General features: G+C 38.3%; 12 protein-coding genes, 2 non-coding genes and 1 pseudogene across 14 annotated transcripts; 9 read left to right on the forward strand and 6 right to left on the reverse strand.

Annotated features, from left to right (window-relative positions):
- The first annotated feature begins 2,114 nt into the window (after positions 1-2,114).
- On the forward strand, positions 2,115-7,595 carry LOC140232130 (hatching enzyme-like). The gene is made up of 9 exons (XM_072312278.1): positions 2,115-2,315; positions 3,130-3,247; positions 3,682-3,866; positions 4,617-4,821; positions 5,072-5,233; positions 5,472-5,645; positions 5,969-6,096; positions 6,550-6,685; positions 7,209-7,595. Exons 1-9 carry the CDS (start codon positions 2,115-2,117, stop codon positions 7,517-7,519), a joined length of 1,620 nt encoding a protein of 539 aa, XP_072168379.1. The 3' UTR covers positions 7,520-7,595.
- Positions 7,596-11,403: 3,808 nt separating this feature from the next.
- Positions 11,404-21,893, reverse strand: LOC140232131 (glycine N-methyltransferase-like; annotated as a pseudogene).
- A 7,780-nt stretch (positions 21,894-29,673) lies between these two features.
- On the reverse strand, positions 29,674-33,143 carry LOC140232133 (apolipoprotein D-like). Its single transcript, XM_072312279.1, has 4 exons — positions 33,018-33,143; positions 31,703-31,769; positions 30,705-30,860; positions 29,674-29,894 (listed from the first exon to the last, which is right to left on the reverse strand). Exons 1-4 carry the CDS (start codon positions 33,141-33,143, stop codon positions 29,674-29,676), a joined length of 570 nt encoding a protein of 189 aa, XP_072168380.1.
- Positions 33,144-36,507: 3,364 nt separating this feature from the next.
- On the forward strand, positions 36,508-38,436 carry LOC140232134 (outer membrane lipoprotein Blc-like). Its single transcript, XM_072312280.1, has 4 exons — positions 36,508-36,699; positions 37,037-37,103; positions 37,599-37,757; positions 38,198-38,436. The coding sequence occupies exons 1-4, from the start codon at positions 36,586-36,588 to the stop codon at positions 38,434-38,436; spliced, it is 579 nt and encodes a 192-aa protein (XP_072168381.1). The 5' UTR covers positions 36,508-36,585.
- A 4,952-nt stretch (positions 38,437-43,388) lies between these two features.
- Positions 43,389-46,220, forward strand: LOC140232279 (uncharacterized). The gene is made up of 4 exons (XM_072312410.1): positions 43,389-43,502; positions 44,595-44,661; positions 45,107-45,265; positions 45,985-46,220. Exons 1-4 carry the CDS (start codon positions 43,389-43,391, stop codon positions 46,218-46,220), a joined length of 576 nt encoding a protein of 191 aa, XP_072168511.1.
- Positions 46,221-48,037: 1,817 nt separating this feature from the next.
- Positions 48,038-51,092, forward strand: LOC140232135 (outer membrane lipoprotein Blc-like). Its single transcript, XM_072312281.1, has 4 exons — positions 48,038-48,157; positions 48,991-49,057; positions 49,802-49,960; positions 50,854-51,092. The coding sequence occupies exons 1-4, from the start codon at positions 48,038-48,040 to the stop codon at positions 51,090-51,092; spliced, it is 585 nt and encodes a 194-aa protein (XP_072168382.1).
- A 2,656-nt stretch (positions 51,093-53,748) lies between these two features.
- LOC140232137 (outer membrane lipoprotein Blc-like) lies at positions 53,749-58,624 on the forward strand. The gene is made up of 4 exons (XM_072312283.1): positions 53,749-53,868; positions 56,599-56,668; positions 57,301-57,459; positions 58,386-58,624. Exons 1-4 carry the CDS (start codon positions 53,749-53,751, stop codon positions 58,622-58,624), a joined length of 588 nt encoding a protein of 195 aa, XP_072168384.1.
- Trnaa-agc (transfer RNA alanine (anticodon AGC)) lies at positions 54,504-54,578 on the reverse strand. Its single transcript has one exon. It is a non-coding gene; the product is annotated as a tRNA-Ala (tRNA).
- On the reverse strand, positions 54,830-54,904 carry Trnaa-agc (transfer RNA alanine (anticodon AGC)). Its single transcript has one exon. It is a non-coding gene; the product is annotated as a tRNA-Ala (tRNA).
- A 2,720-nt stretch (positions 58,625-61,344) lies between the features above and the next one.
- LOC140232138 (protein rolling stone-like) lies at positions 61,345-64,591 on the forward strand. The gene is made up of 3 exons (XM_072312284.1): positions 61,345-61,434; positions 62,037-62,262; positions 64,101-64,591. The coding sequence occupies exons 1-3, from the start codon at positions 61,345-61,347 to the stop codon at positions 64,589-64,591; spliced, it is 807 nt and encodes a 268-aa protein (XP_072168385.1).
- Positions 64,592-73,174: 8,583 nt separating this feature from the next.
- LOC140232139 (uncharacterized) lies at positions 73,175-76,402 on the forward strand. The gene is made up of 4 exons (XM_072312285.1): positions 73,175-73,345; positions 74,299-74,362; positions 75,360-75,524; positions 76,167-76,402. The coding sequence occupies exons 1-4, from the start codon at positions 73,175-73,177 to the stop codon at positions 76,400-76,402; spliced, it is 636 nt and encodes a 211-aa protein (XP_072168386.1).
- A 2,342-nt stretch (positions 76,403-78,744) lies between these two features.
- Positions 78,745-82,459, forward strand: LOC140232140 (uncharacterized). The gene is made up of 4 exons (XM_072312286.1): positions 78,745-78,888; positions 80,765-80,828; positions 81,331-81,489; positions 82,224-82,459. Exons 1-4 carry the CDS (start codon positions 78,745-78,747, stop codon positions 82,457-82,459), a joined length of 603 nt encoding a protein of 200 aa, XP_072168387.1.
- Positions 82,460-84,088: 1,629 nt separating this feature from the next.
- LOC140232300 (dynactin subunit 5-like) lies at positions 84,089-92,513 on the reverse strand. Its single transcript, XM_072312429.1, has 6 exons — positions 92,336-92,513; positions 90,628-90,696; positions 90,007-90,125; positions 89,341-89,452; positions 87,965-88,067; positions 84,089-87,230 (listed from the first exon to the last, which is right to left on the reverse strand). The coding sequence occupies exons 1-6, from the start codon at positions 92,381-92,383 to the stop codon at positions 87,130-87,132; spliced, it is 552 nt and encodes a 183-aa protein (XP_072168530.1). The 5' UTR covers positions 92,384-92,513; the 3' UTR covers positions 84,089-87,129.
- On the forward strand, positions 92,375-105,626 carry LOC140232301 (signal recognition particle subunit SRP68-like). Its single transcript, XM_072312430.1, has 12 exons — positions 92,375-92,564; positions 96,031-96,097; positions 97,017-97,130; positions 97,480-97,675; positions 98,056-98,138; positions 98,757-98,940; positions 99,289-99,531; positions 100,078-100,305; positions 100,487-100,581; positions 103,267-103,399; positions 104,355-104,433; positions 105,325-105,626. The coding sequence occupies exons 1-12, from the start codon at positions 92,483-92,485 to the stop codon at positions 105,624-105,626; spliced, it is 1,806 nt and encodes a 601-aa protein (XP_072168531.1). The 5' UTR covers positions 92,375-92,482.
- Positions 105,627-117,655: 12,029 nt separating this feature from the next.
- LOC140231576 (kynurenine 3-monooxygenase-like) lies at positions 117,656-140,570 on the reverse strand. Its single transcript, XM_072311721.1, has 13 exons — positions 140,511-140,570; positions 138,353-138,422; positions 133,071-133,168; positions 131,960-132,049; positions 131,375-131,423; positions 128,907-128,994; positions 125,769-125,940; positions 124,949-125,206; positions 122,304-122,393; positions 121,221-121,278; positions 120,166-120,248; positions 118,545-118,706; positions 117,656-117,781 (listed from the first exon to the last, which is right to left on the reverse strand). Exons 1-13 carry the CDS (start codon positions 140,568-140,570, stop codon positions 117,656-117,658), a joined length of 1,404 nt encoding a protein of 467 aa, XP_072167822.1.
- Positions 140,571-144,179: the final 3,609 nt, after the last annotated feature.

Consider the following 144,179-nt stretch of genomic DNA (forward strand, 5'->3'; position numbering starts at 1 on the left):
CGCTCTCTGCGCTCGCTCGCCAAAATTCATAAAAAAAAAGAAAAAAGATATAAGAACAAAACGTGATGATGACGCGGAAATTATACAAATTTCGCTCGCTCGCGCGTACTAATTTCGAGTATTTTTTAAAGCCCTCAGTTTGTTGGTACAGTGTATATAGATAAATCGTTATCTATAAGGCCGTCACTATATCTAGATTAGAATTATAAGATTTTATAAGCAAAAAATGACAAGAATTTCATGTTTTGTAAGTTGAAATACAAAAATTTTCGGCTCGTTCGCTGCGCTCGCTCGCCAAAATTTACCAAAATTCATTACATTTAAATCACCCTCAAAAGACCCCTTTTAAGTGCTTGAAAAGCATATCATGTGGACTTTGCTTTAAGTCCCTACCGGGATAGGGTTGGGGATTGAACACTTTTCAGAAATTAGGGGCGCAATTTTCGTGCTTGCCCCGGGCGCCGTTTTCCCTAGATACGCCACTGCATACAGGCATAAAACAGCATGGCCTGTATTCTCTTCCTTTTTCTTTCTTTCATCTGTACTTCTTATTTTGTCTTCATACCTTGTCTCAAGTGCTGATGCGACATATAACGAGAATGTATTCTCTTTCACGTGATGGTTGGACTCCATTTAAAACGCTTATACATTGCTGAAACGGCTGTCGAACCCAAATGTGGGAAACAAACAGAACTATAACAACAACGACAACATACAACTCTTTTCAAACATTTAAAGCTTTTGCTCTTTAAGGGTGGCATATAGAATTATTCTATATGAGGTGAAAAATAACAGGAAAGAGTCAAATCAGGGAACAACTGATTTATTCAACTACCGACATGACTGACAGACATTTTATGATTGTGATAGTTTTGACTACAAAATGTCATACGATGCTATTACGAAGCTGTGCATCGCATACCACCCACATGCATTGTTGGATCATGATTGCAATTACTGTTATAGTTTCTACCAGTTGAAGACAGTAATATGCAAGTATGAAAGAATGTATCAAACCAAATGAAACAACATGACTTGTTTGTCATGAGGAAATCAGATACTTAACTATTCTGATTTTTTACTCATGAAAGAGTTGTCCATCATTATTTTGCAGCTATCACTTACTCAAGATGAAAACATTCATCTCTAGAAGTTTTTAATATTCAATTCTGTAAGTCATGAATATAGTCTCGGAGAATTACTATTTGGAAGCTGTCTGCTTCCTAGTACTGTGATCTAAACATGTGATCCGAAGTGATATACACGTATAGCTCTTGGAGAATTTCGTCTTAAAAAATATTTTATTAAGCAACTATCTGTCTATAAACTTGTATATAAACATATTGACATTGTGCAATATATCTCTCTGTTATGCGTTTATAGAGTACCCAATTTCGTTTGGCAACATTCAATCGATTCAAATTATTTCCTTTTCTTCTTCCGCAATAATTGTACGTGTGAGGGTGATCTTTATTTGCTGTAATTAAGCCATTTCCCCAGAAGTATTTTCTTGGGAAATAAACATGAGATTTAAAATTTGAGAAGTTGTGCAATATACCTACCGAGAAATGTTATCGGGTTTTGTCACAATTTTAACTCTGTCGCCATGTAAGAGTAACAAAAATACGGGCTGATCTGTTTATCGTTGTCAGGGAGACGTGTGTAAATGAAAAAATCAGACAGAAACGCATTCGAAATTAGATGATTTAAAGCTACTTAGTAGGAGAGGGGGAATAATAGAAGATGGTTTCAGGTGAGCTAGGTGTCAGTTACGTAATTCCTTGATACACCTACACCTTAACACCCACGGACAAATTGAAAGCAAAACCCGGATACAGCAGCAGCAACAATACTGCAAGGCCTGGCTGCACTTCTTTTGTATTAAACCAAAGCAACAATGAACGTCCAATCCACTCTCGCTTCTAAGAGGGCACCCGCTGATTGGCTAGCCAATCAGCGAAGAGCAGTGTCTTCTTTATGTCGTCACCCTCGGAGAGACCTCTTATAAATGGGACCGAGAAGGAGAGTTCTAATCACAATTCTAACCAAGGGAAACTTTGGAGAATAATTAGCAGTCCTTCTCGAATCAACACATTAGTAGCTTCACATCCACGATGGACAAACCAGTCTTTCTGATCACCTTGCTTACCCTGTGTAGATTGTGGACATCAATTACCGTGGCGAAAGCTTCAACAGATTCAATCCAGAGCGACGTTGACATCCAAGATTTTCTCACGACGACGGCAGAGCCATCCGGATCACCCATGGTAGTTGTTGAAGATGGCATCGAACTGTCAGAAGTGACGAAACTCAAAGTAAGCCTCACAACTTGCTACAAAAGTTTGATTTTGAATGATGATCCATTGATTTATATACATGTAGAGTCAACTCCTATAATGCGTTCAAAAACTAACGATGCTAGTTATACTGAACTCCTATGTATGGCATCATAGACTTCGTAAAGTTTTTATCCATTTTCATTTTATGTACATTCTAATTCGTATATTTGATTAAGCGGTCGAAAGACTTTGGTCCAAAGATTTCTCGTTTAGAGCTTTCATATTCGTTGTTAGGCAAAGATCAATGTCAAAATCATGTACTTTTAAAATGGACATCGTACTAGTTTATTCTGGATGTTCCTTTTATGAACTTGTTTCCCCGTGTTTATGCGAATTTGAGTATTGGGAATGAGCTGGGGACAAGTTGAGACGAAGTTGAATAACCATTGCCGAAAACATACTTAGTATGTGCAGTCATGCATCAGAATGCGCAAATGCGAAGTCTGCTGCGACATAATTACATTTGAACGACGAAAAACGATTTTGAATGATGATAATTCAATTCCTGTTCGTATTTGACTAAAATTCATGATTCTTAGATGAAACTGTATATGACAAGGCAATGGCATTGATCTTGAAAACCAATATTATCATTCCATGAGAATGTTATACAAATGTCGTTTGTATATTGTCGATATCAGGACATTACTATCAAAGAATACGGGTCTGCAAATTGGCAATCAAACCACAATCCATCAATGTGTTGAGTAATCGAAGCTAGAGTGTAGAAAATTTTAGAATATCGGTTTTCATTGTTCTGTCATTTTCTTGTTTCTTTCTCTCCACAAAGGGTCAACTTGAGCAGTTCGGCTATCTGCCTCCAGGCTCCTCCTTCAACCCAAGTACCGGAGTCAATCTGACCAAGGTTCTAATGGACTTCCAGAGGAACGCTAGTATTCCTCAAACAGGTGAGGTCACTCACTATTATCTCGTCTTAAACCAGGATGGATTTTGGTATGTTATAGTTGGCACTTGGCAAACCAAGCCAAACACTTTTTTCTTCCTTTTTGTTTAATCCACAGAGAGTTTACACATTTTGGTTTTTATAATATATTCCACATCCGTTTTAGGGACAAGGACAAGTGTATAAGCGTGTACCATCGTTTGTACTTTAAAATGAGTGCAAAAAAGAATTGGATTTCGAAGTATCTGTACAAAACTGAAAATAATGACCCATCTGTATGGAGTTTTTTCCTCCGAAAATGTACATCATCTCCTCATTTTATATACCATCTACATGTATATAGGTGTCATTACTCTTTAAACGCCGTGCGCTGTACACAATAAAGTGGTATTAAAACTATTTACTTCATCCTTTTTTTTTCTTCTTTGTCGTTGACAGGTATTCTTGACAATGCAACCGTCGAGATTCTGAACACACCTCGCTGCGGAGTGCCTGACGTGCTTCCCTTTGTGGCTGCTAGAACCAAGTGGCTCAACAGTCGGGTGACATACCGCTTTGGCGCCCTCACCGCCGATATCCCATCGTCATCCCAGGTGAAGAGCGAAATAAGACGAGCTTTCCAGGTAAGACAATTTAATTTATCCCAAACGTTTCTTTTATTTCGATGAAAATGGTCTGCTAAGATGTGTGATAAGTTTTTCGGGCTTACGATAAATAATGATATGAAAACCCCGTCCAAAGTCAAACTGTAAGTGAAGAGTTTGTTCGCAAAAACTGATAAGTCCATATTTGCCAAATGGAGATATTTGCGATTAAAGGTCAAGAAAAATAAAGAGAATAATAAGAAAATTTTTGCTTCTTTTGACCATAACTTCAAAAATGTACCTTAATATGTAGTGACCAATATATTATTTAAAAGGTATTATTTTGTACTTCAAAATCTTCAAAAATGGACTTATCGGTTTTTGCGAACAAACTCTTCATGTTTAAATCTCTCTTTCATGCTTGTCGAAACAACAAAGCAAAGATCACTCCTCCTTAGTCCCTTATTGTGTCTTGATAAAGTGTCATGCAATCGACAAACATTTCTTTTATTTCGATGAAAATGGTCTGCTAAGATGTGCGATGCGTTTTCGGGCTTACGATGAGTAATGATATGAAAACCCCTTCTCAAGTCAGACTGTATGTTTAAATCACTCTTTCATGCTTGTCGAAACAACAATGCAAAGATCACTCCTCCTTGGTCCCTTATTGTATCTTATCATGCAATCAAGAAACAGTTACTGAGTTAGTTCGCACACTATCGCTTCAGTATCGAATATGTGCATATGTCTGTTTAAAATCGACTTTCCTTGGCGTTGTTTGTTTCACAGGTTTGGGAAGATGTGTCAGGCTTAAGCTTCCAGGAAGTCATCGGTCCTGGTTCAGTCGATATCCAGATCTTGTTCGGCAGCTACGAGCACGGCGATGGTATCCGGTTTGACGGTCGTGGTGGTGTACTCGCTCACGCCTTCCTTCCCCGAAACGGAGACGCTCATTTCGACGAGTCTGAAACATGGACTATGAATACATACTCAGGTGAGTTACTCAGCAAGTAAAATGTCGTGATCAATGTTGTTGTTGTTGTTTTTTTTTTCGACAATGTGAACTCACCTGTTTTCTCTGAGCTGCTTTTTGCCCAAATCATAATCTGTTATCTGTTATTTTCTTACTCCCTTGTTCACTCCGATGAAGATTTCAAATTATAAACTCATAAGTACATTTGATGCAATTCCCTATACTGCCTTCAAATCCTCTAGTGCTAATTGATATTTTCTCTATCAATCAGGTACCAACCTGTTCCAAGTTGCCGCCCACGAGTTTGGACACAGTCTTGGGTTGTATCATTCGGACGTGTCATCTGCCCTCATGTACCCCTACTATCGTGGTTACCAGCCCAATTTTCGTCTCGATCGGGATGACATCCTCGGAATTCAAAGTCTGTATGGACGTGAGTATCTTTAATCTTAATCTTTCTTACCCCGTATTAGTGATATGAATGAAAGTATGTATGAATACACAAATGCACCTATAGATCTATGCACAAGGCAAACGAGATTATCAATATCAGATACGGAAGATTTTTCTTTTTCTTTTTTTTTTCTGGATGGTAATTTATTAATGCTTGGTTTTGACCATGCATTCCTACGATGCTTACATTCTTCTTTCTCTTTCTGTTTAATCATCAGCGAACACTGGCTCTGGGCGACCAACAACCACGACAACCCGTCGACCGACGACCACGGTATCGACCACCACGACACGCCAACCACCCACGAGCCCGCCTCCTCCCAGGTCAGCTTGCAGCGGCTCTTTCCAATCCGTCATTCGGGATGTCAGGGGCCGAGTCTTTGCCATCAGTGGTGAGTAAAGCACGCCCTCTTTGAGTAAACTTGTCATGTTTTTACATATCTTCCTCACTGATAATCTTGTCATGACCTTACCTGATCTCATGAGCGTCATGATCAAGCAATGCATGCTGGTATATATAAGTTTTTAGCATCTAATAGCAATTGTGTCAATAGTTCAATTTAATAGTTTATTCAGTTCCATTAGAAAAATATATGATACAAAGCGGTACTTTCACTTTCATCCAATTTGATTTTCATAGTGATTAATCTTTGTGATTTGTGACCTACTATTATACCTATGAATTATTTTGTTTTGTGTGTATTCCCTTTAATAGGACCCTACTACTGGCGACTCGACGAATCGACAGCAACGTGGGGACGAGTCGACGCCAGATTTGGCACCAATTTCCCCTCAGCTCTTGACGCCAGCTTCCAAGATGGCATCTTCTCATATTTTTTCAACGTAAGTTGCTTGACTCTGTTGTATCTGTAAGCAGTTTTGCGACCACAAATTATTATCGTTGTTTACAACAATTTTTTTTTTCTTAAAGGAATGGGAGTGATATTTTGATTTGCTTTGTGGTAAACATAATGCTAATCCACATAGTGTGTAATTGTAAAGTAACTTGGAAAGAATGTATGTATATACATGTGTTTGCTGGTGACTCTATGTTTGTGAGTTCATGTATTTGTGCGGATACGCCTATGTAAGATCGCATAACTTTCACTGAATTGTAACCAGATTAACTGTTATATCTTTTATCATGGTTATAGACCATTCCTAATTTGTAAATTATGTAAATCTGAATAAAAATCATCATTAAACTTAATGTTATTGAATAGTAAATTTGTTCTTGACACCATATGCCCGCTACCTGAAATTAATTTTCGTATTGCCTTCTGATCTCGTTGGCAGGATTGCTTCGTGTATCGACAGACGGTCGCCAATCATAACCAGCCGCCTTTCCCGACGAACCGAAGATGGGTCGGCCTTCCTTGCAACATCGATGCCGCCTACCAGTCAGGAAATGGCGACAAATACTTCTTCAAAGGTGAGCTGCGTTTTAGTGTACTGCTCTACTCATATTATCGTACGTTTCCCCCTGACAAATAACCAATCACATTCAAGTTTAAAAAGTCTTTTTCATTCTGGTCACTGGAATCTACGTGGAACCAGAAATACTCTTACGACTCTTAGGGCACGACTTTTGGAGAACTGTGGAATGGTGGATTAGACTAGCTATACTTTAAAAATGAGGTCCCGAATGCTTACGTGCTTGGATAAGTTCCTCCTTGTACGGTGTTCCTCTACAGTCTAGATCCACGTGTATAATGATTCATGTATCGAAATTAACAAACTCGATTTCGTCTGTCTTTATTATTGATATTTTGCTTAATGCCATTTTCATCTTTGTGAATGTACTACATTATAATCGGATTATCATTTAATCAATGTTGCACAGGCACTTCCTACCTAATGATAACAATTTGAATCATGATTTAATCAGACCCAAGGTACTTGAATATTCAATATTAATTCATTCTTATTTTCCATTCCATTGTCTGCACGAACAGGGAGCTTTGCCTACAAGTTTAGCAGCACCAACAGCTTACTACGAAGGGCTCGCATTACGAATATGTTCAGCAATGTACCTGTCGCGCTACGGAGCGGCGTCGAAGCAGCAAGCTTGTTCGCCGACGGCTTCGTCTACTTCTTCCAAGAAGATCGCTACTACAAGATGAACGACGCCACCATGTGGTTCGAACCAGGTTCCTCTGACGTCATCAGCAATCTTCTGCCTCAGTGTCGGAATCTTAATCTCGACAGCCAATCAGACTGCTCTTCACACTCGCATCAACACGAGCCTGGCTGTGGTTGTTCGTGAGAATCCCAGTCTGAATAACGGACTTTTATGATAATGTTAACGTCATGTCCTGCAGCATTATTGATCTGCATTAAGAAACCAGTAAACTCAATTTGTAAAGAAGACCTTTACGTCTCTGTCAATGAAAAATCAAATTAGTACAGGAAGGACTTTGAAATGATGACGAGTATAGGTGTTGTCCTCTGACGCATGCCTAAAGATAAGGTACTTTAGTCTGTATACACATATGACAGGACCAATTAATGTCTGCATCCATCTGAATGCTATTAAGTCACATGTTGTGATACACAATTGATAAACTTGTAGCATTTTTTTTTTGCAACATCAACGTAACTGTATGCTAATGTATTGAACTTTTACAAAGAAAGGTAAAATAATTTGCAGAACATTGTTGTTAAAAAGTGCTAAAATATTCAATGCGATGGATATTAAGCATAGATAAAACTTTTTTTGATACTAGTACAGTAAAGCAAACCAAATACTGTTGTGATAATAACAATAATAAGGTTTCTCAAGGAGGATGAAGAATCAGGAAATTTGATGCATTTGATTTATACTATTGATGTGATGTCATTAAAGATACTTAAGTAGACATCTGTGTTCTCGTATTCATATTTCAGGCGTTTTTAACTGTGACGGGTTTGTGTGTGTTGTTAAAATGTAGCAGTAGCATTTAAGTATAAGGATACATAAAAACACACGCACACAGACACACAGACACAGATACAGACACACACACACACACACACACACACACACACATAAAGTTCTGACAGCTCGAAGCCGGGAACGGTAAACATGAAAATGGCCCAAAAATGCAATGTGTGTATATGCTGCTGTGTTACGTGTAAATTGGGAAACTTGTACATGTCCGGAGTTTCCAGCAGATACAAAGGGTATCCCTTTCAGATCACTCGCAACTGCTCTGCCAAGGGGTCTTGCTTACAACACTTACACAATTACTTTTATTGTTATTATTATTAATGGTATCTTTATTCAACAAATCATTGATCGCAGCCAGAGCAGAGGCTGAATTACAAATGATTTTACAAAAATGAAAAATATACATATGCAGTATTACATAAACATAAAAATGTAAACTTACATAATCCAGATAACATGCAGGCTCATACAAAACAAAAACAATAAAAAAAAAAGACCTCAGGCACTGCATACATATTAGCGAAATAATGAAGGTTTAGGTTGACCTTGACCTTTGACCCTAAAGTTTCCAAGACAATCACTGGCAATCAGTACATGCATAGTCACTTAGTGCTATGAATGTACCTTGAACCTTTTCCGAGATATGAAGACAAAAAAAGGAATTTTAACATTTTCACTTGACGTTTGATCTTTGACCTTTGACCTCATGACCAGAAATATTCTCTCTCTCTCTCTCAAAAAAAAAAAAAATCTTTATTAGGTAATACAAATACATATCAAACTTCAAAACATACCCTCAGGCATTGCGAAATACCCTCGTAAAAACACAATCTTTATACAGACATGCAACTAAGCGGGAGCACAAAAAAAGCACAAATAAATTAAGTAAAGGCTGGAATTCATTTTTTTTAAATTTTGAATCTTAATCTCCATTATAAACGTCATCTTCTATTCAATAAAAAGATAATCATTCCTTGAGTCTTTTTAATCAGTAGTGATTCGGTCTCAATGATGATAGCATTGCCGTGTATTTGGCTTCATATTATCCAGATATCTAGTTTAAAACTATTTTCTCTTGTATCTCAAACATTTAGCATACAATGCAGTGCGACCAAGTAATGCATTATAGAGAATAAGTAGTATTTCTATTGCTTTCTCTTTTCCTAATCCGTAATGTCAATGTTATCTTTAACATCTGTATTAGCATCTCAATTCAAAACTACATCATTGTAACTTTCCTAAATACATCTGTTTTCATAAAGTGTGTGCAAAAGTTGTTGGTTTTTATATTTCAGTGCCTATCTTTATTGTCACATGATATGTAGTTCAATTCAACAGTCACTTATTTTCATCCAACAAAAGAGTGAAACAGTAATCAAAGCATATACATTCCTGAAATCATACTGTTTTATCAATTTGTAAGAGATACATAATACAGTGTGTATCGTAACGTAGACATATACAGTATAATACAGTAATGATAATATATGCAATTAAGTAAAATAACCAAGAACAATAATAATATATGCAATTAAGTGAAATAACCACGAACAGTAATGCATAGGCCCTACTTTGCCAGGCTGACAGAAAAGAAGGTGCAACGATGGGAAAAAAAGTGGTCCACTGAAAAGCAGGGCTTGTAAAACATGGATCGCTCAAAACGTAAAATGAAACTCTGATGCAGGTATGAAAAAAGTCATTATTACGAACAGTTTTTGTTTTAAAGCAAAAGAAAATACTAAGTCAGACTAAGCTTACAGTGCTACAACCTGCAGGCACTATTAATTAAATCGTATGTATACACAGAAAATATGGCGAAAGAAAACAACAAAAACAACGAACAGAGTAGTCATGTACATACACACGCACTTGCTCACACAAACACAAACATGCATACATACACAAAAGACGCGACGTCTCACAAGAGAGCACAATGACATTACCAAAAAAAAAAAACAAACAGAAGCACAATTAGAGAGAGGACAGAAGACGGGAGGAGGAGCAGCGAAGAACGTAGAGGTCTCTAATCTATAGTAGAATACGTGCGCCACTGCACCGTCGGAAAAAGTGAAAGCACGAATGTTACTACATAAGAAGTTATCTATATAACGTTATGCCGATAACAAATGTGTTTTTCTTAGTTTGTATTTAAACGTCATGAGTTTAGAAGATCTTTTGAACTGACGTCTGTACAGCTATTCCAAAGTTTGGATCCAGTATATAAACAAGTGCATTTTAAGTATGTAGCCTACTGTCAGTCTCCGCAAGGAAATTCATTGGATCGTCGCGTGGGATAATTCGGTATCTTCACATGACTATGAAATAAATCGTGAAATATGTCGGAAAATTGATTACTGTTAAAATTAATCATAAAATGGCCAAGTTAAAGTAGAAATCTTTGGTTTTCAAATTTGTATGAACGAAAGAAAAAAGATCATCACACCAAAGAGACGTGTTTGGGATTGGAGGTAAAAAATAAAAATCATGACAAATTCTACACAGGTTTATTTGAGTTAAGATTGTAATCAAATTTTTGTGCCAGAGTATTCTATTCATTTGATATATAACCTTCAAAGGGACTTGAAGTGTATCGGACCTGATCGGGCACTGTGTCTTACTGTTTCATAAAGTTCATCACCATTCAAAGAGAACAAAAATTCAAAGAACTTCCCACCTAGAGCGAGACACAGAAGCTACGTGGGAAGACAGACCTGAAAGAAAGAGAGAAACCAACAATGATGTAGGCCTACACAAACATGAAACACGCAAACTTGTAACACACACAACTCACGGAAGATATCATGGGCACTGATTACACATAATTGATGACGTTACGGTGGGTGCACGCGCATACAGTGTCTGTACTGAGAAAACAATGCGAGACATGAACAATGCTTCCAAATGCCGTGTAGGTACCAAGGAATTACATGGTAGTCAAAAATTATAGAAGAATAAAATCAGATGCCGAAGTCAATGGATATTCAAAGTAATCTATGCGCAAGGTGTTATATTGTCTATGATGCATTTTCTTCTTGGTAGGATAAGTAAGAATGAATATGGTTGCCAAAGGCGATTCCTACAGGACTTAGAAAGACCGGTGACATTTCTTTTCATTCAAAAGAGGGACTTGTATTATGCTATACTTACAACGTTATCTAGAAATGAAGTATCAATAAAAGGAATAAAAGTTTCTAGTCTGATTTCTTAGTAAAAGTCATCTGTCAATATTTCGTTTTCTCGATGGCGTGTTGAAAGAATGCTATTTCTGAATCTCCGTTGAATGGCAGAAGGTCGCCGAAGAGGGAGTAGCTGATGTTTTCTGTGAAAACTTCTTTCAGCAGGTCCCCAAATTTGTGCACGTGCAGTGGTGTTAGATGCACAGTCACCCTGTTGGTGATGAACAAAACGGGATATTGAAATATCGTTACAACGCATATGTGTCACGCAGATTAATTTGGAGACTGATGTATAGCTCATACACTGACGGGTAAATGCTTTCATTATTATGTTTGTTCATTATTTTGTCCCCATCCCAGTTAAAGCAAGGTTTTGGACGAACCCGCCTTGTAAACCTCCTTGGCTAAAGCCACAAATGGTAATCCACACCAATTAATTTGTTAGGCGACAATTCATGCACCTCCTCTGTAGATAGCTGAGAAAACTATTGTCTCCAGTCAGACGTCCCTGTGAATAATGCTAGAAATAATGCGTACATTTCCAAAGGTGAGCTCGCAGGGGCAACGGAACGGGCGGGGGACGCAGTAGCCCCCAACACTTCAAAACCCTGAAAAAAAGGGTATATTAAATTTAAGTTTAAAGGGTAAAATCAATTGTAAAAATTACAACAAATCCTATGAATCTCCAGGGGTTCCGCCAGGAGATTCTTCCAGCGGAGGAGTGGCGGTGGAGCTTTGAACCATCGGCCCATTGATTGATTGACTGATTTTATTTTCCGTAAAAACAACAACAACGGCCCATATTCAGCGATGCCAACATGGCATCGCTGTTCTTCCATTGGGTGCAGAACATGGAAGTTATACAAATACTAGTACAATGTGAAATTGTGAAATACATAACTTGTAAACATGGAGATATTTGAAATATATAACTTGTAAACATGGAGATATTTGAAATACATAAATTGAGAGAAAGAAAAAAACAACAACATCGCATATTACAGCTGATACAAGCAAAATTTATAACAAAAGAAAAGGATACAAAGGAAACGGAAGGGGAAAAATAATAAATCATAACTTATAATAACCTGTACTAATTCAAATAATTCAGTAATAACTCTTTTTCATCAACAAAAAGAAAAAAAAATCAACGGGGCAGTGACCTCAAACATACTTATTTGACAAAATAAGTATGTTTAAGGTCACTTTAAACATACTTATTTGACAAACATACTTTTTTGACCCATGACTATCTCCTCGGACATCGGCCCACAACACACACACACACACACACACACACACACACAAATTCTCCGGCCTCTGTCTGGAAGTGCTTTTTCTGAAGTGTCTGCTCTTAGTCACCTAGAGCCTGGTCACACATACGCAACTGGTTGCCGACCTCCAGAACCAAACATTACAGGCGACCATCGACAACCATGGTCGGCGACTTGATGAAGACCTCTAGAAATTGGTAGCCGATTTGTTGCTGATGTTCGTTTAGCGCTAGCAACAATTTATAGATCAGTCTCGAAGCACAATAAGACATATTGTTTGGGCGTGTGAATGAAGCTGTCATCACCTGCATTCGGCTGTGATCTTCCCCGTCCCTCACCTTTGCCCTCACCCTTCGCTGACTCTCCCTTATAGTTATATCGTCGTGTCTTTAGTTCTGCAGGGATACCTTTTTGTGGTCGGGAAGCGACGCATGAATGAATGTGGATTGCAGCAAACATGTACAGTACTTGGAACGTAGTGGATGCAGACACTCTAGGAAAAAAAGTCTTTCGTAGTAATCATCTTATAATCTGGTCGACATTCAATTTTTAATCGGTCGGCTTCCTGGGGTCGACTTTTAGTCCGCAACTGGTCCATAAACCTACCAAACATCTTCATACAAAGGGAAAATACTCCCGAAGACCATATTATCTAAAGAGGTTAGTGACCTGCAGTCGGCAACCGGTTACCGACCTTTTCACCACCTATACCGCGCACTGGTCGCCGACAACCACTGACAACCAGTAAAAAATGTTGCCAACATCTTTTAAAAAGAAAAAAAAAAATTAACAACCTGTGACAACCTATTGGCGACCAGTGATTTCACAGTTGGTATAATACACGGTAGTCGGCGATTGGTCTTTTCTTATAATAATATATGTGTGACCAGGCCGTAAATTTTTTTTCACTGCTATATACTTGCATTTTGGTCAAAGGCATTTCTTATATTCATAATTATACTTTTTTTTTTTTAATTGAAAGTACTTACGGAGCTACTTTTCCATCATTTTCGCCCATGGGACCGTCCTGGGTGCCAACGATCATATCGAACGTAATCTCGACTAAAAACGGTGAACCATCCTTTTCGACGACATTTGCAGACAGGCTTTTCACGGTGTTAATCTGCAATGTAATAAAGTGCATACACTATATTAGTGAGTCATAAAGTCGATAAGAAATGAAGAGTTTTTCAGAACAGGAATATGAACAATTGAATTGATACCCAATTTATTGTTCCCGCTTGAATGGGATTCAATTATTATGCAATTGACACTAAGCAGACTTTGTTTATCATAAGTAGCAAGTGGGTATATGCTCAGTCAAGCCAAATTCTAGACTGAGTGCCTCTCAAGGGAATGATTATCCTTCTTTCGTTCTTTCTGAAAAATAAAAACAAAACAAAACAAACAGTATTAGCTTCACAGTAGAACGCGGGGAGCGTGAAGCCGTCGGTAGCATAATTGAGAGGCGTGGAAATATAGCCCCCTGTGATGTATATATATATGTATATGTATACTGATGAATGTTTATTCATCTTCTTGTGTAAACGTTATTTATATATATGTATATATATATATATATATATATATATATATATATATATATATATATATATATATTGATAAGGTAGTCCACGTGTTGGCAAGATAAAAAGATAAGTAACAAAGCTGCAACAAAGTTCATGCTGTATTCACCAACGGTTTATTTCTTCACACAAATTTTCGAGCGTCTCGCCGCCCTTTCTCAAGTGTTGATACTATAGTGAGTATCAACACTTGAGAAAGGGCGGCGAGACGCTCGAAAATTTGTGTGAAGAAATAAACCGTTGGTGAATACAGCATGAACTTTGTTGCAGCTTTGTTACTTATATATATATATATATATATATATATATATATATATATGTATATATATATAAATATATATATATACATATATATATATACACACACACACACACACATATATATATATATATATATATATATATATATATATATATATATATATATATATATATATATATCATTGCAGGACCTACATATAGGGGTGTGCAGGTGCAGTATGTGTTGGTGTAATGATGAGAGTAACTGTATTGGCAGTTGACTCTACGATAACGAAGGTGATTCTGTTACCTCGTGATAAACATTTTGTTTACTGCAAAGCCGCGGTCAAGAATCGAGTCCATGTTCCTATGGTCTATCAGCAGCAATCCGCCCGGCTTCAGCATGCTCATGAAGTTAGTCGCACTGACGATACAACGGCAACTTGGGAATCGTGTCAGTCTCACAAAAAATCGAATTGCCGAGACAGAGCACAGCGTCGAAGTTACCGTAACCAGGAAGGTCTTCATGTAAGGTGAACCAGTTTGCACGGCGAATATCTGTGAAGTGGGCACAGGGGATCGAAGATTATTGCGTCTAAAATGAGGATATTCGCTATAGAATATGCTACTTTTTCTTGTTAAAGCGAGATAGACTAGACGTGGGTTGAAAAAAAAAATTGAGGGGGGGGGGCGGCTTAAAATTGCTCTCAATTATTAACAGAAGTCTTTCCTAGTATTGTAAGCCCCCCCCCCCCGTAACAAAAATTGAAACCATACAGACATCAATGTTCCTACCCAAACCACAAACCTGCAAACTTTGATCTATCATTCAGGTTCTAGAGAAGAAGTTTCTATATTCATTTACCCTTTTTTTCAGATTCTCTCATTCGGGGTTCTGGGGTCCTCCCTCGGTATGGCCCCATTTTAGATCTTATCCTAGTCATTGTTGTTTAATCATGACTTTATTTAAGTTCAAGGAAGTGTTAGAATGACATGTGTAAAAACGAACCAGGTCTACCGTTTCATTCAAAACGAATGGCAGGTTTTGCACGTACATGGGGTACAAAAAACAATATTGGAGTTTACATTACCACAACACAAAATATGCATATCATATCACACATACACTATCAAATATTAATCAATCAATCAATCAAATATCAATGCATATACTATTTCTGCGTTACAATAACAACAGTGGTGTAATTATCTTCCACAATATAAATACAATAATCCTCTTAAAGGATGATGAAATAATACAAACATATAACACATAAGCCTTATTATTATCATCATCATCATCTCATCAAATCTTCACAAACTTAAATCTTTATTTGGCTCTGTGCCCCATACCCCCCCCCCCACCACCTATTAATAATCAAAAGCCATCTTTACAACTATATTATAAACCATTTTCAACATAAAACAAAAATTATATACAGAAAATTCTACATTTTTTTCAATTGCCCATTCGACCATAATATTACAATGTATAACAATAATCTCATCTCACATCATTTGACCTCAGATTCCTCTCCTTTCCCAACAGAAACAAAACACAAAATCTATAGAAATCTAAGCCAGCCGCAGCGACAAAATAGACATTCACCTACTATCCCCATCTCCTACCTGCGGCTAACCTCTCTCTCTCTTTTCTGGCATAGAATATCGAAAAAGAGGAGAGTATGGCGAGTTTAGAGAGTGTCTGAAAAAAATCATTCAGACGAATCCTGGAATTTGTTGTTTTCAGAATTCGTTTTTAAACGGCATTTGTTACCACGGTCTATTAGGCCCCTTGCTCCGACTTCTATCGCATAGAATGACACTGAGCTTCCCTTACCCTGGATATCCCGCACAATAAAATTGAATTATACTTTTCTACTCTCCTTTGATGTGTATCCTCGAGGTTCATTTCAAAGGGAACAGTTAGTTCGACAATCGTGATATTTTGTTCTTCTTCCCTTAAATCTGGGCGCAAACTTGTAATGAGAACATGGGGAGGTATGGTGCTCCCGGCGATTGAGTGCCTTCTAAATCAGTGTAAATCGTCCCGTTGGACAGATATTCAAGAAATGTTTTACACATACCTCAAAATTAAAAAAAAAGTAAAATGTAAAAGTTAAGACCCAATCTGGTTCCCTCTATCGCCCTCACCCCCCCCCCCCGGCCCGGAGGGACCCCCCTAGATCCGCGCTGACCAAATTTTAAATGATAGTCGAAGATATACTTACGCAAAGTGCTAAAATTTCCTGCATCTGCTGGTTTAGAGAGTGAGATGTTTTAAAGATATCTTGATTTGGGGCCTGTTGGGTCTTCGGGGCCTGTTGGGTCTTCGGGGCCTCGGGTATGGGGCGCCAAGTGTTCGCTTGAAAATTCCGTCCAAATAGACACGAAATTACCTTAAAACTACAGAAATCATACACTGAAATCCATTTCGTTACAAAATGAAATTGTACAGACAATTTCGTAACAGAACAATTTCATTTTGTAACGAAATCTGGTTTAATTACAAAATTAGGAAGACAGTTATCCATTTTGTTACAAAATGAAAAAACAAATTTTATTTTGTAAACAAAATCTCATTTTGTTACAAAAAAGACTTGTGCTTTTTCATTTTGTGACACATGGCAAATATAATTTCGTAACAGAATCTTATTTTGTTCCCAAAAAAAATCATTTCGTGTACGGAATTGAACTACAAAACAATTTCGTGCACGGAATGGTTCTACAAACTGCATTTCGTGTAGAGGCCTAGAGGGTCTATCAGAACTGAACTACACTCCCTTTTGTGTACGGAATTGAACAACAAAAGTCATTTCCCTGTAAGGTACCATACGAAATGGATTTCGTTGCACACGGAATGCATTTCGTACCATATCAAATGGATTTCGTACCATGCGAAACAGATTTCGTGGTACACAGAAAGGATTTCGTGTACGGAATGGCATTCTGTCAGTCTCTACCAAGTAAGGGATATAAGAAGGACGCTGATTGGCCGCCTTGTTAATCCGAGCACGCTCCGCCCTATTTTTGCATATGCAACAATTTAGAGGTGAGTTTTTGTCCTAGTGTTTGTTGAGTTTTTTGATTGAACACGATGTAGCTTATCTACGTGTGTGCGAGAACATCGTAGTTTGTGCGCTACCCACTCGTTTGTTTCCGTGTAAGCATTTTTACCGTAAAGTGTCTTCATCGTTCGTCTTTTTTTTTTTTTTTTTTTTTTTTTTTTGCGGTGCAAGATGTTCTGTGTATTTTCTCTACGGTAGAATGCCATCGTTGATGATCTTCGTGTATTCATTACTAGTTTTCCACCTCCGTCTCATTTTTTTTTTTTTTTTGTACAACTAGATGTCTAGAGGTGTCAAACGTAGCGTAGTTACAACTATGTTTAGAGCTAGTTAGCTAGGTCTGCGATGTCTGTATCGTTTGCTGATGTGTTTTATGAGCTGAGAGTGACTATGATGGGAGTGATATTCAGGATTTTGCTGTGGTTGAGGTGATGGCAAGATGCAATTTATTTCGTGTAACCATGCATGACGTTGATGATGGCGAGTAACGTTAAAACTACGACACGAGTAGCCTAGCCTAGGCTAATGACGAGAGTGACACTGAACTAAGAAACGGGGGCTGATGCTCGCTCGTGCCCGGGAGTGGTCTAGACTACAGAGACCTGCATTATTCATATATTTTTCATTTTCTTATTCACTCGGGTATAGTGCTACCAAAATTCGTGTCTCTGAAGAAACTCGACCAAAAGCTTGACAACAAATTTGCATCAGGTCTATTCTGTAGGGCTTGTGCCGAAAGGGTGGGTTGGGTGGTGGCGCGTCGCGTTAATGGGAACACCACCCTTCGTCCAAAGCCCCCCGGTTTTGCCGAAAGGGTGTGTTGGGAGCGTTGGGTCGCGTCGCGTTGACTGGAACCCCACCCTTCGTCCAAAGCTCCCCCGGTTTTGCCGAAAGGGTGCGTTGGTACTTTTTCTCATGTAATATTAAAAGAGTTTTGAATTTATATTTAACCTTCAAACAACCATTTCAAAGAGGCTATCGTCCGGATCGGTTTACACTCTATTACCACTTGGTCTACAGCCAGTTGGTCTAATAGACTGTTTAATATCAGTTGGTCTAATAACCAGTTGATCTAGTCATCATTTCGTCCAATTACTGTTTGGTCTAATTGTTATTTGGTTTAATTACTATGTGGTCTACAGTCAATTCGTCTAGTAATAGCCATTTGGTCTATTTTTGGTCTATTATGAGTTGGTCTAATTCCATTTCGTCTAATCATCAAATGGTCTAAAATAAAACCAAATTTGTCCAATATAAATTTGGTGTACATATCAATGAAAAAGGGTCCCCAACCCCCCCCCCCCCCAAAAAAAAAAAAAATAGCCCAGTTGGTCATATAGACGAAACGATGATTGGACCAAATGGTACCTGATTAGACCAGGAGGCTGGCTATTAGACCAAATGACAATAAGATCAATGGTTATTGGACTAAATGGGTGAAGACTAAATGATGATAGAGGCTAGACCAACTGGGCAATGGACCAAAATTAATGATGTGTACACCAAATTTATATTGGACAAATTTGGCTTTATATTAGACCATTTGATGATAAGACGAAATGGAATTAGACCAACTCATAATAGACCAAATCGGTATTTGATGATATAAATTGGTGTTAGACCAAAAATAGACCAAATGGCTATTATTAGACGAATTGACTGTAGACCAAACAGTAATTAAACCAAGTAACAATTAGACCAAACAGTAATTGATGACTAGAGCATCTGGTTATTAGACCAACTGATATTAAACAGTCTATTAGACCAACTGGCTGTAGACCAAGTGGTAATAGAGTGTAAACCGATCCGGACGATAGGCCTAGCCTCTTTGAAATGGTTGTTTGAAGGTTAAATATAAATTCAAAACTCGTCTTATAATATTACATAAGAAAAAGTACCAACGCACCCTTTCGGCAAAACCGGGGGAGCTTTGGACGAAGGGTGGGGTTCCAGTCAACGCGACGCGACCCAACGCTCCCAACGCACCCTTTCGGCAAAACTGGGGGGGGGGGGGGGGGGGGGGCTTTGGACGAAGGGTGGTGTTCCCATTAACGCGACGCGCCACCACCCAACCCACCCTTTCGGCACAAGCCGACTGGCCTGCAGGCTACAATCCCACAACAGGCCCTTTCGTGATAGGAGTTGTAGTGTTAGTAGCATTTTTTTTATTGACTGGAAGCCATTAGGTGAATGTACATACGAAACACTTACAGCTTATACACAAGGACCTGGGCCCGTTTCATAAAAGATGTTAGGATGTCAACTCCTGCTGGAATGGCAACTTTCCATACCAACAGCCAATGAGGAAGTTGGATTCTTTTCGTTACCATGACAATTGTCATTCCAGAAAGAGTTGCTATCATATTAATTTTTTATGAAATGGGGCCCTGGTCTACATTGCCAAGGTTTGAACCTGTGTCCTATGCGTACCTTTAATGACGGACAAGTCTCGTGGGCGAGAAGAGAGGAATAATGCTACATCCATTCATATGCTCTTTACCACAATGTATACACTATGATTCTTTCATCAATGCCAAGTCGAGCGATTGTCTGATTATGTTTACATTATGGCTTCTATATAACAAAGGAGAATTTCTTTTAGACATCGGCAGCATACATTAGAGGGTGCAAAAATTCATTGTATCCTTTCGGCGAGGCATGTCCTTGAATAGATGGAGACATCGACAAACAGATGGTAAAAGAGTGGAATGGATGGTGTAGTTATTTGAAATCTCAATTTAATGACTCCCCACCCCATCACACTAGCAGCTAGACAGTCGTCAAAACAATGTTTTCTTTAATAGCTTCATTTTCATGACTGATGACTGAATTGATCACTGGTTTTTTAGTAGTAGCCGTGATAAAAAAGAATTAAAAAAAAATCATGGGCGTATACGCACTCGAGCAGGATTCGAACCTACGACCTCATGTGAATGACCTCCGGACAGGCGTCATCTCCACTAGACCACCGAGCTTCCGCCCGACAGCAAGTGTTGGTTCTTATTCTCATAGCATGCAGCGGGCACTGCGTAATTATTCAAGTTCATCAAATTCTTCCGTCGAGATGTTTTTTTTCATTGCAACTGATTGACAGAATGCCCTACATCGACGTCATAAAGCCAATGTATTCGACTTTAAGGAAGGCAAGGCCGACGAGACCGACACATGGGCTGTTTTTTTTTTTTTTTCGGAGCGAGCGAGTGGGAAGGTGTGAAAGGGGTTCCCCCTCCTGCAGTGAGATTTTTAATTATTTTTTTTTTTTGCATTTTGATGTTGTATAATTTGATGCAAGTTTTTGCGTGTTTTATCAAATTTTAGGGAAAATATTTGGATGTAGATTACATTTAATAATTTTGCCAATAAAAAGGATATCAATTGAATAAATTTTTTGTATTATTTGTGACAAGAAATGATACATTAACACGAGGGTGTATCATGACGGGGGTATTCCTCCTCCCACACGAGGGTGATTTTGCATTTTATGACCTGAAATTCAGCGATCTGGTGCAAACTTTGGTGAAATACTAGACTTTTAAAACAAAAAAGTAAGGAAATAGGGTCTTTTTAGGGAAGTGCTAAAAGCTAAATCACGGAAATTCAGCTATATTCTACGTGTGCATCTAATATAACTCCTCAAAAAGTTTGAGGGGTAATATATCTCTTGTTGCTTCAGCATCATACGTAAATGTGGTATCATTAGAAAGCTTAATTATTCTTTTTTACAATGATGTGTCACTTGTGATGCTTATGCAATCTTGGAATACACAGTCTCTCTGAATATGCGGCAAGGTAAAAAATGAAATGTTGCAATTCTTTTTTTCAATAGTGAATTCATCCAAACTTCAATGAAAAACAGACAATGTTTTCTGTCACTGTGTCCTTTCAATTTATTGAGAAATGGTTACATCTTATTAGGTCAGTTATGGATAGCTGATCCAAGCACAGCAACTACGGCCTGACACCTCCTCCTCATGCTGTTCACCAGCCTTGTCACACGAAGCTGTGGGATGGTGTTCACTCTTCAATGAGGATCAGCCGCAGGTCTGCCAATGTCGTGCGATCAGTCACTCTCTGCCTGACAGACCAGCCGAGCTGATCCCATAAGTGTTCGATGGGATTGAGGTCAGGGCTGGTCGCTGGCCATTCCATCCTCTCAATGCCCTCATCCCGCAGGTACTAGTTGATGATCCTTCCTCTATGCGGACGAGCGTTGTCATCTTGGAAGACGGCATTCGTCCAAGGTTACGGCGCAAATACGGAAGTGCCACTGGCTGAAGGATTTCATCTCTGTATCGCTGGGCCGTCATGTTGCCATCGATGATGATAAGCGGGGTTTTGCCAACTGCTGAGATGCCGCCCCACACCATTACACCTCCCCCTCCAAACGCTGTCACTTTGTCGACGCAACAATCTGCAAAAATCATTTGCCAGGATGTCGCCAGACCTTGATCCCACCGTCCAGCTTCCTGAGATAGAATCTCGACTCATCGGAAAAGAGAACAGATTGCTACATCTCTTGGTTCCACCCCAAGTGTTCACAACACCAGCGCATACGGGCATGATGGTGGAAGGCAGTCATTGCCGGTTTTCTTGCAGCTTTACGAGCACGCAAGTTGGTTGCGTGGAGCCAGTTCCTGAATGTTTGATCAGACAATCTTCTGCCAAATCGCCTTTCAAGTTTGACTTGAAGATTTCTCGCGGATAGCTTTCGGTTCCTTAATGTAGACAATGTGATATACCGATCTTCTTGCGGGGTTGTTTTTTAGGGACGCCCACTCCTCGGTCTGTCTTTAACTTCCCCAGTTTCAAGAAATTTCACCCGCAATCTTGATATGGTGCTTGCGCTCACCCCAAACCGGGCCGCAACATCCTTTTGGGGTATACCTGCTTGGAGTTGTCCAATTACTTGGGCCTTTAGGAGATTCGATAAACGTGGCATCTTTAAAATCTCACAAACAACCACTCAGTAAACTGCAGCTCCGGCACACATTCATCCAAGACATGCACTGTCTTCTGGGCACTTTTCAAAACACATTGCATCTTCAAAAGACGCTTCGGTGTTGAAAATAATTCTTTTTGCAACATTTCAATAAATACTCTGCCCTATATTCAAGAGTACTGCACATTCCATGATTACATAATCACAGCGGATGGCACATCATTGTAAAGAGGAATAATCAAGCTTTCTAATGATACCACATTCATGTATGATGATGAAGCAACAAGAGATATATTACCCCTCAAACGTGAATTGCAAAACTTTTTGGGAAGTTTATGTACTAGGTAGATGAGGGTGTGGGAGGTAGATGAGGGTGTGGGAGGGGGTATCCCCCTCCCACTCGACGGAGCTTTGCCAAAAAAAAAAACAACAAACAAATCTGATTCAGCAATACACGTTACTGCAGCGAATGTGATTGACTCTATCACATGGCGAGCTATCATTAAAAATATATGACAATAGGAGATGAAAAAGTAGTGAGTATAAGGAGAGAGTTTCACTGCGGACAGGCCAGCCTGCATGCTGCAATCCCACAACAGGTCCTTTCGTGATAGGAGTTGTAGTATTAGTAGCATTTTTTTTTTTGACTGGAAATCAAAAGGTGAACAGATTATTGACAAGGACCGGGCCCCTTTCATAAAACTTGTCACCAGTGACAACTGCCGCATTTCTATGACAAATTTGCTCTCAGCCAATCAGATGCAAGGATTTCAGTAGCTTGTCACATCTACGACAACTTGTCATTGAAGACAAATTTTATGAAACGGGCCCCTGGTCTACATTGCAAAGGTTTGAACCTGTGTCCTTTGCGTACCTTTGATGAGGGACAAATCTCGCAGAAAAGAGGAATGCTGTTATAATCCTTTCATACCTGCCACGCTCTATAGTTATACCACAATGTCTACACTATGATTCTTTCATCAATGCCAAATCGAGCGATTTATCTGATTCATGTTTACATAATGGCTTCTAAACAGAGGACTATAATGGAGAATTTCTTTCAGACATCGGCAGCATACATCAGAGGGTGCAAAAAAAATCCATTGTATCCGTTCGGCGAGGCATGTCCTTAAATAGATGGAGAAATCAACAATAAGCAGAAGGTAAAAGAGTGGTATGGATGGTGTAGTTATTTGAAATCTGAATGACTCCCCACCCCATCCCAGCAGATCAGCTAGACAGTCGTCATAACAATGTGTTCTCTAACAGCTTCTCCCGTTCGCAATATTTGCGACATCAAGTTTTCGTTCCATTTGTGCCTTTGAGTGTCTATCTCTATTCCCTTCTTCTTCCTTGTACTTCTGCTTTTCTTTTTATCATTACTATCATCTTTATCATTGTTTATGTCCATTATCATTATACTATAGGAAGTCGACGTTATCATTGATAATTACTGATTATACTCTTTCATTTAAGGCATTTAGTCAAACCGATTCTTTTTTGTATTCTCTTTTGCCTTGAGTAGATAAGTTTACTTTTTGAAATCATACAATTGCAACAGCTGTATAGCACTTATCTGTATACTTTCCTCTGGCAACAAATTACGGTAATAACAATTTACAGAAATCGGATAACTTCTTTATCAGGAAGATGTTTTGAATGAGAAATCAATCATGGTTTAAATTTTCTTCGATCTGTTTGACATTTTTACCAGACACATATATGCACGTTTCGTCAGCATAAATGCAACCGATAAACGTTGTAAGCAGTTAGGCACTTCGTTGATAAACATTGTACCCCCCCCCCCCTTAGCCCCACCGTTGGTACGGGACTAAGCAAAAATTTACAAGTGTAAAAAGCCCTCTAGTCTGCAGAGCTCTGAAAAGGTGGTATTCGTGGTATTCATGTTTATTGTTCAGGGTCATTATAAGCACGCACTCATCTACACATCATTGGTTCCTGTGTAAAGTTCGATTTTGTATATAGAGGGTTCAAATTTTGACCAGGGAGGTGTCCAGAGATGGAGTGGCAACTCTTCGTAATTCATGCAAACGCATGTTTGGGTTCAAGGCGTTACAATGCGTTTGGGATGTCTATCCATTACGCTTTGAAGTCATGCTCGGCGCCGCTCTGGTTTGCAAGACGAAGTTGGGAGACGAAGAACGCATTTCACCTTTCGTTGAATTACAAGTTCTATTTCACCGTAAAATTGTAAATGAAATAGAAATATCTACTCGAATTGATTTAGAATAGTTTAGGAAAGAATTCAATATTATAAACATGTATTTCTAGTTTCTTCGTAATGCGCAAATCAAAATGAAAATTAGGCCCTCTTAATAACATAATATTTTTCTATAATGCGCATATTTGTGCATGTTAGTTTTTGAATCTTTTAATCTGGGATATTTTGATCTTTCAAAAACAGTACTCCGCTAAAGCGTATTCCAGCGTGCTTTTAAACTATTTGCTGTTAAAATTGTTAGTTTTACACTGCATTTTGGTTCGCTGCTCCAATTCAAGTTACACAAATTCATTGTTGCCATCACATTGAAAGAGAGAGCGAATTGCAGTAGGGGCAAGTATTTCTAGATGTGAGAGCGCTAGTCCCGATTATTGATGCTCTCTTTTGTCAAAGCACATGGGTAACACCTGTAGTTGAACGCATAACTTCTCGGCGGCGCCGCGCATGACTTCAAAGGAGAGCAGTAGTTGTCTCTCCTTCTCTAGCACCTCCCTGTTTTGACCAAAATCTGGAACGTAAAGGGTGTGTACAGTTCTGGCTGAGGTGAGGATTTAGCTTTTCACGTTTTGCGAGATATTCAGAAACCACTCTATGAGATGTCAGAGAGCATGCAATTCTAAGGGGTATCAAAAGTTTATTTGATGAAAATTAGTTTTGAAATGGCCGAGATATTCAAAAACAAGGTGAACAAGGTTTGAACTATTAAAGATCAAAAGTGGGATTTTTTGGTAACACCTATTAATGTGCGTTTGTGTGTGCCTGTATCACTGTGTTTGTGCGGATACGCCTATGTAACTTATCTTAGCTTCCATTGTATTGTAACCAGTTTTAATGTTATCTTTTAATCATGATTATAGACCATGCCTAATTCGTTTTATGGTGCATGATTTGAACGAACATTATCATTAAGCTAAATGGAATTGAATATTTTTTCTTGGCGCCAAATGCACATTACGTTGACTCAATTACTTAGTATAGTATTTCCCTTCCGATTTCGTTGTCAGGATTGTTTCGTGTATCGCCAGACGTTCGCCAATCATAACCAGCCGTCTTTACCCAACCTACCTGAAGATGGGTTGGCCTTCCTTGCAACATCGATGCCACCTACCAGTCAGTCTTCTTCAAAGGTGAATAATATTTCAGTTTACTGCCTACTCATGTTATCGTTAAAAGTTAAGTTAAAAACGGAATGTTGCATAACTTTATCATGGTTGAGGACGAGTCCCAAGTACACTCGGGCAAGTGTCTATGGGAAATGTGTTTTGTAGCAAAATCAGCCCGTCCTCAACGGGGTAAGCTAAGACTTAGTCACTGGGATTTAATTACTTGGAACCAGAAAGAGAACGCTTTTACGACTCTGGGGGCACGAAGGTTGGAGAATAGTGGAATGATGGATAAGATTATATACATGTACTATACCCATACTTTCGAACAGAGTCTCGAGTTCGAATGCGTACGTGCTTGGACAAGATGTTATTACCCATGGTGTTTCTCTAGACCCATATGTAATGCTCTGTATTGCGAAATTAATAAACTCAATTTCGTCAGTCTTTATTACTGATATTTTGATCAATACCATTTCATCTTAGTGAATACTACATTATAATCATTAAATCAATGTTGTGTAGGCACTTCCTACCTGATCATAACAATATGAATCAAAGTTAATGATTTATTCAGGTCCGAATGAGAATATTCAGTAGCAAAACATTCTTATTTTTCCATTCCCATGTCTGCACAGGGAGCTTTGCATACAAGTTTAGCAGCACCAACAGCTTACAACGATGGGCTCGCATTACGAATACGTTCAGCAATGTACCCGTTGCGCTACGGAGCGGCGTCGAAGCAGCAAGCTTGTTCGCCGACAGCTTCGTCTACTGCTTCCAAGAAGGTCGCTACTACAAGATGAACGACGCCACCATGTGGTTCGAACCAGGTTCCTCTGACGTCATCAGCAACCTTCTACCCAAGTGTTGGAATCTTAATCTCGACAGCCAATCAGACTGCTCTTCACACACATATCAACGTGATTCTGGCTGTGTTTGCTCATGAGAATTCCTGTCTAAATAACGGACTTCTCTGATAGTTATGGAAACGTCATTCTTCTGCGGTAATATTGATGTCACTGTTAACATGGTCAACATATTGTCTTTGTTTATTATCTACTTATCTCAGAAGCCAGTAAACTCAATTTGTAAAGGAGACCTTCGTGCCTGCCTCAATAGCTAAATACGAGTCTGGCTGTGGCTGTTCGTGAGAGTTCCAGTCGGAAAAAAACGGACTTTTATGACATGTTAACGTCACGTCCTGCAGCAATTGATCTCATTACATCATCTTTGTGCATTACGAAACCAAGTGGACTAAATTTGTAAAGAAGACGTTTGTGCCTCTCTCGATAACTAAATACATTAGTAGGAAGGACTTTGAAATAACGACAAGGAAGTGTTGTCCTCTGATACATTCCTATAGGTAATTAGATCTCGTTTAGTCTTTATAGAATTATGACTGGACCAATGTTTACATCCACCTGAATGGTAACAAGTCACATGTTGTGATAAACCGATCGAGAAACTTGTAGCCTCTTGCCTCTTTAAACATTACCGTAACTACGTACTTATGTATTTAACTTCTACAAAGAAAGGTAAGATAATTTGCAGGACATATTGTAAAAATGTTCAGAAAATATTCTATGCGATGGATATTAAGCATGGATAAACTTTGTGTGAAACTTATAGAGCAATGCAAAGACTGTTGTGATCATGATAGTATTTGAATTTGTCAAGACGGATAAAGAATCAGGAGTTTAGATGAGTTAGATTTGAATTCTTGATTTTATGATGTAAATAAAAATAATTAAGTAGAAACCTGTGTTCTCGTATTCATATTTCAGACGTTTTCTAGTGTCTTTTGTTTCTAAAGAAAGACCGACAGCAGGATTTCTGAAGGGTTAAGAAACAGAAACAGACAGACAGACACAGACACACACACACACACACACAGAAATCCGCTCGAAGCCCATATTCTAGCCTCTGTGATTTTTTTTTTTTTTTTTGTAATTGCAGACTGTATAGCATCTTTTTTATATCCAGAAAAGTAAGATAAAACATGATATCTGGTTTGCTCTGGTGTAATGTTGAGCGAGTTATTCGTTTTACTTCTATTTTCCTTTTCTTTCTGGTCCTGTTACCGTTTTCATGTTAAAAGACGTGTGTGTGTGTGTGTGTGTGTGTGTGTGACGTCTGTTTTTAACTAATATTATGTTATATATAACTTATATTCGGGAGAATGATCTGTAACCGGAGAATTGATGGGTGAAATGAAAGTAATTTTGAGATCTCCGTGCCTTTAAGGTGCACTGTATCTTTGTTGTAATGTCAAATTAGTTTTTCTCCCGACGTCTTTCGGTTTACTGATAAGATGAAAATGTGAATTTCTCATTATGATAGCAATGATGCTGTATAGTTCTTACATAATTTGGTACATTATTACCAAACAGAATGAATAACATCTACGACAACAAAACAGCTGCAGGCAAATTCTTCAAAGAAACACACCACTCGAAGCATGAATGTCGATGATAATATATTACTTTTAACGATATTTTCTCTCTGTGTTTGACAATAATCCCTGATCAGTACTAATATATAAATAGAAAGAATATTTATAAACTCTGAAATCCATAACAGTAGAAAAATTTAAATCTGGTTTGGAAATCAAATTTGATTTATGAATATCACCTGTATGATTGCGATCGTCATTCACACTCACATTAGATCTGTCGGATTTTAGCTGATATCTCTCAGATAGACTCTTTTACCATCTTATTATTTGATTCGATATGACTGCTCTGATGTTTGCGGGGAGAGATAAGAATCCGTTTTCAGCAATTACAATTTCTTGATGGGGAAAAACCCATCTGGGTTCTGAAACTTTATTTAAGATGCTATGCTTACAAACAAGTTATATTTTCAGCTACGAGCTAGAGGTAAAAGAATTGTGTATCTTTTTTTTTTCTTCAACCAATTCGTCTGTTTGCTAGGAGTGAATAAAAAAAATTGTTCCTCCTTAGGTATGATAACTTCAGTATTGTTTTTAAATGCTCTAACAGTTGTGCTCTTTTGCATGACCATAATGAAATATCAGGGGATGGGTGTGCGGAGTATGATATATTTTAGGAAATGACCTGAATTGCAATGCAAGTCGCTTTCCCATCATCAATCATACCCAATACACTACTGTACGACCAAACGTAGGTGGTCAAAATTATATACTGTCGCGCAAGAGTCAAAATGACACATGCGATGTCAGTGTTCAAATATAAGACTGATAATTTTGTCCATACATTACCTCTACAATAAAAATTATATTACATTTGACACTTGAACGTAAGATACTTAAGGGTTGGCATAGTTTTAGGTGAGTGGAGGATTCAGATTTTAACATTTTGCGAGATGATTAGAAATAACTTATGAAAACATACAATTCTAAGAGGAATTCAAAGTTTATTTGATGAAAATCGGTTATAAAATGGCCGAGGTATAAAAAATGAAATAAAAGTGGTCTTAATAAAAGGTTGGTCCAACCTTTTATTATGATACCACTTTGTCTTTGGATATCTGAGCCATTTCAAAACCAATTTTCAACAAACAAACTTTGAATTCCTTTCAGAATTGTATGCTCTATAACATATCAGAAAAGGTTTCTCATTATCTCACAAATAGTTGGAAACTTATTATTATTATTATTATTGTTATAACCAAAACAACACCATCCATTTGATGAGACAATGATCGTCATGTTTACTTCAAAATCTCTAGCCAAATTCTCTTTTACTTCATTTCACCCTCACTTTGTTGTACCAAATTCATAGATCCTTGAGTGTTTGAGAAAGTTTTTTCTTTAATGGTATTCTCTTTTCGTCCTATGTGCCACTATCATTTCGACTGCAAAATAGACCCAAGATGTATTAGATGTATTCACAGTCGACGCCATGGTAGACTCTGACCGGAAGTGTGGTCGGGTCCGTAAATCCGGTCACCAGCAGGTACTCCCTGACCTCGGCATCGTACAGCTCGTCGAAGGTGGCCGGGTCGCGGGCGAGCACAAAGAGGGAGAGCGCGCGACTATCCGTTACCACCGAATACTCGTATCGGTCGTTCACAATGGGGCCGAGCTTGATGATCCAATCTGAAAAATGAATACGACGAAGATACATGAATAAATGAGCACACACACAAAGACCGTATCAGGGCAATTACCCCTGCTGAATACTGGTTAGTGATAAGGTACCGTTAGAGTAATGATTAAGTTTAGGGTTATCAAATGGTTATAGGTTTAGTGTTGGAGTTTTGGTTAGGGTTAGGTTTAGGGTCTGGATTTAGGATTAGGGTTAGGGTCAGGGAATGGTCTGGGTAATTGCCCATGCAGAGGGTAATTGCCCTAGACTCAACAACAAACACACACACACACACGCACACACACACACACACACACACACACATACATACAATGTATTATTTTGATATAAAGATAAATGAGTTGCCCCCCTTAAAAAGACGAATGCATGAATGAATAGATATACCCCGAAATATTCATCCGCACTAAACTGTTACAATAACTCTCTACCACTGTCTACGCACTTTATCTAACTTCGGAATACAAGTCAAGAGAATATAATTTCTCTGTAGAATCTAAATGCAAGCCATATTTCTCATGTTTTTGTTACATGGACGATATTTTTTGTTATCATCTCATGACCTAGTTTTGACCGTCGAAAATGTTCAACACTAATACATGGTATTCCCCCAGTATCTCCTCTTTACAGGTCTGTAACAGTTGACAAAGTAAGGAGCACGGTCCTATTGAAAAAAGGGTCCGGCTGATAAGGATGATAACATTTTCTTTCTTCATGAATCTAAGTCTCTCTATACTTGAATCCTTAGCAAAAGCAGAGTTCGACTACGTGCAAATCGGACAGCAACCAACAGAGCGACTTACAAGGGGAAGCAGTGGGCACACCGTCCAATTCGACCAAAAGTTTGCCAGGTTCCCTCGGCAGCGGGATGTAGGCGAAGCCCTCGATAATGTCAGACTTGCCGTCGCGATTTTTGTAGGCATTCCGGACGGTAACGTTGGTGTCAGAGATCTTACCGTCTGTGGTTTCATAATAAACACGACAAACAAACCTAAATGTATCGTTGAAAATTATATTCCCTGATAAGAATCAAATGCAACAACGAGCAGTAATGGCTTTCCAATCCTAACCTACTCGGGAATTCCGGTCTAAAATTATTGTGAAGATATATGAATATAATTATATATATATATATATATATATATATATATATATATATATATATTCACAACAGTAGTTCAATATGAAAACTCCGTGAGAGACATAGTTTTGACGAATTTTCGCCCATAGGGCTTTGCCAAGTCAATGGCAGATTATATTTTAAAGCATATATAAATCAAAATAAAAGATGCGTCGTCATATTGAACTACTGTTGTGAATCAATACTTTCTTGGACTCCGAGCAGAAACCTATTGCTGTTATTCATATATATATATATATATATATATATATATATATATATATACATACATAGGGATACGTACATACTGTGGTACACTTATCTAAAGAGATGTCAACGACATTACTGTGTGCAGCCTTCAATGATGCATTAATAGCAAAGGTCTTGTTTGAGGCTCAAACTGTCATGGGACATTTCACTTCAGACTCACAATCTTTTTGAAATGATTTGACAAAAAGAAAAAAAAACAACAACTTTGCCAAACGGATAATTTTCTGGGGTGGAATAGTTAGATTAACCTTAATCTTAAGTTGTAATGGACAAATTCGAAAGTGAGATAAATTATGTTCTTTATTTGTCTCCGTGTAATTCCATTCACAGTCCTTGCTCTTTTTTTAAAGATGCATCCATGATTGATGTTTAACGTCATTCACATATACTCGGGAAAAAAAAAAATCTTACACGTTGCTGTAATGCACTCAGCCCCTCCTGCTCCAGTGAAGAAATCAGCCCAGTAATCTGTGTACATCTGCAAAATAAGATAAAAAACATGATAAACTGTGTTTATAATGTTTTAGGTACGAGGAATGGAGACAAGAAGTCTAGGGTGTGGTACGTAAACAGTGGTATACATCACATCTATGTCATGCGAGATTAATGCCAAAGTGATTGTGATGACAATGATGAGACCACAATGCTGAAAAAAGCATACTCTCAATGACAACTTTATAACAGTCATGAAAGCAGTCATCGGAAGAGACAGAGAAGGAACCTGACAAAGTGGTGACGTAAACAAAATTTAAAGGAGAAATGAGAAAACAAATCCGTACGGATAATTGTGACTTCAGAAATTAAGACAACGTCTTTCCTACAGTAGGTAGAAATAGGAGCTGATTTTCTGTCCTTTTTATACCACTCTTTTGTTTTTTATTTGTAGTTTCTATGGTATCGTCTTGAGTCACATGAGCAATGTTTGATGTGTGCTATGCAACATGATGTAATTTTGAAAAAAAAGTATACATTACAAATGTGTGAAAGTGAGTTGATTTAATATAAACGTAGTAGTGGGTTATTTTTCATTTGGCAGCTTCACGTGCATTGATGATTTAGTTTTGCTAATAAAGACATCCAAACGAGGTGAAGATACAAATCTATCTGTGAAATTATCTGTAAAACTTAATGCAAGCTTTGGGTTCGTTCTTGGTGCGAAGCTGCATCTTCCAACGGCTAAATTAGAATAATAACTCTCAAAATATTTTTCAACGGGTAGAATCACGAAGTACTCAGTAAAAGTTAGACAGTTACAGTCATGCGTGAAATAAAATCGTCGAGCCAGGCCAATCAAACAACTGTAGTAAAACACTAATTGTATACTAGAATATTTACAGCCTGAAACCATGGAGAAATAAATCGCAAAATGCACTTACGGGATGATCTTCTGACATCACACTACATTACCGCCTTTTGATTGTCTAATATCTCTCCACATTACACTTGAATTTCTTTACAAAACAGTATACTCGTGTTAACTTGTAACACAAAAATCTAGTAAATAAAAGGTAGATATAGCTGAAACGAAAAATGAATGAAATAAACTATGATGCGCACTAAAATTATGTTCTGGGGAAAATATTAAAACAGCAATAGAAATCAAATCCTGGTGTAAGAGAGAAAACTGTCTACATGGACTCAGATTATTCAGCAACGAATCTATCTATTACAATGAGAGGGTGTCTCGACGGACATCGTTCGTCGTTCACCTCAATATGACACTTACTTGATACCACACTCCGACATATTTATTCACATCGATGTCGTAGACAGTTCCTAGGCCTTGGACCGAGGGCGAGAGGCACAGAATGGAGCCAAATATGGCGAGAAATGCTACACCGGAACGAAACATGATAGATTTTTTTTTTTCTTTGAAGGATAATTTGATACAAAGTTACAAGTCAAAGTGTCGAGCTGAGGAAAAAAATGATGGCATCCGAGAGCGAAGTTTGATGGACGCTATAATTGCTTGTGTAGGTCTGTTGGGCGGTGGTGGTATACACCTTGGCAAGAATGATGTAGCATTGATTAATAAGTATGGCGATATCAGAGGGGTGTTTGCGGACTTTAACCCTAACCTCGCGAACTTAAAATGATTATCAAGACTGACTTCTACGATGAAGAACTGGTAGGCTATAAATCCTGCCCAAGGAGTTAAACAGGACGGGGTAATAATTTTGTCTCCCAGTACACCTTACAAAGTGTGACTGGAACTTCCTTCGACAAAAATTATGATAAATACTGCTTAAGAGCATATTTTGGCCATCTGTCAGAACACATGTCTCAATTCTCGTCACACCCATACGCACAGAAATGTAGAATTCAGTCCTACTAAGTATCTATTTAGTTGGTGCTAATCATCTGCAACCAACCCTGATAAGGAAAAGCAGATAGACAAACAATTATTTCTTCTTTTTTTTTTCTTTTGCACGAAGCCTGAGTAAGGAGATACCTTCTTGGCCTCAAAGTGATAACAGCTCCCGTGATAGGTTCTCATGAGTCAACCTCGAAATACCTTTATCTGGTTAATTATCAACGCTACCCTGATTATGTGAGTTAGAGATCTAGCCTGTTTTGATAAAGATTTGTAGGTATACAAGACAGTTATCAAATTGCTTCAATAATACGATGAGGATAAACTCATAAACCGATTTTTCTTCCTTCGATATTAATAATGACTCCAGGAAGAAGCGTGCACCAATGCGTGAGGATAGGATTACACAATTCTATTGACTTATTTTTCTATCATTTTCCAAGAAAATGTTTCATAACCAATATCGCCGTGGTGTAATGGAGCCAGAAATTATTCTGTAATAGTGATAAATGTTGTCGCTGGACAATGACTGCAAATATATGGGAAATTCCAAGAGCAGATGACTTAAGGATATATCTGTCTCTATATGTATTTTGATGACATTACAGATCATCGCTCTCATTGTAATATCATTGTAGATCATTACTGAGATTTTAGCACCAGAATTAACAAGTCGTTGTTCAATATGCTATGTTGAAACGATCCTTTTAAAAACGGTGTATGTCATACGGTCCTCTTTTCAATATCTCAGTTGCTATATTGAGCATCAATACACGGGGTTTTTAATTTACATAATTGATTTTAATTTTCACATAAAAAAAAATACATTGAGGGAACATAAAGTACATAACCACGAAAGAAATGTAGAGTGAAAGTCATACCAGTATTGTGCAGATATAAAAAAAAAAATAGAGAGGAACAGAGAGAGAGAAAGAGAAAGATATAAACATGAAGGAAACGCTCGAAAAGCTAAAGCTTGCAGAAAGCTTGTAGAAACTGCAAATTTTTGAGAAATACAACTTCCTAGCATCAATAAGATGAAGATACGACATCCAACAAAAGGTGCAACAAAATACAGAGCATGCATGGCACCGTAACATTGTTTGATCAGTTTGAATATTGTTAAGATCTTGCGAAAAAATTTGGGGCCTAGTTAAATTTGTCAAAAGTGTGGTCGAACAAACATGCTTCTGATAAAACATTTCAAACACGCCAAACAAAATAAGGAATTTTAGAGCTGGTTTACCAATATATCCAAATATTATGCCTACCAGTTAAACAATGCTGTTCCTTACAACGCGAAAGCCTGCCCGATGTCTACCCGATATAGCAATAATAAATGCAAGTAAACCGTATTCCAGGTAAATAGGTGTAGACCATGGTATACTCACTGAAAAAAAAAAAAAACCAAAAAAACTTTGAAACGCACGTTGCTAGCCCCCGGTGAGATATATCAATAACACTTTATCAGTGCACTTGCCAACTGGTCCAACCTGTACTGCACCCACCCTGGCAAAAGAAAGCTAGTGACGAATGTATTATTTCTTGTAAATGAATAAACAGTGCTCTCGATTGCACCGACAGTCAACATCAATATGCCGTGTTTAAAAGTTTCAAATGTGGCATTTTTACGTCATCGAAATGATAAGGGTCACGTATCTGACCCTGACGAGATGTATGCGTAAAACTTTTTCGCGATCATGGCGTATAGTCACCAATAAACATTGATAATCAAATCTATGACGATTCTAAATTTGATACTATTATGCTTCCATTTCTCACTGCTCCGTTATATCACGTTAATACAATTTTAACCTGACCCTATTATCATTAAAGCTCTCTTCAGGTAATTTGGGGAAAACTTAATGGGATTTCTAAAATAAGGCTATTGCTGCTCACATTCCATCCAATTCGAAGTGATATAGTAAATCCCTGAATTCGTGCAGTGAATAAATGCTTGTGTTTAACATGAAATGAAAATGATAAATATTTTTAGTAACGACGCTGTGAATGTCATTGTGGTTCCTCTCGTTAATTAGTCGTCACCCCATGATAATGTCTTTCATCAATTAAACTCCCCGCAGAATTAAAAATAAGAGGCCCTTATACGCGGTTCCTCACCCCAATGAATGTGTCTACCCACCAACCGCATCCATTTGAATAAACATCGAGTTCCTTCAATGCGTAATTCATACTCCCCTTGGTTCTAAAAATGTCTCTTTTTAATTCTTGATAACTTCATATTTCATGCTCCTGTTATTATGAGCCGCTTTTTACATAACTTTGTTTCATTTTGTTTAAATCTTTCAGCGAAGTTTTTCCTGTTCTAACTATTTAGTATGCCTGGTATGACGAGTTTCTTCCTAGAGTGAAATGTCAATTAGTGTCAGAATATCATTAACTTGAACCGAATTGAATGCGATGCGTTGTAATCACTTACTTGTGCCGAATTGGCTTAGAAACGTGCGTAACTATTGTTGATGATTTTCATACTGCATCTTAATCTGGGAAAGAACGTTGGCTGTTAGCGGTGGTGATTCCAAAACGTCCAGCTGATGTTCAATGAGTAATTTACTTTACGCATCTCAAACGGATCAGCCAGGGAAAGAACAAGATTAACAATTTCGTAACTGAAATGCACGTGGATCATCCACTGTAAAATCTCACGGCTCACTCCAAGTTTTTGAAGCTCACGTTTTCTAACACGTTTCCCTACTTGCACTATCCTATCCTTTAATGTGAAGCTACAAATCTTCATATTATTTTTGACATAAAGTCGCTCTAGTAATACAGCTCAAGCAGAGTGATGATGTAACGAATGGCATGAAAATTACATAATTCGAAGAAAAAATCCTATAAAAGACGCGAACACCCGTTACTTAGCACAGTTACTTTCAGAGGTCTACAAAGAACATTCAGCTCTTCTGGAGACATCCACAGCTTCTTCTCTTCTGCTCAAAGAAAAATCTCCAAGACAACCATGAAACAGACGCTGACAGTCGCTCTCTTCCTCACCTTTGCTGTTCTCGGTGGCCACGCCCTGGAGGTGGTACCCGAGCTAGACGCGACTGCCTACGTCGGAAGATGGTACCAGGTGAGACTGTCAAACTATCTCGATTTCTTGAAGACTTCAAATGCTTTCATGAATGAACGTAACTATTTACGTATTTGATAGATTGTGCTCTCTTAGTATCTTGCGTACACCTTAGGTGAACAAGGTTTCTCCCCATTGGAAATAAAATAGGAATGGAAGTATGAGTGGACGAAAATTGAAAGACGTTATTAGCAAAGGAGATTTGAAGATATACAACTTTGTAAGTTTACAACATTCAGTGTAATGGACTATTTTCATTTGACAGGGAAGAAATGGAAGGACGTGCGAAAGTATTAACTTACCAGCATAACCTGTTATTTTGCTTTTGGCACCATAGGTTTACACAAACTACTGGGCTGATCTATTCTCTAACGTGATGGAGCCTGACTGCGTCACAGCTGATTGTAAGTATAAACATAGCCTCTTAAAGAGGCTTCCGGGGACTTAAAGACAGAATAAACTGATATAAAATCGCCACAAGATAATAACCATTAACTGTAAGCAAACTGCTGACATCTCATTTTTTACATGCAATCCGACACATTAATGCAAATTTGTCTCTGGTAGTAACTGATTTTTTTTTTTTTTTTTTTTTTTTGCATTGAATAAACTATTGGTTCCACGTTTGTCACTTGGATTGATTTACATGGTGGCTATGAGACCCATCACAACTTTTCAGTCATAATGTTGGGTAGAGACGAATCTCTTTTAGCCGAAAATGTTGTTTCTAACTGAGTGCGCGTGTGCCCAACTTATGACAGAAAAAAAAATGTTGAGGTATATCATATAATATATAACAATATTGAATGTAGGAGAAGTAGAAAGATGTGTGACTTGCCAATCGCTCAAGAAGAAAACAGTTGATGTGGGTTTTTTTTTTCTGTTCTTCTGTAACGAAGACGCCCAGATCAACGCCACTTTCCTGTCAGTCTACAACGCCAACTACCGGTTCGAAGAGAAGTACACGGATGACATCAGTGGCTACGCCTACATCCCTGACCTGTCGACACCGGGCAAGCTCAAGGTCGTTCTCGAAGGCGTCCCCGTGGAGGGAGATTGTGAGTGATGATAGAAAATTCAAAGCAAAGCCTTGCACGATTATATAGTAAAGTCTTCTCTTAATATGCTGATCGCAACACAGCGTCTTGCTGGCTTAGTCTGTAAATGGTGAAGTGAATGTTCCATCTTTCATTCAATAAAACAAGGAAGAGAAATATCCTTTCTGCCTTGATTATCATGATCAAAGGGGTTTGTGTTCTTATTGGATGTTTAGACGGTGTTGCACTGAAATAGGCTGCAAAAATACACTATAATATCAGTGCACAGGACAGTAAAACTATAAAAGTTTGGAAGCATTTTTCTGTAGAAGTGTATTCTGAAGACTGTATATGGGTATCTTTCTTTTCGTGGGGTGGGGATGGGGACTATAATAGGGGAGTGAGAGAGAGAGAGCGCAAATATCAACATCATCACAACGCAATCCTCCATTCATCCACAGATTGGATCTTCGAGCTGGGACCGAAGATAAACGGTCAGTACCAGTACAGTCTCGTGACAGACGGGGAAAAGGCCCGACAGCTCTTCGTCCTGGCCCGCAACCCTTCGCAGTTCGCCCTGCTGTACGAGAAGCAGGTGCTGAACTCCGTTGAGAGCGCCGGCTTCAGGGGCCCGCTGAAGAGGCCCTACGCGGTTCCTCATCCCGATGAATGCGTCTACCCACCTATCGCATCCCTGTAAATGAGCATCGGATTCCTCCACTGTATAATTCAAACTTATTTATTCCTGAATCCACGTCATTGCTATTAGTCTTATATAGTATTTATTCTTAATCCAGGTCCTCATTTGTCATATTGACTCTACCGACTTATCTATTCCTGTTTAAATGTAGCACATGCTCAAACAAATTTCATTAAAAACTTATCTTAGAGTGTTGCTATCCACTGTTAAGTTCTCTGTTTCTATTAAAACCAAAACAAATTATGTTTTCATTTGTCATCTTATTAACGAAAACCTTGACAGTAGTATAAGGAAACAAGTCATCAAGTCAATTTTATGACCTTATGTATTATTGCTTGAATTTCTCCATCGATCATAACTCAATTATTTCGATATGTGAAGAGCTTGCTTCCAAAATGCGCTAAATCCAATGAAAAATGATGGATTAAGCGCCTTTTGGAAGCAAGCTCTTCATGACTTATATTGTGTAAATCTTCATCAACTGGAATAATTGTTAACATTTCAAGATGACTTTTGTGAATTTTGGATATTCTTTAAGATTACATTACGATCAGGTAAATAACTTTCTGTGTTTTGCGCTACTTATTGAATAAAAGACAACTGTTCAACTGCATAAATGTTGAGTACATATTCTTCCTTTATCAGAGTCGGCAATCGCATAAAAACTTTTTTACATGTCGGATATAATAATGTAATTGATGCGTCTGCGTGTTTACAAAATTCATGAGGATATACAAATATGTGTTTCTGTGTGTGTGCTTGTGCATGCGTGCGTGTGTATGTAGAGGGTGTAAGTGAGAGGGGCAGTTGATCAGATAAGTTAAGAACACCCCATTTTTACACAAGTGGGTTTTTCTTTTCATGCAGAGAAAAGGGGCAAGATAAAGCTTCATCGCTATAAACTAATATATATTATACCAGGAGCTGTATGAAGCATATTCAAAAGAAAATATGAAATGTCATTTTTTTTTTCAACATCCAAGCGTGATATGAAATTAAACAAAACATAAAATCTTAACACTCTGCGCGAAATTTTTCGATCTGGTTGTGGGTCTGTTGTGACAGTCATAGTAATGTTCAGTTCCACAACTAACTGAATTTGATTTAAACTGAATAACTATATAATAAACTTCACCCCGGAGCAGTTTCATAATGTAGTGCGGTTTTTTTTTTTCTCCTCTTGATTATTGTGGAAGTAAGATACTTGAGATACAGGAAGCGCAGCAATAGGTAAGAAAGCCATAATATTAGTTGAAAACAAACTCTTAAAGATAATGTTACAAAGTAGTAAAATCATTAGGCCTACACATGAAACGATCGTAGTTCTTTAAAGTTTCAAAATAGAGTACGTGTAACGTGAAAGCGTTGTACAGCTCAGGACAAAACATTACTACAACACAATAACATCTTTTCACTGACTTCTACACAACGTTTGCAAGGTATGGGGTACTCTGTTTAATTCGATCTTCTCATCGCATTTCTTCCTGTGTTACAAAAGCCCCAAATGATGTTTTTCTATCATTGATGGATGATTTCCTGTCAGTACATTTCCTTTCTTTTTCTGAGCCATTTCAGTTACTTTTATGCAAGTTTCCTGAAGGTATAACTGTCGAGCTGACACTGCTTATTTTGTGGTACAAACAATCATTCTAAAACACGAACATAGCGACAGGAATCCTTCTTATTCTATTTTTTTGGAACTTGACGAAACTTTTTGTTTTATTTATTTTCAGTATATTCTTCAAAGTACAAAAAACAACAGATCGGCTGGCTTCCACAGAATAACGTTCGATTATTGTATAATAACATGCTTCTATCAAGCAAAGGAGTTACGTAATGTGTAGTGACAGTACTTCACTCTGGTAAAGAGTAGTAGTTTTTAAATAGAGTAAAGCAGAGGGAGAGAGAAAGAGAGAAGGTGAGAGAAAAAATGAAACTTATCCTCTGTAAAAGAAAAATGTCTTCTTTTCAACACCATAGTTGTGTTCGCTGTGTGTAGTGTAATATAGTTATGATAGTACAACGTAAACATTCTAGAGCGTGTATATGTGCCTACGCATGTGTCCCACTATGCAGATGTCGTACAAAAATTAAATGACTTTTTCTATATACCCAGTGGAGCTCATCATGGTTCTGAGTTGGACCGTAATTTGTTCGCCTTTTATAGAGCTCCAGTTTAACATCATTAAAACAATATAATGGCTTCAGCTGCATTATATACATGCAGACGATATATAGTGTCAGGTTTATCTAAGTTTCCTTTAAAGTAACAGAAATGTGGCTATATACTGTACGCTATATCAGTCACTGCACCAAAACATCACTAGTGGTCAATCAAAAACAAGTTGCTTGTGAATGTATCCAAGACTGAGGTAATTCATTGATTTAACATCTACATTCGATTCCACTTAACTTTAATCTACATAGCTGTCACTGTTGATGACGTAAGCATTAGTGCTTTTTGTCAATCTCTTTTTATTTGCACTGGTAATCCGTTTGGAGACATATTATCTTTAAGACACTCAGTATGTGCTTCAGAGCACTACATGATCTCTCTCTCTCTATCCGTATACGTCATATTATAAATCAGAGAGCTGGTTCATCTACCCACTTCAGCACGCACTCTTAGATCATTCCCACATCATCTTCTTTCAATCATGCCTGCTATATACATCTACGACAACAGAGCTTCTTCAGCATCTGCTCCTGGACTTTGGAAGTTTTGACCGCGGGAAATAAGGAAAATACCCAAACCTAAATTGTTCAAATCTGCCTTGAAAACTTATCTCTTTTCAGAATTGTGAACAGTTAATTTTTATTCATAAGAAGTGTGATTTTTACCTGTGAAATGTATTCAAGTATACACGCAGCTATTTAACACAGTGTTGTGTTGATTTGTAACTCGTAGAACATGTTTATCTCGAGCTATATAAATAACTAATACTTCAATTACTCCACTATACAAACACACACACACATCCGCACATGTTTATGCATACAATATGCTTGGTACTGTTACCTAGATATTGGAACATTTCCTGTTCTCTTAACTATTGTTGCTATTAAATAGCCTTTATACGTTCTTTATATTCAAAGTGTAGAACAATTTCTGCACCAAGTGCATGTTTACTGCAGTTACAGCGTTGCATTTGAAAGTTCTCAACGATAGCCCTATGTTTCTTAGTATATGGAAGCATTTCTAATGTTGTTTTTGTGATTTCGTGTCATATGTCAATCAGGTAGATTTTAATGACTCAACGGAAAAAAAAATACACGTCGACTTAAACCATGATTTGACTTTGTCATTATCTGCAACTAATGAGAAAACATATCACACACATGACGTGACGCAAAACACAAAATAAAACAATTAGGAAACACCGTCAGATGAGACAGTTGCCTCGGAAAAAATGTAGCAGATTTCTGAACCACACACCAAAATCAAGATTCCGGATGACTGATGAAAAGGGTGAAGCTGGGAAAAGAGACGGACATCAAAACAACTACATGTCTACCACTGAGGCCTTCAACCGTGGTAAAGCCTTTATTCCTGTTTTCCATTTTCATCTATTTCATTTCCAACAAAAAAAAAAAATAGAATTTACAGTGAGACATTTCGATGCACATATTTACACAAAATCAACACATCATTGTAATAAAGGAAACTACTGTAAACTGAAGCACAATGAATGTTATTTTCACGACAATTTTTCATGACAAAACAAAATTGTTGGAAATTGAGAAGGCGGCTATAAAGCGAAGTTTGTATTTTGCAGACTCCTCATAAACAATAACTACTTTACTACCGGACTAACAAACTACACGCAAATTGCCTTAGACAGGAAAGATAAAGAAGAAGAAGAAGGAGGAGGAGGAGGAGGAGGAGAAGGAGAAGAAGAAAAAGAAATAAAAAGAAGAAAAAAACACATACACACACCACACACAAATGAACATGAAGAAGCAGCTCTCTTGTTAAAGAGGAAAAAGGAATCAAAGCAGGCAAGAGTGAAAAGAATAACAAGAAAAGGCTAAACAACACAGGGGGAAAGGGCTAGGAAGTGGAGTTGAAGGGTCTAAGCCAACGCACGCGAGGCACGAGATGTATACGTGCTCAACACACAGGTATTGAATATAAGCAGTCAATTTTGAGTTTCTAGATGATCAAGAAATCATCAGCACTGACGATGTTGGGAAAAGTTGGAAGTCTTGATTATAGAATTTAGAATTTAGGAAAAAATTATATTAAGGCAAGACAGAAAGGATCTTTGTTTTCAGACAGTTGCTGGTACAAATTTATCGCCGAAAAAAAATAATTGTAAAGTTTGTTCAAAATCTTGTAATCATTGAGAGCAACAGCATGTCATTATAATAAACCTCGTATAAAATAAGGAATAAATGAATCATACAACCATAATGCACGATGGAGTATTATAACATTTGTAGATTTTCAAATGATTATAGCAAATCAAGACCATCAGAAATTGACTCACATAACACTTTATCAACTTAAAGACATGAGTCTACGGAGGATATCCTTAATTACGTAATGTCAACTAACTTATTTTCTTTCGCCCGACTCTAATGAAATACCAGATGACGATTTCACACGACGATAATTCCATGGAGGAGGACTATTTTTCACAGAAATAAGTAGCCACGGTATTATGAAATAGCCAGTTAAGACGATAAGAATACTAAGTGGTCAAACAGACCACAAAACTTACGCAAGGCATCATTCTCTGGCAACATGGGGGTGTTCATGTCCGACTCATCTCGTGGGTGGACACGTGTTCATCTTCCGACAATTCATGCCATCTCTGCTATAAAAACTGATAACTTGGACGTTCCGTTCCATCACCACTGACACCGGCTCCAGACACTGTCGTAGAGACACGCCCTTGAGGTACATAACTCGTCATCACACACACACACTCACACACTCGCCGCCAACAATGGGAAGGATGATGCTACTTGCTCTATGCCTTGCCGCCGCCACCATCGGCTGTGACGCCATGCACACTGTACCCACGCTTGATGCGGGGGCGTACATTGGTCGCTGGTATCAGGTGAGAATAGAGAGTGCATTCCTGGATAATTTATTATATCTCCTCTGTATTCATTTCATTTCAGTAGTGGTCTAACGTTTGACATGTCCAACATGATTATTGAAAACACCTATATCGTGTATATGCTTGCTATTCGTTTCTGCCAACATTTGTGTTGACGTGCATTAAAATTCACGCTCCTGATTTTTTTTCTCTTTTGTTTTTTTTTTCTCGCAACTTCCTTATGAATGCTTCTCTGGTGTCCTAAATAGTGTTTCTGATGACAGATGGTAAATGAACAAAATGTGTTCTTGTTGTCATTTCCCGACGGCTATCGCGCACACCGTCAAGTAATGCTCGAAGAAATTCCCTTGGATCTCTTCCTAATTGTGTCTAATTTCAACAAAAGTGCAAATGGACCTTCTCAACCAAAAGTTAATAATGATAAAATATCTGAAGTGGTCTATCTATTTATCAAGACAAGACAAAACGACTAAACATAAACTCATACACCTTGATTAGGTGCTGCTGGGTCCCATTTCATAAAAGATGTTACGATAGCAACTCTTGCTGGAATGGCAACTTCCAATAGCAACAGCCAATCAGGAACCTGGATTCTTGTCGTTACTAAGGCAATTGCCATTCCAGCAAGAGTTGCTATCATATCGACATTTCATGAAATGGGATCCTGGTCCCAGGCCCTGGTCTTCCATGGGACCAGTTGTGTGTGTATTTGGGGAGGATCACTTCACCGAGTTATGCCCCCTGCTCTGCGATGAATGAATGTAGCGGGATCTATACTTGTGTATATAGATAGAATATGACTCTCTCACGCACGAGACCCTACAGTTTATATCATAGAGAGACAGAGTGTTTTACCCTTTACTTGAGGGGACTGCGTGGTAACACACAGCATTGCCTAGACTCTTTGGGCTTCAAACCCGAGACCAAGCCCGAGCGATTGATTCCAAGACACCTCATATCCTAAGAACTGAGCCACCTCACGGCCCTTACTTAATGAACGCATTTTACAAAATACTCGCAGACAATTGCAACCTATACATCCTTAAGTTTCTACATCAACTCTTTTTCTTGACCTTTCTCTTCTACCAGGTTTATACTAACTACTGGGCTGATCTGTTTTCCGGCGTGATGGAGCCTGATTGCGTCACGGCCGATTGTACGTATAATCAGATGTTCCTTAAATTGCCCAATTCATTTTAAGTAAATTGGTGAAATTAAGCTTTTCCCATTTGTTTGCTTGGCAGTCAAACCGAAGACCTTTTTATTTACATAAATGATATTACATTACAAAACATATACTGTTAAAAACATTATGAAAGTATAACTTGTTTACAGGACATGCCTTTAGCGCGAAAAAAAACCCCAAAAAACTCGCCACAAATACAATATTGTATGATTTATATTACAGTTTTTCGAACAATTTCTTAAAAAGTTAATGCGAATGTGATTATACATATAGTTATAGTTATATATGATAGTTATATATACGAACAATAGAGAGAGAGATATAAATAGAGAAAGTAGGGAGAGAGCAACAAAGAAGAGACTCAAACAAATTTAGATGTCGGTATTTACTAACAAACTTGATGTCTCGTAACCAGACGGACTCGTCAATGCAACATACGTGACCGTGTATAACGCGAACTGGCGGTTTGAAGGTAACTTCACCGACTTCATCACTGGCTACGCCTATATCCCCGACGTGTCGGACCCGGGAAAACTCAAAGTCGTTCTGGACGGAGTTCCCGTTGAAGGAGATTGTGAGTTTTTGTTTTGTTTTGTTCGTTTATTTGCTTTTGTTCTTGAAGTTCCACCCACAAATTGTCAAATTGTCATTCAGAACTGAACATTGATGGCGTCAGAGCGACAAATGCCATCGAGGGTGGCTATACACGTGACAGAAGCAATGGATGTCTTAATGCAAGCCAGAATGATTGCTTGATACGACGGTGGAATTGGGATTAGTGCACTCTTGAGCCAAATAAGATAGATTTTCAAAATTAAGATGTGATAACCTACATTTATTTCTGGCTCACTTTTCCCAGAGTGGGTATTATCAAATTTGGGAAAAATGTCATAAAGATAGCAGCTACACCGACATGATATAAACGCAACAAAATAATGATCAGATCTAAAACGAAGCAATTAATGTTTGCATATTGTTGCTCGCTCTTCAGCTATTCCTGTCATCAGGATGGTATGTTCGCCCGTCAACTTAATTCTGATTTCATCTTTGATAGTGCAGGACATTAGTTCCATTGTTGATATGTTAGTGACTCTGATGAAGAATCATTTCATCACATATTTCCGGTTTTCAAATGACAATACTAGTTTTCTGCGCAACTTTCATATTCTGCTTAAAGTTAACAGTGATTCATAACCTACATGAGAATGCCTTTACTTATTCGTGTAAGCCCTAGTGGGGTATTCTACCCGACTGCATCACGATATGAACTATTGTTACTCTTGCCCTGTGCAGACTGGATCTTCAAGCTTGGTCCCATCGTGGAGGGGCAGTACCAGTACAGCCTCATCACCGACGGAGAGGCGGCCCGTCAGCTCTTCGTACTCGCCCGCGACCCGCAGGAGTTTGCCGAACTCTACGACAAGGAAGTGATGGAGTACTTGCCCCTTCAAGGTTTCACTGGCCAGCTCAAGGCTCCCTATGGCATCACGCACAACGAGGACTGTGTCTACCCGCCGACTTCCAAATAAAAGCACTGCTATCCACAAACTGTATTTCCATGAATTAAAGATTAAAAATCATCAAAAATGACCTCTGCCTTGCCCAGACAATGATGTTATTGTGCTGTTTTACAATTAAGCGTTGGATGTTAAGATAGTTTGCAAGCAGCTATGTCTTTTCCGATATAACAACTTCCAGGACTTCAGGCTTCCCGAAATGTATTTGGAGAGTGATGCATAAGTATAACAGACGTTAACTCGATAAGCGTAGAACGTTTCTGTGTTTTCGTCAAAAATACTAAATTCCTTTATGGACTGGTCCTAGAGAAAACAGTAGTACAGTGCCCAAGAATCGAACTGACACGACGAATGTATGTCGTGTATTTACAAAGTCAAATTTTTCAGCACTTATTCAGTCAATTAATTCTTTTTTTTTTTTTGTTGAAGTGCTCAGGCCCTCGCGAAGTTTAGATAGAAGCAGTGCAAAACATATGATGTGACACTGAGGTTAGCAGACACCCAAAACAATTGTTAAGAACAGAGTCATCATGAGTTTGATGGAGGGTTATGGCTAAGATTATTTTGTTATCTGAGACTCACGGGAACTAGGCATGGTAGATCTGAATAAACATGCCTGAAAAGAGGAAAATTAACAATAGTCCCATTGATTTGAAGTCCTATCAAAATAATGAATTACTCATTTTGATTTTTGTGACAGAAATTGGACAGCAATACAATAAGATAATGATTGTAATAATGAGTGATGCTACTTTTCCTCACTTGGGAATGTCATCCTGTCAGCATTTCACTGTTCATACTTATAAGGGGCCCATTGTTTAAAATTATGGTAACTTTACTATCAATGGTAACTCTGCAACCAATAGTGATAGTCAACATCAGTGAATTCGCGGCTTTAATTGGCTGTGACACTTTGCTGCTACGGTAGTAAACTATCGGTTGCAGGGTTACCATTATTTGTAAATTTACCGTGTATTATGCAACGGGGCCTGTATTTATTGAATAAATATCATTTTAAAAAAAAGAAAACTTAAATGACTGTTTCCACGGTTGTGCCTTATTACAGGGTTATTTTTTATCTTTTTTTTTTAAGTGATGGAATGTGTGAGAATGCGATGTTTACTGTCAATGGCTGTCTTGAGTAGGTTCATTTTGGCTGTGCATTATGACTATTTCGAACCCAGCTCATGTACATGTTGATTCTTGAACATGTCTACATACATTAAAACAAACGTCAATTAGAACCTCCGGTGTCATTTGAAAAACATACGGGAATAGAGAATGTCGTAAGAAACGGGTTAACAGTGAAACCATTCTTCCGCAAACAAAGATGCTCCTCCTTGCATTGATTTGTTCTGCTCGGTGTTGTGTGTTTGTGTGTGTGTGTGTGTGTGTGTGTGTGTGCGTGTGTGTGCTCAGTAAGATCCATCGTTTCATTTACAAGCAAAAACAGCGGTTAAAATATTTACCCTGTCATCATGAGCATCTAGATTTATCCAAAACCACCAATAAATGTAAGATGGTATTATGCGCATTTACTGAAATACAACAAATTGATTAGATTTATTTGTATTACAAAACTCTTAAAGCAACAATCGTGTCCCAAATACCAAGTCAATAGTGATATAATTGTGGTCACCTTATATTCGCTTATCTTTGAGCTTATCTCCTCCACCCATGGCTCCTGCCGGCTTAAGTAACGCGACTGATTTGTGATGTCAACAAGTGCTCTACATCCTGCCCAGAAGAGGGATCTTATACATTGCTTCTTCCACCATTGGTCCAAGAGCACCGTAAAGCATAACTCGAGCAAGGCAACTCTGTACAAAATGGCGACCACCAGGACCCAGGTTCTTTGTTTTCTGACTCTGTGTTTACTTGCGAGCGGGAACGCGATTCATACAGTATCCAGGCTGATTCCTGAGCAGTACGTCGGAAGATGGTATCAGGTAAAATCATTCATGGAATTTATTTTTCTATCATCATTTTGACGCCTTCATTAAAAACGAGGATGCAGGAATAATAGTTGATAGCTAAATGGGTAAAGTTATTAAGTTGAAAGTTTAAATGTAAAGTCTTATTCAAACTTGTGATTTCTTTATGTATGAATATATACACACAAATACACACACAAATACACACACACAAAATGTATGATATGTATTGCATAATGTATCATAAATGAATGTATCGTTTATCACTTCATACATGCAAAGTATCATGTGTGTTGGAGAGGTGAAGAAGATGCATATAATGGAACCGCATGATACATTCATTTTGATGGCATGTACATGTTGTAAAGAGCACTTCTTCACAGTGAACCGAGACAAAACACTACCAGATGATGTCGCATGTATGATTGCTTGAAGAAAGAATTTTCTCACTCAAGGGTAAAAAAAAAATAGAAAGGCATCATATGTTACAGAGGTCGAAGTTGAAACAAGGGTGAGGTACTAGTTTTCTTCATTCAAAGTGCTTCGTGACATCAAAACAAATTGTAGAAATTCATAAGTGGTATGAAAATGTGACCTTGATATAATAAAATGCTCTTTTTTCAATTTGCATGTACAGATGAGTGTGAATATTACGTAACTACATACATGACATAATTATACTACGTATGTGGCACTGAGTCGATAACAATTCCCTCATTACTTCCCCCATAGTGTCTTCAAAGTTCATTGGTCGATATCATTTCCAAGAACATATAGATTATTTCAAACGGGGAAAACTTATGAGTTCTGATCCCTCTCAAAATAATCCATTGATGTTGTTTTCGTAGGTATTGACAAACGCCTACTCCGATTTCTTCACTGGTGTTGCGGAACCAGACTGTGGGACGGCTGACTGTGAGTATGATATCACTTTCTATTTTTTGTTTCCTTTCTTTCATGCCGTTTTGTTTATTCTTTTCCCCTTTGCTCCTCTTGGGTAACGTCATCTTTCTGTGATTATCTTTAACAATAAATGCCCTACACCCTTTATTTTTATATCATCAACACAGGGAAACATACAAGGATAATATGTAATATTTTCTCTCTGTGTATATAAATAAATGTATAAACAAACAAACAAACAAATGAATAGATACATAACTAGCCAACTAACTACCTGAATAAATAAAAATGTATACAATTAATAGAATAAGTAAAGAACATTTCTGGTGGTGCTTCAATGATAGTGTTTCATCTCTCCAAGCCGTGACTTGAACTTTCGTGATTATGTTGTGACATATGAAATTAGTTTTCGGAAGATGCCTTTAGATAGTGCTGATCAATAATAATGCAAAGGTATTTTCCTATAGCATCAAAAAACTGTGTGTTGAACGTCTGATATTGTGATGAAAACATTTATTAAGTGAAGACATATTGGTACAATCTTTTTTTTTTTTAAGTTGATGATGATTTCAGAGATTAATTTCAAGGAATCACTTTAAACAGGAAAATTCTTGGTCGACAATTAGTGTTATCCATCCAGATAGGGCTAACGGTTCCATTGTTCCCTAGGGGACATGAACATGCTTCTATCATACCCTGTGTTTACAAACAGTCTCAGATAGAATGGATTATAATCATGTACATATCTGCCTTCAGACACGCTCGTCAACGAAACATACGTCACCGTGTACAACGCCAACTATCGGTTAGACGAGGGCTACACGGATGGGCTCGGAGGTTACGCGTACATTCCCGACCCGGAAATCCCTGGGCGCCTCAAGGTGGTACTGGATGGTGTACCTGTTGAAGGAGACTGTAAGTGCATATTCTCCCTGATATCTTACGTTTTTACAATGTTTGAGATCGCAAGAATGCTGATACTTATTAGTAAGCAAAATGTTTCTTTCACTTTCTGTGGTAAAAGCGTTTGCTGCCTTGACACAAACTTTTCCGTTGCATAATGACACACACACACACACACACACACACACACACACACACACACAAATAAACCCACACACCTCACGGTTATGATCTAAAATTGATGTGGCACTCCTATCTTTTCACAAGGTGTTTATAGTTACAGTAGCTCAAGCGCCACCTACGGTTCAATGATGATTCGAAAATAATAGCTCCTTTTCCAACACAAGGATATTGGGACGGACGGGTGTGTATGTGGGTGACGTTCAGGATCAAGATTTTGATGTGGGTTTCAGGAATGGGTTTTCAGGAAACGTCTATTGATTGTGTGTTTATTAAAAGAGCTGTTGGGCACTTCCTGATGTAATATCGGTGATGATGACGAAGAAGGTATAGTAATCACAACAATAGTGTTGTTGGAGGTAGTTATAGGCCAGCTGAAACTGGTTTACAAAACAACCAAAACAGAGCAGCTTCTTCACATGCGACGAAAATATTCGAGAGTTTACACTGGATTACGACAGCTGTCATAATGGATTAGCTATGTTAATACAAAGAAAACATAATCATATAATAAAAAAAGATAAGAACCAAGGCGACGGAAGAAATAATGATAGCAATCGTAAGAAAGATGAAGGGAAATAAGACAGAGAAGGAGCAGAATAAGAGAGAAGAGAATATTGGGTGAAGAGGACTAAAGAGGGAAAAGAGGGAGAGAAGAGAGAGGGAGAATGTGGAAAATCACAGTGAGCCACCTTTTTCAACCATCTTATCAATCTCTTTTCAAGACTGGGTGTTCAAGCTTGGCCCTACGGTGGAATCAAAATACCAGTACAGCCTGGTGACGGACGGACAGGACGCGCGCCAACTCTACGTACTCAGTCGCGACCCCGCCCAGTACTACCAGCTGTACGACTTCGAAGTGCGGGAGTACGTGGCGTTACACGGGTTCACCGGTCAGTTGAAGGCTCCATACGAAGTGCCACACCCTGCTGAATGCGTGTACCCGCCGAGTCCGGAGGAGTGATGTTTTACACCCCACTCCATTCCGATTCTTTCACCCTCGTCTCCTGGAATGTATCGGCGTTGAGACGCAAGATACTGCCGTATTGCAGTACAGGGCTTAACATTAAGTTGATCTTTAAATTAAACAGCTTGCAAATATTTGAATCAATGCAATGATGTCAGGCAATATGTGAAATTCGTTAGATGAAAGAAAATAAACTCTTTACTTAATCTGTTATTTTTACTGACACGAATTGATAACCTCTAAATGTAGTCATGTTTAGCATATCATTGTTCTTTCAAACAGCAATTTCTGGATAGACGGTAAAAATGTTTACCGCAGGTAAAAAAATAGAGAACCAGATCCGAAGTATATTTATATACTGAGGGACGATGCGACGTTTTATACAAAAATAACGAAAAGTGCGTACTTAAAATTAGTACAAAATTAACAATCCCTTCGAAATGACACATGTCAGAGTGATTATGATCAACACTTAACCAGCTTGTCAGAATTTTACTCATGAAGCTTGCTTATTTAACATCATTTATTTATGCAAATGTATTGCTTGCAATTGAAAGAATGGAAACAATAAAACCAGCAGTTACGCATCTAGCAAATACTGCAATCATCTTGTGTCTTTGTCTTAATTTCAAAATTTGAAGGATTACTTGTTGGTATTTTACAATGTTCCTTAATACCTTACAGATCAAAATGGTATTAGCAGATCAAAATAAAGATTTAAATAGTCTTGTTTAATTAAGAGAAGAAAAATCATGGTAAACGCATCTCAAAGATTTTTTGCTCAGGTTACAATCCCACTTCCTCTTTGAGATGACTGCTCGTCTACAAGCCTTAGGACTGGACATTGCCTTTCTAAGTCGAAACAAAGGTGGTCATTTGACTTGATGTAAACATTAATAATCTTTTGTGGTAAAGAAAGAAAGAAAGTAAATACAAATTTCAATTCACGAAGCTCTTAGGCTCCCACGCAGTTTAAATTGTAGCAGTGCAAAGCACATGAGGTTGTATTGAGGTTGAGCAGACACCAAAAACTATTGTTCAGAACAGCTTCATGAGTGGTTTGATAAAGGGTTATGGCTAAGTTTGTTTTGTTGTGTGGGCATGGTAGATCTGAATAAACATTCCTGAAAAACAGAAAATTAACAATAGTCCCATCAGGGTTTTTTTTTTTTCAGTTTGAAGTTTGAAGAATGAATATTACGTATTATGTAGTAGATGACAGGAATTGGACAGTAATACAATAAGACAATGATTATTATATTGAGAGATGCATCTTTTCCTCACTTGGGACGATGTCATATACTGTCAACATTTCACTTTTCATACTTATAAGGGTAACTTCACTATCAATGGCAACACTGCAATCAATAGTGATAGTCAACATCAGTGAGTCCGTGGCTTTAATTGGCTGTGACACTTTGTTGCTATGGTAGTAAACTATTGGTTACAGAGCTACCATTAATTGTACAGTTACTATGTTTTATGCAACGGGACCTGTATTTATTGAATAGATATCATGTTAAAAAAAGGACACTTAACTGACTGCACTTATTCCACGGTTATGCCTTATTACAAGAGATTTTAGAGTGATGGAACGTATGAGAATTCGATGTTTAATATCACTGACTGTCTTGAGTATTTTCTTTTTTATATGGCTTTGGATCAAAACAATTGACAATAAGACAACTTGGCTTTCCCTTAGGACAATTTCGTACCCAGCTCATGTACACGTCGATTTGTGAATATACTTGTACAAAGATTTAACAAAACGGCAAAACCTCCGGTGTCTTGTATAAAACATATGGGAACAACGAATGTCGTAGGAAACGGGTTAACAGTAAAACTGCCTGAACTGTCATTTGAACAGACTTTGGTATTGATTGTTAGGTTCAACTCCGTCATCCAAAGATGCTCCTCCTTTCTGCTCGGTATTGTCAAATGTGTGTGTGTGTGTGTGTGCGTTTAAACGCAACTTGCAACTGATTGTCACTGGGCAATCAAAATCATTGTTGCATGCATGTCTTCTTAATAGGGCAGACCCTGAGCCAATCAGAATGGTTGTTTCAAAATAAGCAATTATTTGCAATTGATTGCAACTTTCTTGCAACGGGGCCCAGGAGGATCAATCGTTTCATTTACAAGCAAAAGTAGTGATTAAAATACATGTACACTCACATTATGAACATTAAGATTTATCCAAAAACTATCAAATGTAAGATGATATTATGCGCAGTTACTGAAATTAGATTCAGATTCAAGATTCAATTTGTTTTTTATTGTCACTCATCAAAACGTCCAAAGACTAACAGTGTGAGCTTACGTAAAATTGACATAGCAATAAATCAAACAGTAAGTTAGTTTAGTTAGAATTAGAATTATTCATATTACAAAACTCTTACAACAATACATTGTCTGCCAAATACCCAGTCAATAGTGATATAATCGTGGTCACCTTATATTCGCTTATCTTTGAGCTTATCTCCTCCACCAATGGCTTCTGCCGGCTTAAGTAATGCGACTGATTGTGATGTCAACAAATGCTCTACATCCTGCCCAGAAGAGGGATCTTATACATGTATAATTTAATTGCTTCTGCCACCATTGGTCAAAGAGCACCGTAAAGCATAACTCGAGCAAGGCAACTCTGTACAAAATGGCGACCACCAGAGCCCAGGTTCTATGCTTTCTGACTCTGTGTTTACTTGCGAGCGGGAACGCGATTCATACGGTATCCAGGCTGATTCCTGAGCAGTACGTCGGAAGGTGGTATCAGGTAAAGTCATTCATGAAATGTTACGTCATCACTTTGACGCGTTTATATAAAAAAAAAAAAAAAAACAGAAAAAAGATGACGCAAGGATGATATTCAATAGCCAAATGGGTATAGCTATATATTGCATTTGTTGACAGCTTAAAGGGATCGTATAGTTTTGGTTGAGACCTAATTTCAGGTTTATAATTTTTTTTTTTTTTTGTGAAATAATGAGAAACCTCTTATGAAATATGAAAGAGCACTTAATTCTATGAGGAATTCAACGTTTGTTTGATGAAAATTGGTTTTGAAATGGCCGAGATATCCAAAAAAGAGCGATTCTAAAAAAGTGTGGGACCCACAGTTTATTACGATTGCTTTGTTTTACTTTGTTTTTGGATGTTTCAGTCATTCCAAACTCGATTTTCATCAAAAAAACTTTGGATTCCTCTTAAAATGATATGCTCTGTACTATATCATAAGTGTTTTCTTGGTATCTCGCAAAAAGTTAAAAGCCCGATTCTCATCTCTATCAATACTGTACCATCCCTTTAAGAAAATTCTTATCATTTCTTATTCGAACTTAGTGATTTCCTAATGTATAGGCCCTATATGTATGTACAGTATGTATAGTGGAAAAGTGAGCAAAGAAAATGGGATTCCATCGGGATTCGAACCCGAGACCTCCGGATTGCTAGACCGGTGCTCTACCGACTGAGCTATAGAAAGCCCTAGTGCAGTGTTCGTCCCAGAAACCCTTAATTCTCAATGCTCGGGTGGTCAGAAGCTATAGCAGTGTGTTTGTGTGTGACACACACGCACACACTTGAACCTGGCATAAACCCGAAGGATAATTCAACTTGGGGATAAATGCGAGGGATCACCGAAGTGATGCAGCTTTTTGAGTTTGTAACAAATAAAGACAGAATAAACTGACCAGAAAGAATATAAATTATTAGTGGAAAAGTGAGCAAAGAAAATGGGATTCCATCGGGATTCGAACCCGAGACCTCCGGATTGCTAGACCGGTGCTCTACCGACTGAGCTATAGAAAGCCCTAGTGCAGTGTTCGTCCCAGAAACCCTTAATTCTCAATGCTCGGGTGGTCAGAAGCTATAGCAGTGTGTTTGTGTGTGACACACACGCACACACTTGAACCTGGCATAAACCCGAAGGATAATTCAACTTGGGGATAAATGCGAGGGATCACCGAAGTGATGCAGCTTTTTGAGTTTGTAACAAATAAAGACAGAATTTGTTACAAACTCAAAAAGACAGAATTTGTTACAAACTCAAAAAGCTGCATCACTTCGGTGATCCCTCGCATTTATCCCCAAGTTGAATTATCCTTCGGGTTTATGCCAGGTTCAAGTGTGTGCGTGTGTGTCACACACAAACACACTGCTATAGCTTCTGACCACCCGAGCATTGAGAATTAAGGGTTTCTGGGACGAACACTGCACTAGGGCTTTCTATAGCTCAGTCGGTAGAGCACCGGTCTAGCAATCCGGAGGTCTCGGGTTCGAATCCCGATGGAATCCCATTTTCTTTGCTCACTTTTCCACTAATAATTTATATTCTTTCTGGTCAGTTTATTCTGTCTTTATTTGTTACAAACTCAAAAAGCTGCATCACTTCGGTGATCCCTCGCATTTATCCCCAAGTTGAATTATCCTTCGGGTTTATGCCAGGTTCAAGTGTGTGCGTGTGTGTCACACACAAACACACTGCTATAGCTTCTGACCACCCGAGCATTGAGAATTAAGGGTTTCTGGGACGAACACTGCACTAGGGCTTTCTATAGCTCAGTCGGTAGAGCACCGGTCTAGCAATCCGGAGGTCTCGGGTTCGAATCCCGATGGAATCCCATTTTCTTTGCTCACTTTTCCACTAATAATTTATATTCTTTCTGGTCAGTTTATTCTGTCTTTATTTGTTACAGTATGTATACATACATGTGTGTGGATGTAATGTATATGTATAATTATGTTAATATCATATACATATATATATATATATATGCACACATATACATAAATAAATGAAGAAATATATATGTGTGTGCACATAGATCTATATATGCATATAATAAATAAATAAATAAATCCTATTTCACAATGTATCATAAATGAATTTAAGTTTTATTGAAGTCATACAATGAACATACAAAGTGTATGTGTGTGGATGTGTGTTGGAGAGATGAAGAAGGTGCATATGGAACATTATGATACATTGGTGGTGTACATGTTGTAAAGAGCATTTCTTCACAGTGAACCGTGGTAGAATACAAGCTTATAAGGTAACACTATCAGCTGATGTCTTAAGTATGATTCCTTGAAAAAAAAAATCCCACTCAAGGGTAAAAAGTTCAGATAGTTGCAGAAGTCCAAGTTTAAACAAGGGTGAGGTACTAATCTTCTTCATTTAAAGTGCACCAAGAAGCATGTTAATTCTTGTGACATCAAAACAAATTGATGAAATGAATAAGTTATATGAAAATGTCACCATGATATGATAAAATGCTCCCTTTTCAGTTTGCATGTAGAGATGAGTGTGAATATTACGTAACTACATATATGACATATACTACGTATGTGGCGCTGAATCGATTACAACTCCCTCATTACTTCCCCCATACTGTCTTTAAGGTTCATCGGTCGATATCACTTTCAAAGTACATATTATTTCAAACGGGGAAAACTTACCAGTTCTGATCTCTCTCAAAATAATCCATTGATGTCGTTTTCGTAGGTTTTGACAAACACCTACTCCGATTTATTTACTGGACGTGAAGGGAAACCAGACTGTGGGACGGCTGACTGTGAGTATAACATCACTTTTGTCCTTTCTCTTTCTTTTCTTTCTTGTCTTTGTCGTTTCGTTTCTTCATTGTTCTTCTTCTTCCCTTTGCTCCTCTTGCCTAAATAAACGAATAAACAAATAGATGAATAACTAAATAAATAGATAAATGAATGTATGAAATCGTATATAAATCAGTAAATGACATTTCAAGGGTTGCTTTTATGACAGCGTTTCATCTCTCCAAGCTCTGATTTTAACTTTCGTCATTATAGATGTGACGTATGAAATTATTTTTTTTAAAGACGCCTTTAGATAAGTTGCTGATCAGTAATAACGCAAAGGTATTTTTCGGGCATAAAACAATTGTGCATTGAACGTCTGATACTGTGATTAAAGCATTTATGGAGTATTCGAAGAGATGTTGGTACTAATAATATTTTTGTTTTAGTTGATGATGATTTCAGAGATGAATTTGAGGAGTTAATTCAAGCTAGAAAATTCCTGCTCGACAATTAGCATCATCCATTCAGATAAGGCTAACGGTTCGGTTGTTTCACAGGTGACATACACATACTTTTATCAAACCCTTTGTCTATACACACAGTTTCATAGAATAAATTGAATCTTTAAACACATATCAATCTGCCTCAGACACGCTCGTCAACGAGACACACGTCACCGTATACAACGCCAACTATCGACTGGACGAGGGCTACACGGATGGGATCAGGGGTTATGCGTACATTCCCGACCCGGAAATTCCTGGGCGCCTCAAGGTGGCACTGGATGGCGTACCTACTGAAGGAGATTGTACGTATTATTTGTCTCCTTGATATCTTACATTTTTGAGATCGAAAGAATCCTGCAACTTATTAGTAACCAAAATGTTTCTTTCACTTTCTGTGATGAAGGCGTCTGCTGCCTTGACACAAACTTAACACCATAGTGAAAAACATACAAACAAACAAACACCTCAGGATTATGATCTAACATGATAGTACTCCTATCTTTTCACCAAGGTGTTTGTATTCTCAATAGCTCAAGCGCCACCTACAGTTCAATGATGACTGGAAAATAATAGCTCATTATTTTTCGACACACTCAGATATTGGGTGACGTTGAGGATCAAAATTTTGGTGTGGGTTTTAGGAATGGGTTTCGGGAAACGTCTATAGTGACCATGTGTTTATGATAAGAGCTGGTACACACTTCCTGATGTAAAATCAGTGATTGACGATGAAGAAGATATATTTATCACAACAATAGTGTTGTTTGAGGTAGTAGGATTGATAAGACAACGATATCAGGCTTGAAGAAATTGATTTACAAAGCAACAAGAACAATAAGAACAGAGCAACTTCTCTACATGCTATAAAAGTATTAGAGAATTGTTTATGCTTGATTACGACAGCTGATCGTAATCTTGATGATGGATTTACTATATTCGTACAAAATGGGTGAGATGTCGACGATTATCTCAGAGATAAAGGAAACATAAACACACAAAGAAAAAAAATAAGAATCAAGGCGACATAAAATAATGGTAATAGGAGCGTAAGAAAGATGAAGGGAAATAAAAATAGAGAAGGAGCAGAAGAGAGAGGAGGATATGGGATGGAGAGGACTCAAGAGTGAAAGGGAGAGAAAGGGGGGGGGGGTGGGAGGAGGAGAGAGGGATAATGAAGAAAATTACAGTGGGCCACTGCTTTCAAAGATCTTATCAATCTCTCTTCAAGACTGGGTGTTCAAGCTTGGCCCTACGGTGGAGTCAAAATACCAGTACAGCCTGGTGACGGGCGGACAGGACGCGAACCAACTCTACGTACTCAGTCGCGACCCCGCCCAGTACTACCAGCTGTACGACTTCGAAGTTCGGGAGTACCTGGCATTACACGGGTTCACGGGTCAGCTAAAGGCTCCATACGAAGTGCCACACCCTGCAGAATGCGTGTACCCGCCGAGTCTGGAGGAGTGATGTTTTGCACCCCACTCCATTCCGATTCTTTCACCCTCTGTCTCCTGGAAGGTATCAGCGTTGAGAGGGGAGACACTATACAGTATTGTGGTACAGGGCTTAACATTAAGTTTCTCTTGATATCAAAAAGCTTGAGAATTTTTATTCAATGCAGTGATGTTAGGCAATATGTGAGTTGGTTAGATGAAAGAAAATGAACTCTTATCTGTCGTTTTTACTGACACGAATTGATAACCTCTAAATGTATTCTTTTTAGTATTATTCTTTCAAGTAGCAAATTCTGGATAGACGGTAAATGTGTTTACCGCAAAAGGTAACAAAAAGAGAACCAGATCCGAGGTATTTTTTATATACTGAGGGATGATGCGACGCTGTAATAAAAGATGATGAAAACTAGTCACTTGAAATTAGTATAAAATTAACAATCCCTACGAAGTGACACACGTCAGAGCAATTGTGATCGATACTAAGCCAGCTTGTCAGAATTTTACGCACGAAGCTTGCTTATTTAACATCATTTATTTATGCAAATGTATTGCTTATAATTGAAACAATGGACACAATAAAACCAGCAGTTACGCAACTAGCAAAGTTATCTTGTTATCGTCTTGCTTATTTGTCTTAATCTAAAAAAAAATGTGAAGGATTATTTGTTGGTATTTTACAACGCTCATGCGTCCTTAATGCCTTTCCGATCGAAATTATATTAGCAGATAAAAATGAAGCTTTAAATTGTTTAAGTAAGAGAACAAAAGCCATCGCAAACACATCTCGATGATTTTTGTTCAGGCTATAATCCTAATTTTCTCTATTTCGTGTAGGCCATAGGACTGGACATATAGCTGCATTTTTAAGTAAAAACAATTGATCATTTGACTTGATATCAACATTAATTATTTGAGCTAACAGAAAGAAACTAGAGACACATTCCAATTCACGGCGCGACATAACACAGTCATGATTTGTCTCTATCGTGTTGAATTTACATTCAGAAAATTGCGATTGCATCAAACTCTTCTCCATCACTAATAAGAAAAGATATGCTGTTGTGATAGGAAGTGCCTTTATTATCTCACCACATCAAATGCTGAAATGACCGTCAGCAACAAATGCCGTCTTGATGGGCAATCGTCAGAAAAGAAATTCAATCACAATCGTAATCTATGGTTGAAAAAGAAAGGTACGGTTTAAAGGCTCTCATCTCTCAATATCTAAAAACCCCAATCGTAGCCATAATACATAGAACTCTTGGCACAAGATCAAGAGCTTTCGAGCTGGATGAATAGGAGCATAATGACCAATAATGAACATGTGGAAATACATCCAAATACATCCGATCGGTAGATGTAGAATGCCTCTACTGACTTAACCACGTTATGCGACTTGTACAAACTTTTCATCTAGACAACTCTATAACTTGACAATATACATGCTCACACACTTTGATTCGGGTATACAAACAGTGAAAATGTAAAAACCAATTTACGTAATTGAAATCATATTTAGCTTACATACATTGAATCTTCCAATGAGTTACGGAAGATTCCATAAAATGAATCTCTCAATGAGTTACGGGTGACTTTACGGGTGACTTCCTTCTAATATTGTGTACTTATATGTGAGCATTATGTATATTATTTTGCATTACTTTATATGGAAATAAAATCATTTTGAATTGATTTGAATTGGATTGAATTGAATTGAATAATTAAATTGAATTGAATTGAAGAGAATATATTTGAGGATTCTAGTTGTTAAAAAAAAAAACATCTGAGGCAATTGACGATTAAAAAAAAATTCTCGTTATATCACGAGTATATGTAAAGACTCTTTAAGTGAAATTGAACATAGTAATAATGGTCATTCAAAATATTGAAAACTGATATTTGAGCTCCAATGTTGAAACCATGCTCCAAACCGTTGGATGTTTTATGAAAGAGAGGGAAAGAGAGAGGTAGAGAGAGGTAGAGAGAGAGAGAGAGAGAGAAAGAGACAGAAAGAGAGAGATAAGGGGAGAGATAAATTAGATAATTTGTATACTAGATCTTTATCATTTAATTTGGGTTTGGTACTGAGAGTCCGCCCTCTGCTCTAAGGCGTATTTCTGAATGCTTCAGGAGGACTCATTTTCATTCTTTGAGGCTATAAACAGGAGTCTGAACTGCATACCATCCGTAATAATTGCCGGGTACAAATTGCACTTGCGGTTCAAAGTGCGACGGTTGTATTTGTTTGTTGATCATTAAGTAATCCAGCTAAGACTTGACGCTAATGCTCTAAAATGGACTGTGATGGACTTTATCTTCACGTCAAGCAGCATACATCCACGTCGTTTCATGCCTACGAATGACAAGATTGCTACCGTTTAGGGAGAGCTCTGTGAATTTGACTTCAGCAATCGTTGACAATTAAAACACCTTTGGCTTGTAAATGTTTCAGATCAAGTATATCTTGACATCAGATATAGTCAAAGGCTAGTGATATAGAAACATTCCATGTCCGTAAGGCGAAGTGTGAATGAGACTGGCACATGGTCCAATCATGGCCGCAGCAAACTCGACCACAGACCTTGGAGGACGGCACTTGGTATTCCTTCGTCATGAGATTTTATTTTGAAGACGCGGCTGTCTAACTTCATTTCTGGACGCAATACTCACAGAAATCATACCTGGGACTCCCATTATTTTTTTCGGCAGTAAAGTAATGTACACGGTACCAACATGGTCAATAAATGCAAGGAGTGCTGCACCATTTCTCTGAGGGATTTCGGCTTGTCCTCGACCAACTTTGAAGACTTGACACGGGACCAGGTAATATGATCCATTGATTAACATTTTGGTATGTGTTGCCAACTCGGCCTCGTTTTATCGAGAAAATTAGCATGCATTTGCATAACACAGTTAAGCATTGGCCATTGGCGGGATTGATATGCAAACTGTTGATTAGCTTGTCGTTTCCATGGCTACTGCAATAATCATGATATTGCATTGTTGTCATCCACATTGGACTTGGGGGAAAAAGGCGCACAGAAAGTGTAGTTCCCGATTCATAAAAAATACGGATAAGGAATGCTTATACTGGTGTCATTAGACCTAGCATAAACAGATAGACTCAGAAATACACAGACGTCACACAAAATGCACACCTACAAACACTTCCATGCGCAAAAACACACCAATCGCATACAGATGCACATACAGTGTACTGACCTCGTGATTTTCACTTTTATACTCTGATATCTACCTATTCTGTTTATTACAATCGTATCTGTACAGTCAATACGAACAGATCAATATTCTTTGTATGGGTGTTACCTTCTGCTTTTTGATTTGTGAGGTGGTTTCATGATTATGGGAACATCTACACTCAACATAACTCAAACCAAATAAAAATCATTTTGTCGCTTTGTCAGTGGGCCCTTCACTGGATAGTCCTCCTCATCTACCGGATAGTAGTTACCGGATACTTCTTCGGATATGAGCTTTACCTATGGATTAAGGTGCTCGACATTAGATTCTACATCTACATGACCGACTGGACATACACGGTTTTCGTGATCTACCATGTCTTTGCGCTGACGAATTTGGTGGCAGACATCATCCTCAAGAAATATCTCGTGACGCGAGAGGCAACGAGTGGTAAATATCAAACCATTCCTTTGAATATTGTTTCCTGACATTCACTATGTATAATTTACACACACACACACACACACACACACACACACACACACACACACACACACACATTATATACACACACACACACACACACACACACACACAATATATATATATATATATATATATATATATATATATATATATACATATATATATATCCCAAAACTTTTGATCGTTGCACCAAATTTTCAACGAATCATGGGGTTTTCTCTTTTTCTTCTTCCAAAACCTTGAAGAAGACGTGTGATGCGTCCTAAAGTTTGGTGCAACGATAAATAGTTGTTGGACGGTAATAATGTATTAACCTCTCCTTTTCATCTTTTCTGCACTGGAGCCAACACATGGACTAATGATTCTCATTATGCATTATGTACATACACTCTATATTCTCACTTGTCAACCTTGCTTGTGTCGCTCCCTTACTATCTCCCTCCCCCCTCTCTCTCTCTCTCTTTATTTTTAATAGACATCCTAGGCTATCGTTGAGTTTGACTGTTACTATGTTGTTTGCTCTTGATGAGGGCATTGCTATAAACCCTTAGTGTGCCACATTTAATCTGCCCATAGGTTTGTGTGTGAAATTTGTGCCATTTTGACTCGTTAGCACAGAAAGGTTTAACCTCTGATTTTTACCCAAGTCATAGGCCTCGACTTCACTCTACCATTATTATCTAATTTTTGTATTTCATAAACTTAGTTGTTACAAGAACATAATAGTAGATCGTCTTGTCTGAAATTACATAGGTATCCTGATCTGTGAACTGAAGGTTTCCATTCTGCCATCTCTTGATCTTTGAAATTCGTTTTGTTGTTGTTGTTTGATGTTTTAAAATATGCACGTCGGTACAATGTATTTGCAAGTTTTAAAGGAATAAAATTATATCAATTTTACGAAACATCACATTCGTACTTCACTAGTCTCAGAGTAAACAGCAATTGGCTGCATAGATACATAGAGTGTCTCTGGCCACCTTAACACATTAGTATATGGTGGCTGTTTTGGAGAACGCTCTAATAGTTTCCAAGAAATCGCTTCTTATCTTGGACGAGAACTAAATTTATCAAGCAGACATCAAAATGATAAGTCTGCCAGGGGAATGAGAGAACATCACCATTCTTGTAGGCTTTATCTGTATCTATATCTATATCTATACATCTATATATTTGTCTATATCTATATCTGTATCTATATCTATATCTATATCTATACATCTATATCTTTGTCTATATCTATATCTGTATCTATATCTATATCTATATCTATACATCTATATCTTTGTCTATATCTATATCTGTATCTATATCTATATCTATACATCTATATATTTGTCTATATCTATATCTGTATCTATATCTATATCTATATGTACACCTATATCTATTCTATACGTATATCTATATCTCTACCCATGCCTATATCTCTATGTGAATTCATTTTCACCCACTTACTTGGAACATGTTCGAACACTTTTGAACATGTTTATACCATCTTTTTATGGCAAGGACAAGAATATCTATTTCAAAAGAATTATATTCACAAACTGACGTCACTGTATTGTCATCTAATCTGCATACCTTGCTATAGTGTGATATGTAGAAAAATGTAATAGATTTTGAATTTGATGTGATTTGATATAAATGTACTAACATGATTAAAGTACGCTCTTCTAGACCTGCAGAAAGAAAGAAAAGAAAGAAAACTGAACCCCAAAACAATGACAAAAAGCATATAACCATATTGAATTAATGAATATGTAAAATATTGTTTTCAATGCTCTGTTGTTCCTTCATAGTGTTCCGGGTGCGTTACATGGTCCAGTGGCTCCTGTACAATGTGGTGCAGACATGGACGATGTTAGTACTCGTAGTATTTTGGGGCGCCCTCTTCGATCCAGCTTACGTCGACTGGTTATTCGACCTCACGTGTCACCTCTTTCCAGGAGTCTTCAGTCTCATCGAGCTCGGTCTCGTCGCCACGCCCTGCCGTGTGGCACAGGTGGTGTACCCTGCCACCTACGGCATCATCTACCTCACCTTCACGCTCATCTACTGGGCCACAGGGCATCCGCCCATCTATTCGATTCTTGACTACAGCGGCAACCCCGGGGTGGCGGCCGGGTCCATTGCCGGCATGGCGGCATTTATCTTCATATACCACATGCTCATCGTCTGGGGGTTGACGAAACTCAGGGTTCGAGTGGCGAGGAGGTTCAACCGCTTCCCCCGAAACTCAGAAAGACGTACGGATATCCTGCAGACAGAACTAATCGACATTGTTTTATGAAGAGTTGTATAGTTATGTCATCAGTACTTTTTGTAGAAACTATTGCAAAGCGTATTCACATTGGTATTTGTTCCTAGAACCCGCTGTTACAAGCTTTGCTCTTACGGTTGATTCATGTTTCACATCTTACTGAGAAAAGCAACCTTTCTAGTCACAATCCACCGTACTTTATATTTTTTATCTTTCTTGTTTGTATTTTGTTTTGGTTATATGTCTAACATCAATGTCAAGTGAAATACGAAAATAAACGTGTTTTAACTGTTCACCGTGTCTCGAGTGTAAGACCGGTGCGGTTTTAGTAATTCAATTAAATTCACAAAGAGCAATGCCAAGCGCCACACACCTAATACGATCAATCAATTTGTTCTTGATTTTGTATGTTCCTCGGTTTAGAAAAATCAAACGGCCTTATATTTATAAGTTCCTTAACAATGCATTGAAACATCAAGGGCTAGTTTTGCCATTTTTCAAAATCCGTTCTGTACCAGAGACTTCGGACAATGTGTACAAGGCCATGGGGTTTTCTGAACTTATCGAAGCATACGAAGGGTTGATTAGCGTCGGATGTGATTCGCGTCATTTGTCGAGGGATGATCGTTGGTGTTGCGTTGCTGTGTGTATTTTGAAACGAATAAATCACTATCTTAATATCAGCAGTGCCCTAATCGTCATGAACTTGAAACAGTTATTAGACAGCGAATAAACAAAACATACGCTTAGACAGCCCCCCCTTTTTGTGTTCCTGTTAGTGAACTAAATTCTGTTATGACACTGCTGTAGAATCAACTTTCACATTTCAGACTTTGTAAACCTTCCATGGTTATGATTGACACGTATGGAAAATAACAATACCTGAGATTCAACTTGAGTTGAGTTTTGTCATTCTGTTTTACTTTTCTAGCTTTCGTTCCCTCTACCAATATACTGTAAAATATAGTTTATAAAAAAAAAAAAAATCCCTGCTATGACCAAGCGGGTAGTTATGCGTACAGTGGACAATCTTTGCACTTACATGTAGTGTGTCATGTATACTGATTTTTTTTTTTTTTTTTTTTGGGGGGGGGGGAGAGGGAGAGAGATAAAAAGGGAGATCGCGCATTAAATACAAATTTATTGCTTAGAATTGGATATATCAAAGCTTATCGATGCGACTAGTAGTAGGTCTGCATTGCATTATTGATAGAGTCTATATAACGTAACTTTTCTGCTAATCATCATCTTGGCTGCATAGTACCTTGGTAAACAAAATAATGATTTGATAGTCTTGCGCATTCCTCTTGTCTGAAGATTAAAGACGCAGAATATACAGTTTCTGCGTAAACGATACTTCGTATTTGAAACAACCCGAGACAACGTGACAAAATTTATCTATTCATATTAATGATTTGTTGTTGTTGTTGTTTACATCGAGTTGTTGTAATTGTTATTGCAAGTGATTGACAAAATAATTTCCCTTCGTCGATGTAAATAGGCAGCGAGTCATGGAAGCATGGACAGACAGACTCGGGTAGGCCTACGACCACCTGATTGCTAGACACACGTCATCCCTATCATAAAGACTATAATACTGAACTTAATTTGAATGAATAATTAATTGACATGAACAAATAATGAATATTCATAAGCATGCAGTACGCGCTGCTATGGGGGATGAGAACTATCGCTGGCTATTGAGCAGAAGCTTGGTCAGTGCACATGGCGCCTGTCTAGCAATCGAGAGGTCGTGGATTCGAACCCCACCCTAGTATTATGTATGCCCATGGTTTCTAATCATGGCTATTGCTCTAAGCACTGAATAATCGTGCTTACACCGACGAAGAGTAATTTGTCAATCAGCTGCAATCACACACACGCACACACACGCACACACACACACACACACACACGCACACACAAACACATGCGCGCACACACATTCAAATTACCTAAGCGTAATAGAAATACATAGACGTTATGAAATATAATTTTCACTCAGTCATACCATGGCCGACTTCAGTATCCCCTCCATAAACTCGCGGAATGAAATCTTGAATGAAATTCTTGAATGTTTGAGTAGGAAGCCCATAGTTATGCAATTAACTGTTAATCAGTGATTTATATACAATAGAGGAAAAACAAAACAAGAGCTTGTGTAACGTTACGTTTTGTAAACAAGATATGATTTATCAGATCAAAAATCAGATATAATCACTCAGGATGGACCATGTTTGGTCTAGTTATCACTCAGATTATAATTTGTTTTAAAAGATAACGTTCGGTCCAAGCAGAAGGACGTTTGTATATGATCCCTCTGAAGTGGAATTCAGATACTTGACCTTCAAAGATGTAGCAAGTTTTGCAAGTTTTATATATTTTCTGATACGGATTGATTGCCTGCATGAATGAATTATCCAAGCATAACTTATTAGAGCCCTTACCACGCCAATATTGTTTCATCCAGCTCAAGAGCAGTGTTGTTGGTCACGTGTACGCTAGTCGCTGATAATAGTAATAATAGTGAGACTCTTGTAGAGCGCACATTTCTACCTAAAAAAGATACTCAAGGCGCTATAGAACAGAGTACATATTGTGTCACGTTACAACAGTATCACAGAAAATAATAAGACAATAAACCAACAAACAATATATACGTACACATACATTACATACAGGCATACAATATTGTCAATTCAAATTAAAAATATACGTCTTGAGATTCTTTTTGAAACTATCAATGGAAGATGCTTCTCTAAGAGATTTTGGTAGGCCATTCCATAGTTTTGGGCCCATATATGAAAAAGCCCGATCCCCCCAATTATGCTTGATTCGAGGTACCTGTAATTTTAGCGAGTTTGATGAACGTAGATTACGTGGTGGTTGGTGAAGATGAAGAGTATTTTGAAGGTAGACAGGGGCAAATTTGCGCAATGTACGGTAAACAAGAAGAAGAATCTTGAAGTTAATACGTTTTTCAACAGGAAGCCAATGTAGGGACCGAAGTATTGGGGTAGTATGCACAGTTTTCTTCTTGAAAGTAAGTAATCTAGCGGCACAATTCTGAAGACGTTGCAGTTTACTGAGTTCTTTTTGTGGAAGACTGCAAAACAGAGAATTGCAGAAATCTAGACGAGACGAAATAAGAGCATGCATCAGTTTTTTCTGCTGCTGATCTAGTTAAATATCTCCGAATTGAGCCCAGGTTACGCAAATGAAATCGTACAGATTGGGATACATATAAAATGTGGTCTTTGAATGTCAGATTTGCATCATAAACAACACCAAGATTACGAACTTTGTTCGAAGGCTTGATATTACTATTGCCGATTCTAACAAAACATGTATCAGAATTCACCTTAGACAACATCTGTTTGGATCCTATCAGAATAAATTCTGACTTACTGTCATTAAATTTGAGACCATTTCTTTCCATCCATGCCTTAACATCATCAATACATAATTCCAATCGTTTTACAGCTTCAGTGAGTTCAGTCCTGGTTGGTGAAAAGGATACAAATATTTGTATATCATCTGCATAACAGTGATACTGAATGTCGTGTCTTTCAAAAATGTGTCTAATCCTTGAAAGATATAGTGAGAATAGAAGTGGTCCACCTACAGACCCTTGCGGGACTCCGCAAGTAAGTGCAGCCGGATCAGAGTTACTGTCATTGATCTTAACATATTGTGAACGGCTGGCAAGGTAAGATTGAAACCACTCTAATGCAAGTCCTGTGACACCAACAGATCTGAGAGTCTGGGTGAGAATGGAATGGTCAACAGTATCAAAAGCTGCCGACATATCAAGTAAAACAACAGCAGTGATATTCCCAGCATCCATTTGTCTCAAACATTGATCAGTTAGGTCAGTAAGTAATGTCTCTACACTATGATCAGGGCGATACGCTGATTGGTGACTATCAAGAAAATCATTTTCCTGCAAGTAGTCTCGTAGGCGTGAAAAGGAAACACGTTCCATAACTTTGCTAACAAATGGCAGGTGTGAAATTGGTCGATAATTGTTTAACATGTTCTTATCTAAATGAGGTCTTTTGAGGGTTGGAAATATCACCGCTGTTTTCAATTCATTTGGCACAACACCTGCTGCAAAACTGCCATTTATTATGCTCGTAATGGCAGGGGCAGTCGCTGATACACATTTTTTTATCAGATCCGTACAAAAAGGGTCTAATTCACATGACTTATTTGGAGACTTCATAATCATATTCTTAACCTCAGTTACAGACGTTGGATTTAGTGAGTCTAATTTTGAAGTAGTTGCAACTTCAGCTTCACTTTTAATCACACTGACACATGGTAAGGATAAGCGTATATTCGCTATCTTATCAACGAAAAACCGATTAAACTCGTTAGCCAACTCTTTGTCAGAATCATGCTCAGGTAGAGGGGATGTTTGTTTTCTGCCAAGAAGCTTGTTTACAACCTGAAAGAGTTTCTTCGTGTCTTTACCACAGTCATTAACTTGTTTAGAGTGATATTCAGTTTTCGCTTTCCTGAGTAGTGAACGGACATACTGACGTTGTTTACAATACAACTGCCTATCAATCTCTAACAACGATTTCCTCCATTTTCTTTCTAATTGCCTTCGACGCAGTTTCGCACTTGCAATTTCTTCATTGTACCATTGAGTGTTTGGGCGAAGGGTAATACAGCGCTTCTGGATAGGGGCGTACTTGTCCAGAACCATCGACAAAGTAGAGTTATAATTGCTAATAGCTTTTTCAACATTTTCAGCACTTGAGCAAATAAAAGGCATAGATTCCATCATCGGATCTTCACGCAGCATACCAACGTTGATTGATCGCACTTTCCGGGTTGATATCATTTTCTTGTAGGAGATTTTGACAGGAGTGTTGATTTCACACATTATGGCAGCGTGGTCAGAGATGCCCTCACCATGGAGCTACTAAGTAGCTCCATGCCCTCACAGACCCTGATATTTTGGACGGTTGTCACATCATCTTGCCTTGTCATGAGCAAATCAAGTATATGCCCTCGGGAATGGGTGGCTTCTTGTATATGCTGCTGAAGATTATGACTAGCCATCAGATCTGTGAACTTCTTGGTATTAGGCGAAGGTAGATCCATCTGAATGTTGAAATCACCTGATACTATGAGGTCACTTCTCCATGGAAGTTGTTCATCCAAAAGAGTAGAAAATTCTTCAAGGAAATCTTTGAATTGGTTTGGATTAGGAGGTCTATATACTATCATTAGGTGAACATTCCTTGTCTTATGCAGAATTTCAATCTGGATCAACTCGAAGGTGTTATAGTTGCATGAAGAGCTGATGATTTCATGTTCCAGATTGCTCCGGATGAGTACTGCAACACCGCCGCCTCTCTTGTGCTTACGTGGAACATGTCGGAATAAAAATCCACTTGGAGTAAGAAGACCAACCGTAGCAACATCATCTGGCGACAGCCACGTTTCGCATACACCAATGACATGAAGATCATTCTCAGTTGCAAAATCAATGAAATCTGCAGGTTTATTTTTCAGTGATCTTGCATTCATCATGCAGAAGGAGATATTCTTTGTTGACTGAGGACGCAGAAATTTTTTCTCATGACATTGCTCAGTACTTTGCTTTGCTGTGGAATTGGATGTACTAGAGGCAGGAGAACTTGTCTGCTGGTGAGTCATATAGTGCCTATTCAATCTGTTTATACTTTTTCCTCCACAATAAGGCTTTCCTTTCCTTGTAATACCGAGACCAGTTATTATATCCAAAATATTATCATCCAGTTTACACCGTTTTCCTGTGGTAGAAGGTGCTAACGATCGCAGGGTGTTGCAGTCATAGGTTTGGCAGGCAGTAGGTGTAGGTAATTCACTCGGCGTATACCTTCTATCAAGGGGCCCAGGATTAGGACTGACATCTCCTGATAACAGGAGTGAGATGCGATGGGCTGCTATAGAATTACTGTAATAAGGAATAGCAGCTCCGCAGTATTTTTGTCTCACGGTATGTGTACGCGCATTGCATAGAGATAAGCGTGCATGAAGTACAAGGTTTCCATGTTCAATGCATAATAAGCCAATTCGGGGTTCCACTTTGACCATGAACAGAAAAAGGTCATTTGTACCAGCAGAGTATGTTGGTTTTTAAATTCATCTGTGATGTAATGATTATTCAAGTAATCCTTATAAGTGGTGCTTGCCATCACATCCACCTGATAGCAAAATTAGTAATTGGCAATACCAATAGAAAATGATTGTTAATCCATCCAAAGCTGATTGTTAATCCATTAGATGCTTTCCAAAGTGCCAGTTGATGGATCATTCTGGTCACATTGTCTACGCAAGTTAATCCTTTGTTTGAACATGACTGATGAATTCCATAATTGTTACATCGGCCAAGCTAATGCATTTTGTTGCTTGAAAACTGATGGAGTGCCTAATCAATTACTGAGAAAGAAGAAAGGTCATTGTACCCATGTACACATGAGCTAACCTCGAACTGGCTTATTGGAGGTTGACAAAGGCAGCGGTTGAATGGAAGAATGACACCTCCTGCCTCCTCGATCATTCTGACATATATATTTGTGAAGTGACTTTACTGTTATATATGTGTGTGTGTGTGTGTGTCATGGACATCTGTGAATTATTTCTATGGAGTCTACAAATCTCTGTATAGATACACACTTTGCTTGTTTTGGTTTGTTTTGCTTTGTTTCGGTTAATATACAAGACGTACAATATCAATGAGGCGCCAATTGTAGCAAACGAGTGAACACATATAGTAATATAAATATGTATATATACACATATATATTATATATATACATATTACCCTCACAAACACATGTACATATAATACACCGTATATGTTTACATTAATTTATTGTGCATCCTATAGCTGGATATTATGTATCAGTCTACTTTGTTATATGTGAAGTATTTTCATTGAGAAATGATAAAATAAATTGAAAACATACAGATTACACTAGTAGCAAAAATCTGTGATTTTTTGAAGTACCTCAATATGCAAGTTTGATAAATCTATCACACCACTTTTTGATTTCTCTATTTAAAGATATTCATGTTCTTTTTTCCACTTTTCAAAGCAAAAGGTATCATTGTGAAATAATTGTGATTATCGATATGCTCCTGCACAAGCTCAGTGATTTTCTCTGTTCACCTTTTGTATGATGAAGATGGTGACTGCCAAATTGATCAAGCCTGAAACAGGTATTAATTTTGTCAACATTAACTTTGATCATTCTAATAATCCTAATGAAACTTTCTATGGCTAATTAATTACATTAAGTAGTACATCTCTTTCAAATTATCATAATATTAAGATGAAAACATTTCCTATTTACATGCTTTTAGAGTATTTGAAAGACAGACATTCTGGGACTAGAATCCATATATCTCATGTAGAAAGGACGGCAGTGCTCGGTACTTTTTGCATCCAAGTATGATAATTTGCCTGAAGAGAAATGCAGCATAACAAGCAAGAACCTACATTTAATTGGTGTATATCAGTCAGTTCGCTGTTGCACAAAAAATGTATTGAATTCCTTCACGCTTTTTACCAACTATACTCAATCCGAAAGAATAGATTTCGACTGTTCATATTTGGGTGGTCGCACATAAATGTGTGCAAATAATGTGTGACCATCATACACTACAAAACATACACAATTTCATTACAGGCTCTAGAAACACTAAACAGTACTTGCATACTCAAATACAATGCTCTACATAATCGTGAAAATATTTTGGACCATGTATCCCGACATTTTTTGTTTTGTTTCCTAAAGAGGTTACCTATGCTTCAATTGTCCCTGTCTTGCATCAAATATCCTTCCATGGAAACGCCATACTCTATGCGTGTTTGCACAATAAAGAGGATTAATATTAGTCGAGGAAATACTATCAAAAGTAATAATTGTTAGCAGGTTTTTTTTAAGTTTCATAGCACTGGAAATCAAAGAAACAGCATACACGGGGTTGATGTGGATGTCAATATAACGTTAAAGCAATCAACATACAGCATTCAGTGACCTCGTATTAAATCTGTACTGGTGTTCGGTGGTTTCAGCAGCAGGAAACCGAACTGATCAACAGGAAGTTATACAATGATGTGGAGTACTTTTAGAGTGTTGGACAGGAACTCACATATCGACCAACACGAAGAAATTCATACACAGTTTCCTAAATATTATGTGAAATGTAGTCCTTATAAATTACCAGATTGCACTAGGTACCTTGAATAAATGACGAGTGCTATACACTTCCTATTTTACAGTAAGTTAAATCGTCCTTCGTTGTCCCAGTTTGTATATGGTTAATCATTACGTCAACATTTAGGCCTACTGGACTTGGCTGACTATCTTTCTGTGCCAGGGTCTGGCGTAGATTTCGACAAAATGATTATCATTCTATCGTTGTCACGTGACACCCTTGTGACCCTGTTTCGTCACCGTGCAATAAACAATGCCGGTCAGTTCAACGCACCGGCACGCCTTTAACAACTAAAGAACGTTTGGGCTTATGACGCAGTGGAGCTGTATATACCGCAGTGTATTGACGTATCCGACTTCCAGCAGACATTATTAATCTTCGAAAAAGGTGATGGCGGTCGCACGTGCTGTTTTGCTTCTGGCTCTTCTCGGCCTCACAGCCGCAAAACCCCTGGGACTTCTCGGAGACTTGTTTTCTGCCATTACCGACATCCGCACCGCGCCCGACATCCAAACCGTGCCCGAACTCGACGTAGAACAATATCTGGGACGATGGTATCAGGTAACTTTGAAGCGCAGTGCCACAACATGTTCAAGTTAACTTAAATAAAATAAAGCTAGATAACCCAACTGTATCAAGATTTTCCAAAAAATAGACTTTAGATAGAAAGTACATCAACTTTTAAAGTTTCATATGTTTTCTTAAAAAAAACAACAACAATGCAAAGCCGAACATGCCGAAAGCGGTATTGGTTGCAACCGCACATCGAAAGGCGATGATGTAATCACTTTATATTTCTTCCACTTTGTGTATGTGTAGAAATATTATCAAATGATGCGTTTCATTGAAAATTTAGCGATCACAACCCGCATTCATTATAATAACTTGGCGCCATCGTTGCTATACAGGCTTTTACAAAACTACACAATGATTTCATGCGGAAGATAGGTCTTATCTTGTCTGATTTCGTGTCTTTTTTTTGTATTTTCAAATCAATGACAGACTCGTGAGCAGGGAAACTGTCACATCTGCCAATTCTAGAGTAAGATTTGAAACTATTGTTCTTTTGGAAAACATTTCAAAATTTGATATTGAATAGCTTTCTTATTTCAGAAAAAATGAAATTCCATAACTTTATTTTTGTTCAATTTTGACGAGACCTCTATCACTTTTTGGTATGAGTTCTACTTTATAAAGAGTTGTTTGATACGTAATTTTCATAAAATTAATTTGCAGTTATCGGTGCAAAATTCTCATTTCTGAAATGCCTTTTGTGTGATAATTGTAGCTTCGAGGTTTTCATTATTCTGTTGACCGAAATACAGGTTGTTTAGACTGTCGAAGTCACAAATCATGCTATTGGACTTATTTTATATTATTTATTATTATTACTAATTAAAAGTCTTGTCATCGAATCTTCATTATGATTTCAGCAGTAAGATATGACCCACTTGGAGTCTAGAATAATCGAATGCTGAAACATTAATCTGAACTGTTACCTTTTCATTCTACAGATGTTCACTGATTTTGTCGTCACCTCCACATTTGAGAGGAATGCGGTGTGTGTTACGGCCGACTGTGAGTTTCCCATCGTTTCTATAAAATTGTCTATATGATATAATAAACTTTCTTGAGGGAGTAATTCATGTTCAGATGTCAACCTTTCAGTCGAAAATACTGAGGATAGTTTTTTTTTTTTTTTTATTGGTTTATTGCCTGAATGCCAGAATTTTTTGTTTAATTGATTGTTTCAGGCTAATCTTTAGGAGCTCATTCATCCTGGCTATTGTCACTTTGTCTAAACTTGGGTTAAACATGGAGTTAATTATCTAATAAGTTGATAAGGGACAACAAAAAACTACCGAAATGAATAGATAAATGGGAGAGTGTCAACCTTGTAAAACAGAGAAAAGACCTATTCGGTAATAGACGATAAACATGGACTTCTATAATCGGGAATCGTGTAAAATGGCCTCCCAACAATGCTGGGTTGAAATTGTAGCAGGGTCAACTGAAAACATTGCAACAGTGCTCACACGAAAGAAACCGATATTATATATATATATATATATATATATATATATATATATATGTATATGATATATAATTATAATACACACACTTTGGTAAGCGATAACCGCTATTCTATACGATTACTCCTACAGTTTAGGAGTGTTATCATTAGTATTCGTCCTCATCATCACTTCGTCATTATTCATGATGAATTAGACTTTACGAGGTTACTACAAATGTAATTGCTGATATTGACATTGTTATGTGTTGTTATCAATGTTATACATCTCTTACATTGAGTTTGATATTAATGTTGTTTTATATCTGTTGATTATTGTACGTCGATATATCCATATGTTAGAACTGCTTTGTGTGTTGTATTATGCATGCATGCAACATGCAAACAAAACAAATTTCCAGAAATGGAGAGTAAAATAATAGAATAGAATTGAAGTCAATTGATTTGAACTGTCACTTTTCCATGAACGAGGAGTTAGATCATCATAAATGAATATCTAGAACATAACCAGACATGAAACATCTATTTTTTTTTTTTCCATAGATGGACTAAACGGGCCAGGAAACATTTCCGTGTACAACGCTAACAGGGAAAAGACACCCGACGGTGACTTGAACGACATCCGGGGCTATGCCACTGTTCCCGACCCGAGCCAACCCGGGAAACTCGAAGTGAAGTTCGATTCCGTACCGGGTGTATTGGGTCAATGTGAGTCAATAGTTCATTCACTCGTTCATGAATTATCGAATTTTCTTTTATCAATTCCCCACTTTTTTTTTTTTTGCAGAAAATAATAGGGTTTGATTTGTTGTTGTTTATCTTTGCTTGTCAGCAGTTGTCAGCCGATTAATGCCGGAAGTAGCAACAGAAAATGTTAAGCCCCTCTATCTTTTTTTTTTTTTTTTTTTTTTTTTTTTGGCTTATCAGCCGATTTTGGGACATCCAAAATGTCCCCCACCATTCACAAAATAAATCGGCGTTCCTGTTCCCATAAACTGGTCCTCCTCACTTTTAAAGATTTAACACTGGCCCTGTACCCTCACTCTCGCTACCTCCCTGGACATTGTTACTAATTGATAGACGCTTTCCTGGTTATTCGAGTCATGTATCATATCTGATGACTTTGTCCTAATTCTGTTATCGTCCTTTGAGGAAAAAAAAAAAACAAAAACACACACACACACCACAACTGTGGGTCTAATGAAAATGTGATTAAAAACTCCGAAAGACAATAAATTAAATCATGTAAAATAAAAAAAAAAAAGAAGAAACAGAATCGGCAGTTTCGGCATACTCTTCAGGAAGTTCGCCTCCAGTGATTCTCGCTCTCTGTTAAATTGCATTTTGCAGACTGGGTGATCCGACTTGGTCCCGTCATTCAGGGAAAGTACGACTATTCCGTCGTTACGGACTCCTTCAAGATGACCCTCTTCGTCCTGGCCCGAGACCCGGACAAGTTCCGCACAGAGTACCAGGACGAGATCCTGGCCTTCCTTGCGGACCAGGGCTTCACGAGGTTCTACAACCGGCCCATCGAGACACTCCAGTCTGAAGACTGCCAATACGCACCGAAACCACCAAACTGAAATATTATTCACATCGATGTAATCAACACGTCTCCAAAACCAATCATGCAAATATTTGGAAAAAAAAAAAGATGACAGATAAAAGCAATGGTTATCCCTCAGGGCATCATCAATTTCAAGCATCTGCATCTCATGCATATCAATTTATCATACATGTATTTATATCAAACAAAAACTGGATTTCAAGAAATGATTCTCAGATTGCAAACGAAAAACATCCAATCGCGTCAATGTTCTTCTATGTAAAGCAAAATATCATTATCCCCCATGCAATTATTGTGCATGTTATATGAATGTCTTGTACTTTATTTGAATAGAACTTGTAGTGATTGAAAATGAAGGGATCATATTTTGAATCATGTACCTTCACGTTTAAATTCACATATATCAATTCAAATGAGAAATTTAACATGACTTTCATCAGATTAACGTGTCAGTAAATACATGTAAACGACTCACTCTCTTTGTATATTATTTCAGACGTAAATAAATACCATGCAGGTGCATAACTGGCATTTGTTGTTACCCTGCAATGGCCTTTGTCTCTCTCAACAGTATGATGTGTACAGCATGTTTAATTTCATATTTGGAATTTACCTTTATACAATCATGTACTTTGATCCAAGACAGCGTAGGTGTCTTTAATCTTTAATCCTGTATAAACTATAATTATACAGATGACATTGTATAACCGCAACTGATGACGATTAGTTTGACGTAAAGATTAGGGTTAGGGTTATGTTTATGGGTAGAATTTATGTTTGGCTCAGCGCGCAGATATTTCATGGAAGCAGTAAATATTGTCGAATGGGGGAAAATGGCATGGAACCTTTTTTCCAGATACGTATACTGTAGAAATAAACACAAACATGTAGTTCGTGGGTATATACACAAGAATATATATGTGTGTATATATATGTATAAATATATATATATATATATATATATATATATATATATATATATATATATATATAAATGTATATATAATTATATGTATAAATATATATACATATTCTACTTACCTATAAATAACAATCCTATAACATTATTTAACCAATATCCTTTATACACACGATATATACGTCAGCATAGAATTGAAGACGGAATACATTACTCGACATTATTGATTGTTCAAGCACGGAAGACAGAGAGGATGCTTAGGGATCTTTACAGAGCCTGCATTCGATGGTAAGAAAACAAAATGACAAAAGCTGTTCTTTTGTAACTTCGATTCGTACACTCTATAGTAGCCTTTTTACAAAGGCAGCTTGCAATAATTTGTGGACTCTCACACAGTGACTGTTCCTATGACGACTCTGAGTAGACCTAAACATATACATTCAGGAAGCGATCAAGTTTGCGACAAAACCAGTAGGGATTTACAGAATGAACGTTGAGCATGATATATCTTATGAGCATTTTAAAGCACTTAAAACCAAACGACCAGAGACGAAAGGAATACTGTAACCTTTATTAAGATACTGAAGTAGAAAACTGCACCAAAACAATAACTGCATGCTTTGATAGAGCAGGATGTTTACCATGTACTCGTGTTTAAAGGGATGGGATAGTTTCGGATGAAATGGCACTTCAGGTTTCAAATATTTTAGATGATTTTTTACGATAATGAGAACCCTTTTATAAACTATGAAAGAGCATATAATACTAAGATAAATACAACGTTTATTACTTGATGAAAATTGGTTTTGAAATGGCTGAGGTATCCAAAACGAAGTGATCCTGATAAAAAGTGAGACCCACATTTCATTTGGATCGCTTTGTTTTAACTGTACAATCATGATAAACGTTGTCCAAAAAACTTTGTTTTTTTAATATCTAAGCCATTTCAAAACCGACTTTTATTGAATAAAATTTGAATTTCTCATAGAATCGTATGCTCTGTAATATTACACATATTTGGTTTCTATAAGTATCTCTCTCTCTCTCTCTCTCTCTCTCAAAAAAAAAGCCGAATTATCATCTCAACCAATGCTATATCACTTTAACGACTATAGGACTCTGCTGAATACGAAAGGACCTTTGACACATTTACCCGAGACATGGATAGAAAACGTGTGAATCAAATTCAACAAATATTACGTAATCCTGATCTATGGTCCTCTTGACCGGTCGTTTTGAGCCTATCCCCTTGGTCAGGGACGTTTGCAGATGAAATCTCTAAACTTTTAATAGGCCTATATGTCAATAACCTACGTCAGAGCATTGTGCAGCACACAACCTTGATACATGTTTACTTGACCACCATTGTGCGAACAATATTCCACAGGCGAACTTCATCTATCTTATTCCTACTGCAAGTTCTCTGAGAGCACACGAAAATGGCGGCTCCCTTCTTTCTTCTGTGTCTACTGTCTCTTCTTTCTGGAGTGACGCCCGCGGCTCTCCGACACTTCCGAGGTAAAAAGGACATCCACACCGTTACAGAACTGAAACTCGACAACTACTATGGGCGCTGGTATGAGGTATGTGTGCTTTCTAATGTTATTTAGTTATGATGAACTCGGTTCTCTCAAAGGGAAATTAGGGAGCAGAGAAAGTGCAAAGGAGTACAGACCATAGTTCTAGATATGCAGCTTTGAGATCGAGAAAAGTGCAAGATTAAGGGGAAGAATGTACAGGTGAAGGGAAGAAAAGGGGAGCTGAAAAGGAGACGAGAGAGGAGGAAGAAAAGAATGAAAGGATAACACATCAGGGGGATGCGTTGGAGAGAAAATCCCGCCATAACACATTTCAGTCACCTGTTGGGAAAAGGACTACTGGCGTCACGGTGTTGGGTGACGTCAGGAATCCTACTTATAATTATATTTAACACCCTGGATAGTTAAGCCAGGGTGCAGGTTTGCGATAAATTGTCGTGATGAATAGGTCGGTCGTTACTCTCTAAAAAAAAAGAAGAGTGAAAATGTTCACTCTTGAAGGAGTGAATAACAGAAAAGAGTGAGTTTCGAGTGAAATTGGAGTGAATTTTGCGTGAAATTTTGGAGTGACCTCAGGGATCACTCGAAGATTTTGGAGGGATCCCTGAGGTCACTCCAAAATTAGTGAAAATGAACATTTTTACTAAAAATTCACTCCAATTTCACTCGAAACTCACTCTTTTCTGTTATTCACTCTTTTAAGAGTGAATATTTTCACTCATCTTTTTCTTTTTTTTAGAGAGTACGAGATCAATATATTCATTTGGTATGAAAGAATAAGGACCAACAAAACAATGATTTGTTTTGAACGAGATGCGACAGGTCGTGAAATGTTAAACTTATTTTCATCAACTTCTTTCATGGGCTTATCAAAAAATGAATAAACTAGAATAGGTAAGATAATACGTCTGTTGTTTACCCTATCTATACGCCTACACCTTACAGATTATAGAGGCCTAATACTATAAACACACCATGGCCTACCCCTATCATATATTGCCAGTGTGAAATGGAATGAAATACGTGTAGTCGGGTCTACAGGAAGAAATAATTAGGGTGGCCTCGAAAAAGTCTCCCATATCTGAGAATTTTCAACGAAGTACCATAGATCTGCAAACACTGCGGTATCCTTGTTTGCACTATATACCTGTTTGATGGTCAAGGAATCGACGTTCGATGATCGGGTCAGTGTCAATTTATACACTGACCAGTATATAGGGTCAGTTTTATAGTGGGAAAAAAGCTGATCATATGACTTCATGACATGCCCCATATACTCAGAGGAAAACAATACAAACACGCAGGAAAGTGAGACAATAGGAGACGATTAGAACAGATCCATTCCCCTGCCTCTTAACATGATGGTCTTATCTTTCTGCCCCTCTGAAAATCATTAGATATATGATGAGTTTGATTGCAAAACGGGATAAGCACACATTTCAAACATTTTAAAGTGAGTCCATCATCAGATGGGCAATATAAAACCTTTCCAGTGAACGGTCTATCACTTGTCAATGCTTGTTGCATAACAAAGAATATTCTTGAAGATATTTGCCAATATTCTTGATTTTGATTAAAACTATCTCTTGTTTTCCTATTATTTTCTGTTTGAGAACGCCTCGCAAACACCTCAAATTGACAAGAATGGAGTTAAGTCGTTTTGCAATCAAACTCTCAATGATGTCGCAACGTCTCACGTTTGTCCCTTGTAATGATCACTAATCCTATCATGATCCATAAATAGAGAAACAATGATCTACGATCCTATTGTAATACATTGGAATGGAGAAATAGCAGATGTAGGCCTATATTAATTGTACAGATTACAACATAGTTCATGTTTGAATACACATCAGCTTTCGTGGTAATTTCAGTATTGTCCAACGATAATTTTCCTTTTCACTGTGTCTCTGCACCGCAGATGTATTCAGACCTGATTGTCAAGTCAACATTTGAGAGAAACTCATACTGCACCACAGCAACTTGTGAGTAAACTTAGCTTGATTTTAGTCAGATTCATAGAGAGTTACAAGGCATATATCAAACTTTCTGACATATACTCTTCTCCAAATACTATTAAGGGTGTATAGAGTGGTAAAGTGAGAATTTGAAAAACGTCTATACACGTTAAAGTAGTTTACAACAGGAAGGCCTGTTCAGCTTTAAACCACCTCGAGTATCAATACATGATGATTACAAGGCGCAAATGGACATTAAAAGGAAATTTAATTTGAGCGCTTGCATACACGCAGTCATCTTATATTCCAAGCTCTAGTCCTGCACGCTTAACTATTTATTATAGTCAAAGATACTACAGTAGGATCTTTGTTAGACTTATATTAATGTTTCCGTGACTGTATAGGCCTAACGTCTTTTGTAACTGTAATTCTCATAACCACTACATGCATTTCAAAATTGATTCACATCTTATGCAGTAAAGATGTCCTTGACACTGAAGGATTTTTCTTCTTTTTTTTTTAAATTCAGATGGCAAGGGAGACAACAATACAGTCACTGTTTTCAACTCGGGTCGCCTCGGCTCGCCCACCGGCTCACCAAGTGAAATCTCTGGCTATGCCTACGTCCCCAACCCGGCGGAACCGGGCAAACTCAAGCTGAAGTTCCCCAACATTCCCCTCGGCGATTGTAAGTGAATCAGAAAATATCTATAATCACACATATAGCACTTAAGTCACGTCAAAACATTTTAGACGTAAAAATAAAACAAAACAAAACAAACCCGATGTTTTCATAGTTTTATGTTTCATGAGAAGTAAAGTTATTCAAAGATACCCATTGCATGTAGGCCTAGGCCTATTTTCTCCGATTGGTTCATATTCAAATTACTTGCAATTCGAAAATTCTTTTTTTTTCTCTGAAAGGACTAATAAGGTGGGTAGGCCTAGCCTATAGTTTGCAACGTTTGCTACTGCCAAATTTCCTCCTTGCCATTTTAAATAGTTCTTAATAGTAGGCCTATATTTATCCGGGCATTTTGTATGTCGTTTAAAGGTGTAGATCTACAAATTGTACACTTATATTTGCTATGATTTCCAATCTTTACATTATACATTCAACTTTGCTACGAGATACAGACGAAACATGAATGTGATATTCGAATAAGGAACTGGTGCGGAGCTTAAATTTCCCCAAATAGAATGTCGAAAATAAACAAAAAGTTTGATCAAAATGAAGAACAGACAAATCTTATCAAGTAAGTCTGACTTTGTCCAAAATTGTGAACAATCACATCATAATAATGAATCATTATATTTATGATTACAATGTTGATCTAGTGCAGAAAGTCTGGTCAATATTAACAGTCGCCACATGATTTTATGCCTTGTAAAAATCACCATTTCTTTCCTGCGTGCAACCAGACTGGGTAGTGGCCCTGGGGCCAGTGGAGAATGACCAGTACCAATACAGTGTGGTCACTGAGCCCAGCATGCTGCAGCTTTTCATCCTCGCCCGGGATCCCGAAGACTTCCGCCAGAAGTACCAGGACCAGGTCCTGGATCTCGTGAAGGAGCTGGGCTTCACACGGTTCTGGAACAAGCCTCTGATCACGTACCAAGGATCAGACTGCATCTACCCTGACCCTCCCGAGTTGTAGATGGGATAACCTTATGAGATTACCTTACCACGAAAGCGTGGGAAGATCTTGTAAGAACGATACACCTGTAAGATATCGACTGTGCTTGCATGCCTAATAGGTGCTTTCATTGACAAATTGCGTTACCAACACACACGCTGGTATTCATTTATTTATCGTAATCTATCTCCTTCTTCTTCTTCTTCTTCTTCTTCTTTTTTTTTATAATGCCGGATTCGCTGGTGGCAGTCATTTATTGTATGATAATGAGGTATCATGGTTAAATCTGTATTTGGTAATATATAAATTATGTACAAATTATCTTTGGACTCAAATCATTTTATTCTACTTACAATATTTGTGTGTAACCACACTCCAAATCAGTGGAAACTCAAGCGTACGGTGACAAATGTTTTTGATTTTGTGCAAATTGTAAAGGCAGTATTACTTAAATTCAATCACATTTCAGTTGCAAGGTGAGACGGGAGGCAAATGCAAAGAAAAAATGGAAATGATCCCTAATTTCTATTCTCACAGGGAAATAACTCGAGATGTAGAGAGGCCAGTAAATATGTGTACAACAATGTCAAGGTAAGATTCAGAGTAAGGGCAGGCCAATAGGATTATACATGTACTAAGTAAAAATCCAATCCCTTACGAACGATGCACAATGAGGACTAACCGTCACACCTGATTGGGTTATAAATATTCATGTAGGTCTACCAGTAGTGTTGTTTTGGTGATGACTTTGATTTTAATGATGAATTCAGTATTTGAGATTCAAGCAACAATTCACTCATCTATATGTATTTATACTCATATACACATTAACATTTTGATGCCTGTAAGATATCATATCTTGCTGTACCAATAAAAAACAAATCAGTGAATACTGTTCTGCAAGACTTCTCTTTATACCAGAAGTTGTAAGAATTCCATCAGCATGTTCAATGACCATGGTAAAATTTGTAAGTTACAAAAGGAAAATGCACTTTCAAGTTTCGATCATTGCAAAACTTGGCAGCAACACGAGGAAAAGTGGGCAGAGAGACACATAGGCAGCCATACAGACATACATACAGCAGGGCTCGACACTAACGGTGGCCCGGTGGCCCGGGGCCACCAAAAATGAAAGTCGGGCCACCAAATTTCAGAAAAGGGCAAATTTGGTGGCCCACCTTGGGCCACCAAAATTTGTTGAAAAGTGTGTCAATAAATTCGTAACTTTTTGCGCCGGAAATGCATACTGGAATGCATGCAGTGAGTGTGCGATTTATCCAAAAAAAAAAAAAATGGACTTTTATCAATTTTTTTTTTTCGGGCCACCAAATTTTTCTCTTGGGCCACCAAAAATTTGAAATTGATGATTTTGGTGGCCCCATCGGGCCACCGAAAAATAAAGTTAGTGTCGAGCCCTGCATACAGACACCACCCCAAGACATAATTTGCAACACAATGTACAGCATGACTTAGCAAACTTCGATATGAATGCAACGCCTACTATTTACAGCATGGGCATACCTCCCACGGTACTTGTACATGTATATGGTACATCTGCAATGCACAGCACTTTGCAAACAGCAATTTTCAACTACGATAAACAAGGTAAAGACGGGGGGTAATGATCACAACGCATATGGCATTTCCTGATTCTACCATTTATTTCTTGATATATACCTTTGTACAAACTCCAAAACATGACAAGTTTACACAATCTGTTCTTGCACACTACTAGTTCCAAGCTATTACAATAATTTGCTGATGACCTGAACAAATAGCAAATTTGACTTGAAAAGTAAATTTTTTCAAAGAACGGTTTTTGAAATGTTCACGATTGTGTATGAAGCAACATTTTTACCATTTAAGGAGAAGCCCATCAAAATAATGGGATCGATCCCTGTGAATAAAACAGTACCACAGCAACAAATGCCTGATATCTCCATACAATGATTATGCAGTAAGTCTCAAGTTTTAAAGAAGAAAATCAGTAGCTACTCATAGCATGTATGACTCAATATATCTTGCCACACAAACATCTTGGCATGTATGATGTCAATCTCTGAAGTCATGTGCCATAAGACTTTGCACTCTGTTGAAGCAGATAATTTCATTACAGACAAAATCATGGACATCTTTCATTGTCTAGCTCAATAAAGTTGTCAAATTTGTGCATATTTATGTGTATATGTGTTGAGAGATTGCCCATAATTGCTTGATTATGGTGATCTTGTGTGCATGCATGGAATGAATGTTGTACAATGTACTAGTAAAACAAATAGAGTGCACTCCTGTTATAACGAACACAGTTATAACAAAGTTCTGATTACAACAAAGCAATAATTTAGGCAGCAACATTATTCACTCTATGTATTTTTATTGTTTGTTTGGTAAGAACAAAATTTCGATATAATGAAAGAAAACTGCCGATCCCAAGGACTTTGTTATAACGGGAGTCCACTGTAAGATATCTTACACTCTGTAAAAGTGGACAATTACAGGCATCCTTGTCAAAATACGGCCAAGAATGCTCACAACCTTCCTTGTAGTAACTCCTTCAAAGGGATTCTCAGAGAGAACCCCATGCTTGACACAACAGGAACTGTTCCAATTCCTTCACACTCAGCCTCTTGTGTTTCACCTGTGCACAATACATTGACCTCCCTCCCCCTCCCATAGAAATTAATTTATGTGTCAATCAAGCTTTTGAAGACATCCACTGGTGGTTAATCATTATGTCATTTTCTTGATGTCACTCAGATATACTATGTACTTTCCAGGAATTATGGATTCACACAATTATCGTAAGTCTCTGCTAATAATGTACAAAATAAATATGTTATACAACTGTACATGAGCTGTACAATGCCAACAGATAATACAGACCGAGTGTTGCAACATGGGCGCAATAGTTTTTGTTGTTATAGGAATGCTATAATTTGTACAAAGAAAAGCACAAAAAAAAATTTATTAGTGACTTTGTCTGCCAAGATACTTGACTCACTTATTTGAGGCTTCATGAGGGAATGATAACTACATGTATTTGATATGCAAAGCCTCACAACACTGTATGGCATACTTTTAGTCTTACAAAATGAAAATCTCATATGTAACACAAAGATGATGAACAGTTTGGAAACAACATCATAATCTTGACTTGTTTGATTATCATGCTCTTGAATGCTTATAAGCAGGCAACCACAGGATAGATGGCTTTAAGTCCCCTCTGAAAGACCAGACAATAAGCATAAATTGTCTTGCCTAGAGGCACAACTGCTCCTGCCAAAGGACTCAAACCAGAAATGCCAAGACTGAGAGTCTGCGTTGTTCTCCACTGAGCCCCAACTGCTCCTCACTAGACTCTATAGAGATTGTGTTGAAGTCCAACTGGAAATACGACACACAGCGTTTCACCAGTATTACACAGAAACATGTGTAAATAACGAAGCAATAGTCTGACAATATTCAAAGTTTCCTCACATGTTGTTATCACTCTTACTTTCCTCAGTATGAGGAAGTAGGGCAGATTAATCCATACGAGATTAAGCAAAGTGGTGTTGGCTTTGATGGCATACTAGCAGCATATTCATGCGCTAATAGATGTGCACCAGTATCTATCGAACATCAATGTACCACGTGAAATGTGTGATGTTACCCAACTTTCTTTGAAGGTAGCTCCCTTCATATATCATTTAACCAGAGTTTGATTATTGAATACAAAAAGACAACAGTGTGTAAAAATGTCTTCCTTGGGGAAACTGCCTCCACTTTCAAATCATGGTCAAAATGTAACATGTGATATCTAAATGTTTCAATATTGTCAGATGGAATCTGTAAGACGCCTCAAGCATTTAAGGAAAATTGAATGATACTGATATCCTGTTAATATCACATGGTGGTTTGAGCGGACCTGACAATTTTGTACATATTTTACAAATGCCAACAGCCAGCTACAGAGAACATTGGAAATGGCAAGAACAGAAAGAGAGCTACTACACACAACATAGACTTAAAACATACAGTTCAATATAATGTCAATAAGCATTAAGAAGATTGCACCACATTTGAAGTGGACCAATAATTTCCTTGACATCCTCCTGCAATTAACTCTTTATGTGCCACGTTCTCATGCCCACCTCAGTTGACAGCATGCCAAGATCACATATTTTGCTCAAACGCACAAGCCCACCTAAACCTATAAATAAGTCGCCAAATGCCGCTGTACATTGAAAGCTTGCATTATGTGGTGATTTTATATCAAGGGGTGTTTCCCATTGGATTTGCATGTGAATTTTAGGTTTCTGTCACTGTTTTGTGTGCAAAATTTAGACTTGAACAATATAGTAGCTACTGGTCATTTGAAAGAAAAATAATCATAGATTTGTCATAAGAATTACATTATAGCAAAGCTTGGCCTTTTCTCTGCAATCTTTGCTCATTGCATATCCAGTGTCACAAAATCTAAAACAAGTTTAATACATAGATCTGAAAAACTAAAGCATGCCTATGTTGCAGTTTCAGAATAATGTCGCACACAGGGGGTTCACACTGTGGCACATAGAGAGTTGAGTGTTGGCATTCTTGTACAGGAGATTGACTTTTGTCCGGAAGGCTGGTAAGAGGAGCATGAGCCTTCTCCTCTCACTCTTAGTCGTTTCTTGGTCTAGATACCGGCGCTGGATGGTTCTAGTCTCTCATTTAGCTTCCAGCATCGGCAAGAAATGTTGGTAGTACCCCCTGGTCACATCGATCATGAGTTCCTGTGTGCATTCTGGCAGCTCCCCGGATATCGAGCCTGTGAGAGTGATAGTAATGAGATTGCAGCTTACATCATCAGAATAGGCATCAGCATCAGCATCTTGCTTCACCCGTCTGCTCGTGGGGATGCTTGTTTTCAAATCTGTCACTCTTTCTGTGGATAATTTCTGTGATTGTCTATACACTATGAAAATGGAAGATGAGCTCATTAACCACTCCCCCAACAAAAAAACAAAAAAACAAAACAAAACAAAACAAAAAAAATAACAAATATTGACCGTGTACAATGATTATGAACAAACCCGAATCATGTGGTTGACACTCCATCCACAACATAAAGCTGTCACATATCACAAGCAGCTTCACTTTCCATACTACAGTAGTAATCTCCCACATAAATTTAAAAGTATTTCATAAAAGTCAAGGACATACATGCCCACTCTTTCTCTCCCCTTTTTCTGTATGTTTCTTTTTCATACTTTCTCTCTCATTGTCTCAGGCCTAAAATAAATAGTTTTGGGTGACGCGACATTTGCTCCTGCGACAGTTGCTCCAGTCTAATTTTCTCCAAGGACTTACGGTTAGGGTTGTGATGGAGTTATAGGTCGAATTTGATGTGAGGATTAGGATTAAAATCAGGGTTATATTTGTGGGTAGAATTTATGTTTGGTTTAGCGTGCAGATATTTTGTGGGATCAATTGTCGCAGGAGCAAATGTCATGGAACCACAGTTTTGAGATACACACGATACGTCATAAGGTGAAGTCTAACCTGGGTTGCCACCGATGACAGTGAATGGAGGAACAACAGTCTCAGGAGGAAGGTATGTGTTGTCAGCTATTGCACAGCAGTCCTTCAGCACACATCTCCTTCCCTGATTTCAAGACAAAATGACAAAACAAAACAAAACAAAAATAAAGCATGATACAAAGAATAGCAACACTTCAGACACCTCCTGTACTTCACCGCCATACTGCATCATAGTACTTATCATACTTGTAGTTTCTTTACAAGAATGCTAAAACATAGTGTAAACTGGTGCCTCATACTGTAAATCTTTCTCAGCATTCAAATGACAAACAAACTGTAAAAGGCAACTGCATACAAATGATTTCACAATTGCTCATTTTACTGTTTACATAAAAACTGAAGTACCATTCCCATCAGCAGTCAGTTGGTTTTTCAGATGTAAAAGCTACCACACACACACACACACACACACAGAGGACAGGCAATGATCATTTAAAAATCTATAATAGACTCATCATACGGCTAAAATGTCTCACAATTCTGCATGAAAGTTGTCCAAGTAGAAGGAAATGAGTGATAATGTATTTGTGCATATATTATTAGCATCACTAAAGAAACAAAGGTATAGATTTTGTCATTTTTGACAGACTGCTACACAAAGAACCGATGTTCATTTGAGCAGAATGGATAGAAATTCCTACCACTGACATGGGACCTTACCTGCCTAGAATATTGACTTTGCATTTTGAATGCACATACTTTTGATGAGCTATTGACCTCTACCCACAAATGGTTGTAAAGAGACCTTCTGTTCCTTGAACTGTATAATCAGTGCAAAAAGTTTGCCAGTTTGTTGTTGGGTTTTTTTTGCCACTGAAAGTGTAATATCTATAAAACATCAACTCCAACATATCCTACTTGGAATTTTGTGTACAGGATGCTATTAGTCATGGTTCCTGTTAAGAACTATTCTTGCAACATTCATTGTAACATTACAGAATGGGACACTTAACTTGAATGTTAAACTGTCTGTTAAACTATTTCATTACTCTTAAAAATGATTTCCTTTTAATACATTTCGAAGGGGAAGGAGAGTTTTCTTTTCTTAGTTGAATGCACATCAATCAATTACTTTAGAAGTTAACACTGACTGTCCCTAATGGAAATTTCAAGTAGTCATTCAGCTACCAGTGGTGACTTCATTGATCCTCTATGATGGCTAAAATCCTCCAAGCAACAACAATAGAAAAAAAAATGATGTAAATCACTATTTTTTTTAATTTAAATATAACCTGTTGAGGACGGGCAAATTTTGCTACAACTCGCATTTCCCATAGACCCCTGCCCGAGTATACTCGGGACTTGTCCTCAACGGGTTAAAGTGTTTGGAAACTTACAATGACACAGTTCTTTCCTATATGAACATAAGATCCAACTTGAGCAGCGTTGACTATGCAGTCTTCGTCGATGAATACATGGTCTCCTATGTGCAGAGGGAAGAATGCCACTCTAAAGAGAAATAAACAAGACGAGTTTGGGATTAAAGTTATCTCTCAGAAGTTTATTTGTCTCAAAACTCTTTGTCTAAAAACCTATGTGTGGTGATATACAATTCAAAAGGGAAAAACAATCAAAAATGCACAAGTGGTACACAGAACTGTAAAGAATGCAACATTATATGACAAGTAGTGGCAGCAACCACAGACTTTCTCACAAAATTTCCCTGCAGATAGAGGCATGTGTAGGCCTACATGTGTCTTTCCAAACATGGTTGCCACTGGGTTGTATCTTCCCTTATTGCATTATTTAGTTTCATTTCATTTACATTTAGGACACTGCACATTTACTCCTCCACTAATGCTTGATTTGTTTCTCCCTCTTAATGATGTACTAAAGCAGGCATTTCAGTGGTAGGCTAGTGATATGTATGAAATGACATCTCCCTCCCACTCCCCCCCCCCCCAAAAAAAAAGGGACCAGACACAGACAAGCACACACACATATGTACACATGCACAAATCCATCCAAGCACACAGGCATACATACTAAGCAACATATCTCACCCTTTGCTGAATTTCTTGAAAGGTGGTCGGATCACTGTCCTTGACCCAATGATGCAGTGTCTGCCTATACGAACATTGGCAAGGTCACCCCTGATGATACACTCTGAATGAATGATTGACTGCAAAATTGGGGACAAACAACAATGGCAAAAACTGTAACTGCATCTCAGCATATAACTTACTAGTACATGGCACACATAATAAAAAAAGGTAATAGAAATTACTCATCTTTTGTTGGGGGTGTGAACACAAATCACAGATGTTGGTGGTACAGAAGACATCTGCTGTATTTTGGCTTTCATGTTACTGAAACAGATCTGTACATGTTTTTTTTTCTTTTTTTTTTTTCTAAATGCCAGAGATAATAACTCACTAAGGTCCGAGACAAAGTTTGAACATCTTGTATCTTTTTTTTCTTCTTTTTTTTTCAGAACATTCCACTCATATGAATAATGGTACCACACACATTCATGTTATGCTTCGTCAAATGACATGAGGCTCACTGCTAGTTAAAAGTAGAAAAGGACATCACAGAAGATAACTTTGTTGGTATTGCTATCAATATTGCACAGGTGATAATATCACTAGATAGAAGAGTAACATGCATGTTCATTCACTTACCTTGCCATTTAGGACTATATTCTGACTGCCACAGAGTACAGACTGCCTGCTCACCTTGTTCCCAGATGCCTGCAATGATAACAAAGTATTTCAACTATGAATCACACCTGGCTTTGGGTAAAGATTAATAGTGTGTGCATCACTACACATATCACACTGACACTTGATGCACTGATCCCATAGAACAACTCACAGACTAAGCCATGCTGGGATGGTGGTATGTCACTTGCCATTAAAAGAATGTCAGAACATGTGGAATTCGAGTTTACTACCACTGCAACAACTTCCCAGTAGCATGGACTTTGAAAGTGCCACTCCTGTGAATCCCAGCTGTCTGCTGTTAACCACCCATGGCCCTGCCAAGGGACTTGACAATAAACAGTAGATAAAGTAGATGCAGTACTGTTACACTTTTCAGAGGCATTTGACAAAGTACCACATGAAAGACTCCCGAGAAAAATTAGCCTTTTATGGTATCTAGGGTAACTCCCTCTGTTGGAGCAGAGCAGAGCTTTCCATATGTATCATGTACATCAGGTTGTGCTTGAAGGAACTAATTCACTCTCATCCGATGTCACCTCAGGCGTATCCTAAGGGACGGTACCATCCAGTTGGGGACGATGCCAGTCGAGTACTTCGGGGCACAAAACGACAAAATGCTCCACTTGCTAAAATGGCAGTCTTTTGCAGAAAGAAAAGCTCAGCTAACAGTCATTAAATGCTGTACTGCATCTTGCATCATGGACTGATTGCCATCCAACCTGAACCACCCTACATCTACCCAGTAACACGATCACCTGGACAATAACATGCTCAATATTGACAGCATCTCTACAGGACCTCTGGGTTTCAAAACTCCTTCTTTCCATTTTCCACGTGTCATACTGGAACCAGCTCCCGCTTCTGCCCGAGAACAATTTAGGACGCAGCTGGTTGGGATCACTGCGTCAAAACCCAGTTGGAAAAGGAGCAATTCTTACTCTGCACAAGGAGCACCTTTTACCTTGTATACAGTGTGAATATATTTGTAACCTCATAAATTTTTTTATTGAGAATCAATAATTATAAATGTAGCATTGGCATCTTGCATCCCTATGACCCTAGTTTACATTGTACACTACAGCATGCACTAAGTACGGAAGTACACTGACTGTACGCCACCCAGAGCAGAGAGAGGTCAGTACCTCATCTGGAAGAAGAAGAAGGAGAAGAAGGAGGACAAAAATGAGATTTATTTTGTAAATTATGGGAAAACAAGAAAAGTTAATTTGCTTCATACGTACCCACCATGAAATGATTATTTGAATAAATTTTACCAGTGTTTACCGGCGATATCATCGATCATGCAGTGCAGTCACTTTATCATTTCAATAATTAGTGCCACATACACAATAATAAAGAATGCTCAACTCAAATTCAACATCCTACAGGTCCAGTTCAGTCAATACTATACTTCAGCCCTGCCCCTGGCTAGATTTAGAAATTAGATGATAGATCTAAGTTAGCCACTGCTTTAGTCAGCCAGAATCCAACGCCAAATCAGAGGCGTGGGACTTGGGTCTTTGGTACACACACCCACTGCTTGTTGAAAGCCGACAGTAAATTTACACGTATAAAATGTAAACATCACAAAATAATCCAAAAGAATTCTATAGAGGTTATACAGTACGTAGGAATCTGGAAGACAGAATAAATTAAAAACACATACCGTTTCTATATATTCAGCTTTCACGTAAAATGTGTCTTGTTGTTCCATGATTTTAGGAACTTTTACGTAGCCCGAGATGCAAGAAAAATTGTTGTAATTTCACTGCTGCCCTCTGCGTCGAAATCTTTCCAACGACACACAAGCAACATGGCAGGGGACGAAGAGAGCATGACTGATGTGGCAGACGAGAGCCAAGGCCCGAGTCAGAAGGAAACATTCACCCTAGAAAGTATCCTTTTATTACCACGGAAGTGCCGTTTGTAACCATATTCTTCTAAGGAGCGAAAAAGTGAGATAAGTGCGATAAGAAATGTATCAGACACGTCCAGAATTGTAACATGAGCATGGCTGCAAAGTGAGCTAACTCTGTGGGACTGTGGCATGCAGCTGCAGCGCTGGTTGTGTGTGCGTGAATGAGTAGATGAGCGTGGCCGAATGTAAATTGTGCACGGCGGTGTGCTGGTAACATATGCCATGGCATATCTGGGACTGAACCCTGCTGGGCAGAAGAAAAGGTGGACAGACCTAGTCGTAGAATCTCTAGAATCTCACACCTTATGCTTTTTTGAGTACACATAGAAGGATTGATGGTTCGGTATTCGATTTAGTATGAGTTTATACAATGTAGACAGTGCCTGGCCTGGAATGAGTTTTGTGCGAAAAGGGGATTAATTTATAAATTTGTTTTGTCAGCTTGTTTGTTGTTCATCAAAAAAGGGGAAGGGAGGGGAACTCTGCCTCTGGTTATTCTGTTCCTTGAAATTCATGAATCCTTGGGTCTATAAGTTGAAAGAGGCTATACTACTAGGGTGTCTGAAGCATTTTTGTAATGTCTGAAAAACGAAATGTAAACTATTTTATATGAAAGAGGATTACATCATTAAGACACATTTCAAATTTCATGGCGAAACGATGTTTCTATCTCGAGAAATTTAACTTTCAAATCACAGCAATATTACCCCACTTTTCTCCGAGAACGCTCCAAAATGTGTCCAAATCATTACGCCGGAAAGTTGCATTCGCGTGTGGATCTCGAGCAATCGGATAATGAGCGTACAGCGGTTAGAAAATACGCGTAACAAGCGCTGAAGCCACTCCCCCACAATGTCGTCACACTGCATGTGGTGTTTGTGTATGTATGTGTGTGTGTGTGTGTGTGTACACATTTATGCTCGCTACCCTTACCGTGCCACACAGCGCAGTTGTTTACACTACAGACAAGACCCACACAACCCCCCGATCATCCGATAAAGCTAGCGCGAAAGCATGCATTTGTCTTGTCGGCGTGCGAGAATTATGCGCCAGCCAGCCGCGCGCAGTGCTATACCTCGGGCAGCTAGCCTCGCAATCGCGCACTGTGACCATGCATGTGATGCCAGCGCTGCACAGGAAGCTTGTCGTCCAGCAGCTTCTTGCGTGAAAATGATGCCAAATTACCACCATCCATAAAAGCATTAAAGAGCCTACAGGCTATAGTAATCTTTTGAAAAAAAAAAAATCGATTTGAAGTTCAGTAACAAATATCGGTATTCGTAATAGGTCTACTCGATCGTACTCACAGTTTCCCGTTCAATCGTGTCTTCCACGCGTAGGCCTGGGAAGGAATTGACCGCTCATTTACGATCGAGCTGTGGCTCTACGCCTACGTATGCATACAACTATAATATTTGTTTGCGATAACTGCCACATCGGCTGTCTGAGAAAAGCGAGAGTCAATGTTGTCAATAGTGTTTTGTTTGTGACTGTGGTTGTATGTATTGAGTCTACACGAAGGCACGTGGCATTTAGTATTGTCCATTTAAACTGTGGAATCAGTGTGTATCAAACATCGTGCGTTGCACAATCATGCTGTTGACCGGGGTAGTGCTGCAGCAACACAAGCTAGCTAAGTCGACAGCGCGTGCCCGGCTATGCCATGCATGCCTAGCCTGCGTAGCTGGCATGTTCCTGCTGCTGCGCTGCCTGGTCTGGCTGTGCAGCGATAGCGAGGAGTAGCACTGCAACAGACGCGGTCGTATGTATACGTATGGTACACACACACACACACACACACACACACACACTCACACAGGCGGTCCTACATACACACATCATGCACACGCAATCCACCTTCGCGCCGCGAACGCCATGTGGCTGCGTTGCGTGTTGAATTTTAATATGCATGACCCCAAATACGCGAAAGTTACCATGGATCCTTGCATACAAAGCCACGCCTTGAACGTTCACTGCAGCCGAAAAATTATTGCAAGGGGTGCTTTCAAGGCAAAATCCACAGTCGAAGACGTGGAGCTAGCGAAAAACTAACCACACCATCGGATTCAGCATATCCTAAACTACTCACATGCTACACGCTGGTGCAAGTACCGAAGTAGATGCTGAGATATGGGGATAAACGTGTTTCTAACGACATTTACACCTATTTATTGGCGGATTCATGTACCAGCGCTCTAATACATGATGGAGACAAACTCCCTCTTTCATATGATGCCAAATTTGTTAGGATTTGAGGTCGGCATCGACTGTGGAAAACTCAATAAAGGCGAAATCTGGCTCAAAATCGCTTGCCAAAATCGGCGCACCTCGCGTTTGCACGGCGTCCTATGGGAGTTGCGTGTTGTGAGATAGGGCGCACAATGGTCCGAAGGTAGGAAGGGCACGATCCGACACCCTAATACTACTTATCCCTGTTTGCAGCATAAAAATACAGGTTTTGTGACCTTTAAAAATCTTCCACAAATTCCAGCCTCTCTGGAAAAGTCATAAGTAAAATTTTACTAAATTGTACGGTTACCAAAATTGTGTGACTTCTTCAACAAACGCAACTCACTCAACATGCAAGACACCCATAAAGCTCATCGATGCTTCACATGATCAAGAGTGACTGGTCAATGTGTGGTTAGCACGTCCCTCTTTGCAGCAGAGTATGCCGGTTAGCGGCAGTGTGTCTGATTTTGTAGCATGGGGTATTCTGGTTTGTGGCACCATGCGATAAGGTAGTACGCGCGATCACAATAGGGCTAGGTTGTAATAGCACCAGCAGACTGCACGCGTTCGGTGAATGCAGGTCTGATAGGCCATCTGAAGCAAATCAGAACATGCGCCCTCTACCCATGCCCTGTTTGTGGCCTCCCCTAAAAACCTTGTTTACTTATTCATTTGAATATTCGTGGCGATCGGGAGTAGAACTTATGAGGCGATTCTCTAATACTCTTGTACATCAACTAAAATTCTAAAAAACACCTAACAAACAAACAAACTTATGAGGTGATTCTTTAATACTCTTGTACATCAACTAAAATTCCAAAACAATTTATTCATTCTGAGTTGATCTAGTTACTTTACTGATTAGTACTTTGTGAACTTTAATACTGGCTTTAGAGGCTTCCTTGGGGATTTCCAGTTGTTTTTCAGCTAAAGAGAATCATATGTGTTTTGTCCCACATACCTGTAGAACAAAAGCAGGAGTTACTTTCACTTGTTATTAGAAGTGGGAGTACTCTTGCACCTGATTGGGTAGTTTCATCTATGAATGAAACTGCCCTTGCCGCAAATAATCTGTAAGCACCCTGCCACAAACCTAGATAAGTGTTGTGCATTTAGAAAGGCAGTTTGGTTGGTTAGACTTTTTTCTTGAGGTTGAATGATATGATTTGCTCATGGTATCAATCCTTAACAGTGTCTATCTTCACTGCTAGTTCTGAGCATCATCAAAGAGTCTCAACAGCAGCATGGTATGCGCCACGGTGATTACCAGCGATATAGGTGAGTCCAAAATACCAAAGACACATTTCAAACAATGATACACAGTGTAGTAACAGTAGTAATAGTAATAGTAGTAGTAGTACAATGTAGTAATGATAATAATAATGGTAATAAAAACACCACTGTCATCACAATAGCAGTGATAAATACCAAATGATAACATGTCATGCTGTATATTGCAAGGGGTTGAGAGTGGTATGATACAGTGTACTCTGTATGGGGCGGCACCATTGTACGTCATTCTATGCATGTGACCCACTCATGATGTACTGAAGTTATTTTGAATGGATAGAGTGCTTTCATAAGTATTAAGTGAGAAATGAGACAGACATTATGATGACAGAAGATACCAACTATCCTTTTGTACACTGAGTTACCAAGAAAAAAAAAGTGATGTGAATATTGATAATAAAAATAATGATAATAATAGTGATAATAAAAGGTATTGATAATCAATTTTTATCTGTGACTCTGGTTGGCTTTGGTTGAGCATGTTAGCAGACCTAGTCAAGGAATCTGCTTAGTGATGAGCAAGAGATTCTTGAGTCAGAATGTTACCCCTTTCAAGTCAAACAGTAAAGGAAGTACCCGTACCCACTGCACACGAATTCCATATTGCCTGTTCTTGTCTCGCGTGTACTTACACTAAGACAAAACTGTGTTGCAACTGATCGACAAATTGCCCTACATCGACGTAATATTTTTTTTATTTGTATTTTTTTTTTATCTGCGTCGATGTAGGGCAATTTGTCAATCAATTGCAATGAAAACATCTTGGGAGAATTTCATGAATTTGAACAATACTGTGTTTTGATCTGCGAGTGGCAGAAGAATGGACTGTTTTTGCAATCACACACATTGTAACAGGAAAGTTGCATTTGACTTTTGGGGGTAATTTTTGTTGATCTCTCCTTCACAGGAGTTATTGTTCGAGGCGGCTGAGGAGGATACGCAAATCTCTCAAATTCAGTTATGGAAATAGAAACAAGTATGTCAAGAGGCAGATCAAAGAAGATGTGATCACAGATGTCAGGTGAGTCTGTTGCTGTCAAAACACTATTTACAACCTTGTGTTTTATTTATGTCATATATTAATGTACTATTTGATGTGGCGTATTTACTGCTTTGTTCAAAAGAGCAGTAAGTGAACAGTTATTTTCCGACGCAATTTTTTCATACACATGAACAGTGTCAGGAAATTCTATTTCTCTGTGGATTGTCTGTATTAAAAGGTAGATAACACATTTCTACTTACTGTAGCTATGAGTAAACAGCAGCTTTGATTTTCACATGAGTATATTGAATAACATAGTAAGTTTTAGATATAATATACCTTTGAAAATAAATGTCCCAATATTTTTTACAATTGCTTCTCATTCTAGGTTTCTGTATCTACCCCTTGTGTGTGCTGAGAGAGCATGGAGTTATGCGATGCAGCTCAAAACAGAGGGAAACACCGAGCCACGGAAGCGCTTCCATGTCATTTCCCGGCTGCGCAAGGCAGTCAAGTATGCCACAGAGCTGGAGACGTTAGTACAGAGTGACAAGTGCGATGCACGGTCGAAGCTGGAAGCTCAGGTAGGGCGATCTGTTGGTGTTTGTCACTTCATCGTTCAGAATATTGCTCTCATATTACTTGAAACTGATTTTCACTTGAAATACTGTTCTTCTTGCCTTCAGTATTTTCCTTAGTCTTTACCTGCTTAATATTATAATTTTTTTTTTTTTTTTTTTTTTACTATCACTCTCAATATTTTCATTCTACAGTTTTCTCATGCAGAATTTCTAGTGCAGGTTGAAAGTTTTGTGTCTGTAATATCCTATGCCTTTTCCTGTAAATGACAAAGACAAACACAGGACTGATTTGCATTGCTTCAGTGTTCAGAAACAGAATAGTAGTTGCTTTACATGATTTTGCTTCCTTGTGTATACAATGTTTATAACTTTTTTTCCCCCAGGCTTACTGTGCATGGATGAAAGGCATGGTGTTCTTTGAGCTGGAGCAGTGGGAAGACTGCATAAAAACTCTCAGTGCTGCAAAGTGAGTACAAATTTGTTCATGTATTCTTGGAAGGTTTCCATGGCGAGAGGCATAGTTCTTCTTGGAATGAAAAGTGGGCCTGAAAAGGACCAACGCAGTCAACTCATTGGTCCTTTTCAGGACCACCTCTTACTCCAAGAAAGAATTCTGTGCATGGTGTACTGGAAATTACCTAGAAATTTGTTCTTGTCACAAGATAAACAGGTGTATCTGTGTTTTCTATGATGTGTGTGTTTTCTTTCTTGTTCTGTGATCACGTTTTAAGCAAAGATACCATGAACATCAAACAGATGAATGATTGTAGATGCTGAGTATGTGTGTGAAACTGGAGGGAAACTTTCGAAATCATGCATCATGCTGGAGTGATGTAAAAGGAAACCAAAATATGCAATGAAAAAGAGGAGAAAGATCCTCATACACTTAAACACCCCACTCCTACCCCCTCAAAAAAACAAAACAGAACAACACAGAACAAAAGAAAACACAAAACAAAACAGCAACAAAAAGGTACCAAACACAAGTGCAGGGTAGCAATGTAATTCCAGTGAAACATTCATTCATTATTATATAGTATATCATTTCATGAGTGTGACTGTGATCTCTGTTTGACTGTTGCAGAACTATCTATGAGAAGTTGGCAAGTGCCCTCAACGAGGAGCAGAGGGCTGTGTACATGCAGCGTGTGGAGGAGATCTCCCCGAGTATACGATACTGTGCCTACAACATCGGCGACGAGAGCGCCATCAATGACCTCGTGCAGATGAGGCTCAAGTCGGGAGGCCAGATGTCAACCAACATAGATGTGAGTTTGCTCCATTCCAAGAGACAGAACTGAGATAAAGTGACACATGGTTACCCCACTGTCTTCTCATGCGAATCGAGTACAGCTGTATGTCACCACAGTAAAAGGTGACAGAGTGAATAGAAAAATGATTAATGTACTTTTATGTCAAATTGACAGGTACGAGATAAAGGCTTTCTACTGAAGGTTTTGTGCATTTGGTACTCTGTAATGTGTGATCCAAGAATTGTCAATGAATATGTTGCTTACTAAATCCACCTAAGAATTTGTGCAGGGCAATATTTGCTCTAATTAAAACCAGACCTCCACAATCCAATCACTGACACTTATCAATTGGCCGCATTTTAGAGTCTTCTTGCCCAGACGAGAGAGAAGCAAGCGGCCACCCTGAGCGAGGTCACCTGGCGAGGGCGCACTGTGCCGGTCCGTAACGAGCAGGTGCGAGCCTTCCTGCTGACGTGCCAGGAGAACGAGCAACAGCTGACGACAGCTGTGATGGACCACGAGGGCAAGGTGTCCGTCTACGAGAGCCTCCTCTTGCAGTGCAAGGACGCCCTGCAGATCATCCGGGAGGAACTTAGGGCGGATCCGGTGGGTGGAAAAATGGGGTTGCCTCCTTTTGGGAGCTCTGAAGCACAACCTCAAACACAAAGCTTGTTGGAAAAATCAAGATGATCTGCTATCAATAATTTTGGGTTGTTGGGTCTTTTTAAAAGTTTTTTTAATTTGTAGGTTGCATGAAATCAATAGTCTATGGGTTAAATCTGGGGGTAGATTTAAATTCTAATTCAACTTGCAATCCACTTGTGCAGAGTGACTATGTTGTGTGTGGATGATTTGCGCTGTGGCTATTTGATTTTTGTGATGGATATATAGGAAAAACTCTTTAATAAAAAACAACTAAACATCAGAATGTTTGTGCCTTATGAATCTGATTAGTCCTCTCCGCTGAACTGCAAATTTGTCACTTTTCAGAAAGAACACTTGATTTCAAAATGCAAATATTTCATGAGAATCTTTCCTCCATTTGTTTAAGCATTGACTTGGACTTTATATCAGCTAACAGGAAAGATTTGAGCTCTTCAAAACAACATAATTGATTGATATGCCCTCATTTCCCATGTGGTGTCTCTATAGACGGCAAAGCCAAAGGGCCAGCGCCAGGACGGACCTGTGTCCGGTGTTCAGTACCTACACACATACCTCACTTACATTCGTCTGACCAAGACGATAGAACGCAACATCCTCCTGGCGGAATCGCTCAAGGCCAACCTCCAGCCCCGCGACGAGACAGAGCAGGAGAACTCGGGCCAGAAGCGCACCAAGCCCCAAGACCTCATCCGACTCTACGACATCATCCTACAGGTGAGACGTGCTGTTTCAGGAGCAAATGTATTCTCATTTTATTGTCACAGAAAGTTATCACATGGACTTAAACTGGAAATTGAATTGTATTGAACAATGATATATGATGCTAAGTACTATATACCATGCACTTTCAAATCATGTTCTCATTTGATTCTTTCTCTTTTCTTTCCACTTTCAGAATCTTTTAGAAATTCCACAGCTACCAGGGTTAGAGAGTGACTTAGACTTACAGCAAGAAGTGTCTGCCAAGACGCTAAAATACAAGGCCAATAGGTAACTGTTTTTCTCACTAGATTTTCTGTTTTTGTAGAGATTAGAGGAGAAATGCATTGTGTCAACAAAATGAGTATGTCTGTACACTATTTTCTGAAACAAATACAATATGAAGACTGCATGCTATGATGAGTAGCAGTGCTTCAATTACAGAAGAAAAAAAAAATCAGAAACTATAAGACATGATACTTCATCTTTACATCTCTTAAAGGAGGAGTCCGGACGATTTTGAATAAATTTCACCATAATCTACATAAATCAGGGACCACAATGACTAAGTTTCATTGAAAAATACCCTCCCAACTCGTCACAATCTATTTTTTAGCATCACTAATTTTGAATCGTAACTGTTCAATTTCTGTACGCCGGCGAGAAAGATCACGTGACTGCGTGACGTATTAGCCCCACATTGCTTTTCGTTTGGAGCGTCAGCTGGCTCGGGGAGCCCTGCTTGAGCAACGGCGATACGGGCCGAGCAAGCGGTAGCGTTCCGCGTGGTTCCGGCCACGCAGCGGATGCACGCGACATGATCCTATTGCCTCACTTCGAAAATGCCGATGTATGAAGCATTTGGGTGTTCTAATAAACCGGGCGATGGCCAGAAGAAGAGTTTTTTGCCATTCTGAACCCAGAAAATGAGCGGGAAAGGTGTGCAAGATGGCTCTCCAATATATTAATTGACAAGTTTGTCGTCAAAACTTACAAATACTACTCGATGCAGTATTCCCCATCGCGATCGGCGGCGTAACTGCAACCAGCAGCCCCATACGCATAGCGTAATGGGGCTGCGCACTGTAGCATTCAGGATCATGATAAGGTAGTATCGCGGATAAATATCAACTTAAAATCGAAAAATTTCTTTAATTTGAAGACTTACCAGTAAAGTTAAAGTATTGACAACGGGCTTCGGGCAACGTTCGGATCTGCCGATAGTCCCTTTCTGTTCGAATTAATGACTTCATGTGACTCGGTCGAGAGGAACCTGGGAGAGCTACACTGAGTTGACGGCCAGCGCACGCATAACCGGAGATGTGTGCGCAGAGATGTCTCTTTGTGTGTGCGCCTGTGCTGGCCGTCAATAATTCAGTGTATGTAGCTCTCCAAGGTTCCTCTCGACCGAGTCACATTAAGTCGTCAATTTGAACAGAAAAGGACTATTGGCAGAACCAAACGTTGCCCAAAGCCTGTTGTCAATACTTTAACTTTACTGTTAAGTCTTCAAATTGAAGAAATATTTCGATTTTAAGTTGATATTCATCCGCGATGCTACCTGATCATGATCCTGAATGCTACAGTACGCAGTCCCATTACGCTATGTGTATGGGGCTGCTGGTCGCAGTTACCGGCGGCGGCAGTACTAATAAGCTGGCGCTGGCGTTTCTTCCGCGGTTCAAGTTTATACTGTTGTAATTTACCACCGTCAGATATACTCAACAGTCTCGGACAACAAGAGAGGCAATAATTCTGAAATTGACAGACTGATTTGAGATTTTTTACACTCAGAAGTCGAAAAAAAACGATCGCGGATTGTGATAGCATCTGGCAGCAGCAGACGGTACGTAAATGTATGCCTGATCTCTCTGATGACAACAATAGCCATTGAATTGTAAGTGATTGGATGGACACTAATAAGTATGGCAGTATTACAATACATATAATATTTCAATAAAGTGAAAATGTTATAACATTGTAACTATTTTACATTAATCTTTGACGGATTTTATATAGATATATACCGAAGATCATTTGAATAAAGAAATACAGCATTTGGCAACAGCACTCCTAAAACAGTGTACGGACTCCTGCGGTAGCGCCAAGTAGGCAGACCTCGGCAGGCATGCAGATACCGCGCCGCAGTCAGCAGTGCAATGGGAGATCGATGCGTAGCTGGGCTGCGCTCGCAGTGCTCCGCTGAGGAAAGTGATTCTGAAACGTCACGCGCAATGCATACTGGGACAGATAGTACGAAGGGCTGCTCGCGACGGATTCGAACATGAAGAATTACCTTATTTTTTAAAAAAAATCATAGTAAATGTATCTGATGGTCTTTTCTCGTCGGGAAAAGGGTAATAGGTTCATGAAATATTGTTCTTTACACGGGAAACGGCTGATAATCGTCCGGACTTCCCCTTTAACTATCATGGGTAATTCTTGAGGTTTCCAAATCTATTGTTTTTGGTTTCAGGTTACTTGTAATGGCATCCCTTGTCCTCTCAAATCTGATAAGGAATTTTATGTAAGCCACATCCAAGTAATGTATGCCACAACAACTATCTTTTTTTTTTTTTTTTGGTGGGTCCCCACCTGCAGACCCTTAAATGGCTACAGCTTATTACCATAAAATCAGAAATTTTCACATGCATTTCAATTTTGCGAATTTTGTGAGAGCCTAGATTCGCGAAATTGAAATGCACGCAAAAATTCTTGTCTACACTATATGCATTGAATGCCAGCGGCAATTTGTGGAAATTTTAATGCTGCAAATATTTCTGGTTTTAGACTGTATCAGTTGACCATATTCACTCAAATTTTTAAAGGTCAACTGCCTTTATTTCATTATTATCAAAAGAAGCTCACTTCTTCACATAGAATAATGCCTGTAATATCATGCCAATCATTTGCTCATGTATCGTTCCCATCTGCCAATAGTTTTCATTCATTTATTATTTCTTTCTCTTCTGACAGGTGTTTCTTCCTAGCACAGTCTTACAGTCAGGCCAAGAAGTGGACGGAGGCGGCTGCATTGTTTGAGAGGGCCATCTCACATGCCAAGTCTTCCATTAAGGAGTGGAAGGCCATCAAAACGAGACCTGTCAAGGTGGGAAAGGAGCTCTTCTCTCTCTTCCCCTCACATTTTTTTTCATGCCTTTGTCCTAGTTATGAGGGAACATGTGGCATTCAATATTTTTGTGTTCATTAGGGAACGAAGTAGTGTTCCATAGGCACTTTGGGAGTGGGATTGTGATGGGGCTGGCGTTGAAGGAAGTGGACCTGTAGCAGCCCTTCAGTGTTCAGGAGGCATCATGTTTTGGGGTCGTCTATTTGTTTTTCCATCCATCTGTCTGTCAGTCCATTCATCAATCCTGTCATTCCCACCCAGATCTTGTTTGTTTTGTTCTGTACTTTGTATTTTGTTGGGGTCATGGATATAACCAAAGAAGTGCAAAAAGTAACTTTGTAGTCACTATTTAGTATGCAAATGCTAATGATTTGCAAGGCGCAAGACAAAGCAAAAATAATCTGCCAGCAATCCTCAGGCATGTACTGTGTCCGTAGTTAACCAGAAGAAAGGTAGAATGGGTTACAGGAAGAAGCCAAGTTTGCTGTGGAAAGACATGGAGTTGTTTATGTTCATGTTTAGATGAACAAGTGTGCGTGGTACAAGTTTCGAATGACGGTACAAGTTTTGAATGATGGAAGAAGTGACCTTTATCCTGAAAACCTCCAAACACAGTGCAAGACAACCTGTATCGTAAAGGGCTCGATCCATTCTAAAAAAGAGAGAGAGAAGTAGATGAAAACATAAAAAAATATTTGAATTAAAAAAAGGGGAGATTGGGATGACTATAATTGTCATTATGATTGTCAATGTAATATTGATGTTTGCAGTAATTACTATTTTTTTCTTTATTTTTATTTTATTTTTATTTTTGTACAAAAGAGCAACAAGAAACAACCTTAGCGCCCTTTGTGGATGTAACATGTACAAAGTATATGGTGTCTGTCATGTAATTTTAACTGTCACTCTTGTGTTTACTCCCATCATGTTTTAGAATGAGATGACAGAGTTAGATGAACTAATACGACAGGTGAACGGTGTCAAGTACTCTGCCCAAGCTGCATCCATTCTAGGTAAGAAAATATGCTGGTCTATATTAAAAAAAAGTATCCATATATACATATATACATTCAACTTTGCTGGAGTCAAATCCAAAGGGACCGGGAGAAAATCCTTCAAGTTGCCTGCATTTTGACTCTTACAATGGAGTTAACACGTGTTTATATCAATCTGGGGTAAAATTTTTTCTTTGTCTAGTCAATTTTGTGACTTGAGCAAGGCCACCGTAGGCAAGGTTGACTGTAGATGTTTTACCTGTGAGGACCTATAATTCCTTACATGTGCACATGCTCCATGCATTTCAATACAATGTACTGCGAGTCCAGCTTGTATGCAACAGTTGTTGCTATGTCGGGCAAGTGTCAGGCAAGCTTTCTGACTGTCTGGAACAACCTTTCACTTGATGAAGGTGTCTGTAAGATATTATATGTCTTGTGTACTCATATCGTTCTATACCACAATGTGTACTCGTATCGTTCTATACCACAATGATCAACCTTTTGCGTTTCATATGACATATTTTGTTAGTAAAGTAGTCCATGGCCCTGCAACCTATTAGTTACAATCTGTCCAAATTGCCACTCTCAACTTTACTTTTACCCTTTTTATCATGCTGTATGCTGTTGGCTTGGTTTGCCATGCAAATAAATCATGTATTGGACAGATGTAATGCGCAACAAAAACTATAAGCCGGCAACATGATGTGCTCTTTGAATTTTTTGTTTTTTTGTGTTACTTTTGTGTAGATCCACTTTTATTTATTTTTTTTTGAGATAAGCTGTCATGAAGGAAATACAATGATTATTCAGTTATCAATGTTGATGAAAATTCAGAAAAAGCATAGTGTATGATATCATCTAACTTGTTTCTGAACGTAGAATACCCCATCTTTACTTTGTCAATAGATTCGGAAGAAGTAACCGACAGCCTAGCCAAACTAAGTGTGACGCCAACCGCCAACTCTGCCCCAGTCAGCCAGCGCCTCGGCCAGTACCTCCCCGCGGCGGAGGTCAACCCGGCCAAGCCGAATCTGGTGCCGTTCCCGCCGGACTTCAAGCCAGTGCCCTGCAAGCCCCTCTTCTTCGACATCGCCCTCAACCACGTGGAGTTCCCGTCCCTGGAGGAGAAGCTGGAGACCAAGAAGGCTGCTCCGGGTGCCGGCATAGGGGGCTTCCTGAGGGGCTGGTGGGGAGGGGGCAAGAAGTGAGGGGGAGGGGGGCAAAATTTACCCGCTCCCGGAGAAGCTAAAGACATATATGTATAACTATAAAACTATGTACACACAAGAAAATGTGCCAGAGAGACCAAATTATTTGGAAAGTGAGAAAAGTCCTGGCAATCAATGCAGACATGGAAAAGCGGTGATAATGAGTTATTTTTTTTTTTCTTTTCCTCTTTGGATGCAAGAAACATGTTATGATCATGGAATCTCTCTTGAGTTCAATTCTAATGCCTGAGTTCACTGTTCAGAAACTGCCACAAGTCTTGTAGCATTTTGGCCATTTCATCTTCATCACAAACTGAAGTAAATTTCAGACAAGAAAAGTTGCTGTAGAACTGAAAATTTCATGAAATGAATTTGCAATTTCTATTTGCCAAGATACCGTTACTTTTTTTTTTTTTTTTTGAATGAACAGGATGTAGAACAAAAATAAGTTTCAGATGCAAACATTTGTGGAACATTTTATCTATCAGCCTTCAGCAAGATGCTGTAGCCTGTGCAATCTAAGTACTGCTTATGACTAATTTGTTTTTAACTAATATGTTATCCTTGAAGTCAGCATTGTCGATGTTGATTTGAACTGTAGCCGATGATTTCCCCACATTTACTGTTATTATTATTATTATTTTTTTTTTTTGAACTAGACAGTCACAACCCTGTGAGAAACATCACATCGAGGTCAACTTTGACAAAGAGTGGAGAAAAACCAAATGGTATTGAGAGTAGGCAAGTTATGACAAAGACCACATGTCTTTGTGAAATATCCAAGCTGTAAACTCAGGTACGAGTAGAAGAGAATTTGCATTGCACTGTGGCGAGAACCTAAATGAAAAGTATTGTGCATGTGGTTTGTTTATGTAGGTTCTTTTGGGTATTTTTTTTTTCTATTTTAAGTCGGATTTATATTTAGGTATCCATCATAACATGCACTACTTAAAAAAAAAAAAATAGCGTAGACATATTTGTCTCACTTGAAAACAACTGTCCACTCGCTTTGGTCAGCCAGTTTTCTCCGTGGAGTTTTTAATACATCCTGGCCCCGGTGATGAGTGAGGATTTGATTCTAACAATCTGTGAATGAACAGAAGAAATTGAACAATAGTTGATATTGTGAAACCTCATGTGAGCTGGAAAATGTGTGACTTTTCTTTAGAAAGAGTGTAACTGGCAGGAGATTGTCCCTTGTGAATGAATAGGACCACCATTCAGAATGCAACATTTTGTATGTGAGAGGTGCATCTTTGATTTGTCGCTTCAAGAAGTTTGATTCCAAGTTTATGAACTTATGTACATGCCTTGATTGTTGCATACTATAATGTACTGTGGAATGGGGGTAAAAATGCTGTTGTCATCAAATGTCATATCATAATTCTTAGTACATCTCCGTGACTATCCCCATTGCATTTCTTGAAAATGGAAGTTTCACTCATTCCAACCACTATTGTAGGATATGGGTGTCTCTTGCGGTTACCAGAGTATTCAAGTGTATGCAAACTATATCAAGAAAGGTTGTCGAGTCGGGTCCAGACAATCAGGATAGCCCAAGGCTTGCTCAATATTGTGACAACTAATGCATGCAAACGAGTATCCTAGGTACTGAAGGACATTGAGTATATGTAAAAGGTGGATGGATAATTTCATGATGGGTTCTCAAAACAAAACCAAAAATCCATATATTGTAGACTGTTGAACCAGCTTATGAATTAACAGAAAGACAATGCTTGTAAACGTCAAAATGTTGAAGCCATGCTTATGAGCAAGTGCTTACGAGCAAGTGATAACGAGGATGGGATAAAGGCAGAACTTCTTGAAGAGAAAAACAACAGAAAAAAAAGTCAAGTCTCTTGCGTGTGAGTAACATTTTCAATTTAAGCATTGTCCTGGGTGCTATTTCTTTAATGAATGTGGGAGGCGTGACAAACTGACATTTATTCCCTGCAATCTTTGCTTTTAAAGAGGGACTGTGATTAATTGGTGGAGGAAACTGTGCTCATTCCCCAGCAATACACAACACAATCAAATTTCTATTAAAATCAAACCAAGGCATGATGGTCTTAAAAAAAAAAAAAAAAAAAATGGAACGTCTGATTTTTTTTTTTTTTTTATAAGGAACGACTAGATATCATTTATTTGATCAAGTTGAGTTGCAACATTGTTAGTGAGCAATGGCTTGCAGCTTTAAGCTTTGATGAATTTGATGCCAATTTGGAGTAGAGGACATGTCTTGAAACATTCCACTTATATGATTTATGTCTCATGTATGTAGCTGTGTATGTGTAGCCTGAATCTTTGTTCCTTTTGTTTTTGTAACTTTGAACACAAACTAGTACAGATAGTGATTTTTGTTGATCAAGATGTGTGTTACTCAATTTATCACTACAGAGTCTAGAAATATTTGCATTAACGAGATTGAGATTCATGTATCAAGTTGGCTATAGTCTTTGAGTTATAGTTCAAACTTCTTGGCTTTTTGTGATAGGTCTTGAAAATGTCTGAACTGCTGACAAAGGGGAGTATATGTGGGACTCTGCAGAATCAATGTTCTTTGTGTGTGTTTGAGTGCAAATCTCATCGTACACATTGAGGCTGGAATTTTCAAACGTACTGAAAATGTAGTCCATGGATTATGCAAATTTCCGTGGCATAAATTTGCACGACTTATTGCAAAGGCCAGCAGACAACAAATAATGAACAAGCGCCTGTGCCAGGTATGCCTTTGTTGTAGTCTATGGATATGCTTGCAAACATTGATTTGATTTTCAAGTTATGAATTTGGACCATTGTTGCTGGCACCGGGCATTTCAGATCACTTTGATTTTGGAATAACGGCTGATACCATGCATTCCCATCATTTGCACTATTTTGAAACTCTTTGGCAATAAAGTCATCTACTTTGTGTTTGTGTTTGCTGGTATTGTGAGTTACATTGATGGACGTTACAGATGTATGTGCATGTTATCTTTTAGTTTTTCAGTTCTGTCATTTTTCACTTTTTACTCTGTTTGTGACTGTTTTTTTTTTTTTTTTTTCATCAGGCTAGAACTCACTGAATCTCAGACACATTTTGTTTGAGAAAACAATGATAACAGCAGAACATGACCATTGTTCCCACTTCTGTTTGCAGATTATTTTGTATGAAAATTGGTTGGACCGAGTTCCAGGGGGTCCCACATGAAAGTTTAATAATATTGAAACACCTTTTTTTTTTTAAAACTATGACTAGCTCATGTTGTTACCAACCAAAGGCAGAACAAAGAAACAACAACCAAAAAGAAAAAAGCGCAAACATTCTTAACAACTTGGAGGTTTCTTGTTATGATCCTGCTTTGGAGATGCGTGTTGTGGCTTCAGTAGCTGTCAAGGTTTAGCATCCCTGTCTTTCCACCAGTTTGGAGAAAAGTCTTTGCCTTTGTGCCTTTTGGCAATATTATCACTTTACAACTAGATGGATGCTTATTTCCCTTCACCGACTGATGCACTTCACAAGTTGATGGCACAATTTATTTTCATTACATTCTGAGCCCGTATTTTAGCCAGTTAGGTATTATCCATTTTCTTTCTGATTCTTTTGGCATGCGTTTTGATCAGTGAATTTGTATCTGTGCTCTGGTGATGAAACTGAATAGTCCCGTGTAAAGTCTGTTTTATTTCGACGTTTTCTTCTCACCGGGCCTAATACCGCCGTGAAGGAAAAAATAGGCATATTGACAACACAGACAACGTGGCACTTTTTACTCAATATCGGAGGAATGACCCAGTTTTTATTACATTGTATTACTGCATGCTCTTCAAGAGACCCTTTAGACAACAGATGCAGATAGATTCTACACATTTATTAGACTTCATAAAAGTTTAGATATTGTGAGTGTAAACAACATAGCAAATGCTATTGAGTGCTCTCTTCCATGAACACTTGTTGAATATGTTGTGATGTGTCCAAAGTTTCCTCATATTATGCTTATTAAATGCATTTCAATTATTAACCATACTACACTGTACAGTTCATTGCTTTTCTGTGTGTAATTAATATTTTGCCGTCTTCATTTTTGGGTAACGCTCTCTTTGTAGTTGAGGCTATTTTGTGTATGCATAAAATTTCAAATGTGACCATTTGTTGTTAAGGGTTGAATGTTTTCCATAGGCTTGAAAAGTGTGTTTCGGCTGTGGAGTTTTATTCTAGTTTTGAAGATTTTTGATAACGTAATCTCCATATACATGTACCTCTAATGTCAGAATCCAGGAACCGTACTCTTAACTTACATTGTAAGTGGTGCCTCTAACTTTTTTGTTACGCCATGTTATATTTTCCTCTTTCATTTCTTACCTACAGTATTTAATTCATGAAAAGACCATGGACACTAGCAAAATAGTGATCAGCAACAGTAGTGTTCTGAAAAAGTCATGTGACATATATACTTACATACAAGTTACAAGTATTCTTGCTTACAAGTGCGCAATACAATGCACATAATGTAATTCCCTCGTCTCGTGTACCTCACTGTACTCTGTGTAATTATGGAGATTCCATACCTGTCTTTTGATTAGGGGATAACACTGACTTCATGTTGAAGGTGTCTGCCAACCAAATCTGCAATTTAAGCTTGTGTCATGACACAAGATTTCTTTGTGTTCTGTGTGTGTGTGTGTGTTTGCAAGTGCGTGTCTGCATGCACAATTCTTTCTTTTTCATTTGTAATATTGACAATGTGGAATTTATGCTATAATGAATTTTTTTTCATTAATATGTACATTGTTTATATGAAAGAAAAATGTAAGACTGACAAAAACAAACAAAAAATGCATGTATTCCAGCCATTTAACAAAAAAAAAAATAAATAAATGATTTACAATTTACACCATAAATAGGAATTGAGACAACATTGCAAAGGCAATTTCATTAATGCAAACATAAATCTCATGCTTGGACAGATACTGTATCTTCAGTTCCGTTTGCAACTGAACTCACTGTAAGATTGCATAAAGCAACTCCAAAAACTTCACAACACTCAGACATAGCATCAGCAGAATGAACAATCTCGCACTCTGTGCAATAGAAACCAAACGGGATACAAAAAGAAGAAACCACACACAACACCTGTCTGCACAAATATGCACGGTATTTACAGGCACATATGAAGCAAGCTCTTTAATTTTATCAAAAAAGTAAAAAAAAAAACCAAACAAACTTTCATTTTGCAACAAGATAGCACTTCAAGAATGACATCAACCATATTTAACATACTCAAATTCATCAATGTCATAATCGTGATGGCACAGGTAATCATTATGATGTCTGCTGAAAATATATCCAACTGATTTTAAATTCACTTGTAAAATTTGTCAATTTTCTAAAATTCCTGTGGATCATCTCGACTAGCTCTCTTTAATATTACAGTCTGCCATGCTACCATCAAATGCTATCAGCAAATATGGAGCTGCAAGCCTAAGAACAAATAAAACTAGAAATGTCGCTACAGCGACTGGTTATACCCCCGCCAAACAACATTTCATAAGCTTTGGTCAAAACAACATTTCATAAGCTTTGGTCAAAAAACTGAGGAAGTAGTTAAATCCGCAAGATCTTTCCTTGATCTTCTGCCATTAATATGCCGTTACCATGGCAACGTACTTTCGGGTACTGTCGAAAAACGCGTCTTGCACATCTACAGCCAAAGGCACACATCTGTACCAAGTTTCATGGAAATTGGGCAAAAACTGAGGAAGTAGTTTGCAACACAAAATTTTCCATCATTTACTCTTGGCTCATAATATGTGAGCTGTTACCTAGTTACCATGGCAACATACTTTTTGTCACTGTCAAGAAATGTGTCATGCTGACCTATATCCTAAGACATTCAATATGAATTCCATGAGAATTGGAAGAACACTGATGAAGCAGTTTTGCCATGAAGCATTTTGCCCTATATTTTACCAATAACATGCCGTTACCATGGCAACGCACTTTTTGCCACTGCGGAAATATGTGTCTTGCACATTAACATATTCAGATGAACATCTGTACCTAATTTCATTAAAATTGATCAAAAACTGTGGGAGGAGTTCGCGACGCAAGATTTGTACCCATTTTTGCCCATAATATGCCGTTACCATGGCAACGTACTTTTGGGTACTGTCAAAAAATACGTCTTGCACATCTACAACCCAAGGCACACATTTGTGCCAAGTTTTATGGGAATCGGTTGAAAACTGAGGAAGTAGTTCGCGACGCAAGATTTGCAACGGACCGACCGCCCGACCGCCCGACCGACCGCCCGACCGTCCGCCCGACCGTCCGCTGATTCCTATATACCCCTTTCAAACTTCGTTTGGCGGGGGTATAAAAACAGAATGGAAAACAATTCTGAAAGCACAAAAGCATAGTTTGATGATGCAAGGCTGCCCAACTCTCATGACCAAAATACATACTAAACTATTTACCGGTACACAGTAAAGACAGCAGAACCTTGAAAACTTTCAAACGCAAAAAACAAAGAGAAAAAAATAGGACAATGGCTAAAAAATAAACACATAGATATCAAAAACACATTGTCATAGAACTAATGACATAAAAAATACACCAAATACAATTTAAAAACAAATTAAAGTAGCACAGGGTAGCTCTAAAGATGGCACTTGGCAAAACAAAAACAAAACATGAACTTGTCAGACTTCTGCCCATTCCCTTTTCATGCAAAGAAGTAAAGAGGCAGTGTTCAAGAGAATGTTATCCTACATTTAGGGTGACTACAGCAATTGTCACGTGTTAACAGTCCCCCCCCCAAAATAATAATAACAGTCCAAAAATAACTCTTGAGGCACGCTGTCTCCACAGAGCTCTTGAAAATGGCCTAAAGGTTGCCGTAGCTTAGCTTAGTGTGCCGGCCGGTATATATTTCAGCTACGAGACAAGGGGGAGAGGCATTACAGAACTACACTAATAACCACCTCTTCCTCCACCTCATACTGTGAACTATCTCCACAAAAAGAACACTGTGACTGTTACGTTAACACTTAGCCTAAAGCATCACACCTCCTTGGGAGAAGGAGTACAAAAACAAGATTGCACAACCACACACAGATATGGTAAAATTCAAAGCATGAACCCATTATTAACACGAGTAGATCAAAACCAGCAGACCTACACTAGTACGGAGTTTGAGCATGAATTCAACCCATCCAATGCCAATACTAAAGGGCAGCTTTCGGCTGAAATCAGGCCAAATATCTCGAGGTTTGAAAAAAAAAAATACCCCATTAATAAGATTCAAGATTACGAAACTAAAATTTCTTGTAATGTTCTCAAAAATCTGTGCCGACACACAATAAACATGGAAGTAGCCTGCGCCGGTTTTTAGGAAGGGCCATTCCAAGCAACATCGCAGACACACTCTTATTCTTCTTTGTGACAGCTTTTTATGTTCCTTCTTTCTAATGATCATTATCTATAGCTTAAGTAAAGGGAATGAGACCCAAGTATTTGGCTGAGTGAATGCAGCAATATTAGTAGACCACATCAGTGAAAGTTTGAAGGAAAATCAGACAATCAGTTCACAAGTTATTAATTTCTTATAGTTTTTGGCACCACCATTGCTGGATGAGAAGTCTGGTACAGTTCATTGACATCAAGTATGGGAAACAATATAAAGCAAATAGAAAGGAAATTCAACATATTTTCACTTTCCACCATAACGAAAGAGAAACTGACTTTACCTCTTGCGGAAAGCGGGGAGAATAATTTTACCCATTACATATGTATGACAGTATATGATAGTAATAAGTCAAGGGAATGTGTACTTTTCATGAAAAAAAAAGAAGAAATTGGTGGAATTCTCTTTATATTTTCTTCATTATTGTTTTCTTTATGTGTCATCAGGAACTGTAGAAGTCTTCTCATCCAGCAATGGCAGCATTCAACACTTTAGAACTTTTGGAACGGGTCATCCAATTTTCCTCAAACTTTCTCTGATGTGTTTTACTGATAATGCTACATTCACTCAATTCCCATGCATGGTTTTCATTTCCCTAGAGTCACATTGGGCTCGGTCGCCAGGAGCAATCAATTTTAAATAACACTAGGAGCTCACAATAACAGAAATCAAATTTACTTCATGGCTAGCACAGCAATTTGACAAAAGGCAAGCAAACTGATATCTCAAAAGGAAGGCAAGTGCTGAAAGGTGCTTATAATACAAAGTAGATATAACAGGTGTAACAAGTAAAGCCTCTCCATTCTGCATACAACGTATGACACAATCCCTGTTGATTAGCAATACAACATATTGCAAACATAATTGGCTGATTGCTATGTGTTATAACTGCAAATAAAAATACATAACAAACAAATGAAAAGAAAACTACATAGTATTTATGCACATGTATATACATTTCGATTTAAAGGCAATTGGACTAGCACCCCTAAACATAATCTACACAATCATGCGTCATTATGACATGATATACCAAAATGTCCATTAGAGCAGTTTCTCTAATGTAAAGGTCACTAGCCCTGAAATTATTATTTGGTAACTTGGACAAAAAACATAAAAAAAAAACTCAGCCTTTTTGCTTCCCCATGTGCACAGTTGCCACAGTTTTCTCAAAACCAACTGCCAGAAGAAGAAGAAAAAAGCTTCAAGGTCAGAATTTATACAACCTTCAAAGAAAAAAACACACACAGACAAAACAAGGAACAACCTCTTCTCCAGTTGCAGCCTCGGCTAAATACTGGTTTAAAATAGTGATAAGATCAGAGTAAAGATTAGGGTTAGGGTTAGAGTTTAGGTTAGGGTAAGGATTAGGTTCAGGATTAGGATTAGGGTTGGGGTCAGGGGAAGAGTCTGAGGTAATTGTACAGGGGGTGATTGCCCTAGAACTGCCTTCAGATCTTTCTGAATGCTTGAAAAGTAGATTGGATCTGGCGATTAGGGAAGGAGAGTAATCAGTTTGCTGTTATTCCCTGATGTGCGCATACATGTTAGATCATTTTGAAGGGTTCACAATCATGGTGTTGGATACTGGACTCATGGTTAATGCTGGGACTCACAGGGCTTTGCACCCTTGTGAAATCTAATCCTGCATAAAGGAGTATGATTCTCTACGATTAATACTAGGTCTACTTGCAATTGTAGGCGGGGAGTGTGTGAGTAGAGAACAAGAAATGTGTGAAGCCTTTTGATCCACCTAAACTCCCAGGGACGGATAACTAAACTATGGCGACATGATTCTTTGTTTTTCCTTTCATGATATTCAATGGCACTAACACAGGGATTAGTCAAGCTATGTACCCAGTACATGACATACGTATACAGTATTGTATCAATCAAAAATTTCTTGTCCTCTGATTAGTCAAGGGCATTGAAAGTGACAAAACATATTTCCAACATGAAAATCCTCATCCAACTATTTCCCTGTGGAAATAGAAAAAAAAAATCACACTGACATGGCGATATTTCATTTGCTAAGTGCATGCACACCACTCTTGTCACAAGCGTGTATTTTAGTGCACGAGACATCACGTCACAGTACAGTTTTCCACCAAATGTACAGTGTCTATGCTTTGTGAGATAAAAGCATTGTGCAGTCAATGCATACACTTTCACATTGTAATTTTGTGCATAAAAAGAAGAAGATAATTTTAGATCAGTCAACCACCCACTTCATTTTGCTGTTGCTCTTAAAATTCATTGGGAAGGATTTAGAACAAATATACCAGGTCATTGTTCGAGGTTCTGGTTAAACTGGGTGCCGGTTCAGAAAATTCAGTAGCACTATTGTCTTTGGGGCTGTGCCCCTCAGGAAATAATACTTTTGAAGTAAACATCATGCACATAGTTTCAACCAGAACCTTTCAGGCCTGATATATTTGTGTATGTACTATACCGAAAGTTTGATCATGACTTCAGTCAAACAACGATTCACAACCATCAAATTCTTACCAACATTTCCTGCTTACGCTATCAGCAAAAGCGTGTGAGGAAATGCTGGAGAATCAGTACAAAAAAAAAAAAAAAACAGAAAAAAACAAAAACAAAGACAAGTGAAAACATCACTGGAATATGATATGTCTACCAAATCTGATTTACTGTCAATCATGTTTTATTCAATTTTTTTTTTCTTTCCATCCCATGAGACCTCCTTCTCTACAGAGTTTGATGGGTTGTGTAAGCTTCACATTATTATATACATATCATTAAATCACGGGCTATATAGAGATTTTCACAAAAGATGAAAATAAATACCTGCATACAGAAAAGTAACTGCATAAGGCAAAGATAGCACAGCACACTGCTTTATGAATCATATACATTATCTAATATGCTTTGGAATGTAAAAAAGCTACCACAGGAAGATTTACACAGAGGAGAGGTATGGCTTTGTTTATGATTCAGCCAACACACAATTATTGAATTCTGTGTGCTCTACTCTGCTCTATAGAGTAGACATGCACGACTACCTCGCTTTAGACAAATTCTTGGAAATTATCTACATTATGCTGACAACAAAAACCAGCTGCTAAGGAAAACATAATTACTGACCTTGTTTGGCAAAACAAACACAGTAAAATTGGAATGCCTAAGAGTAAAATTTCTGTGTGCTCACAGATGCATGGAATGCTCGGGGCATTCCTGAACCTTGCTGAGCTATTAAAGGGGCATTCCAGATGATTTTCATAATTTCACATCATGTAGTACATAATTCGACAGCTCCATGCATAGATTTGTGGAATTTATTGTGGTCCTTGAGCACAGAAACCAATGCTCTGAAAAAATCTTAAACAAATAACACTAAACAGTGTTGATGGCATAGGAGCCTAACATATCTCAGAAATGTAGCAGTGTAATTTCATTACAATACTACTTGCATATCAAGTTCACCTGTGTAGAATCTATGCATGCCTTCTTCTTTTGTTCTGCTTCCTTGAGCCCCAACTCATGCATTCTAATGGTGAGGCTGTCATGTCATCGTCCTTGTTTAACGCAATTTGTTATAAATTTTGAAAATATTCTTATTCCTCATCCCAATCACTATAAATTCTGAAACTCTGTACTCAGCATAACTAATTTATAGTTGTTCAAATATAAAAGTCTGAAAATCATCCCGAGGTCTCCTTTAAAGTATTGCTGTGTATCACATGTACTCCTTTCATGGTGTATCAGTAATCAGCCTCTTTGCCACTCTATAATGATGAGACGTACACTTGTACCACATAGACTATATGTGGGTCATTATGAGCACACATACAGCACTGTACACGGGAAGCAACTTAACCCTTTATATACTGTAATCTGGCATACCGAGTTCCCGAAATCCACACATGAATGTCAACATTCGTGGCATGAATTCATGTTTATTTGTGTTATACTGACCAGAAAAATGACCTTGACTGAAAGTTACTATTAATATCTGTTCTTTTTCTGTATGAAAACTGTGTGTATTTTTGTCTAATTTACCTTTTCCAGATGTAGTGGTGCGCTTGTTTCGCCACAAACTCGTATGAAGACATACATGCAATGTAGCGATCAAGACTGAGCTTACTGCATTTGACTTTCGCTGACCCCATTCAGGTGCCCTTATAGTATACTGTAAGTAAAAAGTTTGCGAGCCTAGCGTCCTGCTCTATCCATATCTCACATCTTAACGATATTTTACATTGTTCAAAGGCACATGCAATTGATAGTGGAAAGGGGATACACGTACTGCCTGACTGCTTTCACACATTACCAACCTGTCCATTCTTTTTTGATGTGCAAAGGATTGTCCTTTGGGGGCATCAAAGGCTCTCGGAGAATTGTGGAAGGAATTGGTTAAGTAGGATAAAACTCAAATGATGCACGACAGTATAAAATTTTGAGTCACCATGATTCAAGTTTGGACTAAGCTCAAAGAGAATAAAACACACAGAGGAGATGGCGTGTTTATACAATAAAAAAAGTAAGTCCGGTACTCAGAAATATGTTTTGTGCTGCTGACATGTTGTGTAAAACGTGAACATCCATCTTGAGAACCCTTGGACATCACAGCCATCTCTGCACCAGAGATCCCACCATCTTCTGCAGCTCCAGGTTCGGTCTACTCCACAGCAGGACAGCCGCACCACCGGCCACGAGGGAGGCAAGCATGATGAGGCCACTGTTCACCAGCTGAAAGGAGGACAAAAGCAAAGGGTTTTCCTTCAGCAGTGTCACACTCTTCAGTTCAGAGACTCTGTTCGCACGATTACAGATAAAGTAATATTGGAAGATTATGAGCTATCAATCATGGGCCCCCTTTCATAAAGTGATACAAAGTTGGTCTATTTCATTTTCTTGTTTGTAACAGCATGCCTCATTGATATCGTTTGCCGACTATAGGTAGTCACCTCTTTTATCATGCCAATCACGGGGGTCGGCATAATTCGCCCGCTTTTCTTGTAGGTAGGTGGCCACTTCCCCGGGTTAGCACTCTGCTCTAGGCAATGAATAAATACAGTGCAATTTTGTATGTGCATGAGTCGTGACTCTCTCATACACGGGACCTCCACTTAATGTTCTATCCAAGGGACCAAGTGTTTTGCCTCTTACTAGAGGGGACAGTTTAATTACAAACAACATTGCCCTGAAAGACTATGGAATCAAACCTGGGTCATTAGGATTGGGAGGCAGATGCCCTACCAACTGAGCCAAATCACCTCCCTATTGAAATGTTGGTGATTTACTGAAAGCTTGACTACAAACATAAAATTAATGCTCGATACTGGTTTAACCCATTGAGGAGTCGCAAGTATACTCAGCCAAGCGTCTATGGGAAATGCGTGTTGTAGCAAAATCAAACCATCCTCAACGGGTAAAGACAGATAGGCTGATCATGGGGTCATTTCTCCCGACAGCTGCATGCCTGGACTACTAGTCCAGCATCACTTCTGACCTTGTCTTGCTTGCGCCATTTGTTGATGACGATGTGGTATCGGATGCGGCTGAAGGTCACCATGGAGTAAAGAGGAATGTACTTGGAAGGGAGCAGCCAGTTGAACAGACGATCAACCTTCTTGCGGAAGAGGAACCAGCGGGAATTGACCAGCGCCCTCATCTATAAAGGTGAAAGAAAAGTATCGTACCAAATCAATGTTTGCTGCATTTGAAGTCATAATGCAACTTAATCAGACAGTTCTGTTGCGTGGAATGACAGCACCTGGGACAAGATTTTGAATAATTGGGATGGTCATCCTTTCAAGGATGAGCATGTGCTTCAATGTGGTACCCAACATGCTTGCTTTTGTGAGGATCTCTTGCCCTAACTTTCATAGAATCTGTTAAAACTCTCAAATTAAACTGCATCACACATATCTGAAAGTTTGTCACTCAAACAGTAAAGACTTCGCCAGTCCAGTACAAGGTGTTTGCAGGACAAAATTGACATGGTGCAGACGTTAAATTTTTCTTGTGTTGTGCAATTCACTGTGTAGCCGGAGGTCCCTGTATACACATTGTGTAAGTTGCTGGTAAGAAGATCAAAATTATAGAAAAAAGCACACATAAAAAATATGCAATGTCATTAAGGATAAAGCCAGTTCTATGACACCATGGGTTGCTTATCTTGCGTGAGGCTGCCAATGTGATTATTGCATGTCGGAGTGTTGTGTCAGAATGGTCTCATATCAGCACATCATACATTGTATGAATATATGTGGTGCATTATCATGTAACCCATCGGAGATAATAAAAGGAAGAAAAATGCAAGTAAAGTCGATTTGGGCAATGTAACCTACACAGTTCTATACAGCGTAACTTTGATTCTTTTATTTTTAAAGTATTTTTGTGTACTATGGAAGTAGGGCAAATTATATTGTATCTATTGAAAGCTAAGCATCTAATGAATTCATATCTACCAAAAAGCAATTTAACATTTTCCCGACAGTATATGGCTTTTGTGATGATGCATCACATATATTATAGAATGGGTAGCGAGAATCCTGCGATCTGATTGGTCGAGAGCTATGTGTTCATTTTTACTGGCCGCATGCTGAGTCACAGTGGTAAACATGTTATCGCGCATTTGGCAAGAGTAAGCGTACTTGTAACAAAGGTTCGCGCACTAAAGCAAGCGTTCGCGCACTCAGCTTGGCCATGCATCCAGTAAAAACTGATGCATGGCTGGCCATGCATCCAGTAAAAACGGTAAGCACGGGTATGCATGCCCGTTTACGGCAAGCCAAAAGGAAATGCATCCAGTAATTTTGTCATCGGGTAACACGATAGAAAAATAGGTTTTTGACAAGAAAATTGCCCATTCTATAAATCAGATGATGCACGTCTTTTCGTGCGTCAGTTGGAATATAGTGTGCATGCGGTAACTATGGAATTTAGCCTAAACCCACTCGGCTTCGCCTCGTGGGTTAAGCATTCCATAGTTACCTTATGCACACAATTCCGACTGACACACTCAGACCTGTGCGTCATTTGTATAATAACTGTGTGCCCGAAAGTGCTGTACACTAATAAAGAGAGTACTTTTGTATACAGTGTTTGGTTCTGTCTCACAAACTCACCTCGATATAATTGTACATTGCTAGATCACACATTGCCTGGGCATCTGGACCTCGGAACTTGGAAAAGTGGGGCAGAACCTTGGCTGTAAAGGGGAGACATAAGAGGTCATAGGTCGTTTCAACTTGTTATAATGTTAATGCACTCTGCAAATCAAACTAGAATGTGCTGCTTGAGAAGGTGGTCTATGTGTATCGATCTTAACCCGTTGAGGATGAGTCCCGAGTATACTTGGGCAAGTGTGTATGGGAAATGCGTGTTGTAGCAAAAATCAGCCTGAACTCAATGGATTAATGTAAAACCAAAGAGAGCTGTAAAACATTAACCAGTTGCTTCATCTAATTTGCATCTGTGGTAACAAATAATATCACCTTTCATAGAATCATGTGACAATCTAGAATTTGGGAAGAAAGGTTTGTGGTAAGGACCATGTGTATGAAGTCCTTGAAAGGAGCTAGAAAGAGGTGAGTGCAAAGAGAAGCAGCAAGCAGTTTGTGTAGTTAAGGCAAATAGTGACAGTCCAAGGTGACCTTTGAACCTGATCACCCTTCATTTGAGTCACTCACGTTTCAAGCAACATCTGTTGATTCATTTCTATCCTTCTTACCAGGTAATATTACCCACTTATGTTTGTAGTTGAAGTTATGGCTCTAGAAGTGACATTTCTACCTGGAGTATGGTGACCACACAATAGTCATTTTTAACTTGACCTATCGTGATCATTCTCATTTTCCACAGATCAGGACTTCCTGATGATTTCGTGGGTGGGATCAGAGTCAATGTTTTTGCATGTTTTTAAATTCACAAATAGCACCGGACTTGCAAATTTGCGAAAGTAAAGACCTTGCCCCAAATTTGGCTTATACACTGTACAGTTGTCTTCTCACTAACAAACATCACAAAATATGCTGAATGTAGGCGATGCCCCACATATCTCAATCGTAAATGACCGCACAATGTCATCAAACACAATGAAGGCAAAGTGACAGGTATAAAATGGATGTATACTGTGGCAAACCCCAATGTTAGTAAAGGATGCAATGATCTTTGGACTTACTGAAGTCCCCATTAAACTGCTCCATTACCTCCTCAAAAACCAAGCAATCTTCAAATCCCTGAAAAAAAAAGAAAAAAAGAAGAATAAAAACATAGACAATTATGTAAACAGAACAGAAGAGTACTACTTGGCAAAGAGAACAAAGAAATTGCCATCAAAATCAGATGAAAATAAGAAAAATTTGGGATATTTATGATATAATTTCTGCAAATAAGATGACCTCATAACTCCTCTTGTTGTTTGGCAACTGAAATGTGAAATATTATCTTTACATCACCACTTAAACTCTAGATCACCAAGTTTCTGCCTGACAAACAGTGCTGGTACTCATCTTTATAGCATGCAGTGGGTACTGCGTATTTGTTCACAAAATGTATATAATCTAGGAGTTGCTTGCATCGAGTAGGATAAGACACCTGTCCGGTTATCAGGAGGTTGTTGGTTTGAATCCGGCCTGAGTAAGTATGCTCACGATCTTTTTATTTTTTTATCATGGCTACTACTAAAATTCTGCCTTCATTGGTGCTACTTTTCGTCAATGTAGGGCGATTTGTCAATCGGTTGAAATAAAAGCAACTCAATGCAAGAATTTCATCAACTCGAATCCAAACATTCTGTTTAATAAAGAGATACCCCTTTACTCTTTGTCCAGAACTAAAGAAACCTGTTCTTCCTTCATTGTACTTAAAAAATAAAAGAATGAAGGAGCATAAAATTCGCCTTGACTTACAATCAAACGTCCTCTGCGGGACCGTCAGTAACAAAGTGTATGACTCCACAGGCAACAGGGTTCAAGGAAACACTCAAACTAAGCTATAAGCTATGAACAGTATAGAGTCACTCAATAGGACTCATCACATAAAAACATTGTCCACTTGTTCAGTGCAAGTGAGTCTCACAGGCATAAGATCAAATCATGTAGTACTAGCTCAGTATACGGCTTTAACAAAAAAGAATGTTTTCCAAAGACGCTAAGCATTGAAGTCTATTTAAAGCACAATGTGATGCACAGATGGCTTAATACACCATGGCACATAAGAGCTAGAGTAACCACAACATGATTTCATGTTGTGACTGACTTACGCAGTTCATGCCTTGTCCATAGAAAGGCACCATAGCATGGGCAGCGTCTCCCAAGATAACAACCTTGTCCTTGTAGTGGTATGGCGAGCACTGTACACATTGGGGGGGAAAGGCAAAGAACACAGCCAGATGAGCAGAGGCCAATGTGCAGCTTTTCAGCACTCGTAGCTCTGTCTTGGATGCCTTCAGACATCACTGAAGCTTCATCTATGCAAATAGTGTGATGACTATCTGATTCTCACCAGAAATGAAACTTGTACTGATACTGAAGACCTGGGGGCATTTCATGAAGCATTTTGTCCCACAAAGTTAAATTTGCTCTCAGCCAATCAGATGCAAGGATTTCAGTAGCTTGTAACAGTTTGTCAGAAAAATATCCGACCAAAACGCTTCATGAAATGCCCCCCCCCCCCCCTGATCGGGTCTTTCTTGATTTTGCTGTCCTAACTGTTCTAATATTCTACAACAATCCTCTCTTTTTTGTTTCCAAAGCCTTGGACCTCAGTCTGTTGTACAAGTTATGGCTCCTTCTGGTGAACGTTAAAAATAAACACAAACAGTTATTTCACACTTTTTCTACAATTCAATGAATGAAGTTTTAATAGTGGGGTCAATGTGAATGGATAGAGTTCAGGAATATTCGTTGCCAGTGTTCTAGAAGGTAAAGTAAAACATCAATTTCCATTTAAGCTCATTGTTGTTTCAGAATTATTGTTTGAAAAAGTTGTAATACCCTCTCTGAATTCTTACATTCATAACTTTTTATGCCTCCGCCAACGAAGTGGCAGGAGGCATTATGTTTTCGGGTCGTCCGTCTGTCCGTATGTACGTCCGTCCGTCCCATTTTGTTTTTGTCGATATCTCAAGAATCGTGTAGTGGTTTTGCATCAAACTTGGTATGAGGGTATATCCTTGGGGGATGATACTTTGTGTGGATTTTAGGGTCACAGGGTCAAAGGTCAAAGGTCACAGGTTATTTTGTGAAAAAAAAATTGAAATTTCATGTTTTTCTCCATATCTCGCAAATGGTTCAAGGTATCTTCATGGAACTTAGTATATATGCTTGTACCGATGGGCAGTGATTATCTAGGGAAGTTGGGGGTCATGGGTCAAAGGTCAGGGGTCAAAGGTCAAGGTCAACTCCTCAAAATATAATTACTTTCCTTATATTTATGCAATGCCTGAAGGATTTTTTTAAAAACTTGATGTATACATGTATAACCCAATATATATTCTGTGGGAAGTTTCTTGCCAAAAGGTCAAAGGTCAAAAGGTCAAAGGTCAAGTGAAAGTGCTAAATTGCACTTTTTCCTCCATATCTCAAAAATAACTCAAGGTATTGTCATGAAACTTACATATTTATGCATGTTCTACCTAACAGCGATTCTCTTTGGAACTGTGGGGTCAAAGGTCAAAGGCCAGGTTTCGATAATACTATTTTACCATTTGATACTGAAATTATACTTTTTCTCAATACCTTGAAAATTACTCAATGCATAAACTTGTAAAAGGGTCAAAAGTCAAGTGAAAATCATCAGTTCCCCCAAATACCTGCACTCTGATGTTTTAATCATTCATCCAATTGAACCTAGTTCTAGGAAAGTGAACATTCAGCACATTTGTGGCAAACATGTCATTTTAATATTTTGCCAATTGTGTGAAACTGTCATCACACATTATCAAGACATTGTACTATAGACCTATTAGGAGAACCATGTATTATGGCGGAGGCATACACCAGTCGCCGTACCGACATTTCTAGTTTCTCAATGAAGTTGGCCATGAGATGAGACAGAGACCACATCAGCCTTGTCAAAACAGAAAAAAAGCACCACAAACAAAGATCGAATAATAACAACATCCAGACCTCCAAACCTTTCAAACTGACAAAAAGGGATGATTTGGCTCAAAAGTAGGAAAGAAAAAGCAGTTCCCATAAGAGTGTGTAGTAAAATTCTAAAGAAAACTAGGAAACTCCTATTGAAACAAGAGCTGGGAATGGTCAAAGTTCAGATTCTTTCCTCCAAATTCAGAATGGTTGGGAGGTCTGAGTATCCTCCTACATTTCATCTCTGTCCAGACCACAAGACTTTGGATTCTAATTTACAACCATAACACAAATTCAAATGGTTGATGATTGACCCTTAGAGGGGCATTCCAGATGATTTTCATAATTTCACATCATGTACTGCATAAATCGACAGCTCCATGTATACATTTGTGGAATTGATTGTGGTCCTTGAGCAGAGAAACAATACTCTGAAAAATCTTTAACAAATTACACTGAACAGTGTTGATGACATAGGAGCCTCACATATTTCAGAAATGTAGCAGTGTAATTCCATTACAATACCACTTGCCTAACAAGTTCACCTGTGTAAAATGTATGCATGCCATCTTCTTTTGTTTTGCTTCCTTGAGTCCCAACTCATGCATTCTTATGGTGCGGCTGCCATGTCATCATCCTTGTTCATGGCAATTTGTTGTAAATTTTGCAAACATTCTTATTCCTGAACCCAATCACTACAAATTCTGAAACTCTGTACGCGGTATAACTGATTTATAGTTGTTCAAATGTAAAAGTCTGAAAATCATCCGGAGGTCTCCTTTAAATACTACTATGGCAAAGGCTTGCCATACATTACCTTGATGGAGACCAGGGGCAATGCCTTGCTGCTGTTGAATGTGTCCTTGAGGTTCTGGACTCCGATCTTCTCTATGGAATCAGGGAAGTACTGCTCGAAGAATTCGATGACTCCTGCCTCGCCCGCCGCGCTGATCTTCTCGTACTCTTCGAATGGCATGAAGAGGGTGAGGGTGAAGGAGCCGTTGAGGTTCGGAAGGGCGATCATCATGAACGTGTTCCTCGGCCAGATGTGCAGGTGGTTGATCTCCATGTTGTGCTGCATAGACATGTTGCAGAGAGTGACGATCAATGGGTATGAATGGGATCCAAGGCATGAACGACACAGGGAAATGTGACTACAATGCAGCTCCTTCATATCCTCAAGGAGCAGGACAATCTCAGCTTTGATCATAAGCAGACAAATGCCTACAGAGTGCATTGTCAAAAGAAGCTTGAGGCAGTTGGGGGGGGGGGGAGGGAGGGGCAGTTACCCCCTCTCTTATCAGTAAATATCATGCATAAATGTGTAAATTTTATACTATGCATAGGTTCAATATGTACAAACACTGTACAGCTGTACATTCATACACACATACCTTTGTACAAACATACATAAGCATACAGGAAATGCATACAACTATATCATCAAGCGGTGTGACAAGGCCTCAAATCTCAAAATTAATTTTCAACAGTGTGAAAAAGGTCTTTCATTCTTGCAATATTTCCGCAAAATAACATCAATGTTGACTTTGAATATCGCATACCCCAGGTATGTATAAAAACACTATCTGCTTTTACTAAGCTGGTTCAATGATACACATGCATTTCCTGGAACTAACCTCATTGGTCCTAGGTTTTGGGGGCACACAGAGCTCCATATAGCCATGTGGAATGTATTCTTGATTGTAATCTACCAGTGTCTTTCTCATCAGCTGTCGACGGACGCACGAGTAGGCCCCGTCGCAGCCGAAGATAAGGTCTGCCTGTGCTTTCACCTCCTGGCCATTTTTGCTGAAGAAGCAGATGATTCATAGGGAAGAGATAAGAATGGCAAAAGGATTTATTTAAAGGGAAGGTAAACCCAAAGAGCAATGTGGATTGAGTGAAAGCAGCAACATTAGTAGAACACATCAGTGAAAGTTTGAAGAAAATCGGACAATCGATGCAAAAGTTATGAATTTTTAAATTTTTGGTGTTGGAACCGCTGGATGAGGAGACTACTAGAGGATATGACGTATGAGTGGACAACAATACAAAGAAAATATAAAGGATATTTAACAAAAATTCACTTTTCTGGAATTATGAAAGAGCAGTGGACCAATCGCTTTCAGAAAGCAGGGGGAATAATTGCTACCCTTAACATATGTCAATATCAAGTTGATGGAATTTGTAATTTTCATGAAAAATGGATTTTTGTAGTATTTTCTTTATATTTTCTTGATATTGTAGTCCACTCATACGTCATAACCGCTAGTAGTCTCCTCATCCAGCGGTTCCAACACCAAAACTTTAAAAATTCATAACTTTTGCATCGATTGTCCGATTTTCTTAAAACTTTCACTGATGTGTTCTACTAATGTTGCTGCTTTCACTCAATCCACATTAATCTTGGGGTTTATCTTCCCTTTAATGCAAAAGGAGCATACCACAGCATTGATTTCAGAAAGGATACAGAGTGTCAGTCTTTAGCTGCTAAAGACAGGATACAAAAACATCAACAAAACATTTCTTGAAACTTTTATAATTGGGCCTTTCAGGATGTATGCTAAACACGGCTAACTAGTGTATCTGCCATACATGTAGGTGACACTGTCCATTGCATTATGGACCTGTCACTGGCAAGTTCTCTAACAAAAGGGAAATAATCCACAGAAGTTACTTACATATGGGGGGTACATTGTACAGCGCACTGATCAAGAAACGATACAGAGTAAATGCATGCAAGTAGTACATCCTATGCACAGACTCACATGAAACTTTTCAAATGAACATACAGCAAATTTTAACAGTTGCTGACAAGAACTAGCATCCACAATGTATGCAAGCTGATGATGTGATCCATACAATGTACATTCATGATTTGCTGAATAATTTTAGAACTTTTTTTTTTCTGTGACAATGAATGAAATGCCACATGGCTCTGACATTGAGTACCCTTCCTTGCTACATAATATGTTTGTAGATCATTACACAACCCTTGATACGTGGAGTCTTTCCAAACTTTTTTTCGCTGTGGGCTGGATATTAAAGACAAGGCAAGTGCCAAATTGTGTCTCGCTCATTCGCGTACAAGGAATTAATATTTTTTATAACTCCCAGAAGTTACTTGACCTGCTTATGACCTTTGACCTTGTGGTGACCTTCAACACCCCAAGGGACATTTACCATCCAAGTTTGGTCACAAATGGACAAAGGGATCAAAAGTAATGAGCCATAATCGAAACGTGCCATAAAAACATAACATAGGGCCCTAAAAATTTGTTGACCTCTTTCTGTGACCTTTGACCTTGTGATGACCTTTAACTCCCCAAGGGACATCTACCATCCAAGTTTGGTCACAAACGGACAAAGAGATCAAAAGTTATGAGCCATAAATGAAATGCGCCCTAAAAACTTAACATTGGGCCCTAAAAGTTCGTTGACCCATCTGTAACCTTTGACCATGTGGTTACCTTCAACTTCCCAAGAGACATCTACTATCACCCAAGTTTGATTGCCATTATAGCAACATGTGCTGAGTTATGTGTGATAAGAGAGTCTTGCATGTAAACTTTAACGTATGACCTCAAATGACCTTTGACCTTATCCTGCGACCTCCAACGGCACCATAACATGAAGGTACCCCCAGTGCATCTATGACCCAAGTTAGGTTGTAATCCAAGCAACTTATGTGAAGTTATTTGTCAAAAGAGAGTCTTGCAGGTAAACTTTAACATAGACAAGAATAGACAAGTCTAGCGCTCATCTGAGTATCGCAAGTTCACCTTTCACGCAGTCGCTAATGTAAATTATTCACAGCTCTACTAAAATTTGACCAGGCATTCTCAAGTAGAACATGAAAATGTACAATAAGGGCCAAAATTTTTAAAGATTCCTTAATTTGGGGGGATTGGGGCCCCCTGGGGCCCACTGGGCGGGGCATGGTGCCCACTTTGATAAATTGAGATCCTGACCCCTAGGGATGCTACCTGCCAAGTTTGACGAAAATCCATCATGAGGTTTTTAGGAAGAAGATGAAAATGTACAATTCAGGCCCCCATTTGGACCTTCCTAACCCCATCCCCTGCTGCCAAGAGGGGCACCCCTGGATCTGCTATGAACAAACTTGAAACTACAGTCATTAATGTACTCACTCAGTATTATCTTAGCTCTATAACTTCTGATTCTAGAGAAGATTTTTAAAGATTCCTTCATTTTGGGGGGTTTGGGGCCCCCCCCCCCCCCCCCCCGGGGGCCCCCCTGGGTGGGGCATGGTGCCCATTTTAACAAAATGAGATCCTAACCCCCTAGGGATGTCTTGGGGTTTTCAAGAAGAAGATGAAAATGTAAAAAGTTTACGCACGACGGACGCCAGACGCCGGACGACGCACGACGCACGACGGACGCCGGACGAAGGGCGATCGCAATAGCTCACTTGAGCCTTTGGCTCAGGTGAGCTAAAAAGAGAGTCTTGCACATACTCTTTAATATATGACCTCAAATGACCTTTGACATCATCACATGACCTCCGACAACACCATAACATGAAGATACCCCTGGTGCTTCTATCACCCAATTTTGGCTGCCATTGCTGTAACAGTTGCCAAGCTATGCATCATAAGAGAGTCTTGCAGGTAAACTTTAACATTTGTGACGGACGACGGACGGACGAGGGACGGACGACGGACAGACGACGGACGGACGACATTTGGATCCCTTAGTCTCGCCTTCACCTCCGGTGGGCGAGACAAAAAATGGTGATGCAAGATTAGACTCACTCTGTAAAGAACATCAGCCCATCATCGAGGTCCATCCGTGTCAGTTTGTGCTCAAAGTGCAAGGTCACATTATCCTGTTTCTCAGCAGCTGAAGTGATGTACAAAGTACGGAATGACTTTACAATGATACCAAATTCTTCTGAAAATTGAAATCCATAAAGCAGTGCCTTACAGTACAAACTCTATTGATAATGCCAGAAGTCAAACCATGTTTGCTGTGGGTGTGTACAGTTCTGGTCGAGGTGAGGATTTAGCTTTTAACATTTTGCGAGATATTCAGAAACCACTCTATGAGATGTCAAAGAGCATGCAATTCTAAGGGGTATCAAACGTTTATTTGATAAAAATCGGTTTTGAAGTGGCCGAGATATCCAAAAACAAGGTGAAACAAAGAGATCCTAATAAAGTTGGGGCATGTAGTCTTTTATTATTATCACTTTTTTGGATATCTAAGCCATTTGAAAACCAATTTTCATCAAATAAACGTTGAATCCTTCTTAAGATTACATGCTCTTTCATATTTCATGAGAGGTTTCTCATGATCTCAATTAGGAATGTAAAAAAACATGAATCCCCACCTCAACCAGTACTGTACAGCCCCTTTAATGTTTGAGATGGGGCTTCAATCATGTTTCCAACTTTTTGTGAGATAATAAGAAAGAGCATACAATTCTTAGAGGAATTAAAAGTTTATTTTGAAGAAAACTGATTTTGAAATGGCTGAGATATTCAAAAACAAAGAGGTCCTGATAAAAGGTGGGACCTATATCAACCTTTCATTAGGACCACTTTGTTTTACTCTGTTCGTGGATATCTCAGCCATTTCAAAACTGATTTTCATCAACTTTGAATTCCTCTCAGAAGTGCATGCTCTTTAATCTCTCCTTAGTGGTTTCTAATTATTTTGCAAAAACTTAAAATCTGAATCCCCTATCTCAACAAAAACTATACCACCCCTTTAACATCAGGTATCAAGCATGCAATGTTTCACTTTGCAATCAACACTGTCGGAAGTACTGTAAACATCACATGGTACTATAATCACAGTAGATCATAATGATTCATTATGCACTCACAACAAACCACTGAAAATACAATACTCACAAATTGTGCCCACAGATTTATACAAACGAATGGATTTGCACAGATAGAATAAGCTGCTTCTACTTGCCACACTTTACTGATATATTACATCTTTGTACATGAAGGCAGCAGTAAATCTTACGACGAATTGTGATCTAGTATTCAAGTTTGACATCTTTCATATCATCTGGTACAAGGCCAAAGATAGTTAAATAACAAACAAACAAACAAACACAAAACTCTGCCATCCATCTCTCATGACATTCAAACTCATAAAATACCATCCCAACCCCCTCCTCTCAGACCTGGGTCTTATTGTCTGCGTTTCTACGTTGGTGGAACTCAGCAGTTTGAAATAAAAGAAATGCTACATCGTCCATGAAGGGTGCATACACATATGCACTACTGATTTCGAGTGTCTCCTGACACAGCCACTGGGTCTCCTACAATGGTCACGGTTCAGAAATCTGTCTGCGTTTCTACAAAAGAGACCAGTGAATTCCTCCTTTTGGCATGTGCATGGTAGAGGACATTATACTCACGCCCAGGCACAATTTGTTAAGATTCATAACGGCATAAAACCCTTTGGGAGAGATAATGGCCCTGTGGAGGAACAACAGAAGTAGGTTGGGAGATTGAACTCTTTGCTCTGGAGAGCTGGGTGTGCCCACTGATCTATGTAGAAAGTATCTAAAATACTAGTAATGAGTAGTAAAGCAGCATCCAACGGCTCAAATTTGGTTTCTGAAACTAGATGTGTTAACCCTAAAAGGGCGGGAGGGGGCAGAATCTGCCCCCCTCAACATCTTGCGCAATAACTCTGCACTTCCTCCATAAAATTTACACAGGCTCTTTTTCTTTTATATACACCTAAGAAAGAAAATGCAAAGGGAAAAAGATGATGATTAGATTTCCAACTCTCTCAAATGAAACTACGTATCACAGAAAGATGAATGATTCATAATATGCAGAGCCCATCAATGAAGTGCATTAACAGCTAGATGGTGACCCCTTCTTCTTACTGTATACGCCGAATATTTTGCAAGGTTTTTATTTTTGCAAATTTTGCCAGTCGGGTGCCATTTGCAAATTCAAAAACACGCAAAAACATCAATTTTGGTCCAAACATGAATGTGTGGTGCATACAAACATTTCTCCATTCAGTGACTGTACTTCACAATCATGAATTTAGCTACTAGCAAAACTGTCGGGAAGTCCTGATTCACAAAAAAAAATCAGACTCGCTATCAAAATATATGGCGTATGCAGTATTCAATGAAAATTCCAGTAGCAAGCGGTGCCAATGATTGCAATGCCTAGTTTTGCATCAAATTTTATACTTTTATAGATATGTAAAAGTCTACATAATGAAGATAACCACTCACCTGTCAAAAGAAGCTCATTCAACTTTCTCCTATCAACAGACAGAATTGCCTATTAATCAGTACAAAAAAAGAGTGGGGGGGGAGAAGATGGGGGGGGGGTGAGGAGAAAGAGGTGAAATTGAGATACAGAGGAGAAAACAACAACAAGAATATTATGGCATAATATCAATTAGCATCAAAATATGTTGAGATAATGAACCAAGATGTGTTTTTAACTAATCAGCATTCTTCATGACTTGGGACTTCAAATCCTTTTTAAACTTACAAAGCAATGTGCACACCCCAGATCACAATGTAATTTGCCTCTACTCCTAAAATTAGAGTCAACAAAAGAAACAATTTTGACTGTCATATAAAGAAAACCTCATCTCAAACTCTCTCATCACATTCACAACTCACATCAAAACATTATATTATCTTTCTTAAATGACCACTGAAAGAGAATCTGCACCTACATAGCCAATTTTCACTCTAAAACAGCAAATCTTTACATGGCAATGAGCATTAGTAATCTTTGGTAATAACAGTCACTTCTCACATAAAGAAGTAAAGATAATCAATGAGAAAAAAAAAAAATGTACTGACCTCCCCCTTCTTTCCATAAGGTTGAGCATTCTTCTTTCCATCAACATCATGGATGAGACGAGAATACATTGGGATTCCTGATCTGACAACCTGTCGACAGATAAAAAAAAAAGTAAGATTTTAGCATTTTCATTAAGTTTTTATGAGAGAAAAAAAAAACAACATCATATATTATCAGAGGTAGGGGATACCTTTTACAGACCTCCCAAAATGCAGCAAAACAATAAATATGAACCTCAGGGGACTTGTTTAGGCCACTGCTGAGAAATTTGGAAGTCAACAGTTATCTACAATTTGAATAATGCACAAAACTCAACTACCCAGTAGTTCTGTGTGTCAGCCACACTTAAGCCTTTTTGTTGCAGTCTTCTGTATTTTTTATCTATAAACACAAATCTAAAAGTATAAGAGCTGATGTAATAACATATAGAGTGTGTGGCAAGAATGTATATAGAAATGTTTGTAAGTTTTGATGAACTTTCTGCACAAAATATACATGATGGACACACATGCAGAGCATGGGTCTGCAAAGGTAGCCTAGTAATGTACTGGAATTTACGGTGAGCCCCGAAAAAAATTCAATTCAAAATCTAACGGTCAATAAAAATGTACTAAATGTTACCTTCCACTTTCAATACTTTATGGGAGTTTCTAAAATGATACTCTTCAACATACCACTGTATTTATACAACTCTTCACTTGAGGCATGCAAATGGGATTCCCTACCTTTAAAGCAAAGTAGTTGGCAACTCTGGTTAAAGGGGATGGCTAGAAACTGATCAGAGGGAATCAGTGGGAATGCTGGGGAATGATTGTTCCAATCCTTGTGGGATTAATTTAAGAGTACATTATGTATCTATTGTTGTGTGAAAATTATTTGCATCAGAATGGTCTCATATTCAAGTAATGTGCAGTTTGATGTTTCCAGGTTAGCATGCCTGTCCAGTGTCGGGCGATCGTTAACGGCCCATTAATGATCGCCCCAATCGTTAACGCATTAACGGGGCCATTAACGATCACCCCGACACTGTACAGGCATTGGGGGGGATGGGGAAGGAAAACCAACAATAAATGTAGTTTCTTAACAACAACAATGGAATTGTAAACAGACCTCATCTTCCAGCCCAATGTGGCGCAGTGCAGAGCGCCCCCTCACAGACAGGGCCAGGTTGATACTGCGGCCAACAACATGTTCTGCTTGCCGAATATCTGTGCAAAAAAGTGAAAAGCACACAGAAAAGAGAATAATTGCCATTTCATCTATGGATACACTTATCGGGTATGCACATGGAATTGCCACAAATATTTTTAAGTGTTTAAGCCTTAACTCATTGAGGACGGTTTTATTTTGCTGCATCACGCATTTCCAATAGACACCTGCCCAAGTATACAAATGTACTCAGGACTCTTCCTTAACAGGTTAAAAATTGGGCGAGGCCTTGAACAAAAACAGTAATAAAGGGCTACATTGCACAGCAGAAAACAAAATCTGTCTCAAGTAGATTTTCATAGAGAGAGGGAGACAGAGGAAAAAAGGATGGAAATATACATGTTCATATGAATCTTCATGAATGCATTTGATAAACACATTAATTAATTCTATAATTCTCTCATGAGGGGTCCATGATTTACAAGCCAAATTTTATAGCAGATCCCTAAATTTCCACTGTGATTACAGCACTGTATCATCTTGCACTACAGTTTAGTATTACATTTTGTCTCTGTTATTTGTAATTCATGAAAAGAATTCCCTGTTATGTTTGTAGTTTTTTCTTATGTAAATCATGTTGTTATAAGCATGTAAAAATACATATTTTTTGTTCTGTTGTTTCTGAGTGAATTGAAATAAATTCATCTATACATACACAGAGCAACATATTTCCATTTCTTCTAGCACATTGAAAGAAGACATGACTTACATGGGTCAATCCACGTCAAATCAACCAATGGTGTTAACCCGACCCCCTTCAATTTTCTTTAAACTCGCACCAAATGTGCCCCCAAGTGTCTGACGGAAGATTCTAAAATATTTTGCCCCAAGGTCAAACGGTTGCTAAGATATGGCCTCCCATAGCAACCAATGCGTGGCCAAACAACCGAGTTTAAATAAAATTTGCTATTTTTGATTGACTGCTGCAGTCAAGTTAGATGAGATACATTGCACATTTTCTGTAAACTTGAAGAACTTTATGATGCTAACATGCACAATATGTTACGGCACGGATCTGACATTCGGTTATTGCGCAAGAGGTCACCGAAAATGGTGTTAAGCGTCAACGTTAATGTTTTTGGGTGCATGTTTGGAAGCTGATAACTTCAAAATTCAATTAGCTTAGAACCCAATATTATGTATATATAGAGACTCTCACTTGCTCTACACACCTACCAAAAATCGGCCAAAAAGTATGCTCCGTTTTCTTGAAGGGCGCCCTCAAAGTTGGCGTTTTTCAAAAAGTTGCCAAGTGCAAGGTCACAAATCACCACTCGTCCCATCGAGGAGTGACACCAATTTTTGTCTATTGATAGACATTTACCTATATTTTCATGGGTTACCAAAAAAACTTTTGTAACTGGAATGTTTAATAGCTTTTTTATGCATTCGAAAGTGGTTGTAAACACCCAAATATCGACGTAAATTGACGTATAGGGTTTTCAGCATATTTGAAATGGTGATAAATCAGAGATGAAGTCCCAAGACACAATGGTATCTTCTGTGATGATAGTCTGTAACTAGTACCAAAAGGATATACATCACAAATTGTTTTGACATATTGGCAATGACCTTGAAAATGCAGCTTAAAATCACAAAAAACAGTAAATTGCTCAATTTTCCGTGACCATAATGGTGCTAAAGTGTGTTTACATCAATTTTTAGTTGTGTGCCATTTCAGTACTCATGGTGATCTTAAGCTGAAAACTGCTAATCATGTTCCATTTCTATTCTATTTCAAGCTACAAATAATATTTGAAGTCATCTCCAGATATTTTGACCTTGACATTGTTCTGAACACAGATGTAAATTCCTTAATATTAGCATTATTCCCAACACACAAGTGATTTACAACTTTGTACACCATTTTAAACTTGAATTTCTCTCAGACAGAATGCCTGATCATATTTATATTTACAGTACTGGTAGTCTGTAATGAGAATTTAGAGGATGTAGTATCAATTTATTTGTCTCAAAGACGTTGACCTTGAAAATACAGCTGAAAATCATAAAAATCAATAATCGTTCAAAATACTTTGCAATACACATTATTAGAGCCTGGTGTTTACAGTGACTCTGAATTGTGTATGATTTTTATATTGATGATGAGTTACAGCTGATAATTGCAAATGTAATTTTCCTTTTGTTCCATTTTGAGCCAAAAATGATATCAAAAATCATATGACCTTGACATTATTCTAAAAACAGTCATAAATGCCTTTGAGCATAAGAATATATTCACAACACACATAAGATACTACTCTACAACATTATTTCAAAATTGATTTTCTCGACAGAATGCCTAGTGTATGAAATTCAGAACCAGAAATTCAAAGTCAGTGACATTATTAGGATGGAAGTAGTCTTGAAATTTGTTCTTTTGATCATTCTATTTTTATGGCTAAAATGCTAATGGTGATTATGCATCCATTTTCTATAGGCATACAACTTGGATAAATTGGACACTACTGTAAGTGTGTGCACTGAGCATCATAGATCCTCAAAGTACCCATTACAGACTACCTTTAGTGCAAATATCAACATGACTAGGCATTCTGTCTATGAGAAAATCAATTTTGAAATGTGCTGTAGTGCTCAATGTGTGGTGAATATGCTCATTTTGAGGCATTATGGCTATTCTAAAATAAGGTCAAGGTCAAATGATATGTACATATGACTTTTGATATTATTTGCAGCTCAAGTGGAACAAAAGGGAAAATAACTAGCAATCTAATAGGCTGTAAAACACATCATTGATATTAACAATTACACACAATTCAAAGTCGCTGTAAACACCATTTTTAATTAAAGTGTGTATTGCAAATTTGAACGAATATTGATTTTATGATTTTAAGCTGTATTTTCAAGGTCAAAGTCTTTGAGACAAATAAGTTGATACTACATCCTCTAAATTCTCATTACAGACTACCAGTACTGTAAATATAAATATGATCAGGCATTCTGTCTGAGAGAAATTCAAGTTTGAAATGGTGTACAAAGTTGTAAATCACTTGTGTGTTGGAAATAATGCTAATATTAAGGAATTTACATACTGTGTTCAGAACAATGTCAAGTTCAAAATATCTGGAGATGACTTCAAATATTATTTGTAGCTTGAAATAGAATAGAAATGGAACATGATTAGCAGTTTTCAGCTTAAAGTCACCATGAGTACTGAAATGGCACACAACTAAAAATTGATGTAAACACACTTTAGCACCATTATGGTCACGGAAAATTGAGCAATTTACTGTTTTTTGTGATTTTCAGCTGCATTCTCAAGGTCATTGCCAATAAGACAAAACAATTTGTGATGTATGTCCTTTTAGTACTAGTTACAGACTATCATCACAGAAGATACCATTGTGTCTTGGCACTTCATCTCTGATTTATCACCATTTGAAATATGCTTAAAACCCTATATGTTAATTTACGTCGATTTTTGGGTGTTTACGACCATTTTCAAATGCATAAAAAAGCTATTAAACATTCTGGTTACAAAAGTTTTTTGGTAACCCATGAAAATATAGGTAAATGTCTATCAATACACAAAAATTGGTGTCACTCCTCGATGGGATGAGTGGTGATTTGTGACCTTGAACTTGGCAACTTTTTGAAAAAAGCCAACTTTGAGGGCGCCCTTCAAGAAAATGGAGCATACTTTTTGGCCGATTTTTGGTAGGTGTGTAGAGCAAGTGAGAGTCTCTATATACGCATAATATTGGGTTCTAAGCTAATTGAATTTTGAAGTTATCAGCTTCCAAACATGCACCCAAAAACATTAACGTTGACGCTTAACGCCATTTTCGGTGACCTCTTGCGCAATAACCGAATGTCAGATCCGTGCCGTAACATATTGTGCATGTTAGCATCATAATGTTCTTCAAGTTTACAGAAAATGAGCAATGTATCTCATCTAACTTGGCTGCAGCAGTCAATCAAAAATAGCAAATTTTATTTAAACTCGGTTATTTGGCCACGCATTGGTTGCTATGGGAGGCCGTATCTTAGCAACCGTTTGACCTTGGGGCAAAATATTTCAGAAACTTCCGTCAGACACTTAGGGGCACATTTGGTGCGAGTTTAAAGAAAATTGAAGGGGGTCGGGTTACAAATTGTCTGAAAATTGGTTGATTTGACGTGGATTGACCCACATTACAATCCATGATTGTACCTATTTCAGAAGTCAAGATGAATGATATCAACCTTTTCAAAAGTATGTCAGCATGAAGTTGACAAAAAGTGTATTTATAATGAAAGTGAAATCTAGAGGAATTCTCTATATTCTCCCTTACTGTCATTTCACTAACATTGTGGCATCTAAGTTGTTGTAGCTTTCCTACAATTGTATTCAGCACTGATGTCACATGGATTTAAAACTAAAACTTTCAGAATTCATTTAACTTCTGAATGACTGCTCAAACTTTCCTCAAACTTCATTGATAGTTTTGATAATTTTTCTGCATTCGCTGAATTCACATGTACTGCATATACCCCAATTTGATTGGAAAGCTGAGCTGCCTTGACTGTGAGAAAATAAAGTTACAATTCATTCTTGAAGAGATGACATAAGACAAATATGGTTTGTGAATGTAAAGCTCTGTTTTCAGCTTGGCACACACACAATAATAAAAAAATGGCCACAATTAAATTACCATAACACTCTTCCACGGATTTAAATTTAATCAGTCATGTACGATGTGTAACCACTCAGAACCTTCATTTGATACCTTGATCACAATAATGGAACAGTAGACTTACAGGTCTAGTGCTCATCTGCTGAACATTGCCTTTTCCTCCCTCCACCCCCCCCCCCCAAAAAAAAAAGCCATTCAAAAAGCCCCCGGTTTTCCACAAAAGAATAAATAGATGACATATCACAAATATTGGCTGATTGTGATTGGAAACATTTGGGCCCCACCAGTTTTCAAGTTGAACTATGTTAAAAACTGAACACATGCCAGATACCACAAGGTGAACAATTGCAAGATTTCACTTAAATACATGTAGTTCTCCCCTAAATGGCCCCTAGCCCCCCCCCCAAAAAAAAAAAGAAGAGAAAAGAACAATACACAAAATGCTGACGGCATTCAGACTGCAGTTTCTATCAGTTCCATTAAGTAAATAGGTTTATAGTGGAATTGCTTGCACCCAAAATTATATACAATGTACACCACCCTCACCTTTTCTTGTTTCAAAGAGATCCACTGTGTAGCCTCTCTGAGCCATATAGCATGCCTGCATTGCACCAACCTGCATAAAGAAGAATAAATTCACATGCTGAAATTTGATATAAAACAAAACACTAAACAAAAATGTATTGTGTCACAATGGATCCTCACAAACAACGGGCTGATTTTCGAGAGAAAGTGGTGTACAACGTTGTATATGCGTATGGACAAGAGGGTGGTTTCGATTTATTTGGCTGCATAATGCCACCCAAAAGTACACTTAGTAATATTAAGTACCAGGCAGCTTATTTTGTACTTTACTTCTGTTTGGAAACACATAGTAATTTATCCTGTTGAGGACGAGTCCGGAGTATATTCGCGCGAGTGTCTATGGGAAATCCATAAGTCTTTACATTGTCCAATCTTTTCAAGCTTGATTTTTCTGTTTACCTTTTCGTCATTTGCATTTATGTAGATCTTTACTCTGCTGTTTACCACTTCAGGGCCCTAGTATTGCATAAAAGTTGATCTCAAACATAATTTATAAGTCTCTGAATACTCAATTCTGACTGACTGATACCAAACTCACGCTTGATTTTTGTAACGTGTGTTTTGATTGCCTTTTTTCATGCAATCAGGGCCCAGGGCCCCGTTGCATTATACCTTAGATCACAAGTCAGAAAATCAAAAATAAGGCTCTGAATACTCAGTTCTGATTGGCTGATACCCAAGTTATGTTTGATTTTCTGACTTGGGTTTGACTGCATATTTCTATGCAACAGGGCCCAGGTATGAGGTAGGTCATAGATTCGTAACAAACAATGTGGGTCTGCAGACACTACCCTGAGGTACTCCACAAGTAAGGAATACGAAAGATTGCCATTTCGTGAAATCATATCTGCTAACGTGTGAAAACCAGATGATAATTTATTGTGAAATTCACATTTCTTCATCTTTTACTATAAAATTCATCCTCAGGAGGCCAAGTAGTTGAAGTTTTCAAATCTAAAATCCGACGAGCTCTGATGTACACCAGTCTACTAAAGACCCTCAAACAAGGCCACACAACAAAACTGTTGAAAATTTCTACATTCTTATCACACATTTTACGAATCACTCACGTGAACTGAAATGCTTCTTATGAGCATGGTATTATCAGTCCATAGTGAGCCCTTACGCTGTACACTGAGCAAAAAGTCCACTTTTAAACCGGAATGCTGATCATCGCTGGGCAATTCAAAATAAATCCTTTCCAGCTTTGAACGATGCAAATTGCACTGCTAGAGTTTGTACTGCCCGCACGGTCGACAGCACCCCCTAATATTGCCCACCATTTTGCAGTGCTGCGCTGACATTTCGAATCATGTCTGCTGTTTACGATAAGATTAAAAAAGGCTTCATTTTCGGTAAGTTGTGGAATCTGTATGTCAACATTGATAGCTAAAGACGGAAGCTTGGTTAATAGATAAAGTTTTCATCCTACATAGATCTAGTCTGAGTAACAAATATGGTGTAGTAAATTCAGAATAGTGTTGGCGCCCTGGAGTGTAAAAAGATTGCGTACGTGGCCTCCAGCAGGTACAGCCCTGTTGTGACACTTGTGTACAGCGACAGGGCTGTGTATAGTGTATGTGTATGTGTACTTGATACCTTGCCTAGGGTAGAACTCTCTGCCAAGTTCTACCAGGAAAGTGAGACCTCCCAATCCCTGGACCATGGACCCTGGTTCAGCAATTGCCAATGCCTACTCATTACATTAGAGTCATATGCATCGTGCATCATTCTGCCAGTAGGGCCTACAAGTCAATTGTAGAAAGTCGTGTCTCCTTCGATCAATCTAACAATAACGTCAGTAAATTTACAGTGGTTTACACACACTAAAATCACACTGTGTTCACGATGTCCGGCCTTTCAGGACCTTTGTTCATTTTCCATCTGAGAAGATGGCTGGTGGTGCCTGGATCGTGTGGATAGCCCACATTCAGCTGTGCTAAGCTGGTCTTCCGTGCATGCACGGGGTCCCAGGAGGCGGGACTCTTTGCGATGAATGAATGAAACGGGATCTTTTTTCACGTGCATGATGAGTTGTGACTCTCTCACACACGAGACCTTCGGCTCCATTTTACGTCCTATAAATCTATAAGACAATACTCAGAATGATGTCACTTACCAATCCACCGCCAACTATTGCGATGCGGGTGCTTTTGGGTCCATTTGTAGTCTCCATCATCAAAGAGAGTCTGTCTTTACATAGGGCCTACACTTATTTTAGGCAGTCGGAGCATGCAATACAGCGCTAGCTAGCTGCGAAGCGAGCGGCGCGGTTTGCTTACTAGCGGCTCAATAATGTATGAACTTGCGTCAGTTGCGTAACCCTAGCCTACGCTTGCCCCATCGTCGTGTGATGTAATGTAACGTACAGTACAGTGCACAGTGTGAATGGTCGGTCATTCCCGCGGTCATACATAAACACTGTACACGTTTCCGCAGCTTTGATGGTTTTCGTGGTGACCTGGGAGGAGAAAGGCACTCACACAGTGTACGAGTCTTTTGATGGCATTTCAAATTTTTACTTAGCCAACTTTTGTTGCTGTTGTTGTTGGTCTTGTTTTATGTTTTTTTTTTCTTCCCGTAATTTAGATGTATGAGCAACTCATGCTGAGACACTCAACAAGCGTCATATTATATTTCGATATAACTAAGCCTACTTTTCTTTAAATTGCTCGGATCCACCCATTCATTTCAAAGACATTAGAGTGAACTTTCCCTTGACTCAGCATGACATGCATGTTTCCCATGCAATGTCTTTTAAATCGTCAGTCATAATGTAAGGGCCCCTAACGTGGGAACATAATCATTACAAGTCATATGACAAAGGTCTTCTTTACCCAGGGAAGCCTCTTCAGCGTTGACACTCAGTGTTCTACCACATAGGCCCTACATGATTCCCCCCCCCCCCACAGGAAAAACAAAACAAAAACCTATATAAACAGTAGAACACATCGATCAACTACATGGAGCAGAAAAAATACAAACTAGTTATATCTTTGACAACATATTTAATTCGGATCATTCAACATCATTTTGAATAAACATTTCTTCGTATATAAACCTTTGTAGATACATAATCATTAACGACTGATTGTGGTGCTCTTAATACTTTCAAAAGTGCTGTCAAAAGTTTGAGTAGGCCTAGATATTAAATTTTTGGTGTTACCGAATGCATAAACTCTCTTGAAGCATCATAAACGCATGGTAATTCTATACTTTACTTCTTCCATGCGTGTTCTTTTCGTCTTTTTTTCACATCAGACAAGTTGATCAGAGATAGGAGAGGGATGCGGAAAAATGAGCCGTTAAGCTAAAGAAAAATATTATTAATATTAACCTATATGAGACCATTCCATTTGGTTTAGCCTACTTGTCATTCCCTCATCCAGTATACAATACAATAACGTTGGAACTGAACAATTTTTTGTTCCGACCAGAAATTGATCCACAACCCGAATGCGCTATTGGAAACCATTTTGGTTAGCTTTGATAAGTAACTAACACACAATAGTAATTATAATAACCAATAAGAAAAAAAAAAAGAAAAAGAAAAAAAGAATGGTGGAGCAGTTTCATCAAAATCTGACCTAAATCAAAAGTTATGGGAATTTAAAAATTCTATCATCACTTCTGTGCTAAATTTTAAATTAGTTGGCATGAAGTCACCAGGAAAGTCTTGTATCCTTCCCATGGTAATTCTAATCGTTTCGTTGCCCTATCCTAGTATTGTAGGCCTAATAGCGGCGTTGACTTTATGGAACGGTTTGGTTTATAGTTACTATGAATTTCAATCAAGGATTTTTTTTTTAGGTTATAACCATTGAGCGTAAACAATTTTGATCACTGGTTTGCGACCATTATCAATACTTTATGAAAATTAGAAACTTGTGCAATTTTGATAACTTTCTTCTTTTTTACGCTCCATTTCAGAGTGAATAATATTATATAATAAACGGGATATAAGTGCTGTATATACAGTCGTAGAAAAGATACAGGAAAGTATATAGTGGGATGAAGGAATGTACACTATATAAAAATTATTCCACAAGCTATAATTTTTCTTAAAATTGCAAATTCTTTCTACTTGTAAGTAATATAATGTTGATGGTAATAATCACCATTCAATTGCTTTATAATCTTAGTCAAGAAGATCTTTCATTATTCCATAAAAACATACAATTTTGGTCCACTATAATGCTGTGACATCATGAAGTCTTGTAGCCTTTTTAATATTGATGACGACACAACATAGATTTTACGAAAAATGAAAGAATATAGAAGTTTGGAACAAGTTACCTGATTTTTCTCAAAATTCACTGCATGCTGTGCTTTATTAATGTTCCTGTATTTGATAAATTTACTGTTTATATACAATAATGCATGATTATGGTGTAAATCTATTTGTAAAGAAATGGAATTGGGAAAGGTGGGAGATCGGTGACAGAGAGAGTACTTTCCAGGAAAATGTCGTCAGTGCCTTCAGCGCCTTCAGCGCAAGAAGTATATGGCTATGGACGAGGAGTCCGACGACTCTCTTAATCAAACTTAGCAAAAGAAAGAAAAAGGAGGAGAGCTACAGCGGAAGAAGAAAATGGTGGCGGAGAAGGCAATAATGATTTTCTCTGTAAGCTGTAATCAAATTCCGGGACCCCTTATTGTTTACTATTTTCGTAACAACCGTATGAAGGGTTTGTTCGCAAAAACCGATATGTCCATATTTGCCAAATGGAGATATTTGCGATTAAAGGTCAAGAAAAATAAAGAGAATAATAAAAAAAAATTTTGCTTCTTTTGACCATAACTTCAAAAATGTACCTTTATATGTAGTGACCAATATATCATTTAAAAGGTATTATTTTGTACTTTATGATAGAGACCGTACTTCAAAATCTTCAAAAATGGACTTATCGGTTTTTGCAAACAAACTCTTCATATATTGTCTTTGCGTTTTCATAATTTGCAGAGCATGCGATAGTCGATGGCATCAATGCCCGTTAAGGTTATGGACTTTGAATCAGGAGATGCGAAGATCCAGGAGCTCGAATCCAAACAAACAATCCAGACAAAATGCGTGATGTGATTAACAGTATAGATCCTATACACAATTTTCCTCCTCAGACAAATTCATCTTATACACTGGCAGGAGAAGGTCGATTCCTTGTTCAGGTTGTCTTCTATATTAGGGAAGTAGAAACAAACAAACAATATATAAACAGTCATAGTTTCATTAAGTATCGGACACAAAACTACAAGTAGAAAGCAGTGTAATCTGTTTTTAATGCTTTCCCGAAACATCAGCATTGGACAAAATCATGCAAAGCAAAATAAAGTTATTGTCACTGTCTCACGACAATGTCATTGGTTTGTGCACAAAGGCATAAAAAAAATTCTTGGTCATTAAGTACATAAATAGTTATACTATCACTGTCATTATTGCCATGTCGTTCCTATTCCAGAGCAGTTTGGGTGCACATTATTATCTTCTAAACTCTCCTTCAGGAGTTAAGGTCACTGAGACCATGACATTAACACAATGGTCATGTGATTTGAAGCTGTTCTGTCTGTCTAATTATCCCATTATGCAAATTACGACTGATTTTACTCTTTATATATACGTCTTTGTTCAAGGGTGTTAAGTTTAGATGCAAATCATTTTGCAAATATAGCAGAAAGTTAATGAAAAGTTAATGAATAGTGTATAATATAATACATAATATATATATATATATATATATATATATATATATATATATATATATATATATATATATAAACTACACTTGGGGGA

Source organism: Diadema setosum, chromosome 8, assembly GCF_964275005.1.
Source record: "Diadema setosum chromosome 8, eeDiaSeto1, whole genome shotgun sequence".
Classification (NCBI taxonomy): Eukaryota; Metazoa; Echinodermata; class Echinoidea; order Diadematoida; family Diadematidae; genus Diadema; species Diadema setosum.

Excerpts from the sequence above, each read along its gene's own strand:
- LOC140232130 (XM_072312278.1), top strand. The coding sequence starts at position 2,115 with ATGGACAAACCAGTCTTTCTGATCACCTTGCTTACCCTGTGTAGATTG. Across the intron at positions 3,867-4,616 it reads AAATAAGACGAGCTTTCCAG|GTTTGGGAAGATGTGTCAGG; the intron begins GTAAGACAATTT and ends TTTGTTTCACAG. Across the intron at positions 6,686-7,208 it reads CGACAAATACTTCTTCAAAG|GGAGCTTTGCCTACAAGTTT; the intron begins GTGAGCTGCGTT and ends CTGCACGAACAG.
- LOC140232133 (XM_072312279.1), bottom strand. The coding sequence starts at position 33,143 with ATGTTTCGTTCCGGTGTAGCATTTCTCGCCATATTTGGCTCCATTCTG. Across the intron at positions 31,770-33,017 it reads ATGTCGGAGTGTGGTATCAA|ATGTACACAGATTACTGGGC; the intron begins GTAAGTGTCATA and ends CTTATTTTGCAG. Across the intron at positions 29,895-30,704 it reads TGTGCCCACTGCTTCCCCTT|ATTGGATCATCAAGCTCGGC; the intron begins GTAAGTCGCTCT and ends TTCATTTTTCAG.
- LOC140232134 (XM_072312280.1), top strand. The coding sequence starts at position 36,586 with ATGAAACAGACGCTGACAGTCGCTCTCTTCCTCACCTTTGCTGTTCTC. Across the intron at positions 36,700-37,036 it reads ACGTCGGAAGATGGTACCAG|GTTTACACAAACTACTGGGC; the intron begins GTGAGACTGTCA and ends TTGGCACCATAG. Across the intron at positions 37,758-38,197 it reads CGTCCCCGTGGAGGGAGATT|ATTGGATCTTCGAGCTGGGA; the intron begins GTGAGTGATGAT and ends ATTCATCCACAG.
- LOC140232279 (XM_072312410.1), top strand. The coding sequence starts at position 43,389 with ATGGGAAGGATGATGCTACTTGCTCTATGCCTTGCCGCCGCCACCATC. Across the intron at positions 43,503-44,594 it reads ACATTGGTCGCTGGTATCAG|GTTTATACTAACTACTGGGC; the intron begins GTGAGAATAGAG and ends CTCTTCTACCAG. Across the intron at positions 45,266-45,984 it reads AGTTCCCGTTGAAGGAGATT|ACTGGATCTTCAAGCTTGGT; the intron begins GTGAGTTTTTGT and ends TGCCCTGTGCAG.
- LOC140232135 (XM_072312281.1), top strand. The coding sequence starts at position 48,038 with ATGGCGACCACCAGGACCCAGGTTCTTTGTTTTCTGACTCTGTGTTTA. Across the intron at positions 48,158-48,990 it reads ACGTCGGAAGATGGTATCAG|GTATTGACAAACGCCTACTC; the intron begins GTAAAATCATTC and ends TTGTTTTCGTAG. Across the intron at positions 49,961-50,853 it reads TGTACCTGTTGAAGGAGACT|ACTGGGTGTTCAAGCTTGGC; the intron begins GTAAGTGCATAT and ends TCTCTTTTCAAG.
- LOC140232137 (XM_072312283.1), top strand. The coding sequence starts at position 53,749 with ATGGCGACCACCAGAGCCCAGGTTCTATGCTTTCTGACTCTGTGTTTA. Across the intron at positions 53,869-56,598 it reads ACGTCGGAAGGTGGTATCAG|GTTTTGACAAACACCTACTC; the intron begins GTAAAGTCATTC and ends TCGTTTTCGTAG. Across the intron at positions 56,669-57,300 it reads AGACTGTGGGACGGCTGACT|ACACGCTCGTCAACGAGACA; the intron begins GTGAGTATAACA and ends AATCTGCCTCAG.
- LOC140232138 (XM_072312284.1), top strand. The coding sequence starts at position 61,345 with ATGGTCAATAAATGCAAGGAGTGCTGCACCATTTCTCTGAGGGATTTC. Across the intron at positions 61,435-62,036 it reads AAGACTTGACACGGGACCAG|TGGGCCCTTCACTGGATAGT; the intron begins GTAATATGATCC and ends TCGCTTTGTCAG. Across the intron at positions 62,263-64,100 it reads GACGCGAGAGGCAACGAGTG|TGTTCCGGGTGCGTTACATG; the intron begins GTAAATATCAAA and ends GTTCCTTCATAG.
- LOC140232139 (XM_072312285.1), top strand. The coding sequence starts at position 73,175 with ATGGCGGTCGCACGTGCTGTTTTGCTTCTGGCTCTTCTCGGCCTCACA. Across the intron at positions 74,363-75,359 it reads GGTGTGTGTTACGGCCGACT|ATGGACTAAACGGGCCAGGA; the intron begins GTGAGTTTCCCA and ends TTTTTTCCATAG. Across the intron at positions 75,525-76,166 it reads ACCGGGTGTATTGGGTCAAT|ACTGGGTGATCCGACTTGGT; the intron begins GTGAGTCAATAG and ends TGCATTTTGCAG.
- LOC140232140 (XM_072312286.1), top strand. The coding sequence starts at position 78,745 with ATGGCGGCTCCCTTCTTTCTTCTGTGTCTACTGTCTCTTCTTTCTGGA. Across the intron at positions 78,889-80,764 it reads ACTATGGGCGCTGGTATGAG|ATGTATTCAGACCTGATTGT; the intron begins GTATGTGTGCTT and ends TCTGCACCGCAG. Across the intron at positions 81,490-82,223 it reads CAACATTCCCCTCGGCGATT|ACTGGGTAGTGGCCCTGGGG; the intron begins GTAAGTGAATCA and ends GCGTGCAACCAG.
- LOC140232300 (XM_072312429.1), bottom strand. The coding sequence starts at position 92,383 with ATGGAACAACAAGACACATTTTACGTGAAAGCTGAATATATAGAAACG. Across the intron at positions 90,126-90,627 it reads ATATAGTCCTAAATGGCAAG|TCAATCATTCATTCAGAGTG; the intron begins GTAAGTGAATGA and ends CCAATTTTGCAG. Across the intron at positions 88,068-89,340 it reads TAGGAAAGAACTGTGTCATT|GGAAGGAGATGTGTGCTGAA; the intron begins GTAAGTTTCCAA and ends TCTTGAAATCAG.
- LOC140232301 (XM_072312430.1), top strand. The coding sequence starts at position 92,483 with ATGGCAGGGGACGAAGAGAGCATGACTGATGTGGCAGACGAGAGCCAA. Across the intron at positions 103,400-104,354 it reads TCAAAACGAGACCTGTCAAG|AATGAGATGACAGAGTTAGA; the intron begins GTGGGAAAGGAG and ends ATCATGTTTTAG. Across the intron at positions 104,434-105,324 it reads CCAAGCTGCATCCATTCTAG|ATTCGGAAGAAGTAACCGAC; the intron begins GTAAGAAAATAT and ends CTTTGTCAATAG.
- LOC140231576 (XM_072311721.1), bottom strand. The coding sequence starts at position 140,570 with ATGATGGAGACTACAAATGGACCCAAAAGCACCCGCATCGCAATAGTT. Across the intron at positions 125,207-125,768 it reads CAAAACCTAGGACCAATGAG|CACAACATGGAGATCAACCA; the intron begins GTTAGTTCCAGG and ends ATGTCTATGCAG. Across the intron at positions 120,249-121,220 it reads GCAGTTTAATGGGGACTTCA|CCAAGGTTCTGCCCCACTTT; the intron begins GTAAGTCCAAAG and ends TCCCCTTTACAG.